We start from the raw sequence: 128,405 nt of genomic DNA on the forward strand, positions 1-128,405 counted from the left end.
AACATTTTTCTGAGGTGGACTTGACCTTTAACAATTCAACACACAAACGCAAAAAAGCCGCGAAATAGCTCCAGAAATTGTAGCCCTGGAAAGTGGAAAAAGAGCCCTGGAAAATGAAAAAGTAGCCCTGGAAAATTTTTAAGTTTCTCCAAAAAGAGCCCTGGAAAGAAAAAAAGTAATTTTTTGGTTGGGGTGTGTTAACGTAGGGGGGTGGGGGCTAGATGTTATGACCGATTAGTTTTATTTCTTATTGTTTTGGTATGTTATTTTTATATTGTGTATAATTTATATTTGAGTAATTTTCTTTTATGCTATATGAGGACCCCTCGGTAGACCAGCAGCACCATGATTGATGCTGCTGAGTAGGGCCATCCTCCCGTTTTCCAATTATCAATTCACATGTATCATTTTATATGTATTGTTATTTGTTTTTAACGGAAATAAATTCAATTCAATTCAATACCCAAGTATGTAACATTTTTTACTAACACTAATATAAAACACTACTGAGCAGACAAAAATATTTTGGATCCCTTATAATATAATTTCCTTGTATTTTCATCAATCTATCGAGCTTGTTAAATTATACTACTTGTTTGATTTGTTTCAGGGTGTGGGGTTCAAAGAAGAGCGGGTAATCATTTCTAACAAGGATCGCACCCTTTCTTTTCTTTGCAGAAACTTCTAAATAAATAAAACCTCTAAATAAAAATTCCAACAATTTAACTTTTAAAGGTAAAAAATATTCCCCGAAACTAGCTCTCTTTGCCTTTTAGAAAAGAAAACAACCATAGCAAACAGCATTTCTTAAAATGTGCAGCAAAGAAAAGTGCCTGTTGCTCCAAACATCTCATTTGTCACAAATGCACAATATACACCCAAAAAGGATAAGACTTAAAAAATCGCTCTCAATCTGCCATCACAATCAACATCAACTACACTACTGACATCAAATGATGGCAATACTAAAAATATCCAAACCCTGCCATCAACGATGCAATCATAAACATCATCATAGTGAACACATACGACAATGTTGCCATCAATCACATTGACAAATGGCACCATTACTGCTATTGAATTCATCAAATGCTGTTATTTTGAATGGCATCAATAATCCCACCATCAGTATCTAAACTGAATACATCCCACTGCTGCCACCAACTACACTAACACTAACACAAACACTGATGTCACCAAAGCCATCATCAGTATCAGAATTGAATAAATCCAAATACTGCCATCAACTACACCAACACTGACATTAACTACATTGGCAGCAATAGTGATACCATCAAAGCAATCATCAACATCACCATTGAACATATCTGTCTACTGCCATCAATCACACCAACACTGAAAATGATTAAAATCATCCACCAATAACATAAACTCATAAAATAACATCATAATCATGCAAAGAAAATTGCAAGATGGTCATATAAGTCAAATAAAAATCAATAATTCTTGATTGGAAATCATTCAAACCCCTTCTTCATTATGAATGGTAAGATCTCCAAACAGCATGCCATTTCAAGACAAATTCCATCTATATTGTCATATTGCATTCTTTTCAAATTTGCTGAGAAAGGTTCTCATCCAAAATGACTTCTAGGCATATGAAAAGAAATAATGTAAATAGTGCACTGTTTGAACAATGCATACTTTTATTATTAAGACATTAGGGGGTACATTACTCCAGAAATGAGGGAAGTATGTACTCTCATCACAGAATGACCACCAAATTATCAGAATTGCCTCCGATTTACTTCTTACTTGTCATTTTTACTTTTTTTCAAAGGGGTTAAAAGTATTCAATCCTTTCCTTTCTTCTTTTTTAATGAAAAATAATAAGTGTATAATATAGTATGGAAGTATTTCTCTCACTGACAGATTTCTGAAACTTACCTCCTTTACTTTGTCCTCAAAATCCTTCATTCGCCTCAATGCCTCATCTTCTGGTCTGATGCCATAGCGATTAGGTGATGGAGGAGGCATCCTATTGAGACTTGAACGGCTTCCATTCAAGCTGCCGTGACTTCCAGTCAATCTTCCATTCATCCTACCATTGAGACTTGGTGGAGGAGCTGACATCACAGACTGGAAGGATTACAGAAAACAATTATTAAAGTAAAATTATCTCTTTAAATAATAAACAGAATTCTAAATCATTAACTATATAGTTTTTTACAAGAAATAAAGTTCAAGCAACAGATCATTATTATACCTCTATCTCATAGACTAATTGGATGGGCTCATGAAAACTAAAATATTCAACTTTCAAATTTTGGTGGCTGAATGATGCTTTGTCTAAATGATTTCTTGGATTTGATATCAGCTCATGTCTATCTTGGGAGAAAGATTGGTAAAAAGTCAGCTTATGGATACTGGAAATTGCTGAACGTCTCCCTTTTAGTGTGAAATTGTATTTGTTAATATTCTGTATTGCAGTTACAACGTTAAAATTACTCAGATATACACAAATTATAGTTAATACATAAACAAAAAAAGAGATTGCAAGATTCCAACTATTATGACAAAGGCAGAATGTTATCACTCATCTGCCATAAAGAACCTTTAACAACCCAGTCTATTATAAATATTGGACGATGAATATTCAAAAGTCGGAAGAAAATCAAAGGAGCTGAGGTATTTCTTTCATCGTGAATGTACCATGAAACAGTAATGGAACAGTGGTAGAGTCACTACCAGGAAAGCAGTATATGACAGATTCACACCCCTCTGGTTCTAAGATCTTCTTTTGCTTATGTTTCCAGATCAAACATAATCTAATTTACTGGATGCAAGCAACAAATTTGTTTACATCAAGAATTTATAGGAAGAAAATTAAGTCAATGCTAGACCATGACACCAACCTGTTGTTTTGTTGCTACAATGGGTACAACCTCTTCGACGGGCACATCCTTCTTGGCCACCACATCCCAGTCCATCTCTGGAAGCGGTTCCCCATGAACAGCACCAGGAGCCAGGGAGGAGGTGGAGGAGGTAGGGGTGAACATAGAGCCACCATCGGTGTCACCGAACAGGAGCTCCATCTCCCGTCTCTTGTTCTCCAGCTCGGCCATCTTCTGTGCCAGGTGGTCCGCAGCCGGCTGGAGCTGCTCTGGGATGACTCTCATGTTAGATCTGGAAGCCCTGTAAATAATCAATGGAAAATAGAGAATATGGGGATGAATTGTGTCATAGACACATTATTAAAGTTGCAACCAATAAATTGGTCTTCCTTTTCTTTTCAAAATTTTAAAATTGTTCCTTTCCAGAGCAAATTTCACACAAATTAAAGATATAGTATAACATCAACATTGAATACAACCACACTTCTGGAAAGAAAAAATAAAAGTATAATGAATTAGGAAATATTTGATGCCTGAAGCATAGTCCCAACATTGCTGTGCTTATGTTGTATAAAAATAAGGAATTTAAGTCCTCTGAATCCAAATACAAGGCTAGGACAACATAATTGTGGTCCTCAAGGCCAGCCTAGAGGACCAAAAACTAGTTAGAGGTTAGATCTCATCGTTCATATGCTAAATACATATAAATGGTCCAAATTATTATTTTCATTATTCTTCTGATTACCTGTCAGGTGAAACCACTGGTAGAGCAAGCCTGTCTAGGAGAGCCTGACCCATGGCTGCAGCCTCTCTGTACTGTCGAAGTAGAGCACGTCGTCTCGGTTCATAGGAAAGTAGGTGCCTGCTTCCTACATCACCACCGTACCCTGCAACTCTTGGAGCCACCTCCTGGCACAGTTTGTCCATCTGGGATATTAGCTGGGTAATGATAAATATTCCAATTGAACAGTTATAGACATAATCTTCACCCAAATTAGCAAGACCCTGTATACCAAATTTGATCAATACTATAAATACTATCACTGGTTATCAACCATTAACAGACATTTGATACAGAAGGAGATCTGATAAAGTTTATAACAAAATTGATGGTAAGTATATTCAATTAAAGAACCTTGTGAACAAATACATTATAAGGACTATATTTTATGTAAGATTTACATTCTGATTGTAACTATATACCCTCAAATGGAAAGCAAGATGAATTTGTGATTTAGTAAATTAGTAAGTACTTCTTTGATTTTGTGTGTGATTCGGATTTACAAATATGTTTTGGAATATTCTGCTGTGTAATAAAACAAATAAGTAAATAAGACTGTACTACCTTCTCAGCATTTCTTTGGAACATGAGAGACACTGAGAGCCTTGATGACCTCTCCCCCAAGGCCTGTGAGAACTGGTACCAGGCAGCCTCAAGACGTTGTGACTTGTCTTGACTTGGTTCAAGGTTCATATGAAGGGATCGTCTAAGCATCAGGGAAGTCCGTAAAAGGTTTAGACCGTAGTCATAAGTTTCCTGAAGGAATAGATGAAAGATGTTAATAGATCTAGATACCGAAGCAAATAGGTAGAAATAACATTTAACAAGATCAAATTTAATTGGTGTTTTGGTTCTCCAGCATATTACAATTATTTTTGTTCCATAACCATTTATTGAAACAATAAAGAAATAAAAATCTAATCAGCTCATTTATTTATCATATTAGACAAATCTCTGAAGTCCCAGGAAACACATCCATTACTTCTTGAGATATGCTCACAAGTTTGATGGAAAACACATGAGGAATAGACTTGCACATACAGAGGTTGTGATTTCTTTATACCTTGTGTTGCACCACTTAAAAGCATTTAAAAATGATTGTACATAAATGGAAGAACTAAACATTAGCCAAAACAGAAGACCTGGTTATGCACTGTTGACATGATAAAACATTCAACCTTTTGGAGAGTCAAGCAGGTGCTACTTTCAATTGATAGATTGGACCCCCCCCCCCCCAAGACAATGTATCCCTTCAAAATAACTGAACAATCCCTATTGTTTAATATGAAAGTTTCCCTGTTCTCAGGTACCCATTGTCACAAAACCAAACTATTTTGTCATCAAATAAATGATCTTTAGATTTGGAATGCAAGTGTCATGATACACTTGTTTAGCAAGCACAGAACAGCAACTCCATCTTGCATAAGCCAATAACATTAATCTTTCCAGAATACCCATGTCACAGAACCTGTGTCACAAATCAAATCTATGTTTTATTCAAGCAATGGAAATTGAAAGAAGAGTACAAATGTCTATTCTTACCCTTGCGGTAGTTTCAAATTTACTGTGTTCATCCTTGAGAGAAGCAGCCTCATCTGCTGATCTTCCAACCTCAATATGCTGTAGGAGCATGTTATCTAGCAGCTCAAGAAGCCAAGCAATAGCCTGATGAAAAGGTGGGAAAGAGAAAAATAAGAGAAGAATAACAGGAGAAATTTGCATATTTCAACAATATGGCTTACCATAAACTATTACTCATTATGTTATACTTTGTGGGTAATCTTCACTGGTGAGATGAATGTTCAGTTTATAACAAAAAAATTATAGAACATACTCAATCGCTTGGTCTTGCAACCAGTGAAGTACATAGCTCCAAAAAATAGGAGTGTATTGGCACATTTTATTCACTTCCACAAATCTAAATGGTTTATTTCAATGGATTTATTGCAAAAATAACAACTACAAAATGAAAAATACATGTACAAACTCTCAAACTTTTAAGGGACCAATAAAAAAAACATAAGGTTTGGAACAAGTATACAACCTCAGCAGAATAAAATAATCAATCTTTATCTTGCCATAACAAAACATGTATACAAAGCATCAAGTGTGTAGATAAAATGTAATTTGTAAAGGTATATTAATGTAAAGTATTTGTAATATGTATCATCCTGAGTAAGATTCCACCCATGGTCCAACTAAAAAGCACAAAGAGGTCATCAACGTTTTACCTGCCAGACCTTGTTTGGTGCAAGATTTTTTTTCAGAAGTGTAATTTATATCTCTAATATCTAATAATCTATGATGAAGGTTTATTTTTTAAGTCAATTCTTTCAAAGTAGGTATTCAGACTCTTTCATTCCATTCCAAAGTCATGTTTTGTAGGTAACACTGTACCTTTCAATCAGGAGTAAGCTGACAACGAACTTAACTTCTATTGAAATTCACCTTGGGTGTTTCTGGATAGACTTCCCTTCTATTCATAGCACCTTGGGAACTTCTGAATAGACTTCCTGTCTATTCATACTTTCATGCCCTTATTGTTATATTCATCACTCTTATCACGTATCAATCTTTAATTATATGCAAAGCTGCACAAGCTATTAAAATTGAAAGGAATGAATAGAAGAACTTAATTATTTTCTCCAATAATCAGTCAAGTCATGAACATAATGTATGCTCGTAATGAATAGTAATAATTTGTAGAAAACTAGTGTAAAATCAGGATAAAATGAATACTTCTTTTCCATACCTGTTCAGCATCTCTCTCGCAGCTCTTGAGCTGCAACAACTGCTGAAGCTTGAGCTTCCTGACCTCAGCCAGGTCACGACACCGTGCCCTTCGTCCCTCAAGCTCTGCCAAGATGCGCTCGACATGGGCGATGTGCTTCTCATAGTTTGGTGTGATGTCTTTACCAAAGGCATTCTTGATAGGTAGGCTCATCATCTCCAAAATACTCTTCCCCTCACGAATGGCTCGATCTGTGGTGTACACTGTTAAGATAATCAGAAAAGGGTGATTACATATCGAGTCTTTAAGAAGAGGTGTTATATTTAGGTTCACATTACCATTAAAATGTTATGCAATCTTTTCTTTAAAAGATGTTCATGTAAATGATAATGTTTATATAATCTTTAAATCTTATGTCACACATACTTAATGCACCAGCTGATGTGGGGGATGTGGGAGGCCTCTCAACAGAGTTCACAATTCTTTTAAGCAATTTCCATTTGTTGGCTACGGCAAAATCTCATTTTGTCCATGTTTGTGTATGTTTTCTACCTTTATATTTTTAAATAATTTTCCTGGAAATAAGGTACCTAAATATAACAAAATTTTCAACAGAGAGGGGATGCTTACTTGAGTTGTCAAAGTTGTCCAGGAGAAGTCTAAGAGCTTCCTCAGTGCTCTCTACAGAATCTACTTCAACTTCTCCTGTGCATAGTTCTAGTAGGTCTGCTAGTTTGGAAAATGCCTGTATGGAAAGAGATACAATAAATAATAGACTTGTTTATGATAAGTGAATAGGATAAAGATATATCTCAACAAAATAGTTTTCTTTACAAGAAGGGATTTGATTTTATGCAAAAATTTATCTAAAACTTTCCACCCAATAACTGACATGTGGATAAAAAACACCACAATTCCACATTTGAAATCAGGTTACTTTGAACAATTCAATCATAAAAAGAATATATATAAGAAGTACATTAAATAATTACATGGGGAACTAAAAATAACAAATATTAAATAAAATCAAAATAAAATCTGAATAATACTATGTTTGGAATACTTTCCCCTGAATCTTTGCCAAAGATTTGGCAACATTACATTTAATTTGTGAGAAATAGGAAAAGATATAAATATATACATCAAATTTGCATAACGTAATATTATTAACAAAAATCGATTTTGTTGGCAAAAAATATAGTGACATGCTTTGCATGTGATCGTGTCAGTGCAAAATTTTGCATTAATCAGACCAGGGGCCCGTTTCATAAAGAACTTGCAACTGTTGTAACTTTTCCATTATGGCAACTACCAAGGTAACCTTGATTTTGATTGGCTGCTGAGCCCTGTTGCCATGGTAGTTGCCATTGTGGCAAAGTTACAACAGTTGTTAGTCCTGTATGAAACGGGCCCCTGGAGAGATATGAAGGGGATCAAATTCACCCCTCCTTTAAAAACTAGGGTCTCATAACATGAATCATAACGATTGATCAAAGGGCTGATTTTCATGATTGATTTTTGAGAAATCAATCATACAGATTAACTGTACAATCAATCACTAAGCAGTTTTACCGGTGCCCTGGTTTGAAAAGCCCTACTAAAATAGGATTAAAACATTTAAAAGTAACTTACTTCTTGTGATAATCGGTGGAATCTGACGGAACCAATAACGAGGTTCCGCCGCCTCTCCAGACGAGAAGCAAAGCTACGGCATACTGTATCTAGGTAGTCCTTCTGAGCACCGATGTCACCCGCATGGGGATGACCACTCTTAATGATGGAGTCCGCTACATGACGAAGCTCGGCATAATTGCCATAAATATCCTGGTACATGGAATAGAGATAATATTATAAAAAAATATCTCTTCATACTGCATTCATAAGCACTTGTAATATGAAGTTAAAACCCCTAGTAGCTGGAATGAATCCATGTTCCACACATAAAGAGCACAATATCCACTTTCTTGTGATCATTCCAGCCAGACACTATTTTACAAATACGAGGAGCAAATTTTATTTAGTCACAAATGTGAAGTAGAGTTTTGCCAAAGGACATTATTGCCAAGTGATATTTGAATCCCCAACTTTTAAAATTAACAGTCAAGTAACTAAACCTCCACACCATACACCCATGGTATGTCCCCATCGATTTTTTTAAAGCAGAAGTTTTTTTTTTTCAATTACTGATAGATTCTTCCAGGCAGATCTAGGTGGCATGAGTCATCACATGATGATAATGAAGTGACATAATTGTGGGGGCATAGTGGTCTAGTGGTTATGACTCTCGTCTATCAATCTGAGGGACGTGGGTTCGATTCCAAGCCATGTCATGTTTTCCTTCAGCAATGAATTTACCCACATTGTGCTGCACTCAACCCAAGTGAGGTGAATGGGTACCCGGTAAGAAAAATTTCATTAAAATCCCTGAAAGCCAAGGCAGTCCAGCTGAAGCCGGGGTAATAATACTAGCAGGGCCCGCTGGGAGAACAATTTACGAAACTGAAGTGGCTACCCTGGTAAATGTGCCATTTTTACGAGTAATATTACAATTTTTCTGGCTGCAACTGTGCAACTATTTGTACAATAGCTTCTTTAATAAATAATCATATTGATTGACATTCTAGTGTGTAGTCTGGAGTGATAGCATGGCATGTCAGATCAAAGAAGAAACATTTTACTTTCCATTCGAACCAGTTTCTGCTGCACAAATTTTAGGATAGGGAACTTTTAAATCACATGAAATGGAATAAAATCAATCATTCATTGAATAAAAACACATGTTCATATCTCACAATAGGTGAGGGTGTTCATTGATTTATGCTTTGAAGTATATTCACAAATCAAGGTGAAAAGTAAAAAAGATACAGGTTTTGACTGTTTGATGGAGTGACTTTTTTTAAGGGGGTGTGGTTTAATGGCTTAATACAGGGGTGGTATTCACATGAACCCACCCTATATATTGTGTAACTGCTCTCTGAAAATAAATCACAAAACTGAACCCTAACTTACGGTGCACTTGAGTTCTAGTTTCTCATGTTCCCTCCTGAGTTTCTCAGCAGTCTTGTAGTCATTGCCAATGTCTATGTGTGACGATAAGAGCTTCTCTCCTGGTCCAACTATCCAGTCAATTACCTGAAAATTTCAACAACAACAAAACAATAAAAGTGGAGTCAAGACACCAAAAATGAAAAGAAAATAGGAGATGGAGAAGGGGAAAAAAGAAAAAGAAATTGTAGGAGGCAAATGAGATGAGGTGAAGGAGAAGAAGGGAGAAAGGGGAAAAAAATGAGGAAGACAAGGACAACGAAGATAAAGAAAAAGACAGCGAAGAAGACGACAAACAAGACAAAGTGTATGATGAAAAATAAGAAGAATAATAAGAAAAGGAGAGACTAGACAAGGGAGCAGAAAAAATAAGGGAGGAAAGGATATGAGAACAGTTAAGAGGAGGCGATGTAGAGTAGAAAGAATTTTTTTCTTAATTTATTTATTTATTTACCACTCATACATGTAGTACAAGTCATTTCAAATCATTTTAATTCCAAATAGGAAACAGAACAATTGAAGACATATTTGGAAAATTTCATGAAGGAATCACTATGCAGATTATTGATTTTTGTCAATCGCAGTATATATTCTTCCTTTTTTTACCTTTTTGATACCACTCTCCATATCACCTAGCTGCATGTGGACACCTAGCTCTCGATCTCTCTCTGCTAGGTACATCCTGAGTTGATTCTGTTTTTGTTGCAGAGCATCGAGTCTTTGATCCACCTCTCGGTGCATCAGCAGTTGGTCCTCTGTAGCGAAGCCCTGGTCTCCGCCTTGCCTCTGGAAACCCGAGTCGGTCTCCACACGTCGTGAAAGGGAATGGCCTGTGGAATAAAATTGGAAGAGTATTCTTCTCGTTATCTTGTTTAGTTCACTAGATACCAAAATGATCACTCATATATCATACACTGACCATTGATCATAACCTATTTTACCAATGAATATCAAACTTCATCCTTGCCATACTACCTTTGGGCAACATGTCCATATTATAACCATCATCATTGTCATTGTTGTCATTACCGCCAGCATTTTCATCATCATTCACATTAATATCATATTCATTTCTAACATCTTCCTCCTCATCATCATTGGCTCATCGCCATTATCTTTTTCATCATTTCCATCACCAACACTTACATTTAATCATCACCGTCCCAAATTATCACCACTACCACCATCATTACCATAATTCTCATCATCGTCATCACCACCACCACCACCACCACAATCACCACCACCATCATCATCATCATCATCTTCTTCTTCATCATCATTATCATCATCATCATCATCATCATCACCACCACCACCACCACCACCACCACCACCACCACCACCACCATCATCATCATCATCATCACCACCACCACCACCACCACCACCACCACCACCATCATCATTACCCACAACTCACCAAGTTGTAGCACACTGCTCGGTTGGTCAATGACAACCTCCCTCAATCGTTTCTGACGACGTAGCTGGTCTTCTGGAGTCAGCCTCTCGTCTTGTCTTGACAACAGCTCCTCATGAGCTTGCTCGAGACGTTTCTCCGTCAGACTGGAATCTTTCAAGAACTTCTCAAAGTCCTATAAGGACAAGTTATGACATAGAAAAAATGTAAGACATCATATTGGTCAACGTCCTTAAGATATGGCTAACGCCAAAATTGACTTTGAACAGCGAGGTGGTATGAATCAGCCGGACAACTTTGGCCACTACAAAACAAATGCTGCAGATTTATATTTTACATTTCCGGGACCGTGGTTTACACCAATGATGCAGTGTGCATAATACATAATCCTCTAGGTGTGGGGAGGTGTGTTTTTCTGAAATCAGAAAGACCAACTGAAATTTTAGAAGCATTTGTAATAAAGCCATTATTTTGGCATCAGATATTAATGCCAACATATATAACAAATTCATTTTTAATATACAATGTATATCATGAATTTTCCCATTCAAATACAGACAAATCAATTTCATTTCACTTTACACAATAGTTAATTACTGAGCTTTGGAGCATAAAAATGCTCCCTAGGGCTACTGGAGAACTAAGTCATAAAGTAGCCAACAGAGTGACCTGATATATGAAAATACCTACTCAAAATACCTGATACTTTATCAACTGTTCGGCACCCTTTTTCAATTTTTAGTTTATAACTTTTTTAATGTTTGCATGTGAAGTGGTGAATAATTATTCCAGACATTTAAGAAGCTTTGTGATATGAATGAGACTTGTTTGATTGTCAGGTCACTGTTATTAACCTAACACAATCAAACAAAGAAAGATTAAAAATTAGTCTATATTTGTTGATTAATGATAGAACCATAAAAGTGTAAACACTGATTATTTTGATGTTTTTTTCACAGAGGAATGAATGTATGTGTATCCCATTACCATTCAAAATTATTTCTAAACAATCAATATTACTCCAAAATAATTTAAAACTTAATTTGGTGTATGAATTTACACCCTTACCTGAAATATAAACATTACCTTTGATTTCAATCTTGCTTAATTACTTTTCTTGTTTGTTATATGATCTCACTTCAGCACAAACATGCTTCCACATAAATGTCTACACCACATTTTTTTTTATTATTTCTATTGGCAGGCACACAAAGAAAACTGGATGATGTAAACATGACCTCAGATATATTTAACACCGCAGACTTACTAGTCTCTTCTACAGCCAATTCATATAATGGTATATTCAATACTTCAGACTTACCAGTCTATTCTGCAGCCATTCTTGATGATGGTAGTCAAGTGCGCCCCCAAAATCTTCTGTCAGCTGACTTGTGTCGAGGTACTTTGTAAGCTTGGAAGGTGATGATAGGAATATTGTCTGTGAAGAGGGAGTGAATGGGAAAGTGTTAAAAACAAGTAAATTATAAAACAAACAGAATATATAGTTCATCCAAATCAATTTAATTGGTTCCTAATTCCTGCATGTAAGCATTTTAATCAAGAACGCGTAAAGTCAATTCAGATATTTTGCATCAGATACTGTGCATGATTCCGGTAACATTTTCATTTCCAAAATGTAAATAATATTTCTTCCAACCGTACAAATGTCACTCTATAGAGGGTTGGGGTTATGGATGTAAGTAACAAAACCCTTATGCACTTGGCCTTCAATATTTTTTTAGAAGTGACTAATGGAAGAATAGACTCTAATCGGTTGCATCACATGGTTTAGTGGTTTTACTCTTAATCAAAGAGTCTGTGGTTCAAAACCTTGTCCAGGTATCTTCAGCAAGGAATTTATCCATATTGTGCTGCACTCAACACAGGTGAGGTGGCAGGAATTTATTCCATGAAATGTAGGACTCTGCTATAGCTATGGTAATTATACTACATTATTGTATAGCACTTAAAGACTTATAACGGAAGTGATAGAAAAACAAACTGTATAAACATCAGTATTATGAGTATCTGTACTAGGAGTAATACTGGATGGTTTGAAGTTTGGGAGATGCTATTCAAGTGTAACAGTCATCTCGCTTTGAGCAAAACTGATATTTACCTCAAACGATTGTGACTTGTCTTTCTTGAGACCAAGGCTGGATCCCTGACGAGCCCTCGAGGCATCATTCTTGAGAATGTAGATAACACTGATGCTTCCTGCTAGTGTCTCCTGTATCGAGAGAGGCAAAAAAAATTAAAAAATATTGTCACAGAAAATACAATGTAACATACAGTTCCATAAAAATCTTGGGTTTTAATCATTATTAATGTCACAAGATTGTGACATTTCATTATTTCACTATTTGATAGATCTGGTAAATCTTTCATCGATAGCTTTCTGTAATATTTGGGAGTTTTATAAGACCCAACTGAATGTCAAGGTACATGTATACACCCACTGAGCTGCAAGCAAATTGTAATGAGTAAATGCATCAAGTACAAATACATGATATAAAGTATATATCATCAAAATGTGGAGAAAAAAAATTCAGACAATGGAATTAACCTAACTCAAGTGCAATCCATCTTTTAAAAAAAAGATAAATCTTCCAAAAACAAATTGAAAATATAAATGTCAATCTGGCTGAAAAGAGACTAAAATGACCTGTACCATTTGTTGTTTTATGACAGCTCATGGTTTAGGTTTATGATAGTGTGTCATCCCTGCAGACCTTATCATCACATCATTACATTGTTCTTGTATCCCCCTTAGAGCCCTTCTCAATTGTCTTAATACAAACTTTCAGCTTTTCCCACATCTTAAAGGATGATCTTGAAACTGATATCTTTTGTGTTCAATCACTTCTCAAACAGGTGTGACTGCCTCACAAATTTAAACTTTATTCTAAGGTTCAAAACATAGGGTTATTGTGGGCCAAAGACTCTAATGATTTCTCAAACTTAGGAATCAATAGCAGCTATAAACAAAGATTGTAAGAAGCTTGAAGGGGGTGTAATATTATTTTTATTCTTGCCTTCAAACAATCATTGCTTTCCTGAAAGAAGTAGGGCTACATGTACATGAATTTATATTGACAATCAAGAACCATATCATACTTAGGTTGAGTATATGAATAAATATAGTTAATTAATTGTATTTAAAAAATCATCTCATATATCTTTCAAGTGACACTTATTTCTAATATCCCCAAAAATACAACAAAAAAATTTAAATAACTTAAATTTAACTTGAAGTTAAACTTGAATAAGAAGTTAAACATATTTGAATGAACAGCATTTCTTAATTTTCAAGTCCTTGTGACTAGTTAAAACATTAAATCAAAACTATGTAGTTGCAAATAACCACCAAGTTTGCTGACATCTAGATCCATGTACCTCATAGTACTGTATGAGTTCCATTACAAGAATACACATGCCTGTATACAACCAAGGCTAGTCGTAACTCAATGTCAACATACACTTTGACACTTCCTAACAATAAATCACGGTCGTAACTGAGCAGCCAAGATCATTGCTTTTCAGGTGGAATGTTAACAATCACATGTAATATGAGGAAAGAGAAATCAAAAGATTGCCTTCCACTTTTAACTTCCACAATCACTCTACAGCATGCAATACTTCTCAAATTACCCCCCTCTCAAAAATGGTTCTCTTATTCATATTTCACTTAATCTCTGTAACTTGTTCTGCACATAATTTTTATCATGAAATTCTTTTTGGAATAAGATCAACCTATAAAGATAACTTATATGTTATCTATAAAGCAATGGGGCATATTTTACTCCTTTCAATAAAATTTGAAGCATATTAAGGGTACATGTACATGTATCACTCCGAATGAAACACTTTTTCTCAAATAATAGGCTTCATATAATCTCAATGTATCTGTCTTTTTTATTCTTTCAAAATTAATTTGTTCTTTTCTTAAAATTGAAAGATATGAAACATCCTCTTCTTGAAACAATAAACTAAGATGATGATGATTTCATCATTTGTCATCATTTTGAATACATCTGCAAGACAATTTGGACAATAATTTTTTTTAAAGAGAAAAATATTTGTAAACACAAGATCTGTTTTGGATTCCAGAAACTAGTTTATATAGGCCTACATGTAAGTTCCATTTTATTTCTTTCATACAATCCCTCTATAATTCATCCCAAAAAATTTGTTGAAACACGTACATTGTTCAATGCCAGCAATTTGCTGAATTACTTGTCTGATATGCTGTAAATGTATAGGCCCTGTACAACATGTATAATTAATTTACTTGGTAAATGCATTCTATCCCAGACATACCCTTTAATTCTTTGTAGTATCAGCACCTTGAGATACATTTAATTACCTAATTGCTAAATTAAGAATGATCTTATTATGTTCTCCCTTGGGGGTCAGACAATGTACTCATCATCACAAAGGAATTTGGTTTCTGCCCCCTTTGGTGTCGGAAGGCTCTGACAGTGTAATGTAATGGATATTGAGTCAAATAAAAATATAAGAAGGTCGTCATGTGCATGGGTGTGATGATAAACTGGATCTGTCGCATGTTTACATGCTCAGCCCAATGTAACACCCACACAGTCCGGGTAGGTACAGTAAACTTGAAAATATAAACCTTCCAATTATTATATTCCTCTTCATCCTGTAACCTGGCCTGGATTCACTTGCAGTGACTTTCCTAGACTGATCCACTGAACTGGTCCAGGCGATATGCTTTCATTTCCAATATATAACCCACTGTGGCACTAACATAATTTGGAATAGCATTTTTCTACATTTGCCACACTTGACTCGGGTGAAGTAATTGGGTACCTGACAAGAACTTAACCCTCGTAATACAAAATCACCTTGTTGACAACTCCACCAAAGCTGAGGTAACAATCGTAGAAAGCCAAGAGTGTCATATCTGACAAAAAAGTGGTGCTATACTGTAGAAGAACCCACTTGTTATACAATTAAAAATAGAATTCTAAATAGACATCATTTGGAGTAAGACAAGGGTCTCACTAACAAACATAAGATGGAACAAGAATTCATGCACATTACTCACCTGAAGAACTTTCATAACCAATTTAATTGGTTGCCATGCCGACCCTCTCATATCAACCAGTAGACTGAAGCCATGTGCCTTGCTCTCAGTACTAAAGATCAAACAAACAAAGTTTTGTTATTAATATTTTTTAATTAAACTCACTTTCCAAAAAAGGAGGAATTCATGTAGGTAACGAAAGGATATACGTCAGATTCTCTCCATGGAACTTAAGAAGTAAAAATTGATATACACAGGGTGCACCAATATCAACTATCCATATTGTCATGTACATGTGCAATTTTTGTTAGCCAAGAGGGCACTTTGCGTAATAAAAGGAGATCCAAGGTAATCATATGATTTATTGTCTCTATTTCTGTGTTTTCTTTTATGTTGTTGATGGAGCGATTGTGATACAGTCATATCAGGAAGGGCATTTTCTTAAGCTTCCCCCCCCCCCCCTGATATGACATAATATGGGGGCTTGTCTGAAATATAACTTTACAAGCCATGTTAACTTACTGTAGTTTGAAAAAAAGATTAATACAAGAATAACTGTACATAATCTGCAATGGCTTTGAAAAAAAAATACCTAGCTGCATGTTTGCTAGCTTAACCATTTTTAAAGGAGAATGAAACCCTTGAAACCAGCTGAATCCATATCAAAGAGAAAAATCAAAGAAACATATTGTTGAAAGTTTGAGGAAGATTGAATGAATAATAAGAAAGTTATGAGCATTCGAATATTGAGATCACTAGTGCCATGTAGATCCTCCCAACGGCAATGCGACCAAGATCTGTGATATCACACACGTACAACTCCCTCATTACTTTAGTACTTATTTCACTTATATTCTCACTTTTATAGAGTCTATCACAAGGTGAGGTGTTCTCTTTATGAGATGACAAGTACAGAGGTTTCACAACATTATATCATTGATGAATCGTTTGTCATATGATTAGAATGAGCAAAAAGAGATGTTTTGGGGTATATTTTCAGTGTCCAAATGGGAGAGTTGTACGTGTGTGACATCACAGATCTTGGTCGCATTGCCAATGGGAGGATCTCCATAGCATTAGTGATCTCGGCATTCAAATGCTCATAACTCTTTTATTGCTAGTCCTATTTTTCTCAAAGTTTTGTTGATCTTATTCTTTGATTTTTCTGCTTTCACAAAAGCTAACTTGCTCCAAGAGTTTCATTCTCCTTTAAGAACATGTATCTATTAATGTTGTTTTGTAATTCATGTAGCACAAGCTTTTTTAATATATAGGAAGTTTAAGCTATCTAGAGTAAAATAAAGTATCAAAAAATAGTTTTCATATTAGGCTTTGATATATAGGCCTACACCGGGATCATGGTATTAGAGCATAATGTTCAAAACATCAAAGATTACATGTAGTATTCATAGTGCAGTACAGTGTGCATTAAATCATTGTGGTAAGCTGGTAAGGGTGACTTACAGTAACAGTGTGCATTAAAACATTGTGGTAAGCTGGTAGGGGTGACTTGAAAATTTAGAGAGATATCAAATTAATAAAAAATCAACATTACTGTATTTGTGCATGATTCATTCATGATGTCATTACATCAATATTATCACACAGACATGAAAGCAAAAATCTGTAACTAATGTACAGTACACACATTAGCTTCACCAACCACAGTGAATAAAGTTTGACAATATATTGGGGTTTTTTTAGTTTGCGTTTATTCATATTTCCTTGATAAAGTATTACTGTCACTGTATGACTGATAATGGTTGTTATGAAGTGTATGATCAAACTATAAAGGTTGATAAATCGACTCAATGATGATCCACAATGAAGCTGTGTGGGAGTTTTTACAAAACTGAATTGTGTGCCATATTATATACCTGTAATCTACCCAGTTTTGCACTCTAAATTTTGTGGTATCTAAACACAGTAAACATTTTGTATTGTCAATTGTAATACAGTGTAATCAAACAAAAGAGACAAGTTTATTTTTTTAAAGCCTGGACTCATAGTAGTTTTCAAACAGCTTGTGAAAACATGTACATTGTATGGTGATTTCTCATGTGGGTATTAATTGGTTTAATTTATTGCAATCCAAGCATTCCAACAAATATTGATTTGATTCCAAAGGGACGATATCACATAATTAGAAGGTACACTATACACTTCCTATGCCCAGATTCAGAAATATTGATGGTACATACAGGTCTTAAAATATCTATCTTTATTACAATTAAGTTCCATACATGAGCTTGTGCAAACATCACAAGCATAAGTATGGAATATCATACACAAACTTCGTTGCAAAAATAGGATTCCAATCCCACCTTTGTAAAATACTATATTTTTGTACAATTCTTAAAAGACAGATAATAAACTACCACATAAGCCAGTGGGCGGGCCGAAAACCACCCACACCAATTCAATTGAAAGCATTAAAGCTCCAGTTATGAATGAAATTCATGAAGATTGATTCCATCACTTCAAATCAGATTTCTTTCATTATTAATCTCATCAGATGCAATCCAAGAATTAAAATTTAGTGTTAGCTCAAAGATCAATCCTCTGATCTATTTCTATTTAAATCTTTAATAGATTTTTAATTTTGATTTAATTTCCTTTTTTTTCAATAATTGTTATCCCTTTAAACGATTTGTTTTGATGCTTCAGGATAAGACCACTATAAAATGGGTGGGGCATCCCACCAGCTGATGCCCCCAGGGAGACAGGCATCTGGGTCAATTACAGTCTCTGTCAGGTCGGGTCACCCAGGTCAAATTCAAGGCACTTGATTGGTCAATGGTTACACTACACGCTCATGGGAAAAATAAAAGGAAAGGATACCACTAGGGTAAGTTCACACACCAACATTGGCGATGATTTAGAGTACTCTTGAAACATTGAAGAATTCTGTAATTGGTGATGCAATCACTGCAATGACTGATGCTTCAGGAATGCAGTTCGGGCAAAATGATGAATTGGCTTGTAGATTGTGATGATGATTTGTTCTTACAGAAATTTCATAAATATATAAACTCCATGATTGTTAACTCAACTGATGTAGAGAAAATTCATAAGTGGTTCAAAGGACAATAAAGAACAAAAAACTTTAGGCCTACTTTGCTGATCATATGAACTATGAAGGGAATCACATTAAGAGAGCAATGATGCCTCTCCTAGCCACAATACTGTTTTTATTCTTTCTAAGAAAAAAACATAAAAAATAAGTTAAAAATCCAGTCTAAGAACCAACAAGTAATAACAATGTGAAAAAGAGGAGAAAACAGTCAACAAACAAGGAAACCTTTAGGCTTAACCACCACATCTCTCTTTTTCCTTCCCAACATATATTACAAGTTGACAATGACATAACAAATTAAAATAAATATCACACTACCATGATGCAGATATAATACACAAATTTTTGATACATTTTAGGGAAAATGGTCTACATTTAAGTCAGATTTTGCAATAGAATTATACATGTATTGCTTCCCTGTCTATCATTGTGATAAAGTATTGTTTTCTCTGTTTCAACACAACCCTACCCAGAAATCATTTTTTATTATGATAATTAAAACATTCAAATCAAACAACAACTATTGAGTGGTCTGACTAAAGTTCAAAATGCTTGAAATAACGTCGAAGGTTAAATTCCAATCTTGAAAATTGTGCAAACATTAAATCCATAAAAAAAATATAGCCTTGTTTCTTGAGAGATCTGCATCGTTTATAATATAGTTCAAATATACCCTTTTGAATATACATGTAGCATTCCATAACATGAACTGTACATGAACAAAGTAATAGGCCTATATAGCATCCCAAGTCCCAGTAAGCCTTTATAAATACAAAATATTCAAAACTGGCAAATTTAGTACTTACTACTGTACATAAGTACATCAACTGGAACGATACTTATTGAAAAAAATAACGTAAAACAAAAATCCAGTTTCATGCAGGACTAATGTAGTCCAAATTTTCTACAATGTCCGAGTTTAATGAAATATTAATTTTGAATTCCTAACTTCACAGAAAAACGAAAAGCGCAGATTGGCTCTCACATCATACATGTATACCTTTATTGAAGGCTTCCATGTCAGAAGTCCAACCTTGACTCTGTTTCCTACAAATAAAATCCCAGTGGCTAAACGAAGCGATTCAATAAATTCATAGGAACAACTGCTTAACAAATATAGGACAATACAGATCATATTTACAAAAGTAACCACACATCAAATCCTTCAAAATGGCCTGTCTGTTCCTTTTGGTAAATTTCAATACTTAACAGGCTAATAATAAATGGATAGAAATATATTTTTTTTATATATGCCCATCACTTGCATGTAAGTGGTTATGGTGGAAAAAACACCAAAGGTTAGAGCTTAAAAGAACTTATACCCCTTTCATAAACCCAATAAAACCTATCCTCCAATTAGCTGCCTAAGAGTAATGTGGATAATTCAATAAAAATTGCATTCACAAACTCCAAAAATTATCCACATTATTTTAACGAGCGCCCGTCCTGAAAAAGGCGGATAATCATCATGACAACTGGACACGCCCCCTCCGATGCAGTTGTGTTGGAAAAGGGTGACCTTGTGACCGCACCATGGCAATTATCCGCATTATTTGGAAATACGTTCATAAAGTCAAAATCTTGTCCCGATGCCGCTATTATGCGGATAATAGCAGCATCAGAATAATGCGGATAACTCTTGTCCTCCTCTGATTTTACGACCAAATTATGCTGCTATTAGCCGCATAATTGGGTTTTATTGGGTTTATGAAAGGGGTATAAATGCACATCATTCTGTATGTAATAAAAAAAATGTTGGAACGATTTCTGATCAAAAACTTTGATCTGAGAAAATTTCTTTCTTTTACCTTTGCTTGCAGTTCATGAATTATGGTACAATAAACTGATCAGATTATGAATTATACAGAAGTGCACATTGATCCATCAGATAAAATTCATCTATATGAAATAAAGTTCATTCCAAAACTGTGTTATCATTTTAAGATATAGAGTTCCTCTTGTTTACAGTAAAATCATATTTCATATCTCAATCAGCAATTCAGAAGCTGACATACAATTTTACAAACTTGCCACTCCACCGGTAAAGGGTTTTTGTTTTCTATCTTATTTTGTGACCTACATTAAAGAATGATACAATCCTGAAAGGTCACAGGATTTTTTTCAGGTCAAGTTTTTGTGTTGAATGACCTCACTGTCTGGGCAGAAAGTAGCAATTCTAAATCCAACCATAATGGGCATGAAAGCTTTTCATCTTCTGGATTTACGGGCTGGTTTAACTTCTTTTGAGGAGAAAAATGGGGGTCGATCTTTTTATTCAGCTTTTGTATAAAACAAGACATAGCCTTTAATAGGCAGTGGTGAACTTCAACCTCTATGCTTTAGTTTTTAAAACATATTAGTTTTAGGAGATTTAGTAGGTGCTGCAGTTTATTCATCAGAGTGCATACACAATATTTTTTTAGTTTGAGGAGGAACATTCAAACATTACTTCAGTTATTACCAATAATCGAAAATGAGAAATTCATCAATGAAAATTCAAACTTTATACATAAAGTGAATTAATGATAATGAACGAAAGAATAAACCAGAGACAAATAATTCAATCAATCAATGCATGGATGAAAGGAAGGAGCAATAGTTGAATGAATGAAAGAATCAAGACAGAAAGAAAGATGAATAAGAAATCAATAATCTGCATAAAATTAAAGCCATTTTGTGTAATTAACTGATCTCTTATTATCTTTGGCTTTAAAAAATGAATAAATAAATACTCCACACAAAATTGAAACAATCTTCAATTTTCATTTTCTCCTGACAGTAGACGATAAGTGAATCAGTTACCTTGGTAACGAAGCAAGATAGGTGATGGTGGTAGCGATGTCTTCAATGGAAACTTCAGAGGGTTGTGAAGGGAATGAGATGATTGGTCCACCACGCCTGTCCTTTCCACCTGAAAATACATAAACACAAAAGATAAAATATGACATTAATCTAAAAGTGGTAATTCTTTGATTGAAAATCCCACAATGGAGAGAAGTTACACATTCATGTCTGCGTAAAATGAAAGTAGCAATCAATCACTTGCAATTGCTAAATCAAGATCATTGTTGCACATGAATGATGTTAACATCACTCACACATAACCAATCAGAATTGTTGAGAAACTTTGAATTTCTAATTGATCATAAATATTGTTAGAAAGCCCAGACGTTCATAGTGTTGTGTTTTTAAGAAGAAAAGGATTACTGATAACAATTTGTACAAAACTAAAAATAAAGCACATATTTTTATCTATTAATCAGAATTTATTCAATCTCATCTGTCTGCTTCTATGAAAATATATCAGAAAAACCTGGAACAACCTTTTCATTTAATCAGGGGGTGCTACAACCATGTAAAGATTTCAGATTCAAGTAAATAACCAGTTACCAAGGCAATTGATGCAACAATTATATAGCGCTTATTACAATATTTCTAAGCATTGCTTACTATTACCCTGGCTTTAGCAGGGGTAACCTGATCAGACGCTTGAGCATTCAATGAATTTCCTTCTACTGGGTACCCATTTACTACACCTGGGTGGAGAGTGGCAAATGTCAATAAACGCCCTGCTAAAGGATGCAAGTGCTGTGGTGGGGCTCGAACCCTGGACTTTGTGGTTCAAGATCCGGAGACTTATCCACTGAGCCAAAAAACTCTAAACAATGTACCTGTAATCAGAAAGTGGAGTGGGATAGTCCTGGAGATGTACATATAGTCCTACATCCGACTGATGAAATTTCCACACACAAAAATTTATGTATATGATTGTTTTATTTTTCTCTTCTTATTTAAAACAACTTGTTGCAGAGGACTTGACATGATTTCAGATTGAGAAGATTTCACAATCAAATGTTCTTCTTGAAATATTCTTATATCTAATCTTCAAAGCTTGTTAAAATAAACATCAGACACACATCAAGGTCCACTGACACTTGCTTCAATAACATTGTAATGTTTGATCTGTAGTGTAAACGGCCTTCAGTTAATAAATGAATTTAAATGCGTCTCAAGATCAATGAATTCCAGGCATTCTCTCGTTTTTTTTTAGTTTTTGACGCTTTGAGCATTCTGATTTCCAATCAATACCAATAGCCTTTAGACATAAGTATTTTAATCAGATTTGTGAATGGGGAAGAAGAGAAGGCTAATGGAGCAGGAAGCAATATCATTACTATTGCGATTCCTGTTTCCTGAAGCGCTACCATTTCAGATGAAACTTTTATGCGTAGGCCTATTCACACGTATACGGTTTCATCGCCTTGGCTCATTCAATTGAAAATGAATGTGTGGTCCAATTAAAAACATTCATGTGGTTAAATGTAACATATCCTTGTTGGTGATGCCAATCAGCAAATATCCAAAATAAAGATGACATTTTCTATCATCTTCTTCGCTTTATGCCAATTTTACCTTTTTGAGGGAGGGGGTATGTTTCTATATTTCAGAAAGAACACTTTAAAATTTGCTCGCAAATAGCACACCATCCTGATCATAGTCTCGTTGGTTTACCATCTCGTTGCGGTCCCCTTGATTCTCTAGAAACAACCATGCCTCACGTGTCTATCTACCTAGTCATAATTATTACCCCAATAATGAATATAATTTTCATGACAGTCCCAAATAAAGAAATAGGTACAAGCCAGTTACAATGTAATCGTTGTATTTGGTCCACAGACACTCATGTAGGCCTACATGTATAGTATATGAATGGGTCATATCTTAACTACCAGGTACTCATATTTTTCTAATCTGTTTCAGTTTCGCTTCACAATACACCAATTTTAGTTCATCGGTCACCTGTACACAATTTGTTCTATGATGGAGAACATCATCAACACAGTTTGACTGTAATCTAAAGTACCAAGGGACCATTTTTCATCCTAGAAATGCAGCTTTCACAAAGTCATTTGTTTAACACTTAGTGGTTGTGTTCAAGGAATTACTTGTTAGGATAAAAGATAAGTGTCGTTCCATTTAAAAGCAAAAAGAAATGCTGAAAAGGTATTATTTGTAATCATAGTCGTTTGTGATTTGTGATTCATAGTTGTTATTCTTTTTTTTTTTAATAGCTTGAGCTCACCCCTTAACGCACTGATGACTTCCCATCATAATTCTTTCATAATCTAATAATCAGCAGACAGGTGAGATGGGTGTCAAGCTAAATTCCAGATTGAATTCCATAATGAACCACATAACCCACAAGATGCATTCCACAATTTGTTTTTCTTTCATCTTTACAGGGAGACCAAAGTTGAACATTTTCTTTTCTGTTTGATGCAATACAAAATGAACTCTAGTGAGATTACTATTAACCAATTACTGTTGAAGTAAATGAAAAAAAAAAAATCTAATGATGCCAATGTGAAGGCTGGGAGATCATGTAAAGAAGCTCTAGGGGTCCATCTCTAAGATGGAAAGTCCAGTAGAAAGAAAATTCAATTTACAAACAAAAACAGAAATACACACAAAAAAGGAGCAACAAACAATTACACATGTAGTTTGTACATGTACATTTATGATATACACCACCTAACAAAATGAAATGTACTTTTATTAAAGACATCATGATGATAATATTTACATAATCATGAAAAGCCATCTGAAGAATTTGGGCATGAATGCCAGTCCAAACAAGCCACTTTTCTAAATACTTGTTTATCGCAGTGACAACTCTATCCCAAATCAAAAGAAAGCCTAACAGGTGGTAGTATTCCATATGCCCTTTACTCTTTGAACTTGAAAGATGAAAACATCACAATAGAGCAACTCTAGCATCTATATCTTGTCTACACTTTACATTAGAGCTGTTGCTAGGTCCATGCAAAGCTCTGATAAGATGGTAATTCTCTAAAAGTTCACAAGTTCAATCACTTCTCGCATCTTGCCATCCCCAAAACAGAAGTGTCATTCACAACAAAAGTATTAAAATATTGCTGCAGATTTCAATTATTAGATATTTTCCCTTCGCCGTATTATTGTCATTATAATGTGCAGTTTAGGCTTTGTGATTTTGTTTTCCTTCAGAGCTCCCTCAGGAAGTTCATTCAAATATAACCTTTTAAACTTCTCAACTGGTTGACTTCTATTGTACATGGCACACAAAACAGAGGGTGAAGAGTTTAAAATCCTTTTCTTTCAAATGAGTTCTAAATTCACAAGAAAAAAGGCTTGAAAACATTGCAATAGATCACAAATAAAAATAGCAAATGTGGTGATTACCTAGCCAAAGAGGCAGGGCTAAATACATGTAAAGAAGTCTTATTACCCTTTTTACACAGGATTTTCTTAACCCCGGACTATCGCTAACCCCGGACTATCCTTAACCCCGTACTATCTTTTTTTCCTTTTCACACATGCCAAATCGTTATTGCTATCCCCGGATAAGGAATGCTTGCTTTTCACACACGAAACTCGCTAACCCCGGACTAGTGGTAGCTCACGAATATTCACGAGCGCACTGAGGGTTCATTCCTTTTTACACAGGGCTAAATTGCCATTTAGCCCCACCTATAGTACGGGGTTAAGCTTAGCCCACTTTCGTTTTACACTAGCGATCTTAACCCCGTACTATCGCTCTTAGCACCGCAATTGCTGGGATAACCCTGCTTTTTTGCAGGGCCAAATAATCCCGTACTATAGGTGGGGTTAGCCCACTTTGCAAAAATGCTGTGTAAAAAGAAAGTGGGCTAAGCTTAACCCCGTACTATAGGTGGGGCTAAATGGCAATTTAGCCCCACCTATAGTACGGGGTTAAGGAAATTTTAGCGTGTGTAAAAAGGGTATTAGACTACTTCAGAAACATACAACCAGTATTCAAGATTAAATAAAAATGGCAACATAACTAATTCTTTTGTACATTGTTTGCATGTTTTTTTTTTGGGGGGGGGACTCATTTTTGTCTTCAGTGCACAGATCCAACTTATCCAACACAGTGCAATTTACTGTATTTTTTTCTTCATTTTTCAACTTTGTATCTAGGGCGATTTCTGGTTTAAAGCTTTCTCACACAGAAGCCTGCAAATTATAAATTGGAACAGAATTACTGTATAGGGCGTATCCAAAATTTGATACTATTAACCGATAGGGATTATGAATTATAATCTAATTCTTAATTTTCAATATAAAATTAGAGCTTATTTGAGCATCTAAATTCAGTAAAATGATAGTAAAGAAAATATTTGTAACACAAGAAAATGAAAGCCATCATCGTTACTAATTTTCTTCTTTAAAAGACTTTCCTTTCCATCTACATGTAGTTGAAACACATTATACATTTCATAGTACATGTGTGAATATATGATATGTCTATTGCATTTAGAATACTGTTTTCTTTTTAAGGTGTGCATTATTAGGCCTACATGTACATGTATATATGCACATCTTCAGATATTTTAAAGTTATATGTTGATATTATAAAGAGCATTTTACAGCCCTGACAAGGACTTTTGTTGCAACCAGTCTATTTGAAATATGGAATTGAAAGAGACTAAAATGTGACCTCCAGACACTTTGTCAAAAAGAATGTTTATTATCTTCCTATTCAATAGACTGGCATACCTTTATCAACTATGGCAGATACATGTATAAACAGGTTTTAGAAATTGGAGCATTAAGCAGAAATTTTTGGGAAGTATATTTTATACATTATACTGCTAAAATTTCAAAGTTACCGTATGAAAGAAATACCAGCCCATACAGTGATCATTCAATAATAGTAAAAAAAAAAACTGTTTCATCACTTGCCGTTGTTGTAGTTAATGGTAGTACATGTACACCATGAGAGTACAGATATCTTTTGGGGTGTTTTTTAGAGAATGTATTAAACAGGGAATACCTACAGTATACTATATAGAGATGCCTACATATTAATATATGGATCAAATGTATTGTGAAGAGGTAGGCCTATAACTTTATTCAATGTACAATAGATTTTCTATCAATTATCAAACATTTTCAAGAAGGTTTTTTGAAGGTCATTGTACATCCTGTAATTTTTTTTCTGTACAACTGAATGTGTTTCCTTCTTTTTTTTTTTCAGATATCAACATTTGAAAAGAAAACGTCCCCCCCCCCCCCCCCCAGAATACATTATTTATGTTATCATCCTTGTCAGTGGACTGCTCTGTTTATAAGGTGCATTACCAAAAGTCAGTGCCACATCTTTCATGAAAGGCATCCTGTAAGTGTCTTTTCATCACCGATCTTCACATTGACAGAACAATCAGGAATGAGGTAATGCCACTCTGAAAGATGCAGTCCTTCAGAGGTGCTATCATTGCTATGCATTTTTGACAAGGGCTATTGTGCACTCCCCATTGTTTTGTCTCAGATGAAGAGACTCATGCAGGATTCCTAATTGAAAGACTCTTATGGTGTCTTAATTGTTTGTCAGATTCCCTTTTTGCTGTCATTGAGCTTTGATCAGTGCTCCTGTAAAATCACTCAACTCTTTAAATCAATCAATTAAGTTATTATATAATCAGAATCTCCCACAATATAGCCAACTGCATGTAGGCATAGGCCTATGTGTCAAGAAGGATAACCAAGGCCAAGGGAGGAAATGCAACCTTACATCATTGCCTTCATTTTTCTATACATTTGTATCCTAATACATTTGCATCTACATTGGGTACAGACACCTGTATACAAAAAAATACAAAATGCTTATTTGGTCCTTACTAACTTTCATTCTGAGCTCATAATGCCTTATATTTACACCTGAAAGTGAGAGAACTTTCTTTCGAAACTCCTTGAGGTCAAAGCTCTTTCTTTTGTGATTCAGCCTCAAAGAGAGAGGGTATCCCCACCCCCAACCTTCCTTCTTGCTCTTTATTTCCTGTGCTGTGATTGTTCCCTTGCTTTTTATATGCCAAGATTACAAAGGATTAAGGCTATTTAAGTAAGGTCCATGCCCCTGACAAAAGAGTATTCAGGTCCCATGTACACTCTTGCTGTGCTTTTGTATACCAAACCCCTTTTTTGACAGATTTTGATGGCTTTTGTTGGCAAAGCTCCTAGAAAGAGTAGAAGTGGGACAGTTAAATGTACATGATTGGAATAGGGCCTTAACCATGGGATGTCTTCAACTGAACTACATGTAAATGCTGACTGACTTGGGTCCTCACTTCTTTCAAAGTGGAACAGAATAAGTCTCTGCCCACATTTGCACTCTTGCCATGAACCCAAGCCTAAATCTCAAGCCAGGCCTACATTCCTAAAGACATTCTCTGTTAGGTTACTCATAAAACACCCACTCAAATACAGACTACACAACAACCTGTTTCTAAATATTTCTGGTAATCATAAATGTGATTCCTTACAACTGAATAGCGCTTCAATAACATACAATAAATGTGTCTGAGTAGGAGGGGTTTCTTTTCTTTTTTATTGTGATATTACTCTACTCCAAACCTAAAGAAGAGGGGTATTTCTTTCACAAATTTCACTAGCATAGCCACAGGCATACTATGAAGTTATTTTGTTTGATGACAGGCAAATTAAACTTGATGGCTGTATTGTTTTTCATTCACTTTGGATATATGTATACATGTCATGATGTCAATATCTTTATAGCTATTTATTCTCAAAATCAGAAAATAGAGCCACAGTGAAATATTCAGCTTTTACATTCTTTGACTACTCTATGAAGGCCTTGGAGGGGATCAGGGGAAAAAATACATGGGGGCTCAAGAGCCCCCCAAAATCCCCATTCACTGCCATGTCAAGCTTATTTAATGTAGCAAATTTAGATATTATAATATGAAAAGCAGCCCCCGAATATTTAAAAAAAAAAAAAATCATTTCCTGTAGGGGATGCCTTTTTGATGGGCCCCAGTGCATTTCTCATTGGACTTGGAGATTTATTGTGCTTTTTTATTTTTTGTTTTCATTGGAGCTTTAATACAAATGTGGGCCCCATGGAAAATAGACTTGTCCTAAAAATATCAGAACTTTTATTTAGCGTACATGTACCATCCCTGTATTTCTTGGATGGGAAACCATTATTCATGTATGTAATATTAAACACCATTCTCACTACCTTCCTAAAACTAGTTTACGGGAAACTAGTTTAACGTGTAATGAGAATGGTTGAAGCGATCTTCCTAACCAGTTCACAAAACCACCTCGCGATGAAGTTTCTAAGTTCGCTTTGCCTCGTCAAACTGGTTTTAACGTAAGTGAGGACACAATCGTTCTTCGGAAAGCAATCTTCGCACATTTTGAGCGTGCTACTCCACACGACAGGTGTAGAATGCCTATGCTGCGGTTTTGAATTTCGCATGAAACGTGTCACCCAACTGAGAGCGTTTCCATAGCAACAAGATCGCTTTATGTAAAGTGATTTTGAAAACCACTTTCGTGTGATCAAATGGGAACGCTAGCAAAGCGATCTTCCAAACTGGTTTCCTGGACCGGTTTCCAGTAAACCAGTTTTAGAAAGCGTAATGAGAATGGTGTCCTTAATTCACAGCAAAATTGGACCATGAATGAAATTGAGCAAAAATAATTACCATATCAATTCCCTTTTGTCAAGTGCAACAACTTTCAGCTTTCAACTTAAGACAAGTATGTAGGGAAACACCTTATGAAGTACACACATACACTTGAACATTAGACCTGTTTTGATCTGAGCAATGTCACACCTGAGTAAATATACAAATGATGTATGATCTCTTGGAGCAATCATAGCAGTGATGGCAGAAGATGATGATGAGAATGCCATTGGTGAGCATTCTAATTAAACTTCTCTCTACAAACCCAGAAACCCTACACTAATTATAAACATTTACATTTTCATCCATTATTTTCAATTGATTTTTTTTTCAAAAATACTTTAAATGCATCTTAATCAATAATACATTTAGAATTGATTTTGACAACCTACATCTATGGTCATGTTAATGCACTAAGGTATAATTTTAGAGGTTTTGGTAATAAATACAAAAAAAAGTATACAGCAAGCCTAAGATGTTCTGAAACAATTGACTACATTTCGGAAATGTTGAAAGAGTGAACTTTTGAAATTACTATGGTTCATGTACAGTGTATATGTGGCACCCAAAACAAACACGTTACAAAGTCGACTGCACCATACACTTTTTTTATTGTTTGTGACAAACATCTACCCACATACTGTATCTGCCTGTCTGATGCACTTTTCCTAACAATCCTTTTTTGAGTCACGAGCAAGTCTTACTTACCTGACAAATATGCTAGCCTTGACTTCAGCAAGTCTTTGATCTCTGCTGCTTGCATCACTGGAGCTGAAAATTGAGAGAGGAAATATCAAATCAATTCATGCAAATCAGAATGACATCTTCAGAGATACAACTCACATCTGTGTACATGTTCATATTTCTAACTCTGTTGCTACACCATAATTTTAATATCGCAGGTCAGAAAAATAAGAACGAGCAAAGTAAAAATGATATGTAGGCCTACATCATTCAAGATGACTTATCCTATTTTTATTCATATACAGGTACCTATAACTGGACTGGGGGGTTTCAAGTGATGGAAAATAAAATATTTCATGTATGCCCACATCACTTCTGTTCATGCAAAATCAAATTATATCATTATGATCCCAGTGGTAAATTACAGAGGCTCTTGTGCAAACTATAAGGGATTTTTCTCGCATTCTTTGCACTTTGGTCGCAGAACGGTATTTTCTCATATATGTTTTTTTTAAGTAAAAGGATCCATAATAAATTGCTATTTTAATTTGCAATGAACATTAAAGAATTTATCCCCTTTAGGGTAGTCTGCAATACTTTGGTGACAGGCTCAATTGGCATCAATTTAGTAGTGTTACAAATAATATGATCTAGACTACTGACATTTCAAAATGAATAGTATTTTGAGAGATGGAAATACTTTTTCTGAAACATTCTGATAGTGAGAACTTGAAATTGCCATAATATACATGTATGTTTGGTCCATCATACTCTTTAGATCCATAGACAACCAAATGACAATTAAAAAGCTATCACAGCAATTCGGCCTCAAAACATTACTACTAAACATTCATCATCAATATAAATTATAGTCCTAACCAATTGGACATGTCTGCGAACTACTGCAAAGCAAAGAGAATGACATGATCGGCTCGTTTAAAAATCTGTTTCTGAAATGTCAAGAAGATGAACGAGGATTGAAGAATTCTATATCTAGACATCCAGTGCATCCCAGGCCTGATCCAAGTTTAGCTTGAGGTATATACACCGTACTCATCAGTGTTAGCATTCCATCCAGTAGGCAGACGTAGTTGGTATGCTAATTGAGTTGGGGTGTTATACAGAATATCAAGTAGCCAACAAAATCTTGGTCTATGGCTGTATATCATGGAATGTAATAAAAACTATCAAATCAAAATTGTACTATACATTGATATCAATAGGCAAAATGAAATAAATCAGCAAAATTCAACAATAAGTAAAGGTCAGCTTCAATAACTTTCATGCTGTCAATCAAATATTTAAAGCAATTAAAGGGGAATGAAACTTTTGGAACAGATGGGCTTGTGTGGAAACAGAAAAATCAAAGAAAGTTTGAGAAAAATCAGACAAATTAGACAAACTTTTGTTGATCTGTTTCTTTGATTTTTCTGTTTTTGCTCAAGCTATCTTGATTATCATTATGAAATTATGAAATTGTTATGAGCATTTGAATATTGCAATCATTAATGCTATGCCTATTGGCAATGCGATAAAGATGTGTGATGTCACATATGAACAACTTTCCCTTTGATGGACTATGAAATACCCCAAAAATGTTTCTTTTTGCGCTTTCTTAAATGGTAATACAAATTCATAATGTATTCTTTGAAAATCTGTTTTACATACCCTTCTATAGAAAGAATACATGATCTACTGATAGATGTGATAAAAGAGGAATTTTAAGTGAAACATATATATAAAAGTAATAGGAAAGTTGTTCACATGTAATATTACACATCTTTGATGCATTGCCAATGGGAGGATCTACTTTACAAAAATGATCTAAATTTCAAATGCTCATAACTTTACTATTTATTCAAATTTCTCAAACTTTTGTTGATCTGTTTCTTTGATTTTTCTGTTTTTTGCTCAAGCTATCTTGTTTCAAAGTTTTCATTTTCCTTTAGGTAAATAACATTTAAGGCTTTCTGCTTTATTACCTTCACAGACAATCAAAACTTCTCATTTACTAGTTCAAATATGAGTTTCATACAGTGAAATAATATAATGTTCCTCATTTCAATATTTCTTTTGTTTCTTTTTACTTGATGCAACCTGGGACAATTCAACTCCACTAATTCTCATAGATCATTATAGAACCCTTATGCTATAACAGTACCAGTTTAAAAACATGTCTTTTGTTTCAAGTTCTATTTTGATAAACATCCTCTGAAGAGGTATTTGTGTCAAATTAAAGTCAAAGGTTCATCAGTTAAACTGAACGGTGAGAATTGAATGTGAAGCTACTTATTTCTAAAACATTACTACAGAAATTAAAACAAGATTCGTGTTTATAAAATACAAAGTGTTTAACTTTTAATCCAGATAAAATTATACCCGTAAAAGGCTGTGATCAGCAGGTAACTCCTCAAAGGAGTTTTTCATTGGCTGAATGAACAGATTGTAAATGTATTGTAGTTTTGTAGGGATCAAAGCCGTCCCCCTTTTTTCTAAAAAAATATAATAAAAATACAATGGATTACATCTTGCCTACAGTTGAAATTACAACACACATTTTGATGTGAGCAGGTACAAGACATGGAATTGAAAATACTGCAATCATGCATTTAATTAGGAATGCAAGATTTCATTAATCACATTTATTTCTTATGATTATAATACCTGGTAGCTTCATTCCAAGACATTGTGATGTAGATCTGGACCAGCCGAACATGGCCATTTCTCCTGTCCTATTCCCCTCAGGGAGGGATGCTGATAGCTGATAGATTTCTTAATTACTCCAATTCAGTTTAACGTTGTATTCATGGATTACATTGGATTACATTGACGGCAAATTGAGGTTTCTCCTATGCTTTCCCATCCTCAATGAAACGTTATTAATTGATAGACGGAATATGGATCTGTGGTTTCAAAATATTTTATATCCACCTGAAGTTCCTATAGATCAAAGTTGCCATCTTTAATAGATTAATTGTGAAAATATAAAAACAGGAAATTTAAATTTAAAAAAGAGAGGAATGGACAATTCAAGGGGAAAACTACGATCAGTAGATCCAACTGCATGTAATCAGGTGGTAAGGTATGTAAAAGCAATTATTTATGCCATTAATTTGTCACCAGCAGACCAACTCAGCAATGAATTGATTAGGACATCATCTCAAGGCGATGTCATCCATTAAAAAGTTATCATTTATCTTCTCTGGAATCCTCATAGAAGACTGGATCTAAAATGGACAGACACACCATGCGAAACCAAACCCATCAGCGTGAGATATCCCACAGCCGCAATTACTTCAGAACGGGACAGATCTTGATTTCATCCAAGTCCAGAGTTCCTGGATAAAACAACAGGCACTGGTGCTAATCAACTGCTCATTTAACCCCAGGGGGTCAAGTACAGAGGAGAAACAGTCACAAAGGTGGCAGCCGGACACCCATATCCAAGGACAAAACACACACTTTATTCCCAGAACGCCTGTCTTCCTATGACAGCAGGAGCTCCAAGAAACCAAGCACCAACAACTGCAATCAAAATGGAACTACAAGAAGATAGCACTGAAATGGAGACACAGTCTTGGATAACAGCAGGCGGTCCAGACGATGATGATGATGATGAGCCCGTGGAGATGCTTCCTTGTGTAAGGTGATAAGATGCGGATGGATGATACGGGATGAGAGACAGGGGGATGCAGACATGACAAGTATCATGTACATGTACAGTTCATGTAAACTATGTATAGTCTTACATCCAGTTCGTTTACATCTTCAGTTGATAGGAAAGGTCCAATCTCATTCCATCATTCCATCAAATATACAGACACTAATACTCATTTGGTATCCTTATATTTCTTTGCTCTCTCTCTTTCTTTCTCTTTGTAATATATATCGACCTCTCCATATTTGTTTCCTCCTCTCGACCTTGCATCCATCCTGTCTGTCAGTCTTAACACCCATCATACACCAACTCCAAAATATTCATTAGCATTGTCTGCATAATCAATTTAGCACTTCAACTTTCTGAACTCTGAAATAAATTCAAGCAATTTATTTCCTTATAATCATCTTTCATCGTTAGTATGTTTTTATTCTGCTATCCCTTATGACCTTATCTGGGAAGAGCAAAATAAAATAGCAATAATAAAAACAACAATATAACAATTATGAAAATAATGACGATGATAATCAAGCTACTAGAAATATTTCTTGTGTACCTGGTCACTGGTACATATAATATGTTGTGAAATACGTGGGATATGTTTTGCAAGAGTAGAATGAGTAGATAAGCAGAGTGAAAATAAATAACAGAAACTCTTTAAGCCTTGTTCATATGTAATAGCTCAGCAACATGTACTAGGTACATAAGTTCTGGTTCATTTTCTTTAAACAAAGAAAGTAAGGGTAATGGATAATGGTAAGATCTAAATTAAAGTTAGGTTCCACCAAATAATAAATTCACATATCAGCTCTTGTAAAATTTGTAGAAAGTTCATGACATTTCACTATTCAGTTGTTATACAACCAATTCTCCAAAGATGTTAGCAAAATATCAATAAATTATAATGGTCCACATCTTCCTGTAGCCAGTAGACAATATCATATTTCCTAATCAGGGACCTAAACATTTGTTTTTGATGCATCAATGTCTTGAGCATTAATACTGTATTAAAAAGATGCTGAGTTTTATTGTGCCATGTACGAACAAGGTTAAAGAGTTTTGTTTTCCTATGCATTATCTAATCATGATAGTCTTGTAAAGCACATCCCTGATATTTCACTTAGAACATATAACTAAGAGATAGGACTATATATGTGTCTACTCTAGCATGGCTTTAGGTTTGTAGATTAGCACATTATAAGCACAAATACATTTCTGGCTATGGACTTTATAAAAGGATGTTTCAAAAAAGTTATACAAAATTGTCTTTGATAATAAAAATTTGGTTACTCAATGTACCATGCTTGATGCAATTAAAATCAGCTAAAGTCTCCATTCAAACACGCTTGTTTTGAGTCATGTTTGCATACTTGCAAGGATCCACAACATGCCTAGTTTATAGGCCTGGACACGAACGCTTCTAAATCTTGGAGAGTAGGAGATTACAAACAACTCCAAGAGTTAATGAATGACAGAGTTCACCTGATAACAACCACACCTAAACAAAATAATGCTCAAGAGTATGTGTAAAACTGGCTCTATGCAAATCAGCGAAGTAAATATAACATAAAATGAGCTTCCTTTTCATTTCTGCAATTCATATTTGAAAATTTAAATGACATTTAATTTTTGTTACACTATTCAGTACATGGTAGTTGGTACAGAGAACCCATCCCTTGTGCAAAAATATTAATTGCAGGAGACAAATTAATTTTACATTCTTTGAAGAAAACATGAAAACGTTCAAATTTCATATAGTTTGGGTTTTTTACAGTAAAGGTGAGCTAATCATATCATACACTACTGATAATCCACTGTTTCATATTCAATAACCTAGATCACTGTTGCATAAAAAATTGAAATGCATACATGTACCTTCAAAATTCAACTCGAATGATTTTGGAGCTTAACTTCATACGTTAGATGACCTCAAACAGCAAGCGCTCCATTAAACAAATCTACACTTTACAATTTATCTTTAACTTACCTTTAGTTAGGAATGACATGCTACTTCCAGGAGACAATGAGCTAGCAAGAGTCAGAGAGTAGTCCAATGTGCCCGCCGATCCATTGGATGAAATGCCTGACATGGCACTGACGCTGGACAAGTAGCGGTCTCCACGAGACCGGCGACTCGCCATCTTGTTCTCTGGAAGGGTAGAGAAAGAAATGACAACCTAATGTAATATATTTTTAATGAAGCCAATTGCGAGACATTAATGATTCATCACTACCTTCAAATCTAATTGATTAAAGAAGCATGTTCACACACACAACAAAAGTTTTTACAGTGCATAAAGTCAGCATATTTAGAACATTGGGTGAAAATTTTCTACATTTTCCATTCAAATCATTCTTCTTTTTCTTTTCTAACAACTGCATATAAAGTTTCTTCTAAGATCAGATCTACTTTTAGACTCACACTTTTCAAGGTGTGAGAAATAAATATTTAGTAAAAGTTCTCTTAATGCTAAAAATGTATTTTACTTAAAATGTAAGGAAGACCAAAGAGTGTATTGATTCTCACCTTTAATTGCAAGTATAAAATATGGCTATTACGTGTATGTACACTCAAATTGATTGGTACAGTATGAACACATCCACTACGGAAGCATGCATGGTACATTCTTAGTGAATGAAGATAAATAATATGACAATCTTTCTTGTTTTCTTATCAGAATGTAGACAAGGTATTTGACAATTGGATTAACAAAATACCAGGATCAAATTTACAAATTAATCTGTCCTTCTACTGTGGGTTGGGCATAATGTCTAGGTCATTGGAAACTCAAGATGATTCTATGCTGGGCCTGGACTTCTGGGGCATCTGGACAATGGTGTAATAACAGCTTCAATATCATGTACAATGTTAGATTATAGAATGTGTGTAGAAAATATAAGTGTACCTCACAATGACAAGACAAATATCAGTCAATGTTTCTAATAATTTTATAAATGAGGTAAAAGAAAGAAAAATGCTGTGTTTTGGGGAGCAAAAAAAACCAATTCATTTTGATTTCCTACATTATTTTCTTCTACATCCAACTGAATGTCCACTTGCAATCTTCTTTGTGACTTACAAAAAAAATAATTGTTCTCTTATTTCAAATAAATTGTGGTATACATCTTCTCTTCCTCCTCCCCATCCCTCTTCACCTCCTCCTTCTTATTCTTCTCTTTCTACTTCTCCTTCTCCTACTCCTAAGGTCATATATATACCCACATTGACTTTATTTCAAAATGTGCACAATTGTGAAATGTAAAGTAAAGTACGTTTTGTTAGCCTGGATGTGTCTATCAACGACGTTTTGCTGAATCAACTATTCAGATTTTGTTTAAATGCCTAACAATTTGGTATACACACTAATTTTAGAAAGGAAGTGGATAAGATGAACTGTATTACACTGTTAAACTAGTCAAATTAAAAGATAAAGGTAGCAGATAAGACTAACAAAATGAAAAGAGGGATGGGATCAAGACTCACGACTCAAGAGGTAATATTGAACACCAAGTTTGCCACTCCCCCCCCCCCCCAAAAAAAAAAAGGAGATAATAGTTGTAAAATTCATGTGTCTGATCAAGTTTCTAAAGAGCTGTTTTTTCTCTTGGTAAATGCTCTCACATTAGGATTCACAGTTCTATCAGCCATTCTTTCATTTCCAATTGACTCAACGCATGAGTGCCCTAGTTCAAAACACCATTGATCACCCTCAGCCAAACAAGCTTGATCTATATTATCAACACATCACTGCAAACTCTTGTAAGATAAAAATATATATATATATTTAGCCAGGACTAGACAGTAGCTCTAGACACATATATCATGTTTATTGAAATATTTGTTTAATAAGCAAATCAATTACTTTGAACAAGCCATTCCAAAATAAGTAAATACAGATACCTAAGCCCGAACTCTGTCTTCGGGTGGGTTAAGCGGGTCCAGGCAGTACCTACCTGTTGACTCAAAACTCTCAGCAGCTAGCGGGATACTTCTTCCAGATCATCTTTTCCGTCTTAACAGAGTCTCCTTTTATCCAATATTACAGTGAATGTGTCCTTGGTTCCTGCAGAATGTTCAAAATCAACTGGAACTTGTTGAAACTAAAATTATCCTTAGAAAAGTTGTGCCACTGATTACCACTTGATTCGTGTTCAATGCAATTGAAGCTCTGTCGCGACGTCCGAAATAAAGACTCGATCGATCGCACACCAAAGTACAACTCCTGCTGTGTGTGTATATTCTTGTGTACGCGATGTGTGTTCAAAAGACTGCTGTTTGTTTTGTGCTGAGAGGTGACTTGATGCTGCTGAACACATGTACATGGAGAGCTGTCAAAAGTTTTGGTGGAGTAATAGAGGGGCGTGGTTCCCGTGGTTCGTGGTATCGGAATTGGCGCGCCGCATGGTAATGGCTTCAATTGAGGTCGAATGACCGCCGTGATTTTGAAAATTGATTTTTTCTTTTAAATGTCCAATCTTTCCTCCCACAATCCTCTATCCCTGTAATATTATCATCATTATATTTTGCCTTTGCCGCATATAACTATTTTTGTAATATTGAACATTATTCTGTTTCTCATATACCGGGCTCATATAATGAATGATTTCATTAGATATTTGACGGTGCATTTTATCTCTCACTCTGTAAGTATTGGACACAGACTGAAGAACTTTGTATTTGAAAATAAAGTCGAACTATGAATTATTTTAAGAAAAAAATATTGCCTGATTTTCACAATATTTACATAATTGGCATAGTGAATCTCCTTCAGCATTGAGCAACTATTGTTCCTAAAGAAAATTACATGGCTATATAAACAACTTTGGCCCATGCACTCACTTCGCTTCTTTGTAAAGAGTATATTGAGAACGTCAGCATCCTCTTGTTTAGTTCTACTTCATTGACCAGAAGATTTTTGTAAGTGAAAAATAGTATTTAAAGGACAAGTCCACCCAAACAAAAAGTTGATAGAAAAATCCAACAAGAATAACGCTGAAAATTTCATCAAAATCGGATGTAAAATAAGAAAGTTATTACATTTTCAAGTTTCGCTTAATTTCACAAAACAGTTATATGCACATTTTGTTCGGTATGCAAATGAGGAGACTGATGACATTATCCACTCACTATTTCTTTTGTATTTTATTATATGAAATATTCTAATTTTCTTCTCATTGTCAAGTAAAACAATGGTTAATTGTTCCCTGAACATGTGGAACTAACATTGCTTAATGTTATATGGTTTGGTCGAGTTGGTCCTTATTGTCATATCTGTAAAAAATGCAATATTTTATCATTCAAACAATAAAGAAATAGTGAGTGAGGGACATCATCGACTGTCCCATTTGCATGTCACTGAGTTGTACATATCACTATTTTGTGAAAAATAAGTGAAACTTAAAAATGTCATAACTTTCTTATTTTACATTCGATTTTGATAACATTTTCAGCGTTATGCTATTTTGATTTTTCTCTATTTATTCTTGACCTTAAAGAAATAAGATTTATTACAATCATATTATTATTATTATATTATCATAACAATTTCATTTATAGTGATTGTCCCAGTCATAAAATTTGGATCTTCTGTACTCAAGGTGTGAACTTTTTCCATTCCCTGTGAGCATTCTAGCAAGATTTTCAAAAAGGCAAATCTAGATATATTTTCTCATCAGAGTACAACCACATGGAGAGGGCGATAGCTCTGTCGGTATATAGAGCGGGGGTCTTCGGATTCCGGTGACCTGGGTTCGATTCCCACTTGATGTGCTAGTGCCCTTTGGTAATATCCTCATTACCAGGTCCCTCGGAGAGGACCTTAAGCCGTCGGTCCTCTGGTTGCTTGCTTACAAGCATCCATGCTTTCTTAGCAATCAGGTAAAAAAAATCATTACCGTTCACAATACATAAAATAATATAATTATTACTAATCCATATAAAATCATACCTTAAAATGCAAGAGTGATAAACGTTTGTGTCCATGCTGTCATCGTCGCATTACTAGCATTTTTTTTTTGTTAATGGCAGGGGCTTATCGATATCATTATGCACATTTCGAGAATTAACATTATAATCGTTCCATTCAATATAAGCACTGTCTCATATTATTATTTAATGTAAAATCGGACATTTTGATAAGGTGAGAAAGGTAAAAATAAATGCAACTAAATATGGTTTGACTCCTCGTCTATTTTTGCAGAATGAGACCACTTATCAATAACTACAATACTTCAGCAAACACATGATCTTCAAAGTTTAATCATTATTCGTGAAGGTTGTAGGTTATAATATCTGAGACTGACACAAAAAATATGCACGCACACACACCCATGCATAACAGAAAGAAAGACATGAAGAGCAGAAAAGAAACTTGATAAAAGAAAAAGTTGAAATAAAAGATGAAATAAGGAGAGAAGATAAAGGACACATCAAAAAGAGAGAGAAGGGATAAAAAAATAATACAAAAATATAAAAGATAAGAAGGTAGAAAGAAAGCTTTATTAGCATGATTGGCGGACAAACTCTATTATTTTGTCTTAAGACTTTCCAACAAAGTCTACTACACTACGAACAAATATAAGAATAGAGAGAGGCAGAGGCGGATCCAGAATTTCAGGAAGGGATGGAGTTGAAGTTCCATTTTTGACAAGCAAGCAAAAACTTTCTTGTTTACCCCAAAATAACAGCAACATTGAGCACCATTTTACCCCCTATCCCAATATACGCAGCATAGGCCTACATGTCGCGTTGTCACAATGAGACTGAAAAGACCTAACCCAATGGCGCCATCTCCGGCTACTGGCACGGAAAGAAGGAAGAATATTAAACAGAAGAAGAAGAGCGATACTAGTACATCAAATTGTTCGTCTTGTATACTGAACAAATAAGTGTGCATACCCGCGACCTTTCGTTAAAAAAGTTATGACTGGAAAGGTCAAAGGGTCAACAAACTTTAATTTGAAGGCATAAATACACTAAAAGTGTTGAGAAAAATGATTTTTTTTTTCTTTTCATAGTCTATGCATTTTTATATTTACACTGCAAGAATTCCGGTGTTGATTTAACACCAGCCCGGAATCTATTATTATGTCCACACCAGAGAAGTATTGAAACAACACCAGTTTGGAATCAAACCAATGCAGTTTTAATACTAATTGGTGTTGTATAAACACCTTTCTGGTGTTAGACCAAAACGAAACTGGTGTTGAGTGTTTAACACTTCTCTGGTGTGGACATGTATAGATTCCGGGCTGGTGTTAAATCAACACCGGAGTTTTTGCAGTGTAGGAATGCCTTATTTAATTGATAAACGGGTAAGAAAAGTCTAATTTCGGTCATGATATCATTACGGGATCAAAAATAAACACAAATTTTGTGAATTCTTTTCAATTATTTTTATTTCTCATGCACTCGTTTGTGTCTAACTTGATATGTCCAGGCAGAATTAGTCTTAATAAAAACTTAACACTTTGATTTCTTCTCTTCACTTTCATGCATTTGGCGACTGGTGAAATGGCTGCCAAAATTGACCCAAAATCCTTTTAAAACACTTAATACCCACTATAAAATCATAATAAATGAGCATATCGAAAACTTGTATGCAGTGTACCGGACATGTAAAGACATAGCAGACGACGTTTGCAGACCTCGCGATCACCGTATGACTAGCGGTGCGGAATGTTCCATTGCGGCTTTATGGGGGAAATAGCATTACAGAGGGATAAAATGTATACACAGATAATGTTTCAGCGTTGATTCGCAATATTTTGAGTCAATTTTCATGAATTATCGTTGTTTGAACATTTAAACATTATAAAATGAAAGAAATAAGCAAAACTTAATTTTCAGACTTAGCTATGCAGTGGTAAGCTAGGATGCACCCCTCGTATACATAATGGACCCGTCACGAGTGTAGGTTTGCTCTTCGGACATCACTATCACAAAGAAAATCTCCTCTGATTTGATGATAAAAGTGCCCTATTTCCTTATTAACCAATCTCCATGGTTCTTTCATGAGTATCTGCCTTACAATGTGCCCTTTATTGTAATCTGGGCGGAAATTCATGATACCACCACCCACCGATGTGACGACATATATAATCCACCCGGGTACTATAAAAATGTCCCCCAAACCCATTATCCCAATACATATTCCTGACTATGGATGGTTTTGAGTGATTTCAATGTAATAAAGTGCCATATTTCCCACCAATTGAATGTAAAAAAAAATATGGTCATCTGATAGAAGAAGTTGTTACCATTCATTTCAGGGGGGCGGAAATTCTATCTGAATCAACGCTTGTCCTTGATACACATTTGTTTGTGAAAAAAGGGTATAATGCAAGGGAATTCTGCGTGTTATAAGGGTGCGCGCGCGCAGCGAGGACCTTCTGTCCGCTAGTTTTCCATATGGAAGAAATGAACATACTCATCAATAAATTGCATAGGTGAAATAATCACCTATACATAACGAGTCTTATAAGCTTTGGCGCGGTTTAACGAAGTGACCGCCTTTGATATAAGTTGGTTTTTTTATTGTCACATTTTAAGTTTCAGTGTAAGTCTCTGAGTTTCCTTGATTTTGCCACGGAGTGATCGCTTTATTTAATTTCTTTCTTTAATTTCTTTATTTTGAATTTGAAAAGGAAACTTCTACGGTATACAATAAAAAATATAATTCAGGTAACGGTCATAAATTAAAACACTTGTCAAATCTGTCATTATAAATATTTTCAAGTAACGCATTCTGATAAAGAATAGGGAAGGTTTCAGACTGGCTAACAAGTTGTACATGTACATGCTCCTCTTGTGGACAATGGTAACAACCTCTTTTAACATATTTCTTCTAAATTTGATTTATCAAATTTTAAAGCTAGTTTGAAACCAAGTAATGTTGTATCATGTTATATTGCTACTTTTTTTTTTCGAGCAGATCGAATTAAATGTACGCTGATGACTTCTAGTATGCTGATCAGGATGCTGATGCAGATGACTACGAGATTCTCAATTAATTATTACGTGGCGTAACTACAGGGGGGGGGGGGCGGCACGTGAAGATCGAGGTTTTGGCTGGTGTATTTTTGGTAGGGGTAGCGAAATTTAGCAGGGAAACGGTAATACCCCTGATAGCAGAAACTGGTAAAAATGACGTCATAATTACGTCAGTTTAACGACGAGTGTCACGTCATTTTGACGTCATAACATGACGTCTTATTGACGGGATCTTGCACCCGCGAATAACGTCATTATGACGTCGTATATTGACGTCATTATGACGTCTCCAAGAGTGACTACGACGTCTTAATGACGTCTTGGCAACATTTTTACAACGTTTTCCTGACCAGTATCAAGGGTCAGATTGACGTCGTGTATTGACGTGATTATGACGTCTTTGAGAGTCAACAACGACGTCTTAATGACATCCGTGCAACGTGTTCCTGACCGGTTTTAGACGTCATATTGATGTAATTATGACGTCTTTAAAAGTCATCTACGACGTCTTAATGACAACTTTGCGACATATTCCTGACCAGTTTCAGACGTCATATTGATGTAATTATGACGTCTTTATAAGTCAACTACGACGTCTGAATGACGACTTTGCAACATATTGCTGACTAGTAATAGACGTCATATTGACGTCGCATATTGAAATGAATATGACGTCTTTTGGAGTCAACTATGATATCTTAACGTATTCTGACGTGATAATGACCTAAACATTAAATTCTACATGCAATGTACATACACACATCACTTCAAAGACCTTGTCATTGAGGATTATCTATATTTGGTGAATACTGAGGTGGTCTGACAATGTCCAGCATTCCCAGTAACAATATAATGATCCTCCATGCCAAGGCCTTGCATAACTTGTCTCGGTCTCAAGAACATGACCCCCCCCCCCCCGAAAAAGAATATATACAAAAATGGAAAACGAAATCAAATACATGTACGCATTTCAATTACGAAATCGTGGCAAATATTCTATTAATAAATAAAAGTTGCATAACATATTACCAGCAAAAAACTCTAAATAGATTGAAAAAAAAAACACTTTTCTATGAAAATGCAGTATTAGGGTCAAAGGAATGAAATTACAATGTTTGTTATACCAATACATACAATTGTACATGTATAAATACACATTAATACATAACAGAGGCATAATGATCTCCAAGAATAAAGCTTTTTCGTTGAAATTGTAATTAAATATACCTTCAACTTTAGACAACTATGTAATGTAGGTAAAAATATACTGTATGTAAAAAAAAAATACCCGAGTTGGAATAGTTTCAGGATTTATGGAAGCTCGCATTTGGGTGAAAGAATCATACATGTACATTAATTCTTATGAAATGTTTGGGTTGTATTACACTATCACTTAGGGCCAGGGGTAAAAGACAGTAGTTGCAGCAAACAATTATTTCTTCGGAAAGTCTTTTAAATTAAGGTTAATTGTCAAAATATTGTACATAATCTAGATCTGGGACCCGTTGCAGAAAGAGTTGCAATCAATCGCAACTCTAAAAATCATGCGCAACTTGATTTTCAACCAATCAACAGCGCGCATTTGGGACTTGCGATTGATTTTTTGACTTGCGTTTAAGCGCAACTCTTTCTGCAACGGACCCCTGGGCCCTGTCTTACAAAGAGTTACGATTGATCCGATCAATCATAACTCTATGGAAATCCATCAGTGTCATAATTTTTTTCTACGAAAAATTTGCACAATGTCCTTTGTATGCAAAGAGAAACGCAGCGAATTTTTGAGAAAACAATGAATGCATGAACATACATCATAGCTAGAAAATATTTTGAACAAACATGCTTAATAGATGTTAACGTTGCTGACCGTCCATAGTTGCGATTGATCGGATCAATCATAACTCTTAAAGACGGGGCCCTGGTAAATTAATGTAAACTTGTATCTTTGTAAAATCATGAATTTTTATCTTAAAATCAATAATTCTGATGATCACTAACACAGAAAAGCATATGTGGGACAGGACAGTGTAATATGATTGATTTGAAAAATACCCGACATTTGATAGAATTACATGCTTATTTTGCTCATTTCTCAGCAATTACACATTTTCTTCCCGAGCTTTTTGGCACACATCTTTTATATATACATACACTTTGCTGGTAATTCTGTTGGATTCTGTTCGAACTCATTTTAAGATAGTTACTACTAGAGGTGCGCTATTAACTTAAGGCAACTATGTAATGTAGGAAAAAATATACTGTATGTAAAAAAAAAAATACCTGAGTTGCAAAGTTTTCAGGATTTATGGAAGCTTGCATTTGGGTGAAAGAATCATGCATCAATAAGTCTGATGAAAATAGTTTGTGGAACTGTTGTATTACACTATCACTTAGAAGGAAAAGACAGTAGTTGCAGCAAACAATTATTTCTTGAGAAAATCTATAAAATCAAAGTTAATTGTCAATATATTGTACATAATCTACATCTGGTACATTAATGTAAACTTGTATCTTTGTAAAATCATGAATTTTAACTTAAAATCGATAATTCTGATGATCGCTGTAAACACAGAAAAGCATATGTGGGACAGTGTATTATAATCGATTCGAAAAATACCTGACATTTGATAGAATTACATGCTTATTTTGCTCATTTCTCAGCAATTACGCATTTTCTTCCCTACATGTAGCTACGTAGGCTTTTTATGTGAGCTGAGAGATTTCATACCAGATTTCCTTTGCTTGATAAAGTTCTTATGATAGTCTGTGTATCAGCATAGCATGTGTTCAGTGTTTTGAACCCACTGGAGATTGTGCATCATATCTTTATGTATGGAAGTCATTTTGCGTCTGCGGTCTCCATGGTTTTTTCAGGATCTATGTGTTGACTAGACCAGTCCCATATTGATATTTTCGTGCTGTGTCACTTTGGAAGGCCGTCTCTAATTGGTTGACTGGTGAGTTGGCAGATGCACAGCCCATCCCACTTTTCAATTATATCATTACGTAATCTCTAACATGTCTAAGATATCCACCAGATCAAGAGGCCGCTTGCACTCGGCTAACGCATGTACACAATCCTCTGCTTCATCATTAACTGGATCTAAACAAAGCCCAGCATATCTAGATCATATTGATACAGTCGTTCAAAGAGCGGTGGCCGTGGCAATGGAACGCGAGAGACAAAAACTCAATGATGACATGGATAAGCGCGAAAATAAATTGCGTGAAATTCTTGATGAAAAGCTCACTAGTCTACACGTTCTTGAAATATCTATCGATACTAAATTGAAGCAACTCCGTGATTTTGAAAAATCGGTTTCTGATAACATGACTAACACCATAATGCTTTGTCAAATAGGCTTGACCACATCGAGCAGTACTCCTGTCGCAATAATATCCGTATCCGTATGAGATTGTTCGAAATGTAGCAAAGCAGATTGGTATCGATCTTACTCCATGTGACATTGATCGATCCCATCATCTTTGCCGACCAACTAGCAGTCATGATGTTCAACCCAAAGGATCATACCCCGGCGTGGCCCTGTAATGCCAACTTAGCAGCTCCACCAATCAATGTGAAATTCACTTCATACAGGCCGAAACAAACGATGATGAAAAATAGAGGAAAATGAAAATGCTCAGGAACAGATGACTGGGTGCAGGCAGGCAAGGCAGTTCAGGTGGGATGAAAATTTATTGGCAGGACACCTTCCGTTTCAAATTACAGCATCTGCAAAAATAACAGAAGAGGAGAAACATAAAAACTTTTTCTACATAAACTACTTATTAATCTTCATTAAAAACTAGATGGTTTCAATATTAATTTCCAATTTATTTTAAATGATTAAAAAACGATGTGGGGTTTGTTACATATTTTATACTTCAAATATTAACATGTTAAGTCAAGTCGGGGGGGGGGGGGGGCATGATGCCCTCAAGACCTTTAACCATCTCTGTATAAGGAAGGAAATTTTAGAATCAATTTATTTGACACATAAAACATATTATTTTTTTATAATTACAATTTTAATTCATGCCTTTTTTATGTGTTTTAAATGGTTATGGGGTAACCAGGACCGAGAATTCGAACTTCGAGGCTGAAATACAGCCATTCCCTATGCCTGATTTGGCTTAAATTCAGGTCAAGGATCAATTAAATATATATTTTGCAAAAAAAATCTTTACAAATTTTGAGGTGGAATTAGTTTTCTGGCATCGCGAGATCGACCAATGCAAAATTTTATTAGCGCCAATTTACCATCTAAACTTGTCATTGAAATTAGAACATCCAAACCGATCTAGTACCAGTACTAGCACAATGAATCAATCAGCTATGCATGTGCACCAATTCTGTATTTCTTGCATACGTACGTCACTCGAGTTAAAGTTCATGTCATTGCGTTATATAGCGTGGGAATTGTAAGAAAGTGATCCTTCAAAATTTTTACCTTCCAACAATTAACATTTTTAAAGCCTTTGTATGCATTTAGAGTACAAAAGCTTACAAATTGGACAAATTAAATGTTTGCCCCAAAATTATTGTGGGAAGGGTGGATTTTCTAGGGAAATCCATCTTAGTGTACAAAGTTCTACAGGCAACAGAGACTTGTCTAGGCTCCGTGAATGAAAATACAATGAAAAAATATCACAGAGTCCTCGAAGTACAGTCAGGACCATTAACAGATTATAAGGTGCCCCGAGTTTGTGCACACCCAAATCTGCGTGATTCTGATAATAGAGATTCCCAATGATCCCCCCCCCGAAAAAAAGGCTTTACATCTGAAATAGCCTTCTAACTTACCTACTGCCCGATGCCTCCTATCATGTAGGGCAGCAACGAAGGATCTCCACTCCTGGCATCCAGCGATTCTGGGCCTTCTTCTGGAAACTCCCCCAGGCCAGGTCATATTCACTGACTTCATCTCCTCCTCAACTCCTCATGTGTGACACCGAGACAGGTGGTTTTGTGTCTCCCTCTCTTTCTCCTGAAATGTCAAACAGATCTATTCATTAAAAATCTTACTCAAAATGGTGCTTTTGGTAGAAAAATAATGAATATAGGGCATTTCGTGTGACGGCCTTAACCCTTATTAAACTGGGGGGGGGGGGGTCAATTTGACCCCCCCCCCTCAACAAATTTCATCACTACGCTGTCGCGCAAAAAATTTTGATCGCGCCGCTCACTGACTTTTTACTTTCAAGTCTCGCGCAAATTTTGAGACCAAATTTGTGACGCCCGGGTACGCGGTTACGACATTACGCAACATTATGTAAGTGCATGTCAGACCCAAAATTGCTCATAAACATGATTTCATGTACAAATCCAATGCAAATTGTGTATTTAGCCAAAATTCATAAATTTATCATTATTTCTACTTTTACTGATTAAACTTAATTAATTTTGCCTTGTTTATGATTAGAATTAAGTCTAGAACGATTTCCATCGAAAATACAATAAAAAACAAAATGTAAAAAAACAAAGAAATACATGATTTAAAATTAAAAAAAATACATAAGAAATCGGTCTTGGTACCAGATTTTTTTTCATTCACAATTGTTAGGAATGCTATAAAGAATATTTTCACCCAAAAAATAGCATTCTAGGAGCTTTATTTAGTGAATCAGAGCAAAAAGTATGATCTCATGAATAAATTAGCATACCGGTAATTAATTCATATATAAAATAAAAAATATGAATTCAGTGAAATTTACCAATGCAACTACGTAGATTACGTCATTCTCTACCATCATGCAAATTTTCGTTGTGATCGTGCAATCCACGGCCGAGATCTTATAAGGGGGGGGGGGCAATAATACCCCCCCCCCCAGGAATAACAAGAATCAAAATACCCCGGTAGATTTAGGATTAAAAAAATTGTCAGTACGGTATATCATCGAGGATCTACATACTAATAGTACCGTACATGTAGATCTGGTACAGTTACATAAACTGAACTTTGTGAAATCTTGAAATCTACACTGAAAAATGTTCAAACTGAAGATCACCAACACAGATAAGAGCACGTGGGACAGTTATTATTGCTCTGATTAATGTCGGCCCGACGCTTGCCTTGGCTCGAGTTGACCCGAATCCTGTGCTTTTTTTGCTTATTTCGCAGCAATTACAAAATTTCTTCCAGAATCCTTTGGCACATACGGTATATTATTTATAAATATAGACAGACACTTTGGTGGTCATTTCATTGGATTCTGTACGAACTCATTTTGATATCGTTACCACAACTGGCATTTACCTTAAAAGTGTGCACTGTGTCTGTGCAGACTTGGGCCCTGAGCCCACCAGCGCAGCCTGTCCTATTCAGCATGCCGGCGCTCGGGGCAGCCACCCCGGCCGGGCAGTGTCAGTGCACGAAATCTAAAGCCAAAGGCAAGCCGCGCTCCGAAAAGAAAATCTTAGAAGATGGTTATCTAACTTACTGTTTGGTCTCCTGCGAATGCCTTCGAAGTCGTTATCCGAATCTTAATCGTGTTCTTAAAGTAGTAGAACTATTATTAACGGCCATCTTCGTAGCACTTAATTCTCGATCCAAAATTAGGCTGCAACATTTAACGGCGAAAAACGGGAGCATTCCTTTTTCAAATTAAATGGTTGCGACTGCGCGCGCCAGTTGCATGCAGTGCAGCGCGCATGCGCAGGCTCGGATCATGAATTTTTTATAGGGGGTGAGCCCGGGGGGCGTGCATGGGGGGGGGGGGGGGGTGAGCTAACTAGATAGGGGGTTTGCATGACACCGGGGCATGACACCACTTGCGAAAAAAAAAGTTTTAAAATAGATACAAACTTCTTTGACATATAAAGCTTCCTCTTGTTTGGTTTGGTTGGCAACCAGTTAAGAAATGATTATTTTTGCCACTGCTTTTGAAACTTTTTTCTTTGAAGAATTATATACTTTACCTAAAATAAAAAAAATTTTAGTTTTACTTTTCCTTTTATAAGTAGAAATAGCCTTGCTAACATGGCAAGGTTGAAAAAATGGCAAAATAGTATGTGGCTTTGAAATTAAACTTGTAAATTTCCTCGTCGTTGATTGGTAAAATTTGATGTCATAATCACGTCGTAATGTGGTCATATGAAAACGCAAATTTCTTTGTCGTTGTTTGGTAAATAAATGATGTCATAATCACGTCATAATGTGGTCATATAAAAATGCAAATTCATTTGTTGCAGATTGGTCGATAAATGACGTCGTAATCACGTCATAATCTGGTCATATAAGCGAGCAAATTTACTTGTCGTAAATTGGTCAGTAAATGACGTCGAAATCACGTCATAATCTGGTCAAATAAAAATGCAAATGAAAGTTGCCATTCTAAGTCGTCAAAATGACGTCGTAAGAACGTCATAAATACGACGACATGACGAGTATTACCACTTTACGATCAGTTAATGACGTCATTACGACCGTGTCTGCTATCAGGGACAATGTCATCGGACTATGTATTTTTATTGATGTACAAAATACAAGTATCATACCTTTTTTCTTACTTTTCCCAAACATTTCTAAAATAATATTCAAAATTCATTCTTGGAGTCTTCATTAACCATACTATTGAACAAACGAAAAAAAAATCAACTAATCAACTCTACAATCTACCAAAAATTCCTCCTCGGCGCGGCCTAAAATCTGCCTTCAGAGTTATCAATAGACATTGATAACTCTGGCTGCCTTGTGTTGCTGCCCTCTCTACGTTTGTACCGGTACGTACTATCAGGGTTGCCAACTGGCCTTTTTTCCGGCCAGATTCCCGAAATCTGGCCGTAAAAAAAGTAGCTTGGCCGTGAAAAAAAAAATTTCACGGCCAAAGAAATTTGGCCGTATTCTGGCCGTAAAACAGAAATCTTGGCCGTGAGTTTTCATTTCTGGCCTTTTTCATAATCAGATAGAAAATTTGATCAGAAAATCACTTTAAATAGGTCTATGTATACCATAGAGATGTAGTTAGTATACATCTCTATGATGTATATACAAATGCAGTCAGGTCTTTCTGTGGGTCTACGGCATATACATAGAGATAGCGTAATTAGTATACATCTCTAGCTATGGGCATACACTAACTTATTAGTGCATACATGCATTGCATGTCTGTCTACGCATGACCGCAATCACAGCATGCGTTCTCAAAACGCGCGATTAGTTGCGTGTGGTGGAGGGGATTCTTATTTTTATTTGGCAACCAGTCACCAACATCATATTTTCGCCATCATATATATTATATTATTAACGTTTGTTTTCTTTAAAAAAAGTAATTGAATAAAGTAAAATTCAAATATTTAGTTCTTTTTCCTTTTTATTTTTTCTTTTTCTTTTCTACGTCTTTTTTTCTCTCTTCTTTTTTTTATAGGATATCTACTAGGATTTAAAATCGAGTAGGAGTGTCTCACAATTTAAAATCAGGGCTTTTACTAAAAATATGTGATAAAAATATGCCTACTAGTATGCAAGTAGGATGACAGAGAAAGAAATGAGGAAAATCACAGCTCCAACAGGGGCGGGTCCAGCTTATCTGAAGGCTGTACATGTTTGGTTAGTCATGACCATATAAAGATGTAATCGCAAAATAAACAGTGTTTGGCTATATAATGTGATTAAAAGTAATCAAAAGCAGCACAACCTTTACATATTACGTTTTCTATTTTTTTTCTGTTTTCTTCTTTCTCAATACTTCCTCAACTATTTTTTTTTCTCTCTCTCTCTTGTAATTTTTTTGTCGTGAGTTTGAAAATCCCCCATGAAGCTTGGCATATGATTATTGGCAAAACAAAACAAAACAAAAAAGCTCAATCTTTTAAATGCTCCTCCAATATAGCTGCATGGGTAGTAACTGATGAACTAGATCGAAATGCATGGTGCTTTCATCGGCCGTTTTCCTCGAGTCGATAGTCACCAATGTACGTACTGACTTTGCGAACTATTCTCCGCTCCAGCACCCGTTCCGCACGGTTTACATGAGATCTAACTTTTTTTAAAGAATGCAGGCTCTATTAGGGAAGCACATAGCATCATTAATTGAGTATAGGGGTATGTCTAATTTTTTTCCTAAAGTAGATAAAATTTGGCCGTGAAATTTGGCCGTGAAAAAAAATTGTTTGGCCGAATTTGGCCGCAAAATCTGTTGAGTTTGGCCGTGAAGACTAGCGACGATCTGGCAACTATAGCTATATATTGCATATTGGAGCAAAACACATGCGCGTCTGCAAAGAGGAGAAAATTAACCACAAAAATGCCTAAGAAATACACTTTCATACCATGGAGAACTAAAGATGAGTTTGAAAGGATTTATCACAAACTATTTCAAGGAGATCCTGGAGAGAAAAAGACAGCTATTGATAGGATATCTTCATGGAATTCTAGGTAAACAACCTGTAGTGGTAAACTTGTTGAGACGAAGTCGAAGCCGACCGAGAGCTATACAGTACCGTATACCGGTACTACAATGACGTGCTCTCAGACTCGGGGAACTCCCCGGGTTCTAACGTGGAGTCGACCGTGCAAAACGAGGGAGACACGGGTAGCCTGGAGGCTTCTACTACTGAGTAAAAAATCATTTACTAACGTATGCTTACTCTCAACGAAGCCTGGAATTGCTTCCCATACATCTGCACGTACCGCCGGCGGTACCGGCCCAAAAACCCGAAACTTTTGCCCCCGAGAATGGAGATTTCTACTTCTAAAAAAGATCTAACAAAGTTGGCCCTAAAAGTAAAAAATAATGTACATGGCCATGGTTTCATGGGATAAAACTTCATTTCCGCCATTTCTACGCTATCGATTTTATATTTAAACAAGAATTCATCGAAAAAATTAGAAAAATATTATGAAAAGACGGAAGAGACTTGCCCGATGTTTACGCCGTCATCTTGTTTCCTATTCATTCCTATTTCCTTCTAAAAGATCTAGCCCTAAAATTTTTAGGGCTAGATCTTTTAGAAGGAAAGTAGAAATATCGGGGGCGAAAGTTTCTGGTTTTTGGCCGGTACGTGCAGATGTATGGGAAACAATTCCAGGCTTCGTTGAGAGTAAGCATACGTTAGTAAATGACTTTTACTCTCTAGAAGACTCCAGGCTACGGGACTGGGGTGGATTGGGTCTCACTAGTAATCTTAATAAAATGTGGAAACAGAAATTATGCACTTACCACGATGATTATATGGATGAAGGTCTATCGTGACACAAATCAGTGACAAGTGACATCGAGGCACAGACTGGAACCTCAAAAAACAAAATATAGCCTCGGTCTCGATCGGCCATTTTCATGATTTTGTTTTGAATTTTGAAAGGAGAGGTAACACGAAAGAACTTTTCGGGTTTTTTTTAGGTTCCAGTCTGTGCTTCCTCAAGTTGGTGCCAAAGGTGCTTGTCTTGTGCTCATGCAATCCAATTTATTATGCCAATGAATTTTGTGAGCTCGTCACTCCATCTCAATTTTTGACTACCCCGATTTTGTGATCCTAGCCATGGTCTCCATTCTGTGATGCGTTTGGTCCACCTATTATCATGTGATCTTGCAAGGTGGCCAGCCCATCTTCCATTTCATTTATTTAATTGCTTTGATTATGTCTATTACTCTAGTCTGGCTCCTAATCCATTGTATGGTTTTCCTGTCACGTTTTGATATCCGTAGCATTATACGTTCCATACTGTGTTGAGTGGTTTTTAATTTCTGTTCCATTTTCTTTGTTACCGAGGTTGTTTTACCTGACTGCTAAGAAAGCACGAATGCCTGTGAGCAAGCAACCAGTGGACCAACGGCTTAAGGTCCTCTCCGAGGGACCTGGTAATGAGGATAAATGCCTTACCAAAGGGCACTAGCGCACCACTTGGGAATCGAACCCGGGTCACCGGAATCCGAAACCCCCGCTCTACCGACTGAGCTATCGCGCCTCCCCTAATAGACCATGTTTCAGAACCATAGGTCATTGCCGGTATAACGAATTGATTAAAGACTTTTCTCTTAAGGCAAATTGGCATATTGCTCTTCATAATGTCATTGAAATTCCGCAAAGCAATCCATCCAGCTCTTGTCCTCATTTTAACTTCTTCCAGTTGTTCATGATCCATTCTGACATGTTGCCCAAGGTAGATATAATGATAATGATCTACTCTCTCGATTTCAGAATTGTCCATTATGATTCTTTGCTCTGTAGCAAATTTGTTGAACATTACTTTTGTTTTTTTCATGTTGATGTATTATTTGTATTATTGTTGTTTTATTGCACTGTGATAGTTATATTCTCAACTTACATTCGCAATATGATTGACTGAATGAAGGTCAACATTGATACCTTGTGTGAAAGCTGCATTATAACACAGTTGCACCTTGATGTCAGTTTGAAAGTAAAAACCTTCTGTTTCTCTTTCTTTCCTTTTCAATTAATATGTCTTCAGGTACAAGAAGTTACCAGTAGCCATAATATGTACAAAAAACCTTGTAGAACTCCAACTTGGAATGCCTGCACAGCAAAATGGAAACACAAGCACATTTATAATGGCATGCACACTTGCCATTACTAGGTAGGCATTGCAAGATTTCATTTTTTCTTACATCAGAGTGTGGTTCACATATTTTTTTATGAATGTTTCTTTGGTCTTTTGATACTGATATCAAATATGTTTAGAATAAATTGAATGCATAACTTTATGTCAAAGTACAATCTTTATAAAATGCCCATAGTCCAATTTTAGATTTTGTGTAATGCAAACAATTAAAATTACCTTGACACATTACAGAATGTTTTTTTTTAATTGAAGGTTTGTCAATCTGATGACTGAGGAAAAGCAGAAATTTGGAAGAGGTATGCCTGTTCATGAGGTTGCCATGACAGTAAGTTTTTATGCTTTAATTGGTTTAGATAATGTTTAACAGCTCCTATTCACACAAATTCAGAATATATGAAGCATATTTTTTTAGCATATGCTCCCTGTTTGTTTTTCAGTATTGGTCCTAATATTTTTTAAGACTTTTTGCCCACAAAACTTTAGTAATTGATTGTTTTCCATGTATGAAGCAAACTAAAATATGTGGAAATAATTCTGGACAATTTGGGCTTTGTCAGCTAAAAATAACATTTACAAAATTAGATATGATTACCAAATAATGAATTTAACTGATTTATGAAACAATAATTATTTTACTTACATGTACATCACTAGATTGGCCTTCCAAAGTGGATTGTTGATATTCGTCATCAAGGAACTCATGGACACATGCCTAAACATGCCATCCTAGAGAGTGCTCTTAGGTTCAGTCTAGATTGGTTGAAGGAAACCTTCTGGGAGGCACAGATCAAGGAGATGTGTGCAGATAGGATCGTTCAAGAAGGAGACTTTGACTTACAGACTATAGGTAAGTACTATGCTTAATATTTATGCATGTATTTAATTTTGCAGATAAAGGACAATTTTCAAATTCTCTCATACCTATACTAAATGAAAAACATGTGGCAATAACATTTTGATTCACGAAGCAAGCTAAATCACATAATATGCGGGGATCCATGAAACGCTTGGGCTGCTTTCAGTTTCTACTTTTTTAAAACCATAGAATTTTGGTTTTAAAAAGATATCAGATTGAGATTAGAGTTGTGCCCTAAAATGCTAGAAAATATAGGTTTTGGGATGCAATTTTTAAGAACCTTTTTCATTGTGATATCACTTCAGTTATTTTAAAACCATCAGTTCCAATAATTTGATGGTTTGGACATTCATTGAGTAATCTCAAGTTGACTTGTACAGAAAATGTTGGTACCTAAGAGTTAAGACATAGATTTTTAAAATCTTTCCTTTTATTATTTTAACATTGCTTTATATCATTTTAAATTCTTTATTTTCAATCTTGCAGAAAAGCTCAAAGGAATCTTGAGTGACTACATGGATTGCATGGGGAGTTCAAGCATTGTAAGTAGAAGGCAGATGGACATGTTCATTATGCATTGTGTAGAATTTCTAAAGATATGTTAGTTTCAATAATCTTTATATGAGGTCAATTTTACACAAGCAGAGCTTTAAATATTTAATTAACTCTCTAAAATAGTATCGGGTACTAAATATTTAATTAACTCTCTAAAATAGTATCGGGTACCTGAAAAATCATATAGTTAGGCTGCACAATTAATTTCTTGCTCTACAACAAAAATTCTTTCTGGTTATGCAAATCCATGGTTGGAAGGTGCAATAGAGATGCAGGTGGCATACATAATAACTGATTTCTTATACCTTAGGTGTGCGAACTGTGGACAAGGTCTGGTCTAGTCAACTTTGCTGATGAATAGCTCCTTTTCATAGCTAAAGTCATTGTTTCATGAATAGTTTTATTGCATAATTTATTGTAAACAATGCATCAGATTCTTATGCTGTCTATTCCAAGTAGGTATTGCCAATTGATCTCAAATTTACATACTCTTAGTTAACAGAATACATATTCTTTCAATGACTGACATTATGGCACAAGGTATCATTACCATGAAAATAAAAATAAATCATTGCTTTTATTTACAGAGGAAGAATGATGTGGAGATGCTTTTGATAATCGATGCTATATTTATTGTGTTATTTTTATGTAGCTTGTAAATGGTCGTCCACATCACAGGGAAAGAGAGGTCTTGCAGAAACTGAACAAGCCACTGAGGAATCATCCTTCCAAGTAAGAATGCTGCTAAATGTGTTGTCCCTGATTAAAATAAGTATGTCATCAGGGACATACTACTTGAAAAAATTCCTTTAAGTGGTAGATAACTGAATGAATCAATGTTGCATATCTCAGGTCAATTATAAGGTCAGCCCCCCCCCCAAAAAAAAAAAAGGAAGTTGATTTGAATGAATAAAGAAAACTCAAATGAGCATAATGCTGAGCATTTCAGTAAAATCAAAAGTGAAATTAAAAACAAAAGTTATGACATTTTAAATTTGAGTTTATATTTCACAAAACATTTATTTGCAGCAAATAGCATAGATGGTCAATCATTTGTTGCATCCTCCTCCGTCATTTCACACTCCCTCTCTCCCCTTCTCATTCATGGTTTCATTGATGGCCATCTGGAATTCAACGGCCTTTCTCAGAATGTTATCAACATCCATGAACACATGTCTATACTAAGGTGCTCCATGATTGTTAAGTGATAATGTTATTATTTTTTCAATTAAATCAGGAAATACCTTGCCTATCTTCTCACCCAAGATGGATACTTGGTTCCAACTCCTGAACAAGAAAGAGCTCTTGGCATCAGCGATGGTAAGAATAGGGGTTTAGGATTTTTTTGTTTTTTTGTTGTTGTTGTAAACTCTCAATCTCACTCATGATGTATATTGCAGTGACAATCATTTGACTACATTTTAGGGTCACAATGTCAAAGGTCACAGAGATCATTAGAAAAATTTTAATTTTATGTTGGATATATTTCTGATCTGACAATAGTGGAGGCATAGATTTTGACTGCACAGCCAATAATTCATCTAATTCATTAACTGCTCCTGCGGCTTGACACGTATCTACACTCTAATGATAAGTTATTACTAGTATTGTCATACTAGAAATGTAATTTTTTGGAATGCTTCTCATATAACATCAACCCTGAAACAGATTTGAAATGCATGTTTCTAATGAAAAAAAAGATTGTTTATTTTATTTTATAACCACATCATTCTTTTTTCATGTTTTACATGTGTCATTTCATATTGATACTTTAGAATCACTGTTATAGTAGCAATTTTTCTGCATGTTTTAAGTAAGAAAAATTGAATGTGGAAAAAACAATTGAAGTTATTTGAAAATTGAATTGAACTCTTGGTTATAATTTGATTTTTCCATGGAAGGAGTGACTTCCCCGCAGGATGACAACCTCCCTGGATCTCTTGTGGCATTGTGGAAACCACTCCTTGACTTCACCGTGTCCTGTGGTCTAGAGCATCTTATCATGGAATCCATCATCAACCTGCTCTCCCGCTTCACCTCCGGGAATCCAGTAGAAGCCAAGTCGGGACCAATCGTGAGATACCTCCTCGGTTGGGCCAAACACCTCATCAAGAGAAACGGCATTACTCAAAGATCAGGTAGGGAAGTATTTCATTTATCTTGGTGATTTGCAATTTGCTCTCAGCCAATCAGATGCATTGATTTCAGTAGCTTATCACAGTTTTCAATCCAATCATTGACAAGTTGCATCATGAACGGGGGGGGGGGGGGTGTTTCTAAGTATGACTTGGAGTCGCACTAATATGCCTAGTTGCGTGCGGTATAAAAGACATCACCACATTGGTCAGATCATGGCAAATGGACGCTCACTACTGAGTATTGATTAATAAAATTGCACGTTGCATATCGTGTATGCGTCGGCATTTGAGTGCGATTTAAGTCATACTTAAATCTTTGTGAAACACCCCCCTGGTTTCCTGACTAAGGATTGAAACCTTTGACTGTAACATCCATGTTTAACCTTGAGCATTGTTACCATGGAAGTTACCATAGCGAGTCAAGCCCCTGATATTACATGTCAGACTTCATATGGAGAAAGGAGACTGAGCAACATCACATATTTGTCCCGTAATACCATAATGCATAGCTTGCATTGACTGATCATACATTGATTGTACATTGTAAGAACTGGTATAATAAAAGGTTCAATGGTTTTTCTCTTCAGAGTCTACCACTAGAGAGAGCCCTCCCCAGAAGAAACATAAACGGGATGCATCCGAGTGGAGCAAGACGTTGAAGAAATGCATAGAAAAACCAAACAAGCATTCCATGGAACTCTTGCCGAGGTCAGTATTATCATTGTGTTAACCTTTTTTTAAACTGTTAACATTATTCCATGCCATTAAGTAACTATATAATGAGTACTGCATGCTGGCTTGTAATTACATTGTCTTTTATCATTAAATCAGCATAAAGGCATTTTTGTTAATGTAGGCATTAATAGTATTCAAATAAAAACCAATTCAAATGTAGAAATTAATACCTGGAGCACAGTCCACTTTTATAAAACTAGTTATTAAATTACACAGGCTAGAATTCTATGACAAGTTTGTCTTCAATCAAATTTGTGAAATGCTAGGGGCAGTTCCAAAAAAAAAAAAAACAGCCTGAAGTAATTATTATTATTTAAAATATATGCATTATCTTTTTTGTCTTTATTATTAGCCTTCTAGAGTGTCAGGATCCTCGTCTTGAGAAATCTGCAGAGGAAAAATTGATAAAGCTTGCTGAGACCATAGTCCACGGACCAAATGGAATGTCTCTTTCAACTAATGGCCTGCCCTCTCTCAATGACATGGAGGCAATGATTGACTCCAAGACCAGACAGAAACGCAAGGGGAATCCAATGTTAGGTATTCTCTCTGACGGGAAGAAAGGTGCTCAGAATAGGACAGTCGTAGATTCAGCACAGCCGTGGCATCTCAGCGATGGTATGTTGTGACATTAAAACGACCAAAAATAAAACAGGAAGTTAGGTCTAATATTGCACAAAAAGTAACTCCCCATAAATCAGAATTGTGTTAATTTTGAATTTTAGCAAAATAATAAATAAATAATTTCGCTTCTGTATATGAATAACTTGGTAGAGAAGTTTGTACACATCTTGACGAACTAATGTACAAAAATAACATTAATCATCAGGTATGTATGATTGAGCACTCATTAAATACAAAATTGTGAATTTTCCCAGGAGGCATTTTTATGTTGTATTGAGACTGAATTTTAGCATTACTTAATAACGATATTGAAATGACGTTTTTCGTTGAATGGATCTTTAACACACAGGATATATTTACTGCTGTTTTTATTTTACTAACATCTACTACTGTTTCATCATTTACAGACCTTGTTGATTGGAGCCACACCCCTCTTGGTGTGTTACCTTGGCAACCAGATGATCCAGACTTCTTCCAGCTTGGGACTCTGGCATCAAAGCAGTCTTCTGATTCTTAGATATTAGATAAGCAGTACTTGCCAAAATACTATTTAAGAGTATTTAAAGAATATTTAGATATGCATTCAAGAGAACCTGTGCATTCATTGGTGCATTTCGCACAAATTTTTAGAAGCCAGTTAAAACGGAGATGAGAAAGTTATATGATTGATTGTAGGAGTATAATCATTTATATTTGTAAAAATTTGTTAACAAAATTGTCAAATGTCCTTTGATTTCTCATAAGTTGAACCACCATTGTGTATGTTTAACACAGTGCACCATGGATCGATGTCAGAGGTTGTAAGTTGAAGCTTATGTTCCTGTGGCCTGCAGTCTTAACTGCAAATCTGATATAAAAGAATTAGAAGCCAATCAATAGAATCCTCAAGAGAGTATGGACCATCTTTTTAAAATGTTTTTCCATGGATTGGAAATATACTTCATATGTTCCTCTGCAGTTCTAGAAAGTATGTGGATTTGAAATGGAATTTTAATGAATGATGAGTGATTTTGCTTTCATTCATTTCTAGATTTCCAGTCTTTGGGATGATTAAAATTTTTAAAGACATTTTATACAATGATTTTGAAAAAAAAAAATTTGCATAATTTTTCCAACATGAGTGCAATAATACATGTAACTGAAATAGGAATTATGGACTACAGATTGAATACTTTCTCCACCTTAAGTATACATTTATGTACTGTGCTCTTGTTTCAATGAAATTTGCATGTATTTTGAGAGAGTAATGGTGATTTTTGCAAGTTTAAATGTAGAATATCCTTAAATGGTCACATGAAAAGAAAAGGGGATTCTGACCACATAAAGACAATCCCTGTAATGAATACAAGATTTACAGTGCATATGTTACACTTGATACAAGCTACGGATATCAGTTTTGTTGACTTGACACCAGACGACATGGCGAGCATGGGAATCGAATACTTGTAAGAGCATAGACATAGCATTTAACACTTATTTTATAGTATCTGAGTAGTACTTTTGCTCAGCTGGTTTTTCTTTTATTTGTGAGAGTTCTGATTTGATTTGTCCTAGCCTTCATCAAAGAGATATAATGGTGTTTGTGCAACTTGATGCTCTCGCAGACATGATGCGGCAAAGCTCAGCATCATTTGGTGTACAAAGTGAATGAAATATTTTGTAGTCAAACCAGTCAGATGATAGCGATGAAATAAGTTTGTCATTGGATTGTCCACACTACTTATTCCCTGTTCAAGTCTTTTAACTATCATCATTGAGGTTTTATGCAATATCATATCATTCTGGCATATAAAGTAGCATCACACGGCACAACTCAAAATACATGTAGGGAACAAGATTTGCTTTACTGAAAAGTTAGTGGACTTTAACACTGCCTTATACTGTGTGAGTCTGAAATAACTGTGACCCCTATAAAAAAAAATGCAAATTTGATGAGAAAACAGTCATGAAAACAATTATTGTATACATTCTGAAAGAATGTCATCTGCCAAATAATTTATCATTGTATGTGGTATATTGTTAATTTTATGCTCTGATAATCCACTGTTATCCTTTACTGTGACGTATCAATTTGGGCATGACTTTGAGTACTCATTTTTTTTTCAAATTTCGCTCGGTTGAAATATCATCTATCCCTTTCAAGAGATCATTAGCATGGAAAAATCACCATCTTGCATGTCTCTCTGATCATCGTAGAGATGCTAATGAATATTCATGTTACTTGTAAAATTAACATAGTGCGCATGTGCAATGAACAAAAGTTCGTAGGAAAAGAAATTTCGCCGGTTGGATAGGGTTAAAAAGAGATTATTTTCTGTCAACATTGTCTTATGATAGATATGAAATCCTGGCAAGTTGATAATGCAGTATTTCTTTATCAGAGAATGGTGTTATTTTACACTAAATTTTACCAATAATACACATGAGTGAGGGCATTAGTATACAAGTAATGAATGTTAATGAGTGCAATGGACAGAATATTTTGGTGAATGGATGAAGTATTCTGCCCATTGCACGAATGAGAAAAAAATCATTGTTTTATATGACACCTAAAAATAGATCCTCATCAAAAGTGCATTCAGTGCAAGCACGGTCAGTTGATTGTGCATACATACAACATGCGCACTGCAATGGACAAAATCACATGGATTCAAAATTGCACGGATGATGACGTCATTGTAAAATGAGCTGAATGATCGATATCAAACAACCAATCAAATGACAAGGATCTATCTAGGTGTCATACATAATGAGAATTTTACACAATGTAACTTTGGAACAGTTCTAACATGCCTGATGCATAGCCATAATGATATGCATTATTTGTTTTATAAGATAGTGATGTGGATCCTCTTTATTTTGGTAAACCATCCTTATTTCAAAACCAAACCGATCATTTTACTTTATTCATGACCACTCATCACTGGTCATATAGTAAATCATGTTATACATTCTGGCAAATAAATACCACTTGGTGCATGTGTATCGAACAAACTGATGATTCTTTGATTTTCATTATGAGTATGATATGTCTATATGCAGTTATATGTGAATGATGTGCATTTGATTAGGACTGTTTTGGGCTGCTGATGTGCTTTCGCACTGCCCAATGAAACAAAGCAGTGTTCAATGAAAAAGAGCAGTGTTCGATAACCTGCTTGGTCGGCTGTGGACATGCTTGTGGAGTTTTGCTTTATTTTGCTGGACACAACCGACCCAAAAGCACACAAGCACCCTGTTATTGTAGTAATTCTGGTCACTTAATACAATCGGGGCCCTAAAATACAAAGGTTCACCATAAATAATTAAATATTAAAGACCAAACCTTTGCTGTATGTGCATCTTCTTCAAAACAGTAACGTGGTGCTTATTAGAATTGTTTTTTCATACCTGTAATTAATTTCAAACCTTCATATTACATGTCCCAGGACCCTGTAACACAAAGCTTAACAATTGATCATATAACAAAGTTTGTTGTTTGATTGCATTGACCACATTGTACAATCAATTGTGAACATTAATAGCATTATCCTTCACTAACGTTTGTGTAACAGGACTGATTTTTTGAATAACTATACAAAAAAGAATTAATGACAATAACACTCCTTAGTAATTGAACATCAATGTGCAAACCTTACAAATGGTTGGCTGAGTAACAAAGCAGGACAGAGATATGTTCTAAATGATTTTCTGATCTGCACATCTACCAACTCAAATGATGGGGATGATTTTAAGTGAGTTGATTTCTGGGATAGAGTATAATAATCTGCTATAAAGAATAGCTTGGCAAATACCCTTCATATTGAATATGACTATTATCTAAAGAGTTTTGGCTGAACATTGATGACACATTAATGTGTTGTTCCATTTTCACAAGGCTAGAAAAGAAACCCATGTGATACAACTTAGTATTCATGTATTAAATAAAATAGGTGGTTAATGAACGAATCTCGCCTAATTTTGCAATCAATGAAATATGCAATATGATCTTTTGACCCCTAGATGACCTTTGATCTTCTCATCCTTATGAACACATGTGGTATTACCTACATTGTAAGGATCATTTGTACAAAGTGTAAACACAATTGATGAAGAAATAAAGAAATGAAAGCAAGTTGAACAAAAAATTCAAAAAAAAAAGGATAGACATGACCTTTATCACTTGACCTTTGACCCCATCATCCTCATGGACACATGTGGTATTACCCAAGGATCATATGTACCAAGTGTGAACATAGTTGATGCAGAAATAAAGAAATGAGAGCAAAAGGTTTGATGCTGAGTTGATCTTAGATCACAACTACAGTAACGCTGTCATAAATGCCACTGAGTCTCCTGTCTACCACTTCAAGGCCAAAGACTTAAACCATTACTTAAGCTAACCGTTCCACCAGGCGCCCTTGCAGAAAGATGTTGGGTGATGATCAAACACATCTTGACAATCAACCAACGAAATGCGCTCAATTTTTTTTTTTTTTTGGGGGGGGTTTCTTATTTTATCGCAGCTTTCTGCAATGTAATGCCTTGCAATGATCAAAGCCCCCCCTAAAAAAAACCCAGTTTGCAATCAGTTGAATGGATACTTGTCAGTCTTAATAACAAAATGCACATGTAACGATGATCTTCATTGAACCTGCACTGTAGTGCAGAATTTGGCCAGTTCTTTTATATCGTTACTCTTTATTATTACTAGTATCCATGCATTGCAAGCTGCCAAATATGGCATTATCACACAAGCTCCAAACATCCACCTCGAGAAACGTTCTATTCAGGTGGTGGGCAGATGGGGTAAAATGCACTCTTGGGTTAGCAGCTGTATGGAGATCATGCACTGGATGAGAGTACTGCATAATAAATTGTCCAGAGTCTGGACATTACGAGTTTGTGAATGATAGCTAATTTGAGCCCCCATTGTCACGTTCTCAAAGAATCCTTTCTCGTCAGTGCTACTTCCACAAAATCTCCTCAAGTTCACACAGGAGTCCATTAACCATTGTCAGTTAGTGCAACTCTTCATGACACTAATCACATATCACATTTCCATGAAATAGTATTAAAAAATTTGCAGGGTGTCCCACATTATTCTCATTTGAATAATGGGTATTATGATCTAGATGTAGGGTTTTAGAGGCACAGATATTTTATGACATCTTGCGAGGTTGTTTCAAAGAGACAAAATATTAAAACTGATTTTTAACGTGCATGCCTATGAAAACCATCCAATATTTTCCACATTGGATGAAATGAATATTTTGCCCTGCCCACAATATTATCATTGGTTAATAAATGATTGTGCGCATGAAGCTATCGTTAAGTCACAATGAAATTGCATTGCATATTAGTTGCCAGGAGGTGTGGTAAAGGAGCGAGATTGCGTCAATTTCTTAAATTCAAATGCGCATCTCTACAGAGATTTCTTTAAAAAAAAAAGAATACTCAGTCGCCATGCTCATGATTTACAGGATTGACATAAAATGGTGAGTAAAAACTTTTTTTTTGCTTTATTGATTTATGTTTAGCTTTGTGGGGGTATCTAAATAATAATATTGGATGACCAATTTTTGTGGGATGCGTAGAAATATTGTTACTTGCTGAAGAACAATATTTCTACACATCCCACTCAAGGCCATCCAATATTCCCTAAATAAATGTCAGAGTTGCACAACCTGTAACTCTCAATTTGATACTCTTCTCTCTCCCTCCTTATTTCTTCTTTTGGAACGACTTCCTTATGTCCCCTCCACTAATTAAAAAAGAAAAATACTTCTCTAAAACCCCCTTCTTTCGTTCTCTTTTTCTTCTTTTTTTCCCTTCTTACTACTGGTTTGAACTTGGATTCGAACCTCTCGCTGCAGAACGAAGCATATCCAGTCTGTCGCTTACTCACTGAGCTAGCAGGAATTGTTGAAAGCCATGGGTTTCATAACGGTTATCTTCTTCTTTCCTTGGTTGGCAACCAGTCAGGATTGACTTTTTTTGCCGATCAATATCAACCGATATTACGACTAGTCTACTCTCCAAGAGTATTGGGTATTTATTTTTCTGACTAAGTAAACCGATGCCATTGTCAATTACACACTCAAGATTTTGAAGGAATAAAGCCATATTTTGGTATGTATCCAACTTTTCCTTCCTAAATCTTAGATAATTCTTCATAAACCGTCTCCATATTTTTTTTTCAATTTTAGTGGAGGGGACATATGGAAGTCTTGCCCTTCTGTTTCTTTTTTTTTTCACGACTTGAGAAATCACTGAGGAAGATAACCCCTTTACCCTGTAGCACTGTCCCTGTACAATACTCGTGCATGTAGAATCATACATTTTGTTTCACAGATTTACAAAGATATATGAAAATGTCAACTCACCAGCAGTGCTGTTCCTCACATTTAAAAGGATACCAAAACTGATAAAATTCACACACATGTCACACACAGAAAGGATCCTTTTCCCTGCTTTGAAGGTCCAAGTGAAATAAGCTGACAAAAACCGTTGATAAATAAAACTTGAAAAGTCCAGCCAAAACCTTCCTCTTTCAAAGTGGCTGGGTGTATTCTTACGTGTTCAATATGAAGCCTGTTTACTTAATAATTCAAATGTATGGATGTTTCTTTCCTTGGGAAGCTATTATCAAGGTATTCCTATAAACCTGTTAGTAATAAATGAATGTTGCCGCCTCAGTATCAATACACAGAATTCAGTGTGCATACATTATAGCTGCTATGCTTGGCAAGCTTTCAAGTTGCTCTCAACATCTTTTTTTAAATAGTATGCATGGAATTTAAATGTTAGTTAACATGTATTAAAAGGGAGCATAGTCAAGCTTCATGTTGCACATTACACTAATTTAACTCGAACAAAAGCCTCCCCCTGGTAGAATACAAGACATGCATTCAAGTAGGACAGTTTCCTTGTTGCTATGTCTGGCAAGCTTTCAGGTTGTCAAGGACCTTTGTGTTTAAAAACTATGCATTAATATTGGATGTTGGTAAAGAGGTACAGTGTATTTCAAACTAAAATACCAAAAAAAAAACACCTGTACACAAGTAGTCTCATTTCGCATCTCCTATTCATAATCATGCATCTTTCTGTAGGCCACCTGATAACACAAATGACTTGTTCTCTATACATCCACCTCATGGCATGCAGAAGTTTCGAACCAAGTAGTGTCATCTGTATCTACCAAGAAAAAAAGAAAATATGATAGACATACTTTTTTCTTCAGAAAAGTGAAAAAGTTAATTTACCTGCTTATTCAAGATATCATCAGACCCAGTATTTCATACACACTTCCTTGAGAACATATTTAAGATCATCAAGTCATTTAAAAAAAATGGAATTTACATTACAGAATATGAGGAAGATACTTGCATGTGATGTCACAAAGAAACACAATAAGTTAAGTCTGTTTTCTGATAGATATGGTCAAAACCTTAAAAACTTTTTAATTTTCTGTTTTTATCGAAATAAACTCGATGTCAGGGTAGACTTCTCCTTTAATTACCTTGTTAGTTGACAAAAATATATGTTATTCCTATCAAAAAGTGGCGAAGGTCCATATAGAAAAAGTGGGTACAATCTTCCTAACTAAACTCCTCAAAAAAAAGTTCTGCAACTCAATTTTGAGGGACGATATATTTTTGTTACCGAGGTATAAAAGATAAAACTGGTATCACTGAAAAGCTTAATTATTCCTTTTTACAATGATATGTCATCTGCTGTTATTATGTAATCATGGAATGTGCAGTTACCCTGAATATAGGGAAAAGTCAGAAGTGAAATGTTGCAAAATGCATTTTTTTCTAACCAGTCTCCATTTCTATAGAATTTTGACCATGTAGGAGGATGACAGTGAGAGTTTTCCAAGTGTCAGTGGTGAATAAAATTCAGTAACAATGAAACTAACATCTCATCTTTTTGTTTTAATTCATCATCCTTAAACTTTTTGAAATGACAAGGTTAAACATTATTCCAAACGCATTCAATCCATTGCACAATTGAGAATACACAATGTGTGGATTTTCAGGCATCAATGCATCAACATCATTCAAACTCGGTCCATCCACAAAACAATTGGAAATTCACTCTTGGAGAGAACAAATTTTGCAACATTTCATTTTTGACATTGCTGCATATTATCATGTCTGCGCATTCCATAACATTAGCATTACAAATGACACATAATTGTAAAGAGGAATATTCATGCATTCCAATGATACCACTTTTACATATGATGATGGCACACTAAAAAATTCAATACCTCTCAAACTGGAGTAGCAGAACTTTTTTTGAGGGGTATATTATTAACATGAAGAATGAAACAATGGACACTCACAAAACCATATTTGGGAATAGTTCACTTTTGCACAATGCAGTATTCTCAAGTCACAATGGTCTAGGAATGATAGGAACAAACACTTCATGTATAACTTAAAGACACTGAATAAAAGATGAGAATCAATCTTGTTTTCGAATTACTATATAAAATGTTTAATCAAGTATACAAGTAGGATATTTACATAATGTACAAGCAATTATACATGAAAACAAAAGTTGAGTGAAAGCTTAATTGTAAAAGTTGAGTAGACAAATAGTATAAGCGATATGATAATTATATTAATTTCATGATTAGCTTGAATATCATTTTATTAATAAAATGTAGCTCATTGATTTTCAATGATACCACAATATTACCCTTCCCCTAACAAAAAAAAGGAATTTTTGGTACCATGTCAACCAAACTTTCGAACTGGTTTGTCCACGTACAAAGTTTATGGGAATGGCAAAATCAGTAGAGAGCTGATAAAACTGCAGTTTCTTAGCATGAGAATATCTAATGCAAAATATGTTACAGAGAATTGAATTTAATCATCTAAACCTGTAATGAGACTGTTTAATCATATTCTGATATTCTGTTAAGTGAATGGAAGAGGGAAGTTCGTCATGAAATTATATCATATCATAAATATCGTCAAAGGCTGTTCGGTTTAGCCACTATATACCAGAAAGCTATAACACAAAGATTGTAACCTAAAAGTTTTATCCCCATTCCATGCTTGAGAAGAATTTTTCTTAACAAAAAATGAAAAACAAAACTCTTACTTTCAATGGTAAACTTTACTCACACAATGTGCATTCGTGTAGAAATGTAACTGAAATTTATTGATGTTTCTTTTTTAGAACTTTAACTCATCTATAACAAATAATAAACATGTGAAGTAGAGCTTAATTCTTCCTCTTTCATTGTGCAAATGACATAATCACATTTCCTGCAAAGTGAGTACAAAAATTTAAAGAACAATAATATTGCAGATGGTAGCTGAATTTTAAATAGAGATTCATATTCTTGAATGACACCTCAATAAAGATAGTTCACTCTGTATTAACAAAGCTCCAATGTTTCATTGCATGGTTGCCTGCTGCAAGAATAGGCAGGTTTAATATCATTTTTACTAACCATTCCAATTTGTTGATTAATCCATGCCCCAAGTCTTTTGTTGATGATATTTGATGCTTATGATGCCAGCCATTACAAGAATTGAGACAGTAATTTCACTCAACTGAAACATACATTGTAAAAGTTTAGTACCATTACTATCTGTATTTCACCATTTCTTTCAACATGACCCACACTACACAAAATGCTGCAAAAAGGTATCGTTCTGCATCACTGAGCTCTCGAGTACAGTCTTCATATTTGGAGGCAGAATGGGAATTGCTTCCTTGCTCGTTGGAGTGGAGTCATCCGTTATCGGAACTACTGCTATTAGGGTTTGCAGGTTGCAGGTGAAGACTTCAGAATTCCATTTGCTGATCTGTACATTTGATTATAAAAAAAATATACACTTTTTTTTGTCAACAAGAGACTGAAAATCTAGCATTGCACTTACATGAAGTTATAAGAGGAAATTTACCTTGTAATGTTTATTTCTCCATTCTTTCATCAAATAAACATTAAAATGTACAAGCAGAAGTGCCAAAAACACAAAAGCACAAATTAGAAACTTAACAAGTACAACCGAGAATTGTAGCATGTGCCTGTCATCAAGGTCCATGGCTCAAACTCTGGTCAAATCTTTTGAACTGGACATTAAAGGATGTATTTGGAGGTCATAAAGATCATATAAAACCACAATTATACACTCAAAATAACAGGGGAAAAGTTTTTCAAAATTCAAGGCATATAAGTACCCAACACACAGACATCTGAAACATGAGGAGTCTGAATAATTAGGCTCCTAAAACCCAAAATAGAGTATTAGTAAAGTAAATCGTAAATTAGAATTGATGCATTTCTGTTTTAAGCATCTATGGTATTTATAAATGATCTGCTGAGGAATTCTTGCAGTTGCGTCTTAAAAAAAAAAAAAAAAAGTATACTCACCACTTTGTTCCTGTAACTTTCCTTTCCATGTCTTCTCCATGGATACAACAAACTTCTCAAAGACTTCAACATTCTTTAGGAGGCTTGTTTTCTTGTAGTCTGCAATAAATCATGAATCAAATATAAAAACACACAAACTGGAAATTGAAGATAAATCATGCAAATGAAGAAGATGCAACTTAAAGAAGAGAGTCAATACCCTAATATGTAGTTCAGTCTGTTTTATTGTGTTCAGTTTAATTTAATTATTAGATTTGTAAAAAATGAAAAATAAACTGAATGTCTTTATTTGAACAAGAATGTAAAAAGTTTATAATCATGGAAAATTTAGGTTTTTTAAGTCTCACTTGATAACTTAAATATTGTACTATCATGGTTTTGAAAATTCAATTAATTTACACAGCTTAACATAATTAATTTACATAGCAACACGAAAAAGTTACACTTTAAACACTTTCATCTCAAAATTTTATTCAGTCTGCTAAAACCCTCATAGGATGGTATGTTAAAAATGGTGATATGACCGGCAACACAAATAGATAAACTTTTTTCTTGGGGGAGGGAGGACACTGACTGATAGCATACCTTTCATTCTTATCTTTGTTGGAGGCTGATTCTCATCATTCTCCGTTGATTGATTCGTTGGTTGATTCTTACGATCATACTCATCAATTTCAAGGCAAAGTCGGCTGAAAAAAAGGGCACATATTAACATGAATTAGAGTAAAGTGCAATCCTATTCAGACGTTGAGCAACAAATGTCAGCAAAATTTTTCATTTTGTTCAGACATGGTGAGACAAATATCTCATTTAAGTCAATAAAATGCATTATCTGCTTAAATTCTTTAAACAATGAAATACAATTGCAATAAAAAGAACATGACATCATATACGACGTTGCTGCTCGTGTGGACTGATGCAATGATACATGTTCAACACTGGCATGAGTTTTTCTGTGCAACTTCGAATTCAAAATTTTGCACTAAATTCATTTTAGAATTTGATTTATTTGCGGGACTTGTTCACCTTGCAAAAAAATATTGTTTGCTTTTCCATTTTTGACATCTCATACGCCTTTGACATTGCACATAATAATGTTGTTGAAGTTTGCCCAACCATGTCTGAATGAATCTCAATAAATATAAGACCTGGGAAGATTAGCTTCTTGTTAAATTGTGAAAGAAACAAGGGAAATGATCATTATGAACTTAGTAAAATAACTTTTTCAATTATTTACGGACCACTATAGAGGTTCAAGCTAAAATAAATGTTAATCTTCTTCCATTTAACTCTGCATAAGTACAAAGTTTGAACTAAATATAGTGAAAACAAAAATTTTATTACAATTTCAATTCACAGAGGAGGGTATAGACCTTACTAACACAAACAAATCTTGTGATGAATAAATCACTTTAAACATAGACAATATAAATATAAATACCACAACAGTGCTAGGAGATATTCATTATGAATCGATTCAACCTTCAAGCCACACATCTTATATACCTGATATCTGGGACTGCCATTGGGTCAAAACGGTCAAGCTCAGTAATATCCATGGGAATGCAGACACGCCCTGTTTTAGGATGGACACAGAAGGGACTCTTCAGGAGATGGTTGACCCCTTTACTCACGTTGACGTCCAGTCTAGGGTAGCAGTACTGAAAGGCTATCTCAGCTACCAACTGACCGCAACGCTTGGCCCGACCCTGAGAAAACATAAATTCATATATTTATTAATATCACAAGAGTGGCATCAGAAGCAAACAATGTGCTAACAAAATATAAAATGAAACTTAACATACATATACTACGGAACAGAAACATTTTCAGAACATATCTGGAATGATAAAAACAAATACTTCATTACAGGCTGGTCTTTTTCATGGCACTGTTCATTTAGAATTTCAATGAAAGGGGCTATAATCAACAGAAAGTAAATAAAACCACAAATAAAAATAATAAACAATCCAATGCTATTCATTTACAAACTGAAATGAACCTTGCAGGTGCATGTAGATTTTAACAGTTAACCTCATTCGACCTTTAATCAATTAGACTGCGGTGTTTGTAAGGAATTGGTCATCCATGTTCAGTTATAAATAGGTTTACAAATAGTTTGTATGTTACCGATGTCAACAAATTTGTTAATTTGAACTTTCAGCTAGTGTATGACCTGTGACCTTCAAATAAACTTGAAATGGCCGTAAGACATCTACCACTAGAATTTTGTTGCAAACATGCAAATGATTGGAAAATTTCATGAACTTTTCAATAGTACACTGTTAAGAATCTTCTCATCTTCCTAATCATTAGTAGCTAAACAAAATCAGAAAAGACAAACATGTCATTATTAACAGACTACTATGTGATGAACCTGAAAATAGTTTTTAAGGACACAAATCTGACACTGTAACTTACCACCGATACCTCTCTGCTGACTCGCTCTCTAAGCAGCTTCCACCTCTCCAAAGAGTTTGACCCTTTGGCCATGTCATTCTCTAGATGACCTCTGAGAGGTACACAGGTCAAAGGTCAAGGAATAATACTCAACATCCCATGTAATAAGAATAATGCTTATAATATGCAACATCTATAGAACACTGAATGATATGGTAGTTATTAGTGCTGCAAACTATTCATTCATTCATTCAATCAATCAACAACTCTCTACTTGTGTTTACATATAAATCGGCCTGAAATATGAATACTAAGCATAGAAGTGAGGACGAAAAGTCTTGTTAAGCCTGACTCATCATTTTGTGTTAATCAAGGATATTTTCATCAGGAACGAGGGCAAGTACTTTCTTCCATGATTCTTTGTCACCGAGGATGTCCTGTCTGTTAAGAGCGTAATCCTCAAAATAGCTAACTATCACCTGTTTAGCTCTCCTGAGAATAAACAAAGACAAATAAAGTGATAAAAGAAACAAACTCCAATCGAATTGTTGGATCGGTATACTGTTTATGTGATGAAATAATCTCCATCATTACCTTCGTCCTCAATAATCGGCAACATCACAGCAAAATAATTCATGGTATTTTATGACTGGGCAGATATGAATATGCTTAATGTCAACATCATTATCATCATCATCATCCTCCTCATCATCTTCATCGCCATCATCATCATCATCATCAGTATCACGTGTGGAGGAGCCATGGTGTAGTGGTTCTGACTCTCGCCTTGTAAACAGAGGGTCGTGTGTTCGAATCCCACCGCGGTCTAGCGTCCTTTGGCAAGGCGTTAATCCACATTTTGCCACTCTCGACCCAGGTGCTAAATGGGTACCTGATAGGATGCGAAAGCATGTTTGAATTTACCAGCGCCATTATGTGGCTGCAATGAATGCAAGGAATGCTCCCCAAGGAGTGGAAATTGTGCACTTTTTGTGCAGGATTGAAATGAATCCAATGACCGGGGTAATAATATGCTGTAAAGCGCTTTGACCCATTATGGGAAAAGCTAGCTATTATTAATATTATATAATCATCATCTCCATCATCACCATTACCATCATAGTCGTCGTCATCATCATCATCATCATAGAATCATCACAACTGTCACCATCATCACTACCTATCAATTTGTTCTAAAATTATTGAAACCAAATGGCCAGAATTTACAAAGGTGATTTCAATCGTACCATGGTACAAAACCATGGACTATGCAGATATTAAGGTCTAACCCGCACCCTGCCGGTATGCCCCCGATCGCGTGTTGCGGGCCGGGCCGAGTTCATTCTCAAACCCGCAGACCGTCATACGAAAAAAAGGGAGAAGTAACGACGCATAATAAAAACATTAACAATGAAAATTGAGTTAGGATTATGTGCTTCTTACGTGGCGGATTCTTTTAGAGACGAAGATATTTCCTTTTAAAAAATGCCGGCGTATTTTTGTCTTGTGAACAGTGAACAGGACTGAGACAGTTCGACATAATACATCAAGTTGCTCTTTCAAAGGAGCGCCAGTGCAGCGCAGTCAGAGAAAGGAATGTTTTACGACTGGGAGAGGGGGAGAGAGAGAGAGAGAGGGGAGGGGATGTGTTCGGAAAATGTAAACAGAAGCCAGAATACATTGCGTAATCATGTCTGGCAAGGAGCGAGTGATAGGCCACGTGGCAGAGAGTAGGGCGTGTTGAGCCTGTTTCCACGGCAACGCTCGCTGTTTGAGCTCGAGGGATTTGCGGTGCACGGCAGTGAGACAGTTCTTTGCTTATTGGATTACCAAATTAGGTCATGACCTGATAGAGCGTGCCGTCAGGTCAGAGTGTTAGCTGCCCTTTTTTTAAGACATGCTAAGCTGGTCTAGTCTAGTGGCTAACTAACCCTCCTTTTCGTTATTTCATACATTTTCTGATGAAAACTGAAGCCCCCGCACCCTGAATGCCCAGGTGGGTGTTTCATAAAGCTGTTCTTAAGTTAAGAGCGACTGGTGATCCTTACATATGGCGAATGGTATATTCATTAGCGATGGTTTTGCGCGTAAGAAAGGATCACCAGTCGTTCTTAAAGTCGCTCTTAACTTACGAACAGCTTTATGAAACGGCCCCCAGATCTCTTAATTTTTCCGGTGTACAATTGATTGAAAGTCTTTAAGATTTCAGAAGATGTAAAATTGGATTACAATGGATTGCAAGTTTCTTGCAAATACGGTACCTCTCTCTTGACCGATTGATCGAGAGAGATAAAAAATAAAAATAAATAAAAGCATAGCTAAGCTAGCCAAGCACTAGTAACACGAGCTGTTTACGTAAGTTCATGGGCGCCCTCGTGCACGTTTGTATTAGTTTACAAAGAATTGGAAGAAATACAAAAACAGAAGAAAATAACATGGAGATATACAAGAAAAAATTGACTGTATCATTATCCTGGTATTTCTTTCAATTTTGATTACTTTATAGACGAGGTCCCATAGAATTGAATATTGTAATTATGATTGTTGTGAGTTGCCGTGTCGACCGACCTGGACTGAAAAACAACATTGCCGATCTTTGCTGGGCAGCCTGGGCTAGCTAGCGCGCGCTGAGCTGCGGCTCCAATCAGAGGAGTTAATTGCGTAATGCTTTCAATTTCGAGATCAGAGCGGACCCATTTCGTGGTACAAAGTCACCCCAAAAAACATTTTCTCTCCGGAATAAAAGGCGAATTTGCAAATTGTAAGTTTGTAAGCTCTAGGCTAGGTTAGTAGTTGGCATATATTTTCCTGATTTGAGCCTGTATAAGTGTAGGGATTGCAGAAATAATATTTTTCATTTTTCAAAGATAAATTGACTTGCGGGTTAAAACCCGACGGGTCAGCGGGTACCGCTTGCAAATTATTGGATTATACGGGACTGTACGGTTCGGGTTTTCACTTGCGGGTTACAACATTAGCAGATATTATGTATGTAACTAGGCTTATTTCAACAAGTACCAAGAAAAGTTCAATTATAAAAGCACACTTTTGAAAAGGGCCCTAAATTAATGCTTGAATGAAGTCTGATAATAGAAGAAATCTACTTAGTCCACTGTTTTGTAACATGGTACAACTGAAACCACCTTTGTGAATATGAGACTAGAAACTCACTCTACAGATGGATGTAGCTGCTCTGGAAGACTGACTTTCTTCACCTGATTTTCTCCTCCCTGAACAAATAAACAGAAAATCAACTTTGTCCATAACTCAGCTCTAAATCTCCAATATTCTAATTTACAAATTGTCATTATCAAGCTGTTTCTAATCTAACTTCAAAGATCTTATACTCTGAATTGTTACCCTTTTAACCGTCAATACATTGAGCGGATGTGAGCTTCTAATTCAAATGATGGCCCTTATAATGCATCACATATTTAACCTACAAAACCATATAAAATCTGTATTATTCCAAATGAAGAATAAGTAAAAAAAGAAATGAACATTACTGTGGAGATAAATAGTTACAATACAAACATGATGGGCATCACATGAGTATCGACAGTTCTCGCTTAGAGAATAGTGATATATTATCACATGAAAAAAAAAAATGTGGTGTCATGGCTGGTCTGCATAATAAATTCCTCACAGAATTCATACTAAAATAATTGGAACCCTCCTACAGTCAGAATATTCATATACTATATAAAGCAATTAGATACTTATAATATCAACATTACCATATGCAAATTTATTCTCTATTTATAGGTAGCTAATGATTACCTTGACAATGCTGAGATACTCTGCGATTGCTGACCGTGCATTCTGAGATAGTTTTCTAGCAGCCTCATCGCACACCCAACAATGAACACCACGTCGCCCTGAGTAGACCCACAAACGATGCTCAAAACCAAAGTCATCTGCACAAATGATCAATTCAAAAGTTTTTGCTTGAATTTATCAGCTCATAATGTTATATTGTTGAATTATTCAAGGGCACAGCCATATTTCATCTGTTTGTAAATTTTATTAATTTAGTCATTTGTCAAATTCTTCAGTGTAGCACAATTTCTTGTCCAACCGTAGACAAATAAAATAGTCAATTAAGAATTAAAAACAGTTTGGATATGTACACAATCAAGTCAAATTACTTTTTTTTTCTTTTACTTTATTATTTATAATTATATTGCAATGAATCAATTGAAATGATAATTGCTGATGGATCCTTGTTACATTTGTTTCGCCAAATTAACTGTTGCCAGTATCAGTTGTATACTTTTAATTCATGTTTCTTTTAATATTCTTATACTGACCTGGATGGAGGTAAAGGGGTGAGGGAAGGAAGACCTGTGGGTCGTGGTAATTTAGTTAACCTTTTCCAAACCCAGGCAGCCCCTTTATCTCTATTCCAGGTCCTTTGTATTATGTCACGTATTTTATGTAATTTGTATTGTACTATAATTCATGTATTTTGAAATGCCGAATAAATAATAATAATAATAAATTGTAATCACTCCACCGGTCTGTCGGAGTTATAGTGCAATCTTGGGGTGAGAAATGGTAGTAAACACATACAGCATCATAATAGGCCGATATATTAAAGCAAGAATTTTGACAAGTACTGCATGGTACTCTTATGTCCAAAGTCCCACTTGGTTGATGATATTACATGGAACTTAAGAAATTTAGTTCTTAAACTGATAAAATGTATTTCATCAGTTCATCGATCTACCAGTCTGCAGAAAATGGCACTGGTGACTGGCAACATCAGTCGGTTCAACCCGGCCCTAGTTTCTTAATGCTCGATGCTTGTTCCAAGAATTTGGGATTTATTTCACTCAAAATATTAATGTTAGCTGTCATATTCTTGTGAAATATACATCCACATTGTATTTCAAAATATCTATAGAGGTCATACCATAGAGGGCACTGTCCACAATCTTTATTGCAATCGTCATCAGGGGCCAACATTTGGAGCATATATCTGCACCTCTGTAATGAGTAGACAATAATATTGAAATAAAGATAAAACAGTTGTAAAAGTTATTATATTCTTTGATACATATCAAATCTTCTCATCAAGCAACTAAAAGATAAATACCGGTATCTCCTACGTGCTTATGCCATTATGCCTCTGCAAATTTTCGTATACATCTGTATGTCAAATGATCATTGTAAACTTTTGACCTGAACATAGCAAAATAATCACTTATAGTGTTGCAAACTTGTTGTAATCATTTCACGATACTCTTTCCTCTTTTCCTATCATTTTATACCAACAACATTCATATAAATTCTTATAGAGAACTAGGATGCAAAAAGGGGAGCCGCCCACGAAACTAAAAGAAGGAATTTATTTACCGCCATTTTTGTAGAAATAATCTATTCTGTGGTGCACTAGAATTATCATCCCTGGTTTACCTCGAGCTGCCACTTCCAGGGTCAGTGCCAGATACCCATTCACGTCATCACGGTTGAGTGCAACACAATGTAAATAACAACACACCATGGTTGGGATTTGAATCCACAACCCTCTGTCTGAAAGTCACAACCACCAGACCACAACAAGCCTATGGGAGATAAATCAAAATATGCCCCTTATTTCAGGAGCAATCACTATACATTTTATTTCACTTACTGGCAACAACTCCTGACATCATCATAATCCGTCATATCAATATCAAAGACAAGCTCTTTCTCCTGGGCTTGAAATGCAGCCGCCTTTAACGTCCGATGATCTTTGGGCTAAAAAGTTCAGAAATGAAGGATATAAAGAGAGTATAATTCAAGGAATTAAAAAGAGGTCTCATCTGCAATCTTACCCCCCCCCTTATCAAATCTATTTTCCTGCCAATCCTGTCATGAAATAATCAGATGAATTGTTTTCCCTCAACACAATTATAGAATTCATAAACTGGTAGGTTGTGAAAAATGTTAGTGGTACAGTGGATTTGAAATAAAAAAGCAAGTCGAACATTGTGAAATAATGAGAACTAGTTGATAATCGAGTATGCTGAAAATCACCAAACAAATGATCTTCAATTACAGCTGAATATGCTGACATGTATGTTTCCACTAAATGTATTTCTGGTGGTTAAAAGTTGCAGTAAAATTTTTATCATTCCACAATCAAAATGATTTGCATATTTCTTTATATTATTTATTCAATATCATGCATTTACATTTGTTTAATGCCACTGAACTTCTGTAGTTTTGTATTAAATTCAATAAAAATCCCATGGAAGCACATTGTATGATACATGCACATTGAGATAATGGTATTCAAAATACTAGATTTATCTTCTATATCTTGATTAATTTTCACCACCACAAACATCTTTCTTTGTGAAAAGGTTAAACAGGTTTTAAAATGGCCCTACGTAAAATACCTTGTGCGTGAATACAGCGCCGATATCAATCTTGTATGGACATCTTTTCTGTATCTCTTTCTCCAATTCATTCTGGTCACTGAACGATTGGTAGCGGATGTAGATGTCGTTCTCAAGAGTGAAGGAAAACTCACGATTCAAAAAGTAGCTCTTTGGAACTGTATGGACAAATTGCATTAAGATTTAGGTTGAAACATTGAAAATGCAAAAGAGGAGGGAAATAATGCAATTGTCAATGGTCCGATCAGCTTAACAAACAAAGCATTGCATGGTTTAAATTGTCTGGCTGGCAATGGGCCAAACAATTGGACATAATAAATTTGTGTTTGCTAACTAATCTTATTTTTTCTTTTTAGCTGCATGTTCAACGATTCTTTCCAATATTATGCTCGTTCGTATCAAGTTCTATCGATGCGCCGTCGATGTTCGTCGACGGCTCTAACATTATACAGTAAACCTCGCGGACGGTAACTTGAGAACTAGTAGTCGACGATCACCCACAATCTGTAGAGGCGCACGGCCCAGATGGGAGACTCTCTCCAATATGGAAGACAATCTCCCATGTTGGAGACTTGCTTTGCAAAAGGACAAAAGAAACAACACCAACAAAAGCATGATTTTTTCCACCCAAAATTTTGTCTCACTGAGGTCAGAAGCCCATTTGTTTTGTGTGTGAATGACAACAAAAATCCTTATCAAAACAAAAGTAGACGGTGAATTTTTAAAGTAGACGTTGAAAAGGGGTAATTTTTCATGAGGAATCTGCTTATCACATTTTTATTTGCCGCCAAGGTAATCCTTTTGCAGCAAATGTAAACAAAGGAAGTTGGTCTCCCAAACTGGAGACTGTCTCTGAAATTGGATACCCAAATTCTTTACGAAAGTCTCTGATATTGGAGTAATCTCCCACATGGGAGACAGTCTCCCATATTAGCCTTGCGCCTCTACTGACCACCCATGGGTGCATCTCTGCCGCCGTGTACAGGAAAATTGAGGCACGGCGCATTCAACAATTCAACAAACTCCTGCAAATCTAATAAGAGGATTTACAGAATGAAATCCTCCTACGAAACTTACCAAACGATGTGAAGTCAATTCCTCCTAATATGGTGATTATCCCTCAAAAAGCATCATTTAAGCGTTAATTTTTCTTCTCATTGACCACAAAATACAAAGCAACCTTGCGAGTTGTCAAATTTTTCGTCTAATGAGCGAAAGAGGGCGCGCGATTTATCTTCGTATCAAAGACACTACAAGGGAAAGACTAGACACAAAAACTATCTTACACGTAAATCGATGCAAAGCGTTACGCGAAGTTGGCAAAGTGTCTGAGCTTTTTACTGTAAAGACTTTGGTGGAACGTTAATTGACAAACGAACGGTAGCACTTGCGAGGCTTTGTTCAAGGTACGTAGAATTTTCTATATTTTTTGTTTAATTTGTCATCGCTTTGAATATTTTCCAAAACGTATTATCGTCAGCAAAAATAATAAAAAAGTATGTTTTTTAAGTTATTGCATTTATTGGTGTCTCTATTATATCAAACAATCATTGGAATTGCGCATACCATGAATAAAAAATCTATTTAAAAAATACCGTCAAGCTGAATTAAGGTTGTGAATTGTATTAGCGCCACCAACGACCTTCCTTTTATTTCCGTCAAAGAGACATGCAAAGCAACTTTCCAGGCCGAGGTAAGCAATTTTGCTCTTTTTTTGCATGCTTTTTCCATGAATAAAATTTGTAAAATTGAAAATGGAACGCTTTTCACCAGAAAAAGCCCTGGTGAGTAGCGGAATGAGTTTCGGCTAACATTATTCGCGTTATGAAGCGATGTTAACCGGCAACTCTAAAATCCATACTGTAAACACGTACGTGGTGACGGTGGTGCGAGGTTCATATAAGTACATACTATAAACCTCGCAATACGTGTGAGTGTCTACTGACATTAGTCAACACACCCCACCAGTTCAACATTCGATCGAAGGAGCGGATGAGATTGAAATTCGGCAAATCAGGCCCATATTTCCATCAGAAAATATATCAATTGTTAATGCAAAACTGTTATATGATATTTTAAGCATTTTCTGTCATTTTAGAGATAAATAAGGTAAAACTAAAAATTAAACTATCAAGTAGGCCCCTAAACTAAAAAAGTAAAACTAAAAAGTTGGATTTTTTCGCCTTGTCTTTGCAATCTTGTTCTATGGGCATAATCGTGATATAGTCCCCAAATCCAAAAATGGGGATTATTAGAATCACACCTACCAGAACGCATGAAAATCACTTCCTTTCTCCAGAACACAGTCCCCAACTCTCTCACAGCTCGAGAACTTGCGAAATGATAACACACACAAATGAAACACACACTTGGATTCTCTCCCTATTATATACTTGTGATACAGTCCCCACTCTACGGGAAATCAAGTTCACTTTGCACGCAGTGGGGATAGCTCCAACAGTATATATACTCGTGATACCGTCCCCTCACAACATAAAATCGTGCTCGTTCGACAAGGGGATGGGGACAGTTTCCCAGTGCAACGTGACAAGGAGGACTCATTCAAAACCTTCGGGAATTATTATTATTATTGTCATTATCATATTATATTATCATTATTATCATTTTATCATTATATTATTATTGTTATTTAATCATAATTATAATTATTATTGTTATTATCATTATTAATATTATTGTTATTTAATCATAATTATCATTATTATTATTGCTATTATCATTATTATTATTATTATTAATATCATTATTATTTTTACTATCATCATCATATATCATTATTTTTTTATTATTTTTGTTGTTATTATTATTATTATAATGATAATGATAATATCATAAATTATTATATTATCATTATTATTATTATTCTTTATCATTGAAAATGTGCCCCTTCCATCCATTCTGTTCCTTGTATTTCATTTAATTCCTTCAAATGAAATCACTGTAGACTCATAATAACGTTTGGGTATTAATTATTATCATAATTATTATCATCATTGGCATCATTTTCATTTTTGTTGTCGTTATTATTGAAAGAGTCACCCCAAAACATTAAAGTAATCAATACAAATATGTGACGGAAATGAAAATAAAGTAATGATAACAACAATAGTATAATGATGGTGATGATGATAATAAAGATTAATAACAATAATGATGTTGATAATAATTATGATAAAGGTTAATATAATGTTAATAATAGAGAATAATAACAATAATAATAATTATTGTAAAATAATCAATAAAAGATAAATAATGTTAACAAAAAATAAGGATAACAATATTAGGTAAATAATAAATAAATACCATAAAAAATAATGACAATAATGATGATAATAATTACGATAATACCCAAAAGTTATGAATGAGTCTATACAGTGATTTAATTTGAAGGAATTAAATGAAATACAAGGAACGGACTGGATTGAAGGGGCACATTTCCAATGATAAAGAATAATAATGATAATAATAATATAATAATTTATTATACTATTATCACTGTTATGATGATAATAATAACAACAACAATAAAGAATAATATTTATTATGATGATAGTAATAATAATAAAATAAATAATAATAATGATAATTATGATTAAATAACAATAATAATAATTATGATAAAATAATAATAATGATAAAATGATAATATAATATGATGATGACAATAATAATAATAATAATTCCCGAAGGTTTTGAATGAGTCTTCCTTGTCACGTTGCACTGGGAAACTGTCCCCATCCCCTTGTCGAACGAGCACGATTTTATGTTGTGAGGGGACGGTATCACGAGTATATACTGTTGGAGCTATCCCCACTGCGTGCAAAGTGAACTGTGTATCCCATAGCGCGGGGACTGTATCACGAGTATACTATACTGTTGAAACTGTCCCCACCGCCGTGAAAATCAAACTTGTTTTCCCGCAGAGTGGGGACTGTATCACGAGTATATAATAGGGAGAGAACCAAAGTGTAAGTGTGTTTCATTTGTGTGTGTTATCATTTCGCAAGTTCTCGAGCTGTGCGAATCTAATAATCCCCATTTTTGGATTTGGGGACGGCCAAATTCGCTATTGTGCCCAAGCGCCATTAAAACTGCTCAGCCCAGTGAAAATTCTTATCGCTAGACGTGCGTAAGAGCATGTGCGACCGGTGTCACACATGACCGCACAATAACAAAGCTCAGTCAGCGGGATATCGGCGTTCAGTGAAGTGGCGTGTTAATGGGTATTTCAGCTGTGCGAGAGAGGGGCGGGGATTAGGGATTGGGGGGGGGTGAAGGGGCACTAAAATATATGAAATCGGCGGGTTTTCAATAAAATACTATGTGCATCGTATTTTCGTTTTCTTTTTGTGTTTTCTGTATGATACATGGTTGGTAGATTTATTCCTCATTCATTCATTCCATCCAATTTATTCATCATACTGTGCATTTCATTTCATATTATATTATATTACGTAACACTGTTTTACTAACCTTATTTTTTCTGTCCATGATGGGGATCGAACTCGAACCTTCTGATCTGCAGTCCAGCATCGTAGTCAGCATGCCACATGAGATGAGCTGACAGCCGAAACTGGTTTAGCGCTCAAGTCGTACGGAGGTTTCCCCGGCGGCAGTTATAGCAGGCCAGGGAATCAACGATCAGTGATTTAATTCATTAGAAAATATATATATTGGTACCAATAATTCCAAACAGGATTTTGTTATTTTTTTCACTTCGTTTATATTATCGCTATGTATTTTAACACGATGTGCGTTTACTATTGAGTATATTGAGTCACCTGAAATAACACCCGGAACATTTCTCTGTTTAGGCAACAGGGGGCCTAAACATGGAACAAAAAACTCACGCAACTAGTTTGCACTTGATGTTCGTAGTCGGCGTGTAGGCCTAAAACTTTATTTTAACATATATATAGCTTCCTTTTTTTCATTCTAAACTCCCAAGTTATCCCCTCTACAGCAAACCTCATGTCGATATCGGTCCGCCAATATACGATCTTCTCGGATATTTTCAAATAAATGTGGCATTTTGGTAGGCACGGCAAAATTGAAAAAAAAAGTATGCACAAGAAATTGTAAATAATTTCATATACTCACTTTTGCGTTATCCTTCTTGGTTATATATAAATGCCCCGTTATATTGAATTTTAACCTCCTTCACTCCTTCCGCCAAAATATTCCAAGTCAACAAATTTCCTCATTTTTTTTTCGCCCGGCAAGCTCATCAATCATCTCTCTCAAACCTTTCTTTCTTCACTCTAATCCTCTCAAACCATCCTCACTCTAATCCTCTGCGAAAAGTTGCGCCCTCCATGTCAATCGTGCCCCACTGACATCAAGATGTGTCTTGCCGCATCTCGCACATAATGCATAAACTTTTATGCATGATTTTATATATTCATGAACTTTCACTTCATGCTGTATTTTTATGTTGTTTCCCAATTTTCCTCCTTCGCAATATTGCTTTATTCCGTAATTGTTAAACTCTATATAGGGCATTTTATTATGTCCAACATTTTTGCGTATCTTTTCTACTCTTCCATCGTCACCCTATCATAAATGGATTTTGTCAATGTTAGCTTATTTTTATTTTCCTCAAGAAAGAGCAAGACGAACTTTTAATGGTACAGATGTATATTTCAAAGGTGATTAGCTGCAAATATACGGAATAATGGAAAAACATATGTTAAAACGCAATTTGAATTTTTTGATGGGCAAATTGATTAAGGTGCTAGTATAGTGACAAACTTCACTAAATACGGGATAAAGCTTATAGAGAAAACTTGGTGAGCATAGGGACGAATCAACCGAGATTCTAATAATTACTATTGACCGGAGGGCGGGAAAAGTGGTGTTCTGGGTTTGAAATGTCTGGCTGGGCGGGGGGTAGAGCGAAGGAAAAGTATATAAGGCAACAAAAATGGGAGGCATATTCGGGTGTTAGTATAAAATCTTCAACAAAATACGTAAAAACCGATATAGTAAAGTTGAAACGCAATAATATATATATTTTTTTTTGGGGGGGGGGCATAATTATTTAGGTGCTAATAAAGAGTGACAATTAAGCTTCACCAAAATACGGAATAAAGTAATAAAGAAAAGTTTGTGGGCATAAAGTACTAAGTGATGATCGAGCCAAGATTCTTAATTCTCTATTGCTTTAGTCCGTATCAATTTGATGCAGTATAGAGTGACTGCATAAAAAATATACAGAATAAAGCAATACAGAAATGTTGGCATATTAAGGTGCTGGTATAAAGTGACAAACTTATCAAAATACGGAATAAAGCGATATAGAAAATTTTGAACACAATTTAATTTTCTGTGGGTATATTAAGGTACTAGTATAGAGTGACAAACTTCATAAATATACGGAATAAAGAAATATAGAAAAGTTGGTGGGCATATTAAGTTGCTAGTATACAGGCCCAAATTTCTTGAAATATGGAATAAAGCAAGAGAGAAATGTTCTCATTTAATTGATTCCTCAAAAATGGAATATGTTATTTTTATACAATTGTTTTACTAGTGATGATTCTGATTTTAATGTTATTGATATCGAATTCATTCACTATTTGTATAGAACCTTAGTTGCACTTTTATCTTTTTGTATATATTGTTATTTCATTTTAACAGGACCATGTTTAAAAACAGTGAATCTGAGCTTGTTATCCTGTATAAAGATATTTAAATAAATAAATAAATTTGTTATGTTTGTTTATAGTCTTCATTCTTTATGGTGTATATTGCTTTATTACGTGTCTCTGTGTCTTTTTTTTTCTTTTTTTTCATCTGTTCATGATTTTATTTATTCATGAACTTTCACTTTATGCTGTATTTTTATGTTGTTTCTCAATTTTCCTCCTTCGCGTTATTGCTTTATTCCGTAATTGTTAAACTCTATATAGGGCATTTTATTATGTCCAACATTTTTGCGTATCTTTTCTACTCTTCCATCGTCACCCTATCATAAATGGATTTTGTCAATGTTAGCTTATTTTTATTTTCCTCAAGAAAGAGCAAGACGGACTTTTAATGGTTCAGATGTATATTCGAAAGGTGATTAGCTACAAATACGGATTAAAGGAAAAACATATGTTAAAACGCAATTTGATTTTTTTGATGGGCAAATTGATTAAGGTGCTAGTATAGTGACAAACTTCACTAAATACGGGATAAAGCTTATAGAGAAAACTTGGTGAGCATAGGGACGAATCAACCGAGATTCTAATAATTACTATTGACCGGAGGGCGGGAAAAGTGGTGTTCTGGGTTTGAAATGTATGGCTGGGCGGGGGGTAGAGCGAAGGAAAAGTATATAAGGCAACAAAAATGGGAGGCATATTCGGGTGTTAGTATAAAATCTTCAACAAAATACGTAAAAACCGATATAGTAAAGTTGAAACGCAATAATATATATTTTTTTTTTGGGGGGGGGGGCATAATTATTTAGGTGCTAATAAAGAGTGACAATTAAGCTTCACCAAAATACGGAATAAAGTAATAAAGAAAAGTTTGTGGGCATAAAGTACTAAGTGATGATCGAGCCAAGATTCTTAATTCTCTATTGCTTTAGTCCGTATCAATTTGATGCAGTATAGAGTGACTGCATAAAAAATATACAGAATAAAGCAATACAGAAATGTTGGCATATTAAGGTGCTGGTATAAAGTGACAAACTTATCAAAATAGGGAATAAAGCGATATAGAAAATTTTGAACACAATTTAATTTTCTGTGGGTATATTAAGGTGCTAGTATAGAGTGACAAACTTCATAAATATACGGAATAAAGCAATATAGAAAAGTTGGTGGGCATATTAAGTTGCTAGTATACAGGCCCAAATTTCTTGAAATATGGAATAAAGCAAGAGAGAAATGTTCTCATTTAATTGATTCCTCAAAAATTGAATATGTTATTTTTATACAATTGTTTTACTTGTGATGATTCTGATTTTAATGTTATTGATATCGAATTCATTCACTATTTGTATAGAACCTAAGTTACACTTTTATCTTTTTGTATATATTGTTATTTCATTTTAACAGGACCATGTTTAAAAACAGTGAATCTCAGCTTGTTATCCTGTATAAAGATATTTAAATAAATAAATACATTTGTTATGTTTGTTTATAGTCTTCATTCTTTATGGTGTATATTGCTTTATTACGTGTCTCTGTGTCTTTTTTTTTTTTTTTCATCTGTTCATGATTTTATTTATTCATGAACTTTCACTTTATGCTGTATTTTTATGTTGTTTCTCAATTTTCCTCCTTCGCGTTATTGCTTTATTCCGTAATTGTTAAACTCTATATAGGGCATTTTATTATGTCCAACATTTTTGCGTATCTTTTCTACTCTTCCATCGTCACCCTATCATAAATGGATTTTGTCAATGTTAGCTTATTTTTATTTTCCTCAAGAAAGAGCAAGACGGACTTTTAATGGTACAGATGTATATTCCAAAGGTGATTAGCTACAAATACGGATTAAAGGAAAAACATATGTTAAAACGCAATTTGATTTTTTTGATGGGCAAATTGATTAAGGTGCTAGTATAGTGACAAACTTCACTAAATACGGGATAAAGCTTATAGAGAAAACTTGGTGAGCATAGGGACGAATCAACCGAGATTCTAATAATTACTATTGACCGGAGGGCGGGAAAAGTGGTGTTCTGGGTTTGAAATGTCTGGCTGGGCGGGGGGTAGAGCGAAGGAAAAGTATATAAGGCAACAAAAATGGGAGGCATATTCGGGTGTTAGTATAAAATCTTCAACAAAATACGTAAAAACCGATATAGTAAAGTTGAAACGCAATAATATTTTTTTTTTGGGGGGGGGGCATAATTATTTAGGTGCTAATAAAGAGTGACAATTAAGCTTCACCAAAATACGGAATAAAGTAATAAAGAAAAGTTTGTGGGCATAAAGTACTAAGTGATGACCGAGCCAAGATTCTTAATTCTCTATTGCTTTAGTCCGTATTAATTTGATGCAGTATAGAGTGACTGCATACAAAATATACAGAATAAAGCAATACAGAAATGTTGGCATATTAAGGTGCTGGTATAAAGTGACAAACTTATCAAAATACAGAATAAAGCGATATAGAAAATTTAGAACACAATTTAATATTCTGTGGGTATATTAACGTGCTAGTATAGAGTGACAAACTTCATAAATATATGGAATAAAGCAATATAGAAAAGTCGTTGGGCATATTAAGGTGCTAGTATAGAGTGACAAGCTTCATGAAAATACGGAATAAAGCAATATTGAAGAGTTGTTGGGCATATTAAGGTGCTAGTATAGAGTGATGAACAAGCCAATATTCTAATAATTCGTGTTGGCCCGGAGGGCGAGAAAGGGGGTTTTCTTTTGGGGGTATATAAGCAGCGGACAGGGGGATTGAAATGTCTGAGGGGGGATAGAGCGAAAAAAGAAAAGTAGGAAAACATATTTTAATCAAAACTCTTTTGGGCGTATTAAGGTGCTAGTATAGAGTGACAAATTTCATGAAAATACGGAATAAAGCAATATATAAAAGTTGTTGGGCATATTAAGGTGCTAGTATAGAGTGACAAGCTTCATGAAAATACGGAATAAAGCAATATTGAAAAGTTGTTGGGCATATTAAGGTGCTAGTATAGAGTGAAGAACAAGCCAAGATTCTAATAATTCGTGTTGGCCCGGAGGGCGAGAAAAGGGGTTTTCTTTTGGGGGTATATAAGCAGCGGACAGGGGGATTGAAATGTCTGAGGGGGGATAGAGCGAAAGAGAAAAGTAGGAAATGCAAATTTTATTCAAAATTCTTTTGGGCATATTAAGGTGCTAGTATAGAGTGACAAGCTTCATGAAAATACGGAATAAAGCAATATTGAAGAGTTGTTGGGCATATTAAGGTGCTAGTATAGAGTGATGAACAAGCCAAGATTCTAATAATTCGTGTTGGCCCGGAGGGCGAGAAAAGGGGTTTTCTTTTGGGGGTATATAAGCAGCGGACAGGGGGATTGAAATGTCTGAGGGGGGATAGAGCGAAAGAGAAAAGTAGAAAATGCAAATTTTATTCAAAATTCTTTTGGGCATATTAAGGTGCTAGTATAGAGTGACAAGCTTCATGAAAATACGGAATAAAGCAATATTGAAGAGTTGTTGGGCATATTAAGGTGCTAGTATAGAGTGATGAACAAGCCAAGATTCTAATAATTCGTGTTGGCCCGGAGGGCGAGAAAAGGGGTTTTCTTTTGGGGGTATATAAGCTGCGGACAGGGGGATTGAAATGTCTGAGGGGGGATAGAGCGAAAATAGAAAAGTAGGAAAGCATATTTTAATCAAAATTCTTTTGGGCATATTAAGGTGCTAGTATAGAGTGACAAATTTCATGAAAATACGGAAAAAAGCAATATATAAAAGTTGTTGGGCATATTAAAGTGCTAGTATAGAGTGACAAGCTTCATGAAAATACGGAATAAAGCAATATTGAAGAGTTGTTGGGCATATTAAGGTGCTAGTATAGAGTGATGAACAAGCCAAGATTCTAATAATTCGTGTTGGCCCGGAGGGCGAGAAAAGGGGTTTTCTTTTGGGGGTATATAAGCAGCGGACAGGGGGATTGAAATGTCTGAGGGGGGATAGAGCGAAAATAGAAAAGTAGGAAAGCATATTTTAATCAAAACTCTTTTGGGCATATTAAGGTGCTAGTATAGAGTGACAAATTTCATGAAAATACGGAATAAAGCAATATATAAAAGTTGTTGGGCATATTAAGGTGCTAGTATAGAGTGACAAGCTTCATGAAAATACGGAATAAAGCAATATTGAAGAGTTGTTGGGCATATTAAGGTGCTAGTATAGAGTGATGAACAAGCCAAGATTCTAATAATTCGTGTTGGCCCGGAGGGCGAGAAAAGGGGTTTTCTTTTGGGGGTATATAAGCAGCGGACAGGGGGACTGAAATGTCTGAGGGGGGATAGAGCGAAAATAGAAAAGTAGGAAAGCATATTTTAATCAAAACTCTTTTGGGCATATTAAGGTGCTAGTATAGAGTGACAAATTTCATGAAAATACGGAATAAAGCAATATATAAAAGTTGTTGGGCATATTAAGGTGCTAGTATAGAGTGACAAGCTTCATGAAAATACGGAATAAAGCAATATTGAAAAGTTGTTGGGCATATTAAGGTGCTAGTATAGAGTGATGAACAAGCCAAGATTCTAATAATTCGTGTTGGCCCGGAGGGCGAGAAAAGGGGTTTTCTTTTGGGGGTATATAAGCAGCGGACAGGGGGATTGAAATGTCTGAGGGGGGATAGAGCGAAAATAGAAAAGTAGGAAAGCATATTTTAATCAAAACTCTTTTGGGCATATTAAGGTGCTAGTATAGAGTGACAAATTTCATGAAAATACGGAATAAAGCAATATATAAAAGTTGTTGGGCATATTAAGGTGCTAGTATAGAGTGACAAGCTTCATGAAAATACGGAATAAAGCAATATTGAAAAGTTGTTGGGCATATTAAGGTGCTAGTATAGAGTGATGAACAAGCCAAGATTCTAATAATTCGTGTTGGCCCGGAGGGCGAGAAAAGGGGTTTTCTTTTGGGGGTATATAAGCAGCGGACAGGGGGATTGAAATGTCTGAGGGGGGATAGAGCGAAAGAGAAAAGTAGGAAAAGCAAATTTTATTCAAAATTCTTTTGGGCATATTAAGGTGCTAGTATAGAGTGACAAGCTTCATGAAAATACGGAATAAAGCAATATTGAAGAGTTGTTGGGCATATTAAGGTGCTAGTATAGAGTGATGAACAAGCCAAGATTCTAATAATTCGTGTTGGCCCGGAGGGCGAGAAAAGGGGTTTTCTTTTGGGGGTATATAAGCAGCGGACAGGGGGATTGAAATGTCTGAGGGGGGATAGAGCGAAAAGAGAAAAGTAGGAAAAGCAAATTTTATTCAAAATTCTTTTGGGCATATTAAGGTGCTAGTATAGAGTGACAAGCTTCATGAAAATACGGAATAAAGCAATATTGAAAAGTTGTTGGGCATATTAAGGTGCTAGTATAGAGTGATGAACAAGCCAAGATTCTAATAATTCGTGTTGGCCCGGAGGGCGAGAAAAGGGGTTTTCTTTTGGGGGTATATAAGCAGCGGACAGGGGGATTGAAATGTCTGAGGGGGGATAGAGCGAAAATAGAAAAGTAGGAAAGCATATTTTAATCAAAATTCTTTTGGGCATATTAAGGTGCTAGTATAGAGTGACAAATTTCATGAAAATACGGAAAAAAGCAATATATAAAAGTTGTTGGGCATATTAAAGTGCTAGTATAGAGTGACAAGCTTCATGAAAATACGGAATAAAGCAATATTGAAGAGTTGTTGGGCATATTAAGGTGCTAGTATAGAGTGATGAACAAGCCAAGATTCTAATAATTCGTGTTGGCCCGGAGGGCGAGAAAAGGGGTTTTCTTTTGGGGGTATATAAGCAGCGGACAGGGGGATTGAAATGTCTGAGGGGGGATAGAGCGAAAATAGAAAAGTAGGAAAGCATATTTTAATCAAAACTCTTTTGGGCATATTAAGGTGCTAGTATAGAGTGACAAATTTCATGAAAATACGGAATAAAGCAATATATAAAAGTTGTTGGGCATATTAAGGTGCTAGTATAGAGTGACAAGCTTCATGAAAATACGGAATAAAGCAATATTGAAGAGTTGTTGGGCATATTAAGGTGCTAGTATAGAGTGATGAACAAGCCAAGATTCTAATAATTCGTGTTGGCCCGGAGGGCGAGAAAAGGGGTTTTCTTTTGGGGGTATATAAGCAGCGGACAGGGGGATTGAAATGTCTGAGGGGGGATAGAGCGAAAATAGAAAAGTAGGAAAGCATATTTTAATCAAAACTCTTTTGGGCATATTAAGGTGCTAGTATAGAGTGACAAATTTCATGAAAATACGGAATAAAGCAATATATAAAAGTTGTTGGGCATATTAAGGTGCTAGTATAGAGTGACAAGCTTCATGAAAATACGGAATAAAGCAATATTGAAAAGTTGTTGGGCATATTAAGGTGCTAGTATAGAGTGAAGAACAAGCCAAGATTCTAATAATTCGTGTTGGCCCGGAGGGCGAGAAAAGGGGTTTTCTTTTGGGGGTATATAAGCAGCGGACAGGGGGATTGAAATGTCTGAGGGGGGATAGAGTGAAAGAGAAAAGTAGGAAAAGCAAATTTTATTCAAAATTCTTTTGGGCATATTAAGGTGCTAGTATAGAGTGACAAGCTTCATGAAAATATGGAATAAAGCAATATTGAAGAGTTGTTGGGCATATTAAGGTGCTAGTATAGAGTGATGAACAAGCCAAGATTCTAATAATTCGTGTTGGCCCGGAGGGCGAGAAAAGGGGTTTTCTTTTGGGGGTATATAAGCAGCGGACAGGGGGATTGAAATGTCTGAGGGGGGATAGAGCGAAAAGAGAAAAGTAGGAAAAGCAAATTTTATTCAAAATTCTTTTGGGCATATTAAGGTGCTAGTATAGAGTGACAAGCTTCATGAAAATACGGAATAAAGCAATATTGAAAAGTTGTTGGGCATATTAAGGTGCTAGTATAGAGTGATGAACAAGCCAAGATTCTAATAATTCGTGTTGGCCCGGAGGGCGAGAAAAGGGGTTTTCTTTTGGGGGTATATAAGCAGCGGACAGGGGGATTGAAATGTCTGAGGGGGGATAGAGCGAAAAGAGAAAAGTAGGAAAAGCAAATTTTATTCAAAATTCTTTTGGGCATATTAAGGTGCTAGTATAGAGGGACAAATTTCCAGAAAATACGGATTTAAGCAATATAGAAAAGTTGTTGAAGTTCATGAAATACGCAATAAAAACGAATGTCGACCTTTAGAAATAGCACCGAAATACTTCACATCCCCGATCCCCTTAAGTAAAGAGACCCTCGTTAGGATTCGAACCACGAACGCTTATATGACTACGTCTACGTATTATGCACTGCGCCACGCTCACCTATTCACTCGCGGATGTGAAATTAAGATATACTGCGTAAAGCTTTACCAACAAAAAAAAATCCGGGACGGGCGCAAAACGCACACATATGAACACACACAGTGCTTCGCTTCGCGAAGCACTGTACACGTGTGTTCATATGTGTGCGTTTTGCGCCCGTCCCGGATTTTTTACTTAGATGAGCGGTATTAATGGCGGCTGGGCATATTTGCTAATATTAGGGTGTCTGAAGCCACACTGAAAAGTGTCAGCATAAAACAGGCTGATTTAGGGGAAAATATGGCACATTTTTTGGGGGAAGTTCAGGCTACTAGAAAAATGTGATCTGAATTGATTATTAACTTGTGTTTGGCATGTATGGAAAGAGAAAATTCAGGGGCTTCTTTTGACAGTAAGGACAAGTTTATATGATCATTTTAAATAAGGATTTAGAGATAAATTGCAAACCATTATTTTTGTGTGTGTTGAGATTGCCATTTCTCCATGCATTTTCTATGGGAAAATGAAATTTCTGTTTTGCACAATTTTTTTCACTTTGTCGCAATTTTTCATTGTGATCTGGTTTCCAAATCTTTATAAAAATCATACCATCAGATAGAGCATAAAAAATCCTATTGGACTCTTTATGGACAAGTTTTTGGCATTAATAATAAATTTATAACAGCTCTCGGAAGCTAAAAATTTGGATTTGTGTGTGTCCATTTCTTAACTACACAGTCTATGGCCACTCTAGGCGACACCCCAATACTTACCCGTGCTAATAAACTGGGACTCCACTCACGCGCGTTTGGGCCTCCCTAGCTTAGAACTAAGCACTAATATCACCTTAAAAACTAAATCTACAAGGTATGTATAATCTATTTACAAATTTAATAATGTTTAATCGGTACTCACCGGTTCTTTTGTTGCATTTTCAGACCATTTCTCACAATTCTTCGTAAATATTTGCGGCAAATTTTGTCGCCATAGACAGCTTAGCATCCATCTTTATTGATAAATGGAGCGCCCTTTACGATAGTTGTTAATGCCGCGGAGAAATCGTTAGGCATTTTGGCCTGTGTTCAAGGCGTTCTTTCTGTTTTATTTTTTATATTGAAGATTGTGCATTTGTTGAATAGCGCCGTCTACGTCAGGTATGAGATCGAGTGTATAAATACAGTATCGCCCAAAATAAAGTTGACACCCTTAACGCACGTAACGCCGCACCGGCCCGTATTGCGTTTATTTTTTCATTAACGTTCACGCGCGTTATTGCCAGCGCGGAAGGATATCAAAAAAAAAGGAGGGGAGCTCGTAGACGTACGTCTCATTATTGCGATAATCGAACGCGATATTAACGCAATAAACATGAAGATTGTCATAATGAGATGAATCGGCGCGCCGATGTTTTGCTAAAACCTAAATATCTTGAAAATTAATACCACCCTCATGGGGATCGAAATACAGAAAATCCAAGGGTATCGATTTGGGTTGATTAACGGTGCGCTAGTCGAACACACTCGAGCCGTTTCGGAGGAGGTGACTGTGTTTGGCCATACCTCGGAGATGCCGGCGCAATTGTCTCGTGCCGTCATGAGAAAGCTCGATCTGTTCTGATTTGGAGTTCAGTTGTTTTCCCCACGATTCATTAATATACTCGCTTTAACTTGTGTCACTTTCAAAGAATTCACAATTGTCTTATCTTGTTTCATTTTATTTAAATGCGTGTAGTTTGTGCAAGCGAGACCAACCCAAGGATACAAGCAGGTGCGGCTCCTACCTCAAGTGATCGTGCAGGCTCCACTCCATTTCAGTACCGCTACATCGCTCCACCTACCCGAATAGTCGAGTAGTGTAGCGATATCTAGTGAATTGGAGTAGTGGAGCCTGCATGAACATCATTTGAGGTAGGATCACTAGCGTACCCACGGGGGGGGGAGAGCAGTCTGCCCCCCCCCCCCTGACGAGTCACAACTAATGCAAAAAACGTAAACATGCCCCCCCCTGACGAGCTTGAAAAAACTTTTTTGCCCCCCCCCCCGACGAGCTTGAAGACTTTTTTTTATTTTTTCCGTAATGAAATCTTTTATATGTGATTGAATACCTTTTTTTTTTTGCTTAATTGTCTAATTTTTTTTTTCGGAACAAAATCTTTTTAAATGTGATTGAAGACCTTTTTTTGCTTGTCAAATTTATTGGCGGACGATTTTGCCCCCCCCCCCCCCGTGGAAAATCCTAGGTACGCCACTGGGTAGGATCCAGGATTTTTAAGGGGGGGGGGGGCACATTTCCCCGAAAAAAAAGTTTCAACCTAAAGTAATGACATTTCGTCCAAGAGCAAAAAAATAAAAATAAAAATAAAATAAAGGTTTTCAACCCCGAATAATTAAATTTAGTCTATGAAAAGTTTTGACAAGCAGAAATTAATAAAAAAAATAAAGCACTTTCAAAAGAGGCCACACTTTTGTTTTCACTGCATTTTTACTTTGCAAATTTTAATTGTGCTAAGTGGGGGGAGGGCCGTCTGTGCCCACCCTCCCCCCTGGATCTGCCAGTGGATACAAGATAATATATACGCGGGTGTTGTACCCTTGTGTTGTGATGTAATGTTATGATGTTATGTGATGTTAAGAGAGATTGGCAGAGCGAGAGGGAGACTTGCATAAAAAAATCAGATATTTTTTCACATAGAGTAATAGCCTTGAGTAAAAAATAAGAATAAGAAGAGAGGAAGTAGAAGCCAATGAATGATCATATTGAGGAAGGAGGAGAATATATAAAGAAAACACATTTCCTTCAGCAAGAAATTTATCCACATTGTGCTGCACTCGACCCAGGTGAGGTGAATGGGTACCCGGTAGCCGTAGGATTTATTCCTTGAATGCTTTAGCGCCTATATGGCCGCTCAGCTACAGCCGGTGTAATAATAATATACCAAGTATATTTCAGCGCCTTGAGCACATAATCAATGTGGATTTGGCGCTTTAGAAATACTCTACATTTATTATTATTATTCATTTACAAGATAATTATGGACACGTCTAATGTGTTGACAATTTTGAAATTTGCATAAGTTAATAAAGTAATTCATGTTTAGAAATTATTAATTTTGAAGTAGACGTTCGACAAGGCGGCATATTATCAACCATGAACTTGTTACATGTAGAGTAAAGCAATTAAAGTAGCTATCACGGCTACATCTTCAACTGTTCAAAGAAACCACCAAAAAATAAGCTTTTACCTGCAGTTCAGGGAAATTGATAAATTACCCCCCCCCCCCCCCATATTTGCGGAAGCTGGATCCCGCCCCTGTTCCTGTCAATTTTGGGGGCGATGATTGCACGCAAAGTGTTTAACACTTGCAGAGCGCGCAAATTTTAAATAATTTTTCTTCCCGCTCGAAGCGCGGATGCGAAATTGTATTATAAAAATGATAACAATTAAATGCCTACTTTGGTATAATCAGATCTGATAAAAAAAGATTCAACCACATTAAAAACAGAGCGAGTAGAAGACAAGTATGCTATGCAGCAAGGGAGAAGTAATCCTACCCGCGAATGACATAGATGCTCTGAAATTTCGAAGAAGAGCTCAAAGTGTGAAAGGCAAGTTGTAAGCTAGAAAAAGCATTTTCCTATCCCATGCACGCGAAGAACGGAAACCTCTCTGATTTATTTTTTTGGGGAAAATATCAATTTCGCTCAAACGTTAGGCCACTTGTATTGAAAAAAATAATAATTGGTTAAATTCGAATAGTTTTCACATAGTTTTATTTCTAATAGTCTAGATCTAGCCATCAGGGGCGTATCAGCGTACAGCCAGTGTCGGTGGTCGGTGGCAAAGGGGGGGGGGGCAAGAGCAAAAAATGTCCCGGTCATATGGTAACACGAACAGGATTTTTTATAATTGTGCCCGGGGCATTTTTAGCTCAATGCGTGATATTTAAACACAAAAAGACGGGGAACATCATGGTGACTTCTCTTTTATTTCATTTCCTTTTCGCCATTGTCAGAATAATGCTTCTTTTATATTTATTAGAGAGTTCATAACAAAAGGTACATAAAATATATGTTAACTCCTTAGCATCTCAAAACAATTTTGAAACATGTCCTGATCATTCGTTCATTAAATCTGAGATGTTTGTGACTTCTACTTTATTTCCTTTTGCCTTTGTCGGAATTTTTCTTTTATATATTTCTTAGAGTTCATAACAAAAGGTATATAAAATACATTTTAACTCCTTAGCACCTCAAAACAATTTTGAAACATATCCTGGTCATTCGTTCATTAATCTGAGGTGTTTGTGGATTCTCTTTTATTTCGTTTCCTATTTGCCGTTCTCGGTATAGTGCTTCATTTATCTTTCTTACAGAGTTCATATCGAAAGGTATATCAATTATATTTTAACTCCTTAGCATCTCAAAACAATTTTGAAACATGTCCTGATCATTCGTTCATTAAATCTGAGATGTTTGTGACTTCTACTTTATTTCCTTTTGCCTTTGTCGGAATTTTTCTTTTATATATTTCTTAGAGTTCATAACAAAAGGTATATAAAATACATTTTAACTCCTTAGCACCTCAAAACAATTTTGAAACATATCCTGGTCATTCGTTCATTAATCTGAGGTGTTTGTGGATTCTCTTTTATTTCGTTTCCTATTTGCCGTTCTCGGAATAGTGCTTCATTTATCTTTCTTACAGAGTTCATATCGGAAGGTATTTCAATTATATTTTAACTCCTTAGCATCTCAAAACAATTTTGAAACATGTCCTGATCATTCGTTCATTAATCTGAGATGTTTGTGACTTCTATTTTATTTCCTTTTGCCGTTGTCAGAATAATGTTTCATATATATATATATTTTAGGGGGTGTTGCAAGAAAATATTTGCGATTCAATTGCAAATATTCTGTTGCAATTTCACAACTGATTTCTACAACGTTAGCTGTAGCAAATCAGATTAAACTTCTTGTTTCAAGGAGCGGATTAACAATCAATCGCTAATTTGCAATTAATTACAAGACATGAATGATTTAGGGACCAAGAATAGACTTACAGTTGATCGCAAGTTTCTTGCAACACCCCAATAGAGAGCTCATAAAGAAATGTATATAAAATATACTTTAACTCCTTGCACCTCAAATTAATTTTGAAACATGTTCTGATCATTCGAGATGTGCTATAGGGAGTTACAATATATTTTATATACCTTTCGTTATAAACTCTCTAAGAAATATAGAAGAAGCATTCATGTTCCGTCAACGGAGAAAAGGAAATAAAATAAGAGAAGTCACAAACATCTCAGATTAATGAACGAATGATTAGGCATGTTTCAAAATTAATAGCTCCATGGTTAAAGTTAATGACCCTATATAGCTAAGTACTACAACCCGTTGAACCTGACTGGGATCAATATTCGTCAATTACGCCGTCTAGCACGTTTTGAGAACAATGGACGAAGGTGTGAAAATCACAAAGCAGCCAACAATAGGAAGAATCCGTTTCATTTAAAGTTATGCTAAGATCTCTTGCGTAGCGATTTGAATATGAATTAACCCTGAATTCCTGACTGGTCTTTATGATAAAAACATTACGCCTATTTTGTCTTCAAGACAGTTATGAGGAAATAAGATAAATCAATGAAATAATGTGCGTGTTTTTACTTTTTACATATGTGTATCAATCGAACATCTTATTTGCTGTATTGATAAATAGTGCCAAGGTCGATGACGTGATTTATTGATATTACACCATCTGAGTTCTCAAATAATGGTACAAGATTTTAGAAAAGAAGTTTTGAGTGTCGTCTCGTTTATATCAAATCTCAGCAAATATTAAAAAGTTTCTGAAATGTCATTACTTTGAAAGTATGCACTTCATAAAACGTGCACATCAGGGTGGTCTCCCTTAAAAGGAAAACATTTTGCCCTGTCAGGGTGCAACTCCCCATGTAAGGAGACAAAGGAGCTGCACCCCCTTCCCTATTGTCAGCGGAAAGGAAGAAAGTGATTACTCAGAGAAGTCGGAGATGGAGGGGAGAAAGAGGAAGGTAAGGATCTGTTAAAGAATATTTAGAAAAAAATGAAGAAACATAAATAGAACGGTGGGGGGGGGGGGCGGAAGGAGAGGTTGGCCAAATAACCAATTATGAAAACATTCAGGTCACTGTATCAAAAGCAAGTTCAAGTTTATTCAAAATTTTAAAAAGATATATCACATTATAATAAAACTAGATATAGGCCTACATGCGATGCAAGTGACTACAGTAAAAGTATGATTTTGTTTTAATGAAATGATGTATGTACCCTGCCTTCTCTCTCCTTTTCTCTCTTTATTTTCCTGATCACTTCAATCTTTCGTAATTAGGATTTATCATTAATCTGTAATTTATTGTAAACACTTTGATGTAAAGGATTGGTATGTGATAATTTATTAATAAAACATAAATAAAAAAATTATAGCATAGACAAGTTGGTTAAAGCCCCCCCCCCCCCCCCCCCCCCGTGGTGCAAATCTAGCTGGTCCAACAGTTGGGTAATAACAATGTTTATTGGCCTGATCAGACCCCCTCCCCTGGTGGAATATAAAATACGGGAAAAATAACCAGGGGGTATAACCATGTACATTATGCAAGCTGAGGCCCCACTTTCCACATTTTCACCATTCGTTGTGCCCAATCTCGGCTCCAACTACTCTCTTCTTTTCTATTCGTTTCAACGTTTCCTCTGCCTCTCCATCGGGGGGGGGGGGGGTTACTTAGATTTGGACGGGGGTGTGCGGCTGATGTTCAAAACCAATACCCATTGAACGGGTCATTTTTGCTAAAAGGTACCCACTATTAGGGATTTATTAAAATTTGACCCCCCCCCCCCCCGCAAAAAAAATGGAGAATATGGACCCATGTTTAAGGCCAGTATCTAAAAATTAGGGCCATGATGTTTAGGGATTTTCCAGCATAAAACCAAACCCCATGTTTAGGGATTTCTTTAAAAAAGCAACCCATCCCAGCTGCACATCCCCGTATGCATTATTTCGTGAGTACCCCCCCCCCCCGGGCTGTGAAGGTATTCAAAATTTTCTGAACGCTAAAATATTTGACTTAAGTTATCGGTAATTGCTCGTAATTAATTTCCTCGTAATTTTTCTGTTATGGCTCGACTGCATTGATTTTTTATTTGCATTTTGCAGATACCATATTAAGAGTCGTGAAATGAAAATTACTACCGAGCTAGCTAGATCTATCTAAAGTGAATAGTCTTGGAGAAAAGCGACTATCACATAAAGGGCCGCAATCAGTCATGCATTGAAGTTTTATTTATACCGGTATTAGAAATATGTATTTGTTTGCGATTTTGGTATATTTCTCCTAGGGCTGGCTTCAAATTGTAAATGTTGTGCGTGTCGTTGAATTGTTGTCATGTTGAACACAACTTCCAAATCTGGACGGCAGCACACGCGTTGAGCCCGTTGACTGTGATGTACCGGGCGCGTACCGGACGCGAAATTATTTTTCCCACCGAGTTCTGGACCAACATATGAATATTCATGACTTGCGTCTTCGGATTGAGAGTACGCATGCGCGTGGACTTGGCTTCGACCAGTGCCGATCGTAAGCATTCACGTTGCTCAGAATGAATTAGCATCGTCAAATTACCGGTACCCTTACATAGTTACATAGGTCTTATAGGCTTAGATCTATATATATATATCCAATTCTTAAACACTTAATAAACTAGCTGCCATTAATGGCAAGACATGTGCTAGGGTAGGGCTAGCTTAGGCTAGCGCATTAACTTTACCTAAAATCTGGACCTGTCTAATTAATGCCTAGTACTAATCAGTGTTGTAGTGCCTTGATGCTCGGCCTTATTTTTAGGACTCTTGTCAGTTTTCATATTTTTTTCTGCTTACAACCACTTTTATTAAACAGTTAATTAATTATTAATTATTAATACTTATTGATAATATTAATAATTATTAATTATTAAATTATTTTTTGTTTATTATTATTTCTTGAAACCATATTGACACAAAACAAATACGTTGTTTATTTCCTTGAAACTGTAGAGAAATGAGATTCAATGTTGAACGATATATGATTAAAAAGAAGTAAACATTTTTCCCCTTTGTTTTGTCAATCTGACCCAAAACAAATATAAAGTTTAGAAGAGAGATAGAGAGAAGAAGAAGTCCCATCACCAATAATAAACTTAGACAAGGGGGGAAAGGGAAAGGAAAAGATGGAGTAAATGTGATATTATTTTTTAAACAATCTATTGCAAAATTAGCTTTAAATTTCTTATAGAAAGAGGGGGACAAATTTTGTTCACTCGCTCGCTTCAATTGCTTTCTTCTTTTTTTGACAGAAATTTTGCTCTATATATGCCATGCTTGGCCCCTCAAAGACAAAGTTTCTGGCTCATCATGCCATTGACATAACCCATTTGGATATGACAAAATTGAAGACTGTGTTCAAGTTTACCAAATCTTTTCAGAATATCATTAAGACTTAAAACATTCTTGTTGGCCAAAGAAAATAATACAAGGAAAATCCTAATGGAATAGAAATCAACCTTGTTATCGTTCTTTAGAGTTAGCTATGTTTAAAGTTTGAAAATTGTTGTCAAAATTGCAGTCAGATGACAAAATTTATTCTTGAAAGCACTATTATCTTGATCATGATCATTATTATTTACTGTCATTATCATCATTAGTCATGATTACAACACATTACCAATACATAATGCTATTTTTCATAACTGATGTATTCTTTGTTTGAAAATTCTTGATAATGGTAACAATTACAATTGATGACACTGATATTACACTTACTACTGCTGCTGCTAATGTTACTGGTGACTGGTATAATTGACCATTCGTGTCATTAAATATACAAAACAATTGAAAAATTTATAATTACTTATTTAAAACAAATGAAAGTACAAAATGCCTTGAAAAGGCCTTGAAAATGCCTTAAAAATGCCTTGAAATGTCAAGGCTCAAAATCCTCAAGGCCATTAAGGCCCTCTCAAGGCCAAGGCTTTGAAAAAAGTAGGCCTTAAAGGAGAATGAAACCCTTGAAACCAGCTGAATCCATATCAAAAATCAAAGAAACATATTGTTGAAAGTTTGAGGAAGATTGAATGAATAATAAGAAAGTTATGAGCATTTGAATATTGAGATCACTAATGCCATGTAGATCCTCCCATTGGCAATGCGACCAAGATCTGTGATCATGATGTCACACACGTACAACTCCCTCGTTGCTTTAGTACTTATTTCACTTATATTCTCACTTTTATAGAATCTATCACAAGGTGAGGTGTTCTCTTTATGAGAGGACAAGTACAGAGGTTTCACAACATTATATCATTGATGAATCTTTTGTCATATGATTAGAAAGAGCAAAAAGAGATGTTTTGGGGTATATTCTCAGTGTCCAAAAGGGGAGAGTTGTTCATCTGTGATATCATAGATCTTGGTTGCGTTGCCAATGGAGGATCTCCATAGCATTAGTGATCTCGACATTCAAATGCTCATAACTCTTCTATTGCTAGTCCTATTTTACTCAAACTTTTGTTGATCTTATTGTTTGATTTTTCTGCTTTCACAAAAGCTAACTTGCTCCAAGAGTTTCATTCTCCTGGCGCCTTAAGGCCAAGGCCGAGCATCAAGGCACTACAACACTGATTACTACTAGGCATTAGACAGGTCCAGATTTGAGGTAAAGTTAATGCGCTAGCCTAAGCGAGCCCTAGCCTAGCACATGTCTTGCCATTAATGGCAGCTAGTTTGTTAAGTGTTTAAGAATTGGATATATATATGTATAGATCTAAGCCTGTAAGGCCTATGTAACTATGTAAGGGTACCGGTAATTTGACGATGCTAATTCTGAGCAACTGAACGTGAATGCTTACGACCGGCACTGGTCGAGGCCAAGTCCACGCGCATGCGTACTCTTAATCCGAAGACGCAAGTCATGAATATTCATAATTGGTCCAGAACTCGGTGGGAAAAATAATTTCGCGTACCGCGAACCGCCTTCTCGACTGGAGTGAAAGGGTCCAGTCACTCGTACAACCAAGGAGATATATATCTCCTTGGTACAACTACAAAGTACAAGAACAAGTTCTGCATTTGCCTGATCTTTGGCACAGCCTTTCTATTTCGAGGCCCAGGTTGTGGAGTAGGGATTTTCGTTTATTTGGTTCTCTGGTTATTTTATTGTTATTCTTTTACGGGCAATTGAACTATTCGGTACTTTCTGGTTAGTAATGCCTTGCCAGGGTTAAACTTGGGGGGTAAATTGCGGGATTTTCTGTCGATTTTTATTTATTATTATTTTTTTTTTTTTTGGGGGGGGGGTCGAGTACAAAGTCGGACATCAAATTCTTAGCAAATGTGTGGATGCATACGTTATACCGGATGTGGTTTATGAAGATAAATGGGTCAATCGATATCTATTGTTTGGTTAAGAGTAAGGATCAGGAGACAGGACATCAAAGGGCCAGGGTGTACATGCTAGCTCGGTAGGACAAGTGTGGAAAAGTAGATCAGTCAATTACCTAATTGTGAAAACAAATCCTCTTTTTAAACTTTTTTCAAGCCTAAAATTCAATTTTTCTTTAACATTTTGAAAAAAGTAGTCCTACCAAAAACCATCATTCTTACAAGTTTTCAAAAATCATGTTTCTTGGGAGAAATCCGATGCAGCGTGTTCCCTTCCCCTTAAAAATCCATAACTTAGGCAACTTTTAAGAAGTCACCATGTAATCAAATTTTTGCCTCACTGTAATGGCAACCATATGATAAATAGACATAATGAGACAAATTTGTCCATTGACATCGTATGCCATTATGTTACCTGGTTATTGTTCATTCGTTCACTGTTTGATGTTCATGGGTGGAATCTCCTGGAAAGTTGCAGCTCTGTAAAAAGCTTGAAGTAGAAGTTCGCCTTGGTGAGAAACACGCGATGAAACTGTTCGGACCTACCTTTTAATTTTCAAATGGAATCTCAACAAAAAAATGCATACATGCCCCGGCCCTCCCCACTGCCATATCATCACCATCGCCATAATCATTCATTATAATCATTGTAATCGGCAAAACTAGGATTATTATAATTATTCTCGGCACCTTCATCCCTATCATTATCACCGTCAACGTCATAAAACATTAATTAATCATCACCGAGGGGGCCAAAGCAGGGGATATGCCCTATGTTCATAGGGTACACCAATATTTGTGTCTCCCCCCCCCCCACCGCAAAATATTATCCTCTGATCCGCCGCCCATGATCATCACTACTATTGCTATTCTCGGGATTATTTCATCGTTACTACCATCATCATAATCTCAACATAATTATCATCATCACCATTCTTGTCATTGCCATCACGTTAGGATTACAATCACAACCATCACCATCATGATCACCGTCATTACCTTTCTTTTCGATATGATCATCACGATCATAATAACCTTCACTGTCATCACGTAAGTTACTCAGAAAATTGATTTAAAGACTGCCTAATTCGACGAATTATTCTCTCAATTGTTTCGAACGTAAGCTTAAGTTATACCTCTTAGAGAGGTACAATGCTGCATCGTACTGATGACTGCAAATAATAATAAATTGGCCGCCAACAAATTTGACAAGCCAAAAAAAAAAAAAAAAAAGTCTTCAATAAAAAAATAAGTTTTCGTACCAGAAGAAAATTGACAAGCAAAAAAAAGGTCTTCAAGATCATCAGGGGGGGGGGGGCAATAAAGGTCTTCATGCTCGTCAGGGGGGGGGGGCAAAAAAGGTCTTTTAAGCTCGTCAGGGGGGGGGGGCAGGTATATGTCTTTTGTATGGGTTGTGGCTCGTCAGGGGAGGGGGCAGAGTGCCCCTCCTGCCCCCCCCCCCCCGTAGGTACGCTAGTGAATAGTAGTAGTAATAATAATAATGATGCATAAAGCTCTGTGACTCCAAATACGGGCCTTGAGATTTGGTTCAGCCAGCAGAGTCAACGTCAGGCAGATCAAGGGGATTTTCAAAGACGTATACTCGGACCCTAGCTAGAGCTGGAAAAAGAAGAACAAAATGGATAATTATTGGTTGGGTCTGAGCATGTAATAGGTCCATGGTATATATGAGGGACGATTGCGAGTATTAAATCTTTTCATCATTTCAACGTTAACAATTTAAGTGCGGGGCTTTGCTTGGGACAGCTGCACTGGCAAACAAACTCGTAAATGTAGTCAGCGTCTATGCAACACATTTCATCATTCGCACGCGCGTACGGCGACTGAGACCAGTAACCAAGATTGTTTGCTGGTCTGGCCAGACATGTGATGCGCGGCCGAGTAGATTCTAGATTCTTATTCTATTAAAGCAGAGCGATTCAACTGATCGCTACATGTGAGTTATTTTCCAAGCCAATCAGTTCTCGAAAATGTAATTGAAAGAAACAATCTATGCCCATCTTTGCGAATGATATAGAAAAGGTTCGCTGATTGGAGTCCTATCGCGTTAAATTATCGCAGCTCGAGAAAGCAGTTCGCGGCCGTGGCCGTGGGCCGAATCACCGGCAAAAACACGGCGATATCTGCCACAGACTGGCCTAACATTCACGCGCGTTAATAATGCGATAGTCAGACCCACATCGATTAGCGCGTTTGACGTGCGTTATCTGTCAACTTTATTTTGGGCGATACTGTACACTCTTCCAAAATAATTATGATTCCGACCTGGCGCTGTTTAACTTCAATCTCTCACCTAAATTAGCGATGAATGCTAGCATTATAAAATATATATTATTAACGTCTGACGAAAAGAATAACCAACCGATCAGCTGACGAGAACGCGAATCACGTGATCTTCATATCAGCTTCGATCGCGAGTCAGAAGAGAAGAGCAGCTGCCCAGAAAATCAGGAAAAAGCCGTGAAAATGTAAGTTCCCCTTCATTTCTTTCATTTTTTGTTGTTGCTAACGATGCATTTACACTATAAAATTATAATTTAAATAAGAGAAAGGAATTATAGCTTATACTTGTGATATAATGTTTAAATATCCTGTTCTCAGAGATTTCTAACCAAAAATACTACTGATGTCGCCTATGAGGTCCATACATGTAATGTTGGACCTCATTGGTACTAGGAGTGTCTATGGCAGAGAAATGCTGAAAATTGACCTAATTTCATTCTTCTTTTATGCAGCCAATAATTGGATTTTTTTCAAAAATTTTACATTTCTGTCAGTCTGAAGGTCATTTCTCTTCAAATTCACAAAGAAAATGTGATATTTTCTTGAAATAAGAAAAATAATTTTTTTCTCCAGACACCCTACTAATATGGCCTTGGGGACTATATCACGATTATGCCGTTCTATGTATTGCTCTGTGAAATTGAACTGCAGAAGTCCTACGATACGAAATTGTTTTCGCACGCAGTAATATGCACGTCCGGAATCATGATAGTGTCCACTCACACTAGTACGAGGTTCGTATATATATATACGAACCTCGTACACCGGACCGTGTTTGACCGTAGATTTCGAAATAGTCGGCAAACATCGCTTCATTGCTGAAGTAATATTTGCCGAAACTCCTTCTCGCTACGTACCGGGGCTCTTTCCGGTAATTAGCAATACATTAAAAAATTAAAAAGGTAAAAAGGTATAATAATCGGTCAAAAAGAGCAAATTTCGCTTACCTCAGCCTGGAAAGTGTCTTCGCTTGTCTCTTCTACGGAAATACAAGGAAGCCCGTTGGTGGCGCTAATAAATTTCACAACCTTGATTCAGCTCCTCGGTAATTTCCTAACCGTGTCCAAATTCTTTGAATGCGCTATTCTTATGATTACTTGACTAATTATGGGCACAAATAAATGCAATACCTTCATAAACATAATTCAAGATTATTATTGGTGATGATAACACTTTATTGCAAATAATTTAAAACGATGACTAATAAACAAAAATAGAAAAAAAATCTACGTACCTGGAACGAAACCAGCGGTACAAGCTATAAGAAACGATACGGTCTGCCGAAGTCTATACGACGAAAAGATTGGTCACTTTACGGACTTTGCGTAGTGCTTTGCGTGTAAAATAATTTAGGTGCCTAGTCTTGGCCCTTGTCATGTCTTTGATATGAATATAAATCGCGCGCCCTCTTTAGGCCAAAAATTGATGTTGTCGTTTATCCGCAATCGTACTGCCGCGCGATCGTCAAGAGCAAGAAAAGACGAGGAACAGAGGGGAATAGAGTACTCAAATAAGTCTCCAAATTGACTTCATACGGATTGGTAAGTGAAATGAAATAATTTTATGGAATATTGATATATTTAGCAATATCGATTCGGCTATATGCATACAATTAGTTAATCTGGTCTCCAGGAATCTCCAAATTCTGTGGAAGGATCAGCTCATAGAGTGAGTTGCATGCGACATGCCTTGATTTTACCGTGCACGGCGGCAGCATTGCAACCATGGGTGGATAGTGTCCGGTAATACGTGAATTATGTCTATGCGGGGGGGCAAGGCAAGGCGAGAGTGCAGAGAACTAACACAATTTACAATAGATGGGAAAGTGCACTGAATTCTGAAATCAGAATGAACTCACCTCCCCCATAATTAAGCCATCTGTAGTAGGGTCCAAATGGAAACAGCCGCTTGTAGTAGACTGGTAGTAATTCAGGCAGGGTATCTGGAGAATACGTTGATTTTACTGCCGTCTCGTTGCCTTCCGAAGCTGTAGGCATGTTTAACAGACTTAGTTTGTCTTTTTTATCGCCTAAAATTAAAAATATTTTTTTTCATCGGGCGCGGGAAAAACATTAAAAGATGTTTCCGTTGATGGCGCTCTATCAAATCTCTCGGAGCTCGCTCGGAGGTACCACAAGAGTGGAGGTGACAAATGCTGAGTGGTCTATAGCCATAGAGCCACTAGCGTACCTACGGGGGGGGGGCAGGGGGGCACTCTGCCCGCCCCTGACGAGCCACAACCCATACAAAATACATATCACTGCCCCCCCCTGACGAGCTTGAAAGACCTTTTATGCCCCCCCTGACGAGCTTAAAGACCTTTATTGCCCCCCCCCCCTGACGAGCTTGAAGACTTTTTTTTTTTTTTTTTTTTTTTTTTGCTTGTCAATTTTTTTTTCTGGTACAATAACCTTAATTTTTTATTGAAGACCTTTTTTTTTTTCTTTTTTTTTTTTGCTTGTCAATTTTTTTGGCGGCCGATTTTGCCCCCCCTGTGGAAAATCCTAGGTACGCCATTGCATAGAGCTATATAATAGCTCTATGGTCTAACGTTATAGACACATGAAACTTTGTGGTTCGGTCCCCGGCCACGGCAAAATGCTAACAATATATATATGTGTAAGCCTACAAACAATAAAAAAACGTTTTGGGAATCTCTTTCACTTTGGCCGGCATTTCCGAATGTGGCCAAAGCCGAGGCGCCAAGTACAAAAAAAAATAGCACATTGTTTAAGGACGTTCCACAGTTAAAGTGACATACTGAAATCCATGTAATTTTCACCAAACTTTGCACATAGATATTTAAGAACCTGAATAATCGAAATATGCAAGAATTAATATGGGTCCATGTGCTCGATTTTTTGCTCTATAGCTTCAAACTTCACCAAAATGGATGTTCTTTAAGAATTGCGCATTTAAAATAATTTGCATTTTTAGACCTCACGAGATCACAACAATGAGTTTAAACCTCTATTACTCAGTCACAATCCATGGAAATTTCATCAAATTTCGCAAGAGACAGCACTGTCATTTCTTAAAAATGGCGTAACTTTTAATAAAAACCCAATCTCAAAAATGTGAAATTTCAATAACAAACTAGAAAAGTACAATAAATGCTTCACTTTATTCAAAATCATGTCATTTTCACCAAACTTTGCAAAGTTGTAGAGGAAGGTATACATGGTATACCTAAGAGGTGCAAACATTAAAAAATAGGGGTTAATGTGCTTGTTTTCAAACTATCAGCACTTTTATTGGAGCAAATTTGCTTTATAAAACACCACGAACGCGCCAAATGCTTTTGTATCTATACACAACAAAAAAAGTAAGTCCCCCTTAAATCAAATTGCTGTAACTTTTGAACGGAGTTAATTTGAGATATGATATTTCGTAGGTGGTTTTCTACACTCATTAAGCAACTCCTAGGGAAAAATAAGATTGATCGGTTGGGTCATGCATGAGTTATTAAAGATTGAATTAAAAATGACCATTTTTGATAGTCACAAGAGTCGTTTTTCAGATTGTGCAAATACAAAGTTGGGCAAAAATTGTTTTTAGGTGAATTTTATGGTGTTATGCTGTTTTACTATCCATCATTTAGCCACTCCACACACAATTTTGATATCGTATGTTCATGGTTGAGTGAGCAAAATATCGCAGGGGCCGCGAAGCGGGGTGGGGGCCGGCCCACTTTTTTTTCCAAAAGCATGTACAAAAATGTAAAAATGACCATACGATTGTGATTTTTGCATGGGTCAGCCCCCCCCCCCCACCCTACTTTTGGCTCAGCCCCTCCCCCACACTTTGAAAACCGTTCCGCGGCCCCTGTATTGTGACGTATCATCATAGGGGTTTTTGGTAGTATCCTCTACAACTTGTTAGGTCATATTAGAATTTGAGAATGTTGGTGGCTCCCCCGATAGTCCCCTCCCCCATTTTTAAATTCTGGATCCACCACTGATTTGTCCATAAATTAAACTGATCATGAGAAATTGTTAGGAAAAGAATACATTTATGCAGTATAAAGAGTATTCATTCCTAAGTTTTCGAATGTGCTCGCTCAACCATGAAAATGTTAAAGTTCGGAAAGTGTGTGGTGATAGAAATGATGGATGATAAAAACAACAGCAATTAGAGTGACATTTGAAACCGAACTTGCCCCCAATATTCACCTTATTACCCTTTAAAATGAGTCTGTGACATTGAAAATACCAATTTTCCCACTTTGATGCGTGCTCACTCATCCGTACATAAACAAATCAATTTCATTTTTGCACAGAATTCTGCCCATAGATTGATAAACATTACTGCCAAATGACAATGCTAAAGACAGCCTTGAAAAAAAGTTCCACCATATTGAATAAGGGGTTACTTATTCTTAAACATATGCACCCATAATGTACACAAGTCTATGAGAGAGGAAGTCAAAATTTTAACAAATATGAAATAAGGGGTTTGTTTCATGGACGGTTTTTGATACTTCTGCCAACAGTTATTTCATGAAACTTCGCACATGGCTTCAAAGTAACACTATCCAAAAGGCGCGCACGCCGAAATAACAATTCGATACGGCACAAAGTGGGGCCAAGGCCTTGAACTTTCTTCTCATTTGCATAATTTTCGAATATTGTGTGCTCACTGATGCATTTAACATCGGGATTTTCATAAAAATCAAATCAAATGAACCATGCAAGGAGGTTTGTGACAGATATCCATAGTTACAAATTGCATTTTTTCCAATAACGTAAAAAAGAGCTAATCACATTCCACATGTTCATTCAAGCGTGAATGTTTAATTAAACGCCTTTGAATCATTGAAGCAAATTAATTGGTCATGAACATAACGAAAAAGTTGATAAAAGATCAGTTTCAGTTACCAAAATGAAACAGTTCTTGCCTATGATATTTGAAAATCGTATATTTTGTTTTCAATAAATGTTCATTGAACCGTGAAACGATGAATATTGTTGAAAATACTCTTCCCAAAAATAACTGTCATCATATTCTATCATTTTTATTGATGAAAATGTGTAAAAATTCCAATTATAGCAAATTTGGACTTGTGTTTATTCAACCGTGAAATTTAGCCAAAAAATTGTGTAGGCTTTTAGAAAGTACCTTTTACAAGCCCTCTGACTAATTTTCATGATGAGAATGTGGAATCAGTTCCAATAAAATGGAATCAAAGTCATGATTTCTGGCTTGTGACTTTTGAAAAGTGACATTTTTGCCTTCTGACGGTGCTCACTGAAGCATGACGTAAAATACGTCCATAACATTTACTCAGAGGGTAGCTTATAAAATTACCTACACGCTCATGTAAAAATATATCAAAAACTCGCAGTGGTTCGGAAATTATTGATGTTTGTTCAAGGGGGGACTTACTTTTTTTGTTGTGTATATATGAAGAAAAAAGCAAAACCACTCTACCATTTATTCAAACTCGGGGTCATATTCGTCATACTTTCCAGCACTGCAGAGTAAAGTATTTTGAAATTGTATGGGTATTTTAAAAAATGGTCAATGGAATAATTCAAATTTTTAGCCTTACAAAAGAACGCATCGGATTTGCAGTTATAGAGTGCAGATAATGAGAAAAATCAGCTCATACCTACAGCTAATTTAAATAACTTGTTTCAAAAGTCTGGACAGATGTTTGAAAGGTTTAAACAATAGTTGTTAGAGTGATGGGCCTAAACAACATGCTTAACATTTTAAATAGCATTTTTACAAGTACGATGATACACCAACCTGATGGACTGTACTTTAACGGATGATGATGATTGCAATATAGTTGGGCTGATGATGTAATTTCCTCGTTTTCCTTTTTTCTTTATATGGTTTTACAGAAAATCATAAATAATCATTTGGTTTTTTTTTTCACTGTGTGTATTGTCCTCCTTGTAACAAAATAATGTACACCGATGATTGTCTTATACATTAAACCAGTATAATCAATCATTTGTTTTTCATTCTGAAAGCCTTATTTCAATAAATATAATTTATAACAATGCAAAATAATAAGTGGGGATGTGGTATTATCATCTTAATCATAGTATATTCATGAAGACATGCAAGAGCTGTTTCACCGACATAATGTACAAAATCAAAATTTCATTATTTTGTTTGTTCGATTTTGATGAATTTTCATTGTTTTCTTTGTCTTATTTTACTTTCAAATAATATTATTTTCAGGCCTGGAGTATACCTTCAGGGACTAATCAACTTATTTTTTGCTATATTTAAAATCACATTGTCATCGTCACTATCATCACTATCATCATTATCGATGAATTTAAATAGGAATGAAAAGGAAAAAAAGAATATGGAATCCCTATTTTGTCTTCTCATCTGATATAGCAACAAGTCAATAACTTACAGGTCTTAAAACTATTTTAAGACCACCACCTTATCCTCTCAATATGCATAACCTCCATATATATATATATTAAATCCCAAACATTTTAACAATTATACACATAAACTAACAATTAAGTTTTTAATAGTATGCATATTAGCCATAATTATTAAAGGACCTCATGTCATGAAAGCTATGCTACACCCATGCATAGAATACAAGTTGTAGATAATTTTTGCGCAGAATCGAATTTCCCAGTTTTCGCGCAGATTGTGCTTTTTTATATTTTTTTTATTATTAAAACGATATGCCGGTTATGTATTACACGCGGAAACAGATGGATATTCAATATACGGTACTAATAAAAAGTCCAAGAATAAAAACATATTGGTATGAAAAGAATGTTCGTGTGTGTCAACGTGCGGCCAGGGCCGTAGCTAGAAGCATTTTGTTGGGGGGGGGGGTGTACCAGCTAAATTTGCCAACTAAATTTGGCGTGACAGCGCCAACGTGAGCACAGGGGGATTCTGATGGGGGATGTGCCCCCCTACAATAATCACATGCCAAAAGATTTAATTTGAATTTTTAGAATTAAATTAGTGGCATTTGGTGAATACTTTAAGGTAAATTATACAAAGATATACAAAGATATTTGCACTGTAAAAATAAACATTTCGAGATCAAAATAGAAAGGCTAGTGTGCCGTAGTTGCTAACTTGCAGTATAATAATATACCCTATGCATTAATAATATCAAAATCAAAGATTTGTTAATTTTTAATTGACCTTCTGTGCAAGATGTCTCAACTAAAATTTCAAGAGTGCTACTGATAACAGTGGCGTACCGTGGGTCGCGGCATTTGGGGGGACCAGCAATTTTTTTGAGTCATTAAGTGGGCGCGCGAAGCGCGCTCAATTACCATATACTGACCTCATAGAGACATTTTAAGGACTGTGCAATTAAACGGATATGTATCTTAGTGATCAAATAATGCGAGCGCGAAGCGCGAGCTGAAAATGATTGATATTCAGTCCTAAAAAGGGACATTATAAGCAAAGTTTTGTAATTATCATGATATGTACCTGTCTCACAAAACAAACAATGCGAGCGCGAACCGCGAGCGGAAATTTTTTGTATAACTTGACCCTAAAAAGGGACATTGTAAGGACTATCTTTTGGAATTCATGAAGTGCGTACGTATCTCATCATAGTCATCTAATGCAAGCGCCAAGCTCTTGCTGATTTTGTTATAATTACACCTAAGCACATGAAACACTTTTTGTGGTCATTGTAATCATGAACATGATACGTATTTTAATAATGAAATATTGCGGGCGAGAAGCGCAAGCTGACAATTTTTGAAATTCAGACCTGAAGAGGGGCATTCTATGGATTGTTTGTAGAAATTTACTATTTCACTAATCAAGTGATGCGAGCGCGAAGCGCGAGCTGAAAATTTGTTATAATCAGATCAGAAAAAGGGACATTTTTAAGGACTGTCTAGGAATTCATGCACTACAAAAAACGCCGGTGTTGATTTAACACCAGCCCGGTCATGCCGTAGTCTGCTGGGCAAACCCTTCACTCGAGTTAAGGGTCTGAATGTGCAGCCTACTCATGCCTTGTGTACTGAAGGCTCTCTCGCTCAGCAAGTTTTGTATGTGCTAGTCTTTGCGTGGAGGCACACTTATTGATCAAAGTTCCAATCAGGGTCTGTGCCTGCAGACTAGTCATGCCGGTACCTATATATCGGTCCACATCAGTGCGAACGTAAACACAGACTGGAAATGTTTTATATATTAAGGCCTTAAAAGGGGGCAATCACTTTAAGTATATAGTCATGAAAAAAGCATATCACTACATAAAACAATAATAACTTGTGTTTTTGCCAACTGCAAACTTGTAGACAAGTCTACAAGGTGTACACTTGTCTTCATGAATTTGCCAACTGCAGAGTTACCAGTTTTTTAAGTCTTAATTGTGTTCTGTTCTTTTCAGTTCTGAAACGGGGCAGTACTTGTACATCACTTTGTCTTGCCTCTAATTTTACAAAACTAATGTATTTGTTAAATCGTCAATAATTGTGGTATAATTTGCAAACTCACAAGCTTGTTTATATTGGGGGAGGACCGGGGGCTTACTTCGTGCATTATTATAGCTCCATCTGTTTTGTCCTTTGTATTTTGCTGACTAGTAGAGCTCTAAGCCTGGCTACATGGACTTGGATTTGCCAACTGGTTGTCTTTACTCCATAAGTCGTAACCTTCTTCAAAGTTGATACCTCTATTTTTCTTTCCTTTTTTGTCTTTCTTTCTTTCTCTCTCTCTCTTTTTCTCTTTCTTTCTTTCCCTCTTTCTTTTTCTCCCCTATCCTCCATTTTGCCAACTGGTACATGATTTTGCCGACTGCCATAAATGTTGGGGGGGGGGGGTGTCACACCCCCCCCCCATACCCCCCCCCCCCCCCCCCTCTAGCTACGGCCCTGCGTGCGGCCTTGGACCAATTCCCCTTTTTGTTGGTGAAAGTGGTGAGCAAACTACTTTCTGGGTGATGAGCACTGACACAGATCGTAAGAAAAGTCAAAACCACATTCAGGGAGGGCTTATTTTGAGGGCCTACAAGCCCTGTCTCGTGTTTTTCAACGTGTTCCAAAACTTCAAATTTTCTTTTCTCATTATTTCGGAGGGGGCGGGTAGCGATTGGAATCTTATTCTGCTTGTAACACAAAATCATCACCGATTCTCCTGCCCTAATTATTCATTCAATATCTGTGGATTTAAAAGTTACCAAAAGCTCGAGTTCATACATTCCGTCCTTCTTTATTTCTGACGTCCAAAGAAATTTTTGGAATCTGACTCGGCGTGCTCTCCAAATTAAGCAATACAAATTCACCTCAGAGTATGTTTTGTTTGTTGGTTCATACATGAAGTCCATGAAGGGTTTTCGTTAGAAAACGAGGTCAACCAACAAAGGAAGAAAGAAATTAGATTTTTCTTTATTTACCGCATCGTCCCAAAAGGGGCTCTCATTTCAGTCAAATTCCCCCTTTGTATATGTCATGTTTTCCCGCCAATCCACAGTTACTGCGTGGTTATTCGCCTACACGTGAGTGGGTTCAAATAAATTCGTGCCATGCTTGGTTGTCATGACAACCTGCTAACGTCGGTGATATAACCGTTTCGTTGGAGCGTCCTGAATTCTCATGAACTCGTCGCTATACTACAGGGTGTCTAGTGAAAAGGCAAACGTAAGGGCTGAGTTGGTATATTCATGGACCATGGTATATTTAATACGAGTTGAATCGGTTATAGGGTTAATGCAATCAATGCAGGGTTTCTTCAAATGTATAATTTTAACAGTCTATATTTTGTTGTTTGTGTGCTTAGAGACAAAGTGAAAAATAGTATCACCCAGAAAAGCGCGGAATGAATAAAAAAATAAATAATAATAACCTTAATCCTCATTGGACATACACCTAAAAATATTTTTTTTTCTTGATGTACTCGAAATAAACTATCGTGGGCTTGTGTCGTTCTTATATTGATTATTGAATGATCACTGAATATTACCAAAACTATTTTCGAGGAAGGAATATTATATCAATATTAATTTATCTTATTTTGCTGGAATTTCCCACCGCGAGCTCTGTTTCCACTTAATAATTCACAATGTCTTCAAATTGATGTAAATAATGCATGTTGATCGGAGAGAAAGTTGTGAAAATCTTGATTTTACCTGTTAACAGAAAATATACCATTCAAAATAATGTGAGAACCATGAACATGATGAGACTTGAAATTATTGGAGAAAAAAATATATGCTTTAAAAAAAAATTCCTGTGTGAAATCATCGTTCCCTCTCGACCTCGAATGTATATCATGTATATTGTCTTGTTATATGACGTAAACAGTGCATTCTTATTAATAACGAGTCCAACTTTACTATAACTCTGTTCCGAGTCAAAGTTACTCGTTAGCCGACGATTATTTTGAATACCGGTAATGCTTCTTTCCCACTGTCATACGATCCGTTACAAACAGGACGATATGGCTTTCGTAACTGATCATGAAAATTTTGGGACCATTCAAACTTTTTCTGCGATCAATACGATTGTCACGACTGATCTGATATGATCTTATACGACCTGATACGATAACTGCGAATACTCCACGAGTAAGACCACAGTTTTAATCGTGGTACGAGTCGTGATAATGGAAACTAGCTATAATAGGAACTGAACGATTTCCAGCTGATCCACATCATTGGTTGATAGGGGGGGGTGTCACATTCGGCTAGTGGAAAATGTCGGGGTTCTTTTTTTTTTATTGACAAAATTTGGTGAATTACTTTAATCACATTCATTATGGAGTGAATACCCCCCTTTTTTTTGCTTGTCAATTTTTTACTGAACAAAATGCCCACCCCTTTTGGAAAATCTTGGTTCCGACCCAAAACAAGTCAATTCGAAATCTGGGTCTCTTTTAACTCGAAAAAGAGTTAAATCCGAGCAGGCGCCATTTCGAGTCAAATTTGATGCTAAAGAGACAAGTGTGACAAATAAAATAAACTTCAGTTTTGTTAATGAATGAATCGAAATGGTGTGATATAAAGTAAAACATTTGTTTGTTATATAAAGTAATGATTGAATTCTTGTATGATTTTTGTGTTTGAAAATGGTGGGTGATTTCAAGTTCAGTGTTGACCTTTTGGTGCTGGTGTTAGGTCAATTTTTACACGATTACAACACTAAACATAAAATGAAGATGGTTCTGAAAAGTCAGTCACTAGTTTTTGAGATGTCAATAATGTGATATGGATCAGTTTTACAAACTCTGAATAAGTTTTGGAGCTAGGGGAAGCAATCCAAATTTCAACACCAACACCATGGCCAACACCGGACTTGAAATTACCCAATGAGCCTCACCACTCGTCAGTCTGGAACATTTCTCGTTACTACGTGACCTGTTTTATGCTGCGATCAGAATTGCACAGCTACGCGGACGCTTTCTGGAACGTAGAGAATCCATTCTCAAATGCCCTCTATAGTCTCTGTTGTGGGTCGGTGAATCGAAACAGCAGTTGTTGTTGTTTTTTCCGTGACTCTAACAAACGGCATAATTTGCTATTTGTCGTCATCTATGAAAAGTCGAACGCAAACTCCTACTCCGAATCACCAACCCTCGACAAATACTTCACTGTGATTTGACTATATAGCATTTTCAATGCATTTGCTATACGTTGTATGATTCATTCCGGGTCGCCGAGCAAAAGCTCGCTATTTTCATTTTTACACTCTAAAAAAGTTTACCCAATATGGGGTAAAATGGGAACATGCATGTTAGTTGGGTAAAAAGATACCAACTATGTAAACTTTACGAAATGTTGCGTTGAAATGGCCCAATATTGGGTTAAAAAATACCCAGCAAACATGGATGTTCCTTTCTACCCAATATTTGGTTAAAAAATTTACTCAGTGTTTTTAGAGTGTGTGAACAAATCTACTGCGATGGTGCTTAGATCGCAGTGCTCGACATCTCATTTTTAGGGCACCCTGTGCACACCTATATACATATTTCTAATGTAGCTTTGGCATCATTATAGACGTGCTATATTAATCTAAATTTCTAATGATTATTATTTTGGCGACAGTGAAGGTGGAATAAATCATCGTTCATTTTGAAAAATTCACGCCTTCATGATTTTTCTTTCAAACTCCAGTATAATACATTCAAAATTGGTGAAGGGAGGGGAGTTTTTCCGACACGTGTAATTGCGTCCCGACTTGAATGCGCAGAAAGTGAAAATTGGGCACAAAGAGAGTCAGAAAGAAATGGAATTAGGACCATATTAATCGAAAAAGGACGAAATGACAGTTATTATTTTTTTTGTATTTCCTGTTGCTATTATGTTTATAATGGTTAAATTTCATTTAAATTAAAATAATTATTCATGTTAATATTATTTTGTTTAACATTTTCCTTGCAAATCTGCTGATTCATATTTCGCAATGTTGTGGCATAAGCAAAAAGACCGAACAATATAGGAAATTTAATTATGGTGAGAGATTTTCTTTAAACAACGATATGTAAATTCAATGTATATGATTTTAATCACGTGTTTGATGAATATTAAACAAGAAAATAAGACGAAAAGTTGCCCTTTTCACTTCCTTTCTTCTAAAATAATATTGCATATCTAATTTTGGCCTATACATATATAGATTAGATGCATGACTGTTATTACTGTTATTGAATCTTATCAATTGGTGTAATGTGGATTTCCCTGAAAGTATATTCCACATTTTTGTCAGTGGAGACACATTTTAATAATCAGGAATTAATTTTGGTCAAAGAGTCACAAGTGTTACATGTTGAAAAATACATTCTTAAAATGTTTGGCAAATCAAGTTGGCCAATATTGTTTGTTCGTTAAAAAATATAATTATGGGCAATTACAATTTTTAGTGGGCAATTCTGTTTGTGCATATTTGTAAATGTTGTGAAATACTTTGTGGGGTAATAGAGAAATATATTAAAATTCAAATAAATATCAATGTTTCAAGAAAAGTGAAAGCGTAAAGTATTATTTTTTACAAATATTTTTTTCCATACAGAAATGTTTTGAACGGAATGCTCGGCATATTATAATATGTTTTCTAGACATAAGTCTTCTAGTCATATGTTATAGCCCTGGAATAAGGATTACATTAAATTTACTAAATAACCATTGCCGAATAAATGCAACATACTCTCAGGTTGAAATCCATTTTATTGTGACTTATGGTATAAAGTATACTCGTGTGATTATCGTAGTTCAAGTTTCAACTTATACTATATAATCTTAAGTTATGAAGCTATATATGAGATCCTAAGATTTAGTTGGAACTTCAAAGTTTGCCCAGTAGTTGGGTAAAGTCTAACGGGTTACCAACTGATGGACAATTATATACTGCCCAACCGCATGATATATCGATTACTAAATATTAGTTGGGCAAATTTTAACCAATAGTTGCATGGACATTATATGATATCCATTGTTGGTAAGAAAAATTTGCCCAACTATTTTACGAAAGTAGGCAAATAAATTTCCTTCGGTTATAATCCTACAGAAAAAAACATGATATCCTGGATTATGAAATACTTGCTGCTGCCACTACTTACTACTACTACTACTACTACTACTACTACTACTACTACTACTACTACTACTACTACTACTACTACTACTACTACTACTACTACTACTACTACTACTACTACTACTACTACTACTACTACTACTACTACTACTACTACTACTACTACTACTACTACTACTACTACTACTACTACTACTACTACTACTTCTACTACTACTACTTCTACTACTATATAAAAGTTTTAGAAGTACTACTACTGCTGCTGTTGCAACTCTCTACTTCTATACTACTACTACTACTACTACTGCTACTACTACTACCACCACCACCACTACTACTATTACTACTACTACCACCATGCGGTCTTCCTTTTTAATTTCTACATGCACCCGTGCAAGTTGGTGAGGCACAAGCCCTTTGTCTACTTTAATACTCATCAATATTTCCTAGAAAATGGTTATTGTATGATATTTTCAATATATAAATCGCGTGGGAGGGCAAAAACAAATACATATATTCATTTAGTTAGTGCTCTGTTGACTTCATTACCAGATTGTTAGTCATCATTTTCATTTTGATTTTTTTTTTTAAGTAAGAGGGAGAAAGAGAAAGGAAAGAATGGTAGGGGAAAGTAAGCCAAGGAGAGTCGGACGAACGAAGCCATAAGTTAGTTGGAGAATTGCCTTGCGAACGAGACCTCATCTTTCAGACGTCGACACGTAAATCCAAGATGACGTATTTCTCGTGTGAGATACAATGTAGTCTTAAAATACAGACCAAATATTCGTTATATTCCCATTATCCTCAAGATCACCATGCACCGGCCTGATCAGCCTATTCGTCGACATGGTTTTCGAATTTCAACTGTCAGGGTTCATGGGAGTAGAAATATTATGGAAAACCTATTTTTCGATAGGACTAACGTATTATTACGAAAAAAAATAAAGGGACATTCTGTCGTCACATAGGCTAATTATCATTGATGATGTAGTGACACATGGTTCAGAACAATGTAAATATAAGGTTTAGTGCTTATTAGGTTAGGAGGTTAGCTTTTATATTTAACTTAACGTGTGGATTTTCAATTGGAGTAATTGTCGCGGAACAGATGCCATATGGAACCGGTATTTATACCAGTTCTAAAACGTCCATGTTGGGTGTGTCATCCTGCATTTTTTTATAAATCTGTTGTGTTTAAATAGAATTCAAACCAAAATTAACTTAGAGTGAAATAGTTTTGGGGTATTTTTCACTTTTAGATTTTACTCATAGTCTGTTTGTTATTTCCGTTTTAAAATAGCGTTATCTTGGTCTCTATGTTTGAGTGGCTAATCCCTGTTAAGTACTTTCTTTAATCGACGAATCCAAATATGCATATTATAAATACGCAAATCAGCTTTTATTAAACTTTTTTTTTAGTGTTTTTTTTTTGTTTAGTTTCAAATGTTATTTTAGTAATACATGACCCTAATCAGCGAGGGGGGCAAGGTCAATTGCACTATACCATAACTTTTGGAAACCTATCCTTTTTATGCTTCAAATCATTCCTTTCTTTGAACCCGAAAAAATCCATTTTACCTGTAAAAACTCGACTGTTTCGCTCCCTCGCTTACCTTTTTTTCATGTACTCTTGCTCCCCCGGAAAAAAATTGCCTATATACCTTTGCATTAATTGTGTCAAAGTAATGCATGGCTGCAATGAAAGAATCCAGTATCCATAAAGTTATTATATCCTACATGAGTTGCAGCAAATGTCATTGCAACCACCCTCTTAAATTAAATAAACTTTAAAGCTATAGTATTTTGTAACTGGTTCGTAGGATTATGACCTCACTGACATGTTGATTCACTGTGTCTGTAGCCAGCATTTATTTTTAATTTGTCACATCAAAATTATCACCAAAGAATACCTCAATTCTGTTCATGCAGGGAGTCGGGAATTCTCTCTGATTATCAAAGCGTAATCATATTATTTTATCAAATCATTTAGGCGGAGATCCCCTTTCAGGCCATATATCAGTTGTGTCTTTATGACATTTTTTTTCATTTGTGAGGTGTATAGTTGACTCACATGTCACCCAAACTATAGGAACAACCATCTTTTGGTATGCAGCCTCGCAATCTTGCATGATTTATGACAGATTTGTATTTTTGTAGAAGTAACATGGATGGATGGTCATTGCTTAACACTTCATGTACTTGGATACCAATGATGCTTTAGCTTGAAACTATAAACGAGTAACATCCATAACAGTAACACCCGAAACATACTCGTTTGATTTTCATTATTTTATACTCGGATAATGGTGCATGATTTCTTTAAGATTTTGTTTGTAATAACGTGGGCGGGTGGCTATCGGGTGTCCAGTCATTCTTCAGCTTGAAAATGCAAGCAATTGGTTAATACCCATAACATTAACATCCGATACACAATCATTTGTATTTTTTTGTTATAATATATTCGAATATATCGAACATGTGATGATTTTGTTTGAGCAATTATAACAGGGGCATGCGGCTTATATTTCAAATACAGGAATGCAAGTTATGTATAATTTAAAAAAAATGATACCCCAATTTTTACGATATGTTAAAAATGACAAATCATCCACATCACACAAGGCATGTTATATTCCCTTGTTGAAATATCAGACTTCACATTAATCAGTAAAATATTCTGATGGGGCGATTACTTGGACTGCAATACCAGTTGATATGAAAATGTGCCCAGCTATTTTGCGTCATCCAAACGAAAATATATATATATAAAAACTCATGAAGGAATCCTAAAAATATATGTAGTAGGCCTATAGATTTTACACCTGAGAATTACACATAACCCCCCCACACACACACACACACATGCACTCTCTCTCTCTCTCTCTCTCTCTCTCTCTCTCTCTCTCTATATATATATATATATATATTGTGATGAGGCCAACTCAAAAGATGACGCAGGACACCATTTTAGCTTATTAATCTTTTGAGTTGGCCTCTTCACAATATGTTTCATACTCACACCTCAAGAGCGTTTGATACAAGTAAACTTGTCATCACATTATATATATATAAATATATATATCATACAGTGCGTATCAATAAAAAGTTTACACTTTTTATATCGTCATTTGCTTAAAGAGATCTGTACCATTGTTTAAATGTGGAAAAAGCTTCAGAATATCATAAATATAATAATCTTACAGGATTATTTCCAAGTGTAAACTTTTTTTTAAACGCACTGTATCATGGAGCCCAGATTTTACGAAAGGCAAATGGTCTCTGCGTCTCCCCCATATTTTTGTTTTCATAGTCTTATTCGTTTTTCCTTGTTATTAAAACTTTTAGAGGATCCCCTCATTTCCCTACACGCTTAATAGTATTTTATACAAGCTTTTGTTATATAATCATGATAAGGTAAAATTGATCTTGTACTCGTACTTTGATTTGTATCTGTTTTTTATTTCTATTTGTCATGGGAATGAAATAAACTTTTTGAATCTTTTATTTTACTGATTGTATCCGGATTGTATGTATTCATTATAGGCCTAAGATTTAGTTACGTCTTGTCAGTCTACATGTAAGAACTTTCTTTAAAAAATATAATGCTGTTGACGTGGAAATAAAAATTTTTTTTATGGAATTATCAATCATCTTTAATCCTATTAATATCTTAACATTTGTGATGATTTATTTCCGTTCTTATTACGCCACTGGCTGTTTCGATCACAGGACAAGAGTGTCGCAAGTGGACTTTCCTCCCAATCAAAGTTTGAAACCATAGCCTACAACGAACCAGGTATGTCATTTTATATCGCTCCACTCTAAGGGCGGAGAATCTACACGTGATCTCGGGCTCGATTGCGTTTACGCTATACCAAGTTACATCTCGAGCGCACGTGAGCACTGCCAATCTGGGCGAAGTTTAGTTCGGGTTGCAAACTGTGATACAAAATAATATAGATACAGCAACGTGACAATGGACACACGTGTACCTTTACTAATCTCGGACGAAAATAAAACAGTAATTTTATGTAATTCCTTAGGCGATTATGCACAGAGAAATGGAAGGCCAAAAAAAAAAGAAGAAAAAGTGAAAATGCAGCGCGCTTTTCCGAGACTTGAACCTCAGCTGTAGCTGAGATATTCTGGGTATACCATGCGATCCTTAATCTCGATCCCCCGCGCAGCTCAATTTCTACAAAATATCATAGGTGACCCGCTTTTGATAAAATAGGTACAAGACATGTTTACGACAAAGTTTGCCCATAGCTCCATGGTTTGCCAGTTTTTCCCCACTCAACCGGAAGAATTGATGTCAGTACAAAGAAAGGCAGACGATTTTGGTTGGAGTTAAAAATTCGCCTGCTTAATTAACACACCAGTCCCAAAGTTGAGCTCTTATCATGCATCGTAAGGAAACCCCCGCCCCCCGCTCGTTCGATTAACGAAAATGCGAAAACGTTTGCATTTTATCAAACTAATGGCTCATAAAAGGAGTCTAAAATAAAACAAAGATTTAAATGGGCATATTCAAAGTTATAGACCAAACAAAAACATGGAACTACTTTTTCCTGGCGTCTTCGCCCTTGTATTAAACACAAGAGTGTCGCTGGGGCGAGCACATAATACACCCGCCTGTAACGCGGAAAGTGTAGTTATTATTCAAGAAAAAATGGGAGGTGGTGACTTGACCTTTGGACCTCAAAATCAATAGGCTAACTGGGATCCGCGGCTGGTATCATACACACCAAATCATATGAGCCTATAGGTTAAGTTAAACTGAAGTTATCGCGTTTACAAAGATAAGTCAACGGACGGACAGACAGACAGACACCGAGTGTGATACCATAATACATCCCGTAGGACGGGCGTATAAAAACCTTTATCCTACACATTTTACGTAGACCTTAAAATCTAACAGTGATTGTTTTGTGTTTTCTCTGAATCACTATACAAAGAAGTCCACATCTAACATAGATCTCTTTTGCGAATTTAATACCGATTGGCCGATAATTATGACCACCCCGATTCCTCTCACAAAACCAAACACTCTTGTCTTCCTGTTTCTATATTGGGGATAACTCCTTTCTACTGCATCAACGCGAAGCTGTTATAACCAACTAAATATGAACAGCAAATTATTTCAAAAGAAATTGAAGTTTATGAATGAATTGGTAAATAGACCCAAACATGTTATCATATCCGGATATAATTAGCCAATTTCATGTCCATTTGATGGTAAATGTTTATTTATACCATACAACAAAGAACACCTCATATGAGAAAACACTGTGCAACTCCTCATTTCCTCTTACACTCTTCTACTCTTTCTCTCTGTCACGCAATTATAAAAACAATAAGACAAATGTCACACATAGTATTACAGTATTACTATAATTACTTTAATTACAAATAATAAAAAAGGTTTCATTTAATTAATTTATACAGATATATACAATTAAGATTACATAATCAAAAGTACACATGTATTAAGTCCATTCCGAACTGGTCAAAGCGGAAAGAAATTTACCGGATTTTGATCACTGGTCAAAAGCGGAAAGAAATTTACCAGATTGTGACCACTGGTCAAAGCGAAAAAAATTTACCAGATTTTGATCACTGGTCAAAGCGGAAAGAAACTTACCGGATTTTGACCACTGGTCAAAGCAGAAAGTAATTAACATTAATTTTTACGTATAGGTTTTTTATAATTAGTCATAATGGCTTACCGTTAGGCCTACAGACGACAAAAAATACTCTTGTGCCTTTTTTTTGGGGGGGGGGTTAAAGTGGAGATAGTGGCAGAGGTGGGATTTGAACTCACAGCCTTTCAATCATGAGTCTAATGCTCTGACTACTATGACCACACGAGTGACACGATCCATCCTGACTAATTTTCCTCTAAAGCCTTTCATGACCTCTCCCATATAGTAACACCTTTTTCCCCCTCAAGTTCTATTTGTAATTTATTAATCATGAATAAAAAGGGAGATGTCATAAGGGGGCAGGGGCAATGGTCTACATGATTTTCCAAGTGCATGACCAAAAAATGGAGGGCGAAGAAAGTGGGTATTATATAAAAATACATGGTTGGGTCATAAAATGAATACTAGCATATTATTAATCATTTTCGAGGGGGGAACTGACATGACCTTTATGTCATTTTGCCCCACCCCGTCCAAATAATCTGGCGCCGTGCACGTAAGTTAATCTATATTTTTATGGCAGAAGACAACCCCATTGATCACCTAATTCCACATTTAGAATTGTATATTATTATTAAACAAAAACAGATCAATACTATATACTACTACCTACCTCTTCTTTTGATGACATTACACAACCACCAATACTGCAATAACACTTCTATACTACTACTGCTATAGGCGTATTCAAATCTCAAATCCTACCCGAGAAATGGTGTCATAGAAGATCATCACATCGAGCAATCTATCTCCGGGGCCTTGGTTGTCATTCAAGCATCTTAAATTAATCATTTTATATGCAGAAAATGTAATATTCAATATTAAAAAATGCTAATCATATTGAAGATATTAAGAAGGGGAAAATGACTTGAAATGCTCATAAATACATTCTAGAATCAGCATTTGAAAACTACCCTAATATTCTATTTCAAAAAGTTATATTCGTTTAAAAATGAAGATACTTGGCTTTTTGACATTAAATTTTCGTTTATAAATATGATTTTTATTAAATACCCCTTCTTTTGAATTAGAGTAATTTTTTTTTAGAGCATAATAAGGCTTGTTTCACGAAGTCAGACTCCTTTGTGACAAGCCCATGCACCCCACCTCCAAGTAGGCCCCTAGAGGGGCCTAATGTGACGCCTATTTGATTTTTGTTATCATTATTAATTCAGAATGATATACATATCATTCTGAATTAATAATGATAATAAAAAATCAAATAGGCGTCACATTAAACTTCTATTGACAATTTTATAAGGAAGAAGAAAGTGATGAATTTCGAAAAATATTGAATACTATCTTTTGAGACCTTGTACATAGAATAACTTCTTCATTATGAAAATATTTCAAGTTTTATACATTGATCATAGACTACTAGAGGAACTGATGAATGTGATTTCCCATAGTCTATGTGAGTTTTATGAAATAAAATACAAAAGAATTCACAAGTTTTGGATGTCTTCTGTCTTCATTTATCATGTTTTATCATGCTTATATGCATAGCCCCTGTATTGTGTTGTGTTAAATGAAATCGTGGTGACTAAACGTAGGATACCTCGAAAATTTATGATAGGAAAGTGAGCATTAGCTGTCAATGGTTCGTTCCCCCACCCCCTATATCTCTCTTTTCTCTCTCAATTTCATTGGAAAGTCACGTAAATCGAGAATCATTCGCACCCAAAACAGTCCAGGTAACGCGTGTAAAACGCGGTTCGTCAAACCATACATAGACAGAAAGGTTAACCAAATCAACATGTAACTGCATTGTGATAATTTTTTACGTTGAAAAATATTGAATTTACGAGCAATTAGCATCTCTGAAATGGGAAGAAAATCTGAAAAGAGAACGTTGGAATTTTATTTTCCAGAGCCATGTGTCAATACGGTCACGTGTCACATGATTCATTGTCAACACTCTCCAGTTTCAATAGGACTTCTTAAGGCCTTATCTATATATATCCTCATTAGTTGTTTTTTTTTATCTTGCACCGTTACATGCACTCATCTTTCCTCACACACGCTTTGTCATTAAATTCAGTATTTTGCTCAAGGGCATTTGTCCCTTAGTGGAGAAAACGTAGGTCTTTACTAATGCCTCTGGTCATCCATTCCTAGTGGGTATCGAACCCCGAATCTTGTATTTAAAAATCATTCTATTATCATCCAACCAACTACAACAGGGGGCGGGTACAACGAAGCAGCAACATTTTGTTCCATCTATATACCCCCCCCCCCTTTTTTTTGGGGGGGGGGGTGCGATAGGTCTATTTATGGAAAGACCGAACAAGACTATTTATTGTTCATTGTATTGTTTTATTTTATAGAAATCCGTGGGCCGGAAGGAGTGGTTCTACAAAAGAAACTCTACTGATGATAATCTAATGCAAAATATTAATTGTGGAGTCCCACAAGGCAGTTTGTTAGGTCCTTTGTGTTTTATAATCTATGTTGAGGTAAATTGTGGCAGGAATTAATAATCCTTTGAAACGATTTTACTCTGTAAACTGCTTGCCAGGTAAAAAAAAAAACCTGGTTACGATATCGAAGACCGTTAGGTGATAACGTGATACACGATTTACAAGAATTTGCAAATCATTATTATTATACAAGCGAATTTATTTCGTTCATATTTTTCAGCAGATCATGAGTCTGAAAATTAATTATAGTAATCCGTATATTGAGCATTTAAAAGTTACACATGCAAAATAAGATCTAATACACTGTCTCTGAAGCTCATAAGCTCTTACTTTCCATTAATATTTTGTCGAAAGTTAATAGTTTATAAATTTTCCCACCTGCAAGTACATTGAATTTATTTGTGTTACCGTTGATAACAAGCTTTCATAGAAACAGCATAAGTACCTGTAGGACTATTTCGAGGAACATTGGCATATTCCAGAAATTGAAATAGCATTTTTCCTTCTTTTCTCCACTCGTTTGATTCAACTTTGATAGAATTGAACAATGAGATACATGCTTGGGGCAATACCCATCAGGTGGGAAAATTTATGAACTATTAACTTTCGACAAAATATTCTTGGAAATACAAGGAGAAGACCACCTTTCAGCAATATACCCATGGAAGAATAGAGTAATTTATGTCGATAACTCTGAAATTGGCAATCCTTCCGATTATTTTATTTATTTTATCTATTCAACTTGCAGACTACAATCGGGTGAACAGGTTAATACACCTATCCGTGTTTTTTTCTGGGTTTGTTTGTTTAATCGTTTGTTTATTTATTTTCCTATTATTAAAAAACACAATACATAAATGTATATAACATAAATAAATAACATAAATGGCATCAATTGAAATAAACAAAATGAATTGCAAATATGTTGAATAGATAAAATAAATAAAATAATCGAAAGGATTGCCCATTTCAGAGTTATTGACATAAATTACTCTGTTCTTCCATGGGTATATTGCTGAAAGGGGGTCTTCTCCTTGTATTCAATAATAGGTGTATTTAGCCTGCCTCAATCAAGAGAATACCCGTTCAATTTCTTCTTGATTGGTCATTTCATGATTGCCCAACAAGACAATCCATTTAATTTCACCTCACGACGTTTGAAAACGTTCTGGGATAGTACATTGAACTTATTGATAATGAAAATTATAAAGCCATCGTCTAAGTCTAAGTAAGTGGAGGAGCCGTGGTGTAGTGGTTCTGACTCTCGCCTTGTAAACAGAGGGTCGTGTGTTCGAATCCCACCGCGGTCAGGCGTCCTTTGGCAAGGCGTTAATCCACACTTTGCCACTCTCGACCCAGGTGCTAAATGGGTACCCGGTAGGATGTGAAAGTCATTGTAGCTTGTCCAGTACTGTGTGCGCCTCACCGGGGACTGACTGGAATACTCCCCAGGGAGTGGAGGATGTGCACACATTGTGTGCGGGAATGACTGAGTGAATCCGATGACCGGGGTAATAATATATCTGTAAAGCGCTTAGACACGTCGTTCCGATGTATTAAGCGCTATATAAAAAACGGATTATTATTATTATAAGTATTCAAAAATAAAACAGAACATTTTTTGCTAAAAATACAC

General features: G+C 35.7%; 3 protein-coding genes and 1 long non-coding RNA gene across 6 annotated transcripts; 1 reads left to right on the forward strand and 3 right to left on the reverse strand.

Moving 5' to 3' along the window:
- Positions 1-308: 308 nt before the first annotated feature.
- On the reverse strand, positions 309-38,081 carry LOC129264371 (SEC14 domain and spectrin repeat-containing protein 1-like). Its single transcript, XM_054902243.2, has 18 exons — positions 37,751-38,081; positions 35,784-35,945; positions 30,163-30,225; positions 21,761-21,869; positions 15,904-15,994; positions 12,952-13,062; positions 12,154-12,270; positions 10,836-11,007; positions 10,019-10,242; positions 9,377-9,499; positions 8,000-8,191; positions 6,998-7,112; positions 6,389-6,630; positions 5,179-5,301; positions 4,201-4,392; positions 3,601-3,794; positions 2,877-3,156; positions 309-2,100 (listed from the first exon to the last, which is right to left on the reverse strand). The coding sequence occupies exons 2-18, from the start codon at positions 35,935-35,937 to the stop codon at positions 1,786-1,788; spliced, it is 2,817 nt and encodes a 938-aa protein (XP_054758218.2). The 5' UTR covers positions 35,938-35,945; positions 37,751-38,081; the 3' UTR covers positions 309-1,785.
- A 6,969-nt stretch (positions 38,082-45,050) lies between these two features.
- On the reverse strand, positions 45,051-49,392 carry LOC135153691 (uncharacterized). 2 transcript variants are annotated; one of them, XR_010293204.1, is made up of 3 exons: positions 49,227-49,392; positions 47,590-47,773; positions 45,051-46,518 (listed from the first exon to the last, which is right to left on the reverse strand). It is a non-coding gene; the product is annotated as an uncharacterized LOC135153691 (long non-coding RNA). The 2 variants fall into 2 exon arrangements; XR_010293206.1 differs by lacking the exon at positions 49,227-49,392 and adding an exon at positions 48,501-48,519.
- Positions 49,393-51,952: 2,560 nt separating this feature from the next.
- LOC129258980 (ribosomal biogenesis protein LAS1L-like) lies at positions 51,953-62,209 on the forward strand. Of its 2 annotated transcripts, none has more exons than XM_064097748.1 (11): positions 51,953-52,162; positions 54,197-54,322; positions 54,560-54,632; positions 54,962-55,154; positions 55,650-55,705; positions 56,371-56,450; positions 56,956-57,038; positions 57,620-57,856; positions 58,444-58,564; positions 58,944-59,209; positions 59,623-62,209. In XM_064097748.1, the coding sequence occupies exons 1-11, from the start codon at positions 52,032-52,034 to the stop codon at positions 59,730-59,732; spliced, it is 1,476 nt and encodes a 491-aa protein (XP_063953818.1). In that variant the 5' UTR covers positions 51,953-52,031; the 3' UTR covers positions 59,733-62,209. The 2 variants fall into 2 exon arrangements, 1 of the variants encoding a protein (XP_063953818.1); XR_010293212.1 differs by having other exon boundaries at positions 51,970-52,162; positions 58,944-59,455; positions 59,565-60,297.
- A 4,053-nt stretch (positions 62,210-66,262) lies between these two features.
- On the reverse strand, positions 66,263-78,574 carry LOC129259010 (DNA primase small subunit-like). The gene is made up of 11 exons (XM_064097759.1): positions 78,383-78,574; positions 77,632-77,738; positions 76,912-76,985; positions 75,777-75,913; positions 75,168-75,226; positions 72,376-72,488; positions 72,018-72,115; positions 71,103-71,305; positions 70,182-70,285; positions 69,597-69,695; positions 66,263-69,027 (listed from the first exon to the last, which is right to left on the reverse strand). The coding sequence occupies exons 1-11, from the start codon at positions 78,557-78,559 to the stop codon at positions 69,008-69,010; spliced, it is 1,191 nt and encodes a 396-aa protein (XP_063953829.1). The 5' UTR covers positions 78,560-78,574; the 3' UTR covers positions 66,263-69,007.
- Positions 78,575-128,405: the final 49,831 nt, after the last annotated feature.

Source organism: Lytechinus pictus, chromosome 1 (assembly GCF_037042905.1).
Source record: "Lytechinus pictus isolate F3 Inbred chromosome 1, Lp3.0, whole genome shotgun sequence".
NCBI lineage: Eukaryota > Metazoa > Echinodermata > Echinoidea > Temnopleuroida > Toxopneustidae > Lytechinus > Lytechinus pictus.

Bases quoted from the DNA above. Each gene is read 5' to 3' on its own strand.
- LOC129264371 (XM_054902243.2), bottom strand. From the start codon at position 35,937: ATGGCGAGTCGCCGGTCTCGTGGAGACCGCTACTTGTCCAGCGTCAGT. The intron at 13,063-15,903 runs GTGAGTAATGTG...CTCTCGATACAG, and splicing joins TGGTTATGAAAGTTCTTCAG to GAGACACTAGCAGGAAGCAT. The intron at 3,795-4,200 runs GTAGTACAGTCT...ATCATTACCCAG, and splicing joins TCCAAAGAAATGCTGAGAAG to CTAATATCCCAGATGGACAA.
- LOC129258980 (XM_064097748.1), top strand. From the start codon at position 52,032: ATGCCTAAGAAATACACTTTCATACCATGGAGAACTAAAGATGAGTTT. The intron at 57,857-58,443 runs GTAGGGAAGTAT...TTTTCTCTTCAG, and splicing joins CGGCATTACTCAAAGATCAG to AGTCTACCACTAGAGAGAGC. The intron at 58,565-58,943 runs GTCAGTATTATC...CTTTATTATTAG, and splicing joins TCCATGGAACTCTTGCCGAG to CCTTCTAGAGTGTCAGGATC.
- LOC129259010 (XM_064097759.1), bottom strand. From the start codon at position 78,559: ATGCAATTTGTCCATACAGTTCCAAAGAGCTACTTTTTGAATCGTGAG. The intron at 70,286-71,102 runs GTATATAAGATG...CCTTTTTTTCAG, and splicing joins ATGGCAGTCCCAGATATCAG to CCGACTTTGCCTTGAAATTG. The intron at 69,028-69,596 runs GTGAGTATACTT...TCAAATGTACAG, and splicing joins AAAGTTACAGGAACAAAGTG to ATCAGCAAATGGAATTCTGA.